General features: G+C 45.5%; 1 protein-coding gene and 1 pseudogene across 1 annotated transcript; one reads left to right on the top strand and one right to left on the bottom strand.

Annotated features, from left to right (window-relative positions):
* Window positions 1-53,675: 53,675 nt before the first annotated feature.
* Window positions 53,676-106,121, bottom strand: LOC137346005 (netrin-G1-like; annotated as a pseudogene).
* A 25,099-nt stretch (window positions 106,122-131,220) lies between these two features.
* On the top strand, window positions 131,221-140,851 carry LOC137345745 (probable G-protein coupled receptor 139). The gene is made up of 2 exons (XM_068009004.1): window positions 131,221-131,287; window positions 139,941-140,851. Exons 1-2 carry the CDS (start codon window positions 131,221-131,223, stop codon window positions 140,849-140,851), a joined length of 978 nt encoding a protein of 325 aa, XP_067865105.1.
* The last annotated feature ends 3,328 nt before the right edge of the window (window positions 140,852-144,179 follow it).

Here is a 144,179-nt window from a genome sequence, read left to right as displayed (position 1 = left end):
ATTGTGAGCAGCGAATACTGTTAATAAATTGAAAGAAGTCCAAGTAAATCGCTGTTTCACCTGGAAGGAGTGTTTGGGGCCTTGGACAGTGGGAAGGGAGGAGGTAAAATGGCAGGTGTTACATCTCCTGTGTTTGCACGGGAAGGTGCCTGGGGAAGAGGAGCTGATGTTGGGAGTGATTGAGGAGTGGATCAGGGTGTCACAATGAGTGGGGGGAAGGGAGGGGAGCAGAATATATGTTTGGTGTTGGACATAGCTGGATGTGGCAGAAATGTTGGAGGATGATGTGTTGAATGTGGAGGCTGGTGGGGTGGAAGGTGAGGACAAGGGGAACCTTATCGTGGTTCTGGCAGGGAGGGAAGGGCTGAAGGCAGTAACAAGGGAAATGGGATGGACACGGTCGAGGGCCCTGATAACCACAGTGGAGGGGAATCCTCGGCTGAGGAATAATGAAGACACCTCAAAGCACTGGTGTGAAAGGTAGCATCATCAGAACAGATGGAACGGAGGTGGAGAAACTGGGAGAATGGAACAGAGTCTTTCCAGGAAGCCGGGTGGGAGGAAGTATAATCAAGGTAGCTGTGGGAGTCGGTGGGATTATAGTAGATATTGGTGGACAGCCAATCCCCTGAAATGGAGGTAGAGAAGTCGAGGTAGGGAAGGGAAGTGTCAGAGACGGACCACGTGAAGACGAGGGAGGGGTGGAAATTAGAAGCAAAGTTGATGAAATTTTCCAGTTCAAAGCAAAAGAAGGAAATCACACCAGCACAGTCATCAAAGTATCAGAAAAATATGCGAAGGAGGGGAGCTGAGTAGGATTGGAACAAAGAATGGTCCACGTATCCTACACAAAGGCAGCATAGCTAGGACCCATACAGCTCCCATTGTGACAATATTAGAGTGTGGAATATCCCAATGTTTACACCTGAGGTCCACACACCTATACGTTACAACAGGGCCCCTGCACAGGGATCAGGATCAGGAACCTGCGAGGGTCTTTATTCCCAGACCAGATTCAATGAGGAAGAGAGGAGTTCCAGTGGGAATGGTGAGTGAATGAAACAAATTGAATCAATTCCAAATGGGGTCCTCGGAATGTCCCAGCAGGAGATGGTGGAGGGAAACTGGCCGGGAAAAGACTTCATGATGTCTGTCAGGCAATTTTCCATCCACTGTGAGTTTAAGGAGAGCTCGGGTTTCCTGGTCTTTGGAGCAGAGATGGGCAGACTGACAAGGACAGAAATGTAAATTGAATTCTGCAGCACAGCTCCGAGCTCAGAAGGAAGGAAGTCTCGTGTGTTGTGGGACAGTCGGGGTCAGAACAACCTAGTGGATGAGGATTCAGAGCCCTGAAGAAGGGAGTGAGATCTCTGAGGGGAGGAACTAAACTTTCAAATAATAGTGAATAAATTCAGTGACAAACTTCAAGACTGCCATGCCCAGTAAAGGTATGTCTTGTTCATAACTTTAAACATGGACTGTATTCAGAATGTCATGGAACTGAATTTTCTTTTTAAATGAGCCACAATGGACATGAAAAGGCTTCATTTGATGGCTGCCGATGGTCAGGTGACTTTTGCAATTTCGGTCCGGACTCAGAATTATCTCACACCTTTGGAATGTTCCTAATTGAATGACCCTGGGTGAAGTGCTTCACTTGAATGGACGTAACCAAAACGAAACCATTTGTGGAATTCACACCTCCTATTGTTTGTGGTCTGACCCAAATCTCACTATCTATGGACTCCTAGACTCACTGGCAGCGGGAGTGATCCCAGAAAATTTCTCTGGGAGAGGCCCGCCACGGTCCCCGATGCTGGGAAGGCCCGGGCCCATATTACTAGTGGTGGTGATGCTTCGGGGCATGTTTGTGTGAGTGTAGGGCAAAGGCACTCCAGGAACCCAGTGTGTGGGGAGGATGCCATAACTGGTAGGTGTGTAAAGGATGTGGCTGCTGGGCCAATCCATGCATCTGCTACTATCTGAATGTGGTCATACTGTGACACTCTTAGTGGAAGCTGAAACAGGCAATGCAATACCACATAGTTGATGCATGGAAGCACCTGGTATATCGGTCAACATCAATCTCTTCCCTGTTCGGTAGCTTCAAAGAAATGAGGGTACGGAGTTGAATTGCAACTTAGAGATGGGGATGGTATACCCTATATTCATTGATCCATTTGTCATGAGGAGCCATATGGATCACAGGCAAAACCAAGAGGCAGGTGCAGCCCACATAGACACCACCGGTCATGAGCAACAGCAGCCCCCAATGTGAACTCAGTACTGTAGATCACTGCTCATCTACAGGTCCCACATGACAAACCTGCAGATGTTAGAGGTGATAATGGATGTTGAGAGAGGCAGTGACACGTCTCTGTGTCCTGCTCAATGATGACCTTCAGCCGATGGGTTTCAGTGGTCATCCTATGCCTGTGGCCCTCAAAGTGACAGCGGCTCTTAACTTTTACCCCTCTACATCATTTCAGGGATCCACAGGTGACCTATGTGGGGTCAGCAGTACACCGCTGTATCACTGATGCCCTGTACCGGAGGGCTGGTGACTCTGTCCACTTCAGGACGGTTCCTGAGAGCCAGGACCAGAAGGCCATTGGATTTGGCTCCATCGCAGGATCATCACAGGTGCACCGAGTCATAGACTGCACCCATGTGGCCATCAAGATCACCGTAAGAGCTTTATGTAAATATGTGCCTGCTTTCCAGGCAGCTGCCAGTCCCAGCTGCCGCTATTGTTCACTGAACTGGCTCAGATGGAGGGGTGATTTCTTGGAGACAAGAGCTATCCTTTACAGACATGGCTCCTGACACCAGTGAGAAACCCCAACACTGATGCAGAGGAGAGATACAACACCAGCCATGGAGCTACAAGAGCCATCATTGAGCAGGAGATCAGCATGCTGAAAATGCACTTCCACTGCCTGGATAGGTCGGGTGGTGCCCTGCAGTACGAACCGGAAAGGGCAGCTCATAGTGTTGCTGTTTTCTGTGCTCTGCACAGCTACACACTCAATAGCGGGGAGGCCTTGCAGGATGAGGAGAGATGTCAGCAGGACTCATCCTCGGATGATGAGGACACTGAGGACTTACAGCAGGAAAGGTGCCTGGGAGGACAGAGAGCATCCAGGTGCTGCATGCAGGACGAGCAGTGAGCATGGGATGTACAGCAACGCCTTATTGATCAAAGGTTCTCCACACCATAAAGACCACCATGTGCTCTGCAAGTCACACAGCACCCTCCTTCACCTGTTGTGCAGTAGTCCGCATCTGCAACATCTTTTTCTCCACCATTACTGGCAGCAGCAGACTGAGCCATTGTCAATGTTACTGCATCTGTGGAGACACACATGAGTAATACTGACATGGCAATGATATTATTCTATACATTGGCAGTTCTGAAAGGCCAGTGAGGGAAAGGGAGGAAACATGATCGGTACATGCTGGCACATTTCATTCACACAGTAAAAATGACACACATTAGTGAAGAACATTAGTGACTGAACTTTTTACAGTGTAGTCTCACCCGTGCAGACCCATTTGTGCCATGGTGTTTTTTTTAAACCTTTGCGGGTTCTCCTCCGTGGTGCTATCTCTGCACTGACAGCCTGACTGGAGGAAGGCTGCTGATCTGATTGCCCTTTGGCTGTGGATGACTTTGGTGTTTGTCTTCTGTGCGCACGAGGCCTGGAGAGCCCCGGCTGGCTGGGGGAATCCTGTGTCCAAGCAGAATACCCCTCAGATGTCATGGCTGCTGGAGCTTGACTCACCGATGGAAGGGCACAGGGGCCGGTGTCCACATTGTAATCACCTTGAGGGGGGACCCCAGGTATGGTGTGCAAACTCGTCTCCTCCATCTCAGGGCTCATTTGAATCTTCTGCTCTCCTGGGAAGGATCAGGGGCAGGGACAGTCACAATATCCCTGATCTCTCTCTCATTTTGTCACTGATTTGAGGATCTGATGGCCTCAGCGAGGGATTACAGGTCAGTGCAGATTAATTGAGTCTGGCTCTCCAGGAGGGCCGCCATCCTCTCCATAGATGACGCCATGCACTCAAAAGCCTGGGACATGGCAGCTGTCATGGCCTGGATGGACTCCCCCATCATCTGTTCAAGACTGCGCACGGTCTGTGACATCTCCACCAGATGTTGCCAGGACTGCTGCTGCAGTTCCCTCATGCCCTGCACTGTCGACCAATAGAGGGTCATCAGTAGCCTAGGGCTCAGCATGGGCATGGTCACCCACAGTCCTCCGACTGTCAGGGGCCTCTGCTATCTCAGTCTCAGTCAGATACATGGGAGCATGTGCAGTACTCTCACCAGATTGTGACCCAGACTCTAAGACTGATCTCATTCCCACCGAGGTGACAGTATCTGCACTGGTGGAAGGTGCAGGAGTGTCATGGGACGCTGCTTCCTCGGAGGATGTCTCTTCCTCTGAGGTGCAGGAGGTGTGCTGGGCCACCAAGACCAACTCAGAGTGTTGACCTGCATAATACAATGAGAATAGTACACTGTCAGTCTTTATGGTGCTTATGTAACTATTTGGACAGCATTGTCTCAAACAGTACTATTTTCACAGTAATCATTGTGTCTATCAAATGGCTGTATGTTCATAAAGGACACCTAGCTCAATGTCACGGTCCACATGTATCGCTGCCAGTTCCAGGGCCTCCACCTCAGCCTATGTCAGAGTCCGGATAAATAATTCAGCATGATCCCACCTCTGCTGGTCATCAGGATAATCAGACAAAGCTCCTTCACAGAATTGTCTAAGTGCAGAATTCTGATACTGGTTCGCCAGACAACCGTGAACAATTTCCCAGTTGCCATGTGTAAGCTCCTTACCTAATCGATAGGCGGCGACCAAAACATTTAACCTAACCATACTTGGAAGGATTTCTTTGATTGAGCCCATTACATGCCCTCCCTGAGTTGCGGTCAGGAGGTAGGAATATATTTGTATCCAGCTGTTGCACTTGTTGATTGGGGGGATGAGATCAGAGTTTAACATCATGGAGAGGAGCTGCCGTAAATGTGCAGCACGTCAGCCTTGACAACAAGTGTCACGTCTATCAAGATTGCTTAAAATCCATCTTGTTTTATCTTGGTTGTTTGGACCGGGCTTGCCACACATGGCATATGTAGAGTTAAAATTCACATTTCCTAAGGGTGTAATTTGAGACTGCACTGGCTGTCTCACAGACAGAGGAAAACCTGCAGCACTATCATTAGTAAAAGCCTGGAAAAGTGCCTGTTTCATTTGAAGGTGATGTACCAGTAGCTGCCTATAATCCTCCTGCAAATTCTGATCATGAACCTCATTGTGAGGAAGCCATCTAATCCGAAACTCATGGTGACCACATACGTAGGGAGACCAAGGACCGACAATTCTACCATGGATACTCCACCCTGTCATGCACCAGTCATTATCATTAAGGAATGTTGTGGGTCTGGGGTATCAGTCTGATTTTCCCACTGAATATGTGCTATCACTTCCTCCTGGAGGTCAGTCACAATAGTACCATGAGCTCTAACTGAACCATCTGCATCAAAATGATCTATCTCAAAGACCTGATCTACCTGAGGCAGCGGAATGGGATTCTGTAATCTACTAAAACAAGTTGCTGCATCACCCAACGGGAAAATTAAGCCAATTCCTTCTTCATTAGGCATTATATATGAACAGAACCTGAACTAGGAATTAAAATACGTCAGGACCTAATCTCAATTAGCATTTAAAGGAAACATTAAAGGAAATTTCCAAACCTCAGAAGTAGAATGAGTGAGTTCTGATTTAAGATTCAAATACCGTGATCAAGCATTTGCCATCTCTTGAATCGGGGTCTTAATACCACGGATAGAAAACATTCCTTCAGTACTTACAAATCTAATATATACATTAAAGACTAACATATAAGTACAGAATTCTGTTCACAACAAGACCACTTTTTTGGGCGCCAACTGAAGTGATTTATGACTTTAACCTCTTATCGGAACTAAACCAAATCAGGAGTACATCCCTATGAATCTCCTTTAATCAAGTTCAAACCAGACAAATTCTCATAGACGCTTATTTGGGTCCAAAGAATTGTACTAGCTTTCCCTCAAAGAAATAAAACCAACACTGTGATAAAGTAATAGAGCTCTACAGCACAGAAACAGGCCCTTCATATCCATGCTGGCCATTCTAATCCTATTTTCCAGCACTTGGCCTATAGTCTTGTATGCTGTGGCGTTTCAAGTGTTCATCTAAATACTTCTTAAATGTTGTGAGGGTTTCTGCCTCTACCACCCCTTCAGGCAGCGCGTTCCAGATTCCACTAAGGGAAAAGGTTTCTTCCTATCTACTCCTCATAATTTTGTATACCTCAATCATGTACCCCCTCAGCCTTTTCTGCTCTAAGGAAAACAACCCTGGGGCCTGGGGATTTATCCACTTCTAAGTCCTCTAAAACCACTAATACCTCCTCCCTTCAAATGCTAATTTGTTCAAGTATATCTCCCTCTCTGGATCTCTACACCTGCATCGTCCTTCTCCATAGTGAACACCGATGAAAAGTAATAGGAACATCGGAAGATAGGAACAGGAGTGGGCCATTCAACCCCTCAAGCCTGTCCCGCCATTCAATGAGATCATGGCTGATCCGCGGCCTAACTCCATATACCTGCCTTTGGCCCATATCCCTTAATATCTTTGCTTAACTAAAATCTATCTCAGATTTAAAATTAACAACTGTTCTAGCTTCAACTGCTGTTTGTGGGAGCGAGTTCCAAACCTCTACTACCCTTTACGTGAAGAAGTGCTTCCTAACATCTTTCCTGAACGGTCTGGTCCTAATTATTAGACTATGCCCCCTAGTTTTAGAATCTCTAACCAGTGGAAATAGTTTATCTTTATCTCGCTTGTCTTTTCCTGTTAATATCTTGAAGACTTCGATCAGATCACCCCTTAACCTTCTAAATTCTGGTAAAAACAGGCCGAATTTGTGTAATCTCTCCTCGTAACTTAACCCCTTTAGTCCAGGTTTCATTCTTGTAAACCTATGCTGCACTCCCTCCAAGGCCAATATATCCTTCCTAAGGTGTGGTGCCCAGAACTGCTCACAGTACTCCAACTGGGGTCTAACCAGGATTTTGTACAGGTGTATCTTTATACTCCAATCCTCTAGATATAAAGGCTAGCATTCCATTAGCCTTTTTGATTATTTTCTGCACTTGCTCGTGGCATTTTAATGATCCATGCACCTGAACCCCCAAGTCTCTTTGGACATCCATTGTACTTAATCTCTTCCCATTTAGAAAGTACCCTGCTCTAATCTTTTTTGGTCCAAAATGGATAATCTCACACTTGCCTGTATTGAAATCCATCTGCCACAGTTTTGCCCACTCACCTAGTCTGTCAATATCTCTTTGCAATTTTATGCTATCATCTAGACTGTCTACAATGCTGTCTAACTTTGTATCATCAGAAAATTTGGATGTTGACTTACTGTGCCATTATCCAAATCGTTAATGAATAATCTGAATAATTGAGGCCCCAATACAGATCCCTGTGGGACACCACTAGTCATATCGTGCCAGTTGGAGTACTTACCCATTAGCTCCATATAAATAACATTCATAGGCACTCCCCTGTTCACTACCTTAGTCACCTCTTCAAAAAATTCAATGAGATTTGTCAGGCATGACCTTTCCGTCATGAATCTATGCTGGCTGTCCCTGATTAACTGAAATTTTTCTAGGTGTTCAGTCACCCTATCCTTGATTATAGACTCCAGCAACTTGCTCACCACAGATGTCAGGATAACTGATCTGTAATTTCCTTGGTTCCCCCTTTCACCCTTCTTAAAAAGTGGAGTAACATGTGCAACTTTCCAATCCAGAGCTACCACTCCTGAATCTAGGGAACTCTGAAAGACTATAGTTAGGGCATCTACAATGTGCTCCCCTACTTCCTTTAACACCCTCGGATGGGAACCATCAGGTCCTGGGGATTTCTCACTCTTTAGTTCCATTAATTTCCTTGTTACTGATGTTTTACTTACGGTAATTGTATTAAGTCCCTGTCCCCTATCGGCTAGTAATTTTTTCGGGACTTCCGGCAAGTTATCCTCCTTTTCAATTGTAAATACTGAGGCAAAGTAATTAGATTAGATTAGAGATACAGCACTGAAACAGGCCCTTCGGCCCACCGAGTCTGTGCCGAACATCAACCACCCATTTATACTAATCCTACACTAATTCCATATTCCTACCAAACATCCCCACCTGTCCCTATATTTCCCTACCACCTACCTATACTAGTGACAATTTATAATGGCCAATTTACCTATCAACCTGCAAGTCTTTTGGCTTGTGGGAGGAAACCGGAGCACCCGGAGAAAACCCACGCAGACACAGGGAGAACTTGCAAACTCCACACAGGCAGTACCCGGAATCGAACCCGGGTCCCTGGAGCTGTGAGGCTGCGGTGCTAACCACTGCGCCACTGTGCCGCCCATTGTTCAACATGTCTGTCATTTCCCCATTGTCAATGACAATATCTCCGTTTTCAGCTTTTAGTCGGCCTATGTTGCTCTTGACCACCTGTTTTCCCTTTATGTAACTATAAAATTTCTTCTTATTGATTTTGATGTTCCTTGCAAGTTTCCTTTCATAATCTCTTTTAGTAGCTCTTATAAACTGCTTTGTGACCCTTTGCTGGTCTTTGTATCGATCCCATTCGGCCAGATCTGTGCTGCATTTGCATTTTTGTAAGCCCTTTCTTTTTGTTTTATGCTATCCCTAATCTCTTTAGTTGTCCATGGCTGTTTTTTTCTGTGAAGTGCAGCTTTACCCCCTCAGGGGTATATACTCGCTCTGTATTTCATTGAATGTTTCTTGAAATATTCTCCACTGTTCTTCATTTGACCCATTAACAGATCATTTAAAACATCATCTATGTCCTCCAGCTCCATATACAGATTGCCACTTTGGTCCCTAATGGGCCTTGCTCTTTCCCTAGTTATCCTCTTATCCCTAATATATTTATAAAGTGCCTTGGGATTTTCCTTTAACTTGCCTGCCAGTGTTTCTTCATGCCCCCTCTTCGCTCTCCTAATTACTTTTTTAAGTACTCCCCTACAATTTCTATACTCCTTTAGGGCCTCTGAATCTGCCATAAGCCTCCTTTTTTTCCTTTTCTAATCCTCTATATGTTTTAGTTTTTAGTTTAGTTTAGAGATACAGCACTGAAAAAGGCCCTTCGGCCCACCGAGTCTGTGCCGACCATCAACCACCCACTTATACTAATCCTACATTAATCCCATATTCCTACCACATCCCCACCTGTCCCTATATTTTCCCTACCACCTACCTATACTAGGGGCAATTTATAATGGCCAATTTACCTATCAACCTGCAAGTCTTTGGCATGTGGGAGGAAACCGGAGCACCCGGAGGAAACCCACGCAGACACAGGGAGAACTTGCAAACTCCACACAGGCAGTACCCGGAATTGAACCCGGGTCGCCGGAGCTGTGAGGCTGCAGTGCTAACCACTGCGCCACTGTGCCGCCCCTGACATCCAGGGTTCCCATGGACTTGATATCCCATGACATCCAGGGTTCCCTGGACTTGTTGGTCCTACCCTTCACCTTTATGGGTACATGTTGACCCAGAACTCTCACTAGTTCAATTTTACTATCTTTCGGATAGCATATTTTAATAATTATGGCTAAATCATAAATATCTCAGATATTATAAGGATCTGGAAACTCTCTTCAATACATATCTCTCCACGTAGAGACACTGAGAGGGGATTCTTTGTAGTTGTATACAGAATGCTACATGAAACAATTTATTAGCTTTTATTGAGTTACTAAAGAATTTATCATGCAATACACTTCTAAGTGAGTAAGTATATCACAATATCAAAAATAAGATGAAATACAGAATCTTATTTCTAACATAGAATCCAAATGTTTAACCTTGCTAATGGTACAACAAAAATATCTTAGAATATCCAGAATATCCATCAAAATTTAAAGTAAACTTTTTACCTTAAGTTCCCCGTAGTTGAGAAACATTGTTGAGGATTCAACACTTCTAATTGGTGCTACAAAACCTCTCATCTTTATACTGTTTCTGAAATGTCATCTGACTTTTAGCATATAGATGTTACCTTCCTGTGTGTGTTTATCCTGCTTTTAAAATTCATATCTTTAACTACCATCTCCACGTAATGTTTTACTGGAATTCTCTTGCTCTTGAAGTTGTGAGCATTTATCTGGTCAAAATGTTTATAATTGTGTTTACTTGACCTCTTTCTCCTGTAAGTCCATCCCATTTATTGTTTTATTATCTTTAATTGCCCTTTCCATGGCACCCCAAAGCAACCGCCAGAGAAAAGCACATTTCATTAAAAGGGTCAAGAAAAAAAATGCAAGATACAAAAAAACCCATGCATTACTCTCATTCATTCCCATCCATTCATAAATCCTAAAACTTAATATAGCTGTCTTCTCTTGGTGCCAGTGCAGCTTTATTTGCCCCCCTTTTGGCATCCCAATAAACATGTGGTCCTTTTTTTTTGTTGGTAAGTTTGTCTTCCATTTGCCCATTTCCATGGCTGCCTGGGGTCTTTGTTCCTGCCGAGGTAATTTTTTTTCAAAAGAGGCAGTAGTGGGTGGGTTTATCCTAAACTCTCTTTCAGTGCTTTGCTGAGTCCTGCAAAGGCTGTTGACTTCAGGGGATGGGTGGTTTGTTTTTATCTGATAATGGGGGAGGATTCTTTGCTAATCTCCCCTTTGTCCCACAGGACACTCCTGTCTGCAGGTGTTTGTGCATATTCTACTGCACTCCCCTGTGGCACTTCGACCAGGTGAGACATTATCCTCATGGTTTCTGTGCCCCCTAGAGGTCTTTTTTTGTCTCTGCAGCTTCCTGTAAATGCTGTTAGCAACTCTAGCGTGGTGCTTCTAGTGTCTGCATTTAAGTAGGAGGGTGTGGGGTCTAACTTTTCACATTTCTCAGGGTTGGCTGACTGGACAGTAGGGGTTTTCATCTGGGATTCCTCCCGGACTTGCTTTAACCTGCCCTCTTGGGCACTTTTTCCCCTTCTCTGGCTAACATTTTGCCAGCCTTGTGCCTGCCTGTCCCTTTTTGTTCTTGGTGGGGGTCCCTTACTGTTCACCAGCCCTCTGCTGGAGAGTCCTCCTAACACTGGTACAGGACTTAAGGGTGCAGGTTTCACCATAGGTTGGGGTTTACCCTCAATCTGGCACATGTGACAATTCCTGCGGTACTCCACCACATCTTTTGTGGAGCTTTGACCAGTCAAACTGCTGTCTAATGTGGACTTTTATCTTTCGTACACCGGCATGTACAGACACTGTGGTCCCGTGAGCTCTTCTTAATATTTCTCTCTGGTACCTCTATGGCACCACCAACTGGTGAACTACTGTCCACTCCTTGCTCTCAGATCTGTGAGGAGACCTCCATTTCCTCATCAGTACAGCATTCTTTAAATAGTAGCTATCAAGGACTCCCTCTGCTTCACTTTCAGACTGGGCAGCCTGTGCTAACTCTCGCAATACTGGGTCAGCTCGCTGAGCCTCAGCTAGGGAAAATCCATTTAATTCATTCCGTGGGTCTCCTAACTTTCCAAGAAAGTCTCAGACAGGCAGACCTCATGGTCATCTGCCTGCAGTGCTAATTCAGTCTCCTCTGGTGGAGCTGGTTTGATCATGGCCTGATCCACTACACATTCAGGGAAGCTGCAGGGGACTGTCTCCTGCCACCGCCCTGTCTCTCTGACCTCCTGCAGTCTTTCTTTCACTACTGGTTGGGGGATACCACCTTCAGCCCCGCCAGATCATTACCTAGGAGCAGGTCAACCCTGTCTTCCGGCAAATTAGGAATAATCCCTATGGTCATTGGTCTCGAAACTAGGTCGCACTCCAGATGCACCCAGTGTACAGGTACAGGCATATACTGCCCTGCAATACCATTCACCACCATTTTGGTGTTCGCTGCGCTCTCTGGGGAAAAGGTCAGGCTTTTTCCCAGTAAAAGGGATTTAGTGGCCCCTGTGTCCCTAGGAATCACTATGGGCGTGCTTGCCCCACTCGAGGGGTATGGGGTTACTTTTCCTTCGGACACAAAACCCTGATAACCTTTAGGAATCCTATTACATTTCCCTGCACTTGCAGCCGTAAGCTTCCTGGGTCTCACTCTTACTGCAGTTAAAGCCACAGCTTGTTCACTGTGCTTTCTATCAGGGTCCTGTCTTCACTGAGCATGTACAAAGATAATTACAGCACAGGAACAGGACCTTCGGCCCTCCAAGCCTGCGCCGATCCAGAGCCTCTCTCTAAACATGTCGCCTATTTTCTAAGCTTCTGTATCTCTTTTCTTCCTGCCCATTCATGTATCTGTCTAGATACATCTTAAAAGACTCCATCGTGCCCGCATCTACCACCTCCGCTGGCAATGCGTTCCAGGTGCCCACCACCCTCTGCGTAAAGAACTCTCCACGCATATCCCCCCTAAACTTTTCCCCTTTCACTTTGAACTCGTGTCCTCTAGTAATTGAAACCCCCACTCTGGGAAAAAGCTTCTTGCTATCCACCCTGTCTATACCTCACATGATTTTGTACACCTCAATCAGGTCCCCCCTCAACCTCCATCTTTCTAATGAAAATAATCCTAATCTACTCAACCTCTCTTCATAGCTAGCGCCCTCCATACCAGGCAACATCCTGGTGAACCTCCTCTGCACCCTCTCCAAAGCATCCACATCCTTTTGATAATGTGGCGACCAGAACTGTACGCAGTATTCCAAATGTGGCCGAACCAAAGTCCTATACAACTGTAACATGACCTGCCAACTCTTGTACTCAATGCCCCGTCCGATGAAGGAAAGCATGCCGTATGCCTTCTTGACCACTCTATTTACCTGCGTTGCCACCTTCAGGGAACAGTGGACCTGAACACCCAAATCTCTCTGGACATCAATTTTCCCCAGGACTTTTCCATTTACTGTATAGTTCACTCTTGAATTGGATCTTCCAAAATGCATCACCTCGCATTTGCCCTGATTGAACTCCATCTGCCATTTCTCTGCCCAACTCTCCAATCTATCTATATTCTGCTGTATTCTCTGACAGTCCCCTTCACTATCTGCTACTCCACCAATCTTAGTGTGATCTGCAAACTTGCTAATCAGACCAACTATACTTTCCTCCAAATCATTTATGTATATCACAAACAACAGTGGTCCCAGCACGGATCACTGTGGAACACCACTGGTCACACGTCCCCATTTTGAGAAACTCCCTTCCACTGCTACTCTCTGTCTCCTGTTGCCCAGCCAGTTCTTTATCCATCTAGCTAGTACACCCTGGACCCCATGCGACTTCACTTTCTCCATCAACCTACCATGGGGAACCTTATCAAACGCCTTACTGAAGTCCATACATATGACATCTACAGCCCTTCCCTCATCAATCATCTTTGTCACTTCCTCAAAGAATTCTATTAAGTTGGTAAGACATGACCTTCCCTGCACAAAACCATGTTGCCTATCACTGATAAGCCCATTTTCTTCCAAATGGGAATAGATCCTATCCCTCAGTATCTTCTCCAGCAGCTTCCCTACCACTGACGTCAGGCTCACCGGTCTATAATTACCTGGATTATCCCTGCTACCCTTCTTAAACAAGGGGACAACATTAGCAATTCTCCAGTCCTCCGGGACCTCACCCGTCTTTAAGGATGCTGCAAAGATATCTGTTAAGGCCCCAGCTATTTCCTCTCTCGCTTCCCTCAGGAACCTGGAAGGGAAGTTAGAAGGTGACAATCTTTTATCCCTCAAAAATTCTAAAGCCAAATTGCTTCATTGAAAAGTGTTTGCAATTGGTGGGTTGATGGTGGAGCTTCGGATGTTGGGAATTTTATTTATTCCCATTGGACGGCTGCGAGGACTTCAAGCAACCTTGGCCTGCTCCATATTGGAAGATTCCACTTCGACAGGAGTGTAAATCTGCATGGACTTTATTGTATTTACTTCTTCTTTTAAATGTTGTTTGTTTCTTGGTATTGTTTAAGAATTTATTTTTTCTAATTAAACAGTTAATTTCTTGATCTAAAGATACCTGGTTTGCTTCACCTCATTCAGGGGTTAATAGATGGTTGAATTTGATTGTGGTTTTCTTTAATTTGCAAAGTTTAAAGTGATATGTGAGGTTATCTGTGGAGGGATGTGACTGAATGAACAGTGTGCTTCTCCCAGCACAATCAGAATCATATATTTTGATTGGGGGCTTTGACTTGAGTGGTCGGTCATAACAGCACCACCACCTGCAAGTTCCCCTCCAAGCTACACACCATCCTGACTTGGAACTATAACGCCATTCGTTCACTGCCGCTGGGTCAAATCCTGGAACTGCACTGTAGGTATACCTACACCCCAAGGACTGCAGCAGTTCAAGAAGGCAACTCGCCACCACCTTCTCATGAGCAATTTGGGATGGGAAATAAAGGCTGGCCTGGTCAGCGCCACCCACATCCTCTGAACGAATAAAAAAAAGAGGGACAGAACCTGTGATGAGGGAACCATTATCAATATCAGTTAATATGGGAGTCAGGAAGGGATTTGGCCCCGTCCATCCAAGCACCGAGAAGCTGAGGCCTTGGGGCTGCCAGCACCTGTGCCGAGCTCGACCCCTCGCTCTTGCTTCAGGTCCCAACTCCCTATCCCAGTCCCTCGTCTGGGTTTGTCCTGATATAAACCGCCCACACACAACACCATCTGACTCGGAGAGAGAGAAGGAGAAACAGAGATGGCAGTGACTAGGCAAGGGGGAATGGAAGGGAGACGGACTCAATAAAATGCCTCCAAAAAAAAAATCAATCCACATGAGAAGATTTCAGCATCTGCAGCATTTTGGCTTTTGTGAGAACATATTTGTTTTCTGAGCAGATGTGAGGAGCAGAGAATCGAACCAGTGGAGGTGGAGGAGAGACAGTGGCTGCTGTTTCCTCTCCTGTCCTGCAGGGGGTGGTGTTAGTCTCTCCCTCCGCCCACTCCCACCACTGGGGGTATTTTCACATCCCCAGAGATTCCTGCTGTCATTCAGTTGATGGAAGTCTGGGAATAAATATTCCATTCATGGACTGGAAACACTGGGACCCGCCTCTGGGCTGCTCTCAGTTGTTTTGTTTATTCATTAGATGAATAATTGATGTAACCGGATATTTCACCACGCTCTTAACCTGCTCTCTGAACTTGGACTGAGTTGCCACATAAATAAATGTGTTTGTGCAGCAACTTAAATTGATCAGCATAAATACAACTCGTTCAAATATATAAGAATCATCAGCAAAGTGATCTGCGATGTTAAAGTAATATAAAACATATCCCAACCACAGAAGTATGAAGTTGCCGGATATGCTGAAGAGTAAAATCACAGATTTCCTTCTGCTCTCCATCTCTGGGTCACTGTGATTCTCTCCTTTGCTCTGACCCCTCAGTCCCTTACGGACTCGACTGGCCACTAAAATGTGTCTGACTATCAGAGCGTTGAGCAACAGGATTAAACCGAATGGGAGCAATGGAGTTAAAACCGGAGAAAACGTGTCAAATCCCACCCATCCAGGATCAGTATAATAGCTTGGCTTTGTAACACAGAAAAATGGTACATTATTGATTATCCGCCAAGGTTCATAGGTAAAGTAGATGGGGACGTTTTTTGAAAAGAGCAGAATGCAGGTTGTTGCTAGAACAACAGCCGCAGTTTTCTTGGTGCAATATTTTGTTTTCAGCTTCTGGCAACAAATGGCTATAAAACGATCGAACGTGAAAGTGATAGTGAACCAGACAGAACAGTCTCTGGATATCTGAATCAGGACATTGTTAACACTACACACAGGGGTGATCAATAGGAAGTCCACCAGGAAATAATATTTCATCCTAAACAATATGACCCAAGTGATAATGACCAGTAGATCCGCCGTTGCCATGGCCACCAGGTAGAGAGTGGTGCAAGTGGAGAGGCCGCACTTTCCCCGGGACAGGATCACAATCGCCAGTAAATTAACTGTAAGAGAAAGAAGGGAAAAGAGTCTGAAAATTACTGATCAAACATTCTCCGTTTCTGACCCAGACAGTAAGGGCAGGATTTTAGCACCAAAAACAGGGGAGTTGGGGAAAGGTCAGATGTTAAAATTTTAAAATCTCAACCCCGACCCCAACCGACCTCTGACCTGTTCACTTCCAGGTTTAACGGAGTTGGGAAAGGGGACGGACAGACACCACTCCCAGGAGGCAACTTGGTAATATAAATATTTGAATGAGGCCCCGAAGTCTCTGATTTAGTCTGTTTCACAGGTTTAACTCTGTCCGGCCAGGTTTCCCCATTATTCCCCACACCACATACAAAGACAGCCGGGATTGGTGATTGAAACAGCCCCCACTCTGGATTCGGACCGCTCCCTTGGGATCATTCCTGCCCCCTACTCTGTGACCGCACCCCATCTTCCCTACGATAGGACTCCACCACGTCCCATGATCAGATCCCACCACGTTCCGGGATATGAACCCACCATGTCCCGGGATCAGACCTCACCACATCCTGGGATCGGACCCCACTGCTGCCTGGAATCTGACCTCACCACTCCCCAGGACAGGTTCCCGCTACTCCCTGGGATCAGAACCCACCACTTCCCAAGACAGGATCCCACCAATCCCCAGGATCAGTCTGCACTGCATCCCAGGATCGGACCCCACCACGTCCCAGCATTGGGCCCCACCACATCCGTGGATCAGACCCCACCACTCCCGGGATAGGACCCCACCGCTCCCCGGGATCAGACCGCACCACATCCCAGGATATGCTTCCGCCACTCTCCAGGATTGGACCCCACGAATCCCTGGGATCGGACTCCACCACTTACGAGGATTAAACTCCACCAATCCCTGGGATCAGACTGCACCATTCCCCAGGATCGGGCCCCACCCATCCCCGGGATCGGTCTGCCAAGCATCAGACCTTGCCACCCTGAATTAGACATCACCCCGCTCCCCCCCCCCACCAGTCCACTATCGGACCCTCATCCCTGGATGGGTCCCCCCCACCCCCCGCAACCACAGGCTCAAACCCCCTCTCCTGGGATCAGAGCACCCTCCCAGGTCCCCAGTTTTGTCTTGGATCAGACATATCCCCTCGCGCTCCCCCAAACCAGACTGGGACCACTTTCCAGGTTAAGAGACCTCTCCCCGTGGTTGATGATTAGGCCCACGCCCTCCCCATCCCCATCTGGGACTACGGTCCAGGACAGGAGACGTTTCCTCTGGGTTGACGATCAGACAGCCCCTCCTCCTCCTCTCCTGCAGTTTTAAAGCAATCATGTAGTCAGTGAAAAGTGGGGTATAGGGGGAGGAAAGAACAAAAGGGAAGGTCTGTGATCGGGTGGAGGGCAGGAGTGATTCAATGACAAAAGGGATGATGGTGTAAGGTGAATGGGACAATTAAAGAAACAGAGGATGGGTCCAGAGGAGGTGTAAATGGTTACAGCAGAATAACAGAGGGAGAGGGGAGCATGGAAAATCTGGCAAAGAGGAGAAGGCTCCAGTGACCCGGAAAAGTGATGGAGAATGGTGGGTAGACCCCAGGGGTGTGGACCAGCCTGCCAGCTGTGTACCAATAGGGGATCCCCACCCCAAGCACCAGCCCACACCCCGTCCACTCCCAGTGACTCTGGTGTAGCCATCCTCCATTACCAGCACAGGCCGTCCCAGAAAGTAGGAGCGATGGTTATAATCTGAAGTTTTTAAACTCAGTGTTGTGTCCGACAGGCAATAAAAGGCCTAATTGAAAATTTCTGTGTTGTTCCTCATTTAACTTCAGTGGAAGAGTGTAGGAGATCGAGGATTGAGAGGTCAGATTGGGAATGGGGTGTAGAATTAAAATGCCAAGTGACCAGAAGCGCAGGGTCATGCTTGCAGACTGAATGGAGGAGCTCAGCAAAGCAGTCACTGATTCATTTTGGTAGGAGAAACATAGACAATATAAAATAAAGGATACAATTCTAAATGGGGTTCAGGAGTAGAGGGACCTTGGTGTATATGTGCATAAGTCATTAAAGGTGGCAGGACAAGTTGAGAGTGTGGTTAATAAAGCATACAGTATCCTGGGTTTTATTAATAGGGGCATAAAGTATAAGAGCAAGGAAGTTACGTTGAACTTGTATAAGACACTCATTCGGCCTCAGCTGGGATATTGCGCCCAGTTCTCAATGCCGCACATTAGGAAAGACGTGAGAGCATTGGAGAGAGTACAGAAGAGATTCATGAGAATGGTTCCAGGGATGAGGAACTTCAGTTATGAAGATAGATTGGAGATATTTGGGCTGTTTTCCTTGCAGAAGAGGAGGCTGTAAGTAGGTTTACATAGCTGGATTTTAGCTTAACTTGACTATTTTGCATTGTATCCTCTGTAATAATTAACAAGGTCAAGTAAGCCATCTTAATGCTAACACGTGACCAAACAAGTCATTTTTGTGTCTTGTATCAGCAACTGTATTAATCAAATTAATTTATTAAGTAGTAACACGACAAGAAAATAATGATTACAAACAATGGGCCTTGATTGAGTTGTAATTAATGAATTAAGAATCATGCCAGAAGGCATGGGCTTCAATTTAAAAGTATTAACTTTAAAAACTAAGTCTTAAGCTTGTAAGAAATTCAGTGTCTTTAGGATTTTGGAAGTCAACGTAACACAAGCTCAGTAGAAAAAATTATTGTGACCCTAATAATATTCATTAACTTTGCTAAAAGAATCAATTTCTGATCAATTTCATACTGTCCAAGGAGATAACAGCCAGAATATATCAAACTCTTCATGGGTTTTTATCTCAATTATTGGCAAAATGTTTTATCGATTAAGCCGCAATTAGAGTCAGGTAGTAACTGACATCACAGGACCTGGACCAACCATTGGGCAACCTACAAGGTGGTCTAATGGTTAAAAAGGGTATAAAAGAACAGCTATTGAACATAAGAAGCAGCACGAAAACCCAGAGGAGAAAGAAGAGAATCTTCAGTCAACGGAACACAGCAGGAGAAAGAGCAACTGCACCACAGTCACTCGGAGGGATACTACCGAGGTTCTGAGGAACAGACTGTGACCATTGGCTTTTTTAAGTATTACTTCTTTGCACTGGATATAAATTACTTAATAAATCTGCTACACTTATGACCAACATATACCTGTACCCATCGTGGTTTGTTGTAGTCACGGACAAGTCACCCTGGTTGGATTAAATTGAATCCTGAAAGTAGCAGCAAAGCTATTATTGCATCCCAGAGATGGGACTCAGACTAACAACTGAATCCAGGTATTGTTGAGTTTAAGGCAGCAGACATGGGGGTTTTGTATTTACTTTTTAAAAAAACAGCTGATCGTGTCTCTCTAAGTAACCAGGATGCCTGAAGAGGATCTTTGGACAAAGCATGAAGCAAGGTTAGGAGAAAGTGTAATAGTGCACAGGTACAGACATTATTACTGGGGTGTCTGGCTAGAGACCCAAAAGCATCTCTTGAGAATTCCTTTCAAAACAGGCTAAGACTAAGAAAGTGAAGTTAGATAAAGTGTTGAGTTGATTGTGTTTACAACCTTTTACCGTGAGATAACAAGGTCATCCGAGCAATGAATGACAAAATAACAGAGCACCAAAAACAGATGTCAGAACAACAACATAAGATCGAGCTTCTGCAGAGTCAAATGGTCTCATCCGTGGCAGTTTTGCAATAACAGAGGGTTAATGCTGTTCAGGCAAGATTAACACTGCAGAATCTTGAGAATGTCAACTGTCAGGGAGACACCCTTCCCAAAGATAAGAATAGACTCACTAGGCAATTGGAAGATTCACAGGGAGCCTTAAGAGAAGCTATCCAGTGCCCTGAAGAGAGGCAGATCACTGACACTGTCACACTTTAACCAGTTAGAAAAACAGCTGGGGAAACAAAATGCAGTCGTAGCAGCAGTAACCATGGAGACCCTTACCCAGATTATGGCCCGGAATTTGATGAATTTAGTGAAAATTTATATCCTCTCCGACCCTCACCTTTAACGTCAGGTCCTCTGCCCTATTTTAATAGTAACAAAGAGGAAGTTCTGAAAATCTCCTGTGAAGACAAAACTCTGCTTGATTTCCCAGATACAGAAAACCCAGTTTGTGTCCTAGTTAGAACTCAGGTGGTTCCTAATGTGCCAGCAGTGGGATTGGGAAAGAATCTCCAAAATCCACAAAATAAACCCCCACTAAAAAACTCAAGTTAGATTTGGAAATTGCAAGGTGAACCCCTAGGGAGTAAATCGACCAGAGGCAACGTTTTGAACTGGTAGGAAAGTTAGCAGGTAGTAGGCTGTGGTTACTGTCATTACCAGGGGAGGTGAGACACCTGATGCACAATAGTGACCCAGAGGCATATGTGTCAGACTGGAATTGGCCAAATCCATCATTGCCAGTAGAAATGATTTATCTCCCACTGGCTAAAATGGGCGAATCCCCCATGGTACCATCAAATGCTGCTCCTGTGGTATGTGCCCCCCACTAACCATCCAAAAGTACCACCCTGGATTAGGAAGAATGGCTAAAGCGAAAAGAAATAAGCTAAAAATCCCACAACAAATTGTTAGAGCTGCTGTGAGAAAGTCTTTTCGTTTTTGTGCATGTCTGTGTTCTGGTTTGCAGAATTAAAGTCTTTAACCCTTTGTAGTCTGTTTTTTTAATTTGAAAGCGTAAGTCTGTCACTGATCCAATCTACGTTTCTATGCCCATGTATATCTTTGTGGGAAACATACGAATTCGATTGTTGAGTCAGTCAGAATATTAAAACAGAATTACATCAGTATTTTTAATTGAAAATGTGAGTGTTGTCTTTTTGAGGAGTTACTTTTACAAACGCACTAGTTTGCCTTGTAAGAGATAAAACTTCAGCCTTGAAGAAAAAACCTGGCAGAAATCCAATTTGAATTTTTCAAAACACTGCCAGGAAAATCAAATTAAAGACACATATTAGTGACAGTTTCTTTCAAACGAGGCTAAATAGCAAACATCAAAATTTGAAATTTAGTTTCAGGGAGAAAAAAGATTAATAAAGGAGATATTGGAAAGACTCTGTTTAAAGTTTGTTTAAGAGGCTCATGTTAAGTCCTTTGTTTTAAGAATGTTAGATAACTTTTTCTTTAGTTTTTGGTTTTCTTACAGTTATTTAAAAAGCTGCCTGAAGAAAGACCAAGAAAAATGATATAATTTTCCTTTTCCTTTAAAAATAAAGCATGTCCTGTGTATAGATAATGAATATTATATGTTAATAAGTCTGAATTACATTTACATTAATGTTAACTAGCCTGCTAAATTGGCAAATTGGAATTTTATTAGCGGCCACAATGAATGTCTAGATTTGGTTTTGTGTAATGAGGTGGGATTAATTAATGATCTCATAGTTAAGTATCATCTAGGGAAGAGTGATCATAGCATGCTAGAATTTCAAATTCAGTTTCAGGGAGAGAGACTGGAGTCCCACACTAGTGTTCTGGAGTTAAACAAAGGTGATTACATAGGCATAAGGACAGATTTGGCCCTAGTGGACTGGGCAGGAAGACTAAAAGGTAGGACAGTTGAGCAGTGACTGATGTTTAAGGATATATTCTATTCCTCTCAACTAAAATATATTCCAGAGAGGAAGAAAGATTGTAAGAGGGGAAGAAAACATCCATGGCTAAGCAAGAAAGTTAAGGATAACATAAAGACAAAAACTAAGGCATACCATATTGCAAAGGCCAGTGGCAGGCTGGAAAAATGGGAAACTTTTAAAGATCAACAAAGGGTTACAAAAACATAATAAAAAAGAGCAAAGGTAAATTATGAAAGAAAACTAGTGCAAAATATAAAAACAGAGCAAAAACTTCTATAAGTATATAAAAGGGAAGAGAGTAGCTAAAGTGAATGTTGGTCCCTTGGAGAATGAGACTGGGGAGTTAATCGAGGGGAAAACAGAAATGGTGGAGACACTAAATCAGTATTTTGCTTCAGTTTTCATGGTGGAGGACACTAGTACCATCCCAATAGTAACAGGTAATGCAGAGGTTATAGAAAGGGAGGAACATAGAACAGTCATCATCACTAGGGAAAAAGTACTGAGCAAACTATTGGGATTGAAGGCAGACAAGTCCCCAGGGGCTGATGGCCTACATCCTAGGGTCTTAAAGCAAGTGACAGCGGAGATAGTGGATCCATTGGTTATAATATTCCAAAATTCCTTGGATATGGGAAAGGTTCCAGTGGATTGGAAAAAAGCTAATATAACACCCTTATTCAAAAAGGGAGGGAGGCAGAAGTTAGAAACTATAGACTAGTTAGTTTAACATCTGTCATTGGAAAATTGTTAGAATCTATTATTAAGGAAGTAATAACAGGACATTTAGAAAGTCAAAACGCAATCCATCAGAGTCAGCATGATTTTATGAAGGGTAAACCATGTTTGACTAATTTGCAAGAGTTCTTCGAAGATGTAACAAGCAAGTGGATAATGGGGATCCTGTAGATGTAGTATATCTGGACTTCCAGAATGCATTTAGTAAGGTGAAACACAAAAGGTTAATACACAACGTAAGATCACATTGAGTTAGGGGCAATTTATTAGCTTGGATAGAGGATTGGCTCATGAACAGAAAACAGAGAGTCTGGATAAATGGGTCCTTTGCTGGTTGGCAAGATGCAACTAGTGGGGCGCCACAGGGTTCGGTCCTCGGGCCGCAACTATTTACAGTCTATATTAATGACTTGGATGCAAGGATAGAAGGTATTAGAGCCAAATTTGCAGATGACACTAAAATAAGGCGGGATAGTAAGTTGCAATAAAGAAATAAGAATTTTACAAATGGTTATGGATAGGTTAGGTGAATGGGCCAAAATTTGGCAGGTGGAGTTTAACATAGATACGTGTGAGGTTATTCACTTTGGTCAGAAGAATAGAAAGGCAAATTATTATTTAAATGGAGAAAAACTTCAGAGTGCTTCAGTGCAGAGGGATCTGGGTGTCCTCGTGCATGAATCGCAGAAAACTAGTATGCAGGTTCAGCAGGAAGACAAATTGAATTTTGGCATTTATTGCTAAAGGAATAGAGTATAAAAGTAGGGAAGTGTTGCTGCAACTGTACAAAGCATTAGTAAGACCGCACCTGGAGTATTGTGTACAGTTTTGGTCCCCTTACTTGAGGAGGGATGTCGTTACATTGGAGGTAGTTCAGAGAAGGTTCACTAGATTGATGCCAGAGCTGAGCAGTTTGCCTTTTGAAGAGAAATTGAGCAGTTTAAGCCTTTACTCTCTGGAGTTTAGAAGAATGAGAGGAGATCTAATTGAGGTATATAAGATGATTAAGCGGATTGACAAAGTAGACGTAGAGAGGATATTTCTTCTTGTAGGGAAATCTAGAATGAGAGGTCATAGATTTAGGATAAGGGTAGCATATTTAAAACAGAGATGAGGAGAAATTACTTCTCTCAAAGGGTCGTGAATCTGTGGAATCCACACTGAGTGCAGTGGATGCTGGGACATTGAGTAAATTTAAGGATGAGATAGACAGATTTTTAATTAGTAATGAGTTGAAGGGTTATGGCGAATGGGCAGAAAAGTGGAGTTGAGGCTAAAATGAGATCAGCCGTGATCATATTGAATGGCGAAGCAGGCTCAAGGGGCTGAGTTGCCTAGTCCTCCTCCTAGTTATTATGTTCTTATGGCATGGTATGAGTGAGTCTTTAATTCTGGATATAAGGCTCACTCATTTAACATTGGCATTTTGAATGTTATATATTTATTGCTCTGAATTGAAATTTGGAATCATCCCGTTTGTATCAAAAGAAATCCTTGGTTTAGAAACTTCTTACAAAAAGATGTTAAAAGATTGGAAACAATTTGAGGTTAAATAAAATGCCGTCTTCCTGATGGAGATGTTTCCTTTGAAGTTCCTTTGATAATGTTACTAATTATTTTTGTTGCTTTCAATCCATATGGATATCAAAAAGAATTAGAAAGAACAGTTTAAAATGGAGTTTGGTTCTTGTTCGATCAGGAAAGTTTTTTTTTTCAGTAAGTTACTTAAAGTGAGGCATCTGAGAATGTTTTTCCCCACCCCCTTGGAGACAAGCAAAGAAATTAACCCTGCTGCCTCTGTTGTTTTTTTTTCCATTTAATTCACCACACAATTTTTGCATTGCTGAGAGTAAAATTTATATTAGACATTATTAGATTTTAAATTTCTAAATTGACCAATAAAATTGACAAATTAACCGTTTGGGGTCTGTGGCAGAGCCACAATGGATTCTTTGTGTGTTTTTTGTTTGGAACAGGCAACATGAGAACTGATGCCACAGCAAGAGATGGTTTTTTTTAAGAATTTAAGGACTTAGTAGCAGATATCAAATTTGGACTAAAGCCTTTACCTTTTCAAAGATTTTTGTTATTTATTTTCCAAGACAGAGTGCATGGGAATAAGACTCTTTTGGGGAAAAATAAATTGAACATTAAAAAAAACACCTTTCACCCCAGCAACACTGAATTTGAATGTGGGATAATTTTGAGATGCAAACAATCCAGCGTAATTTAACAAGTTACTTTTGAGAAACTGAAATGTCATCTAAAATATAGAACAAACAAGCAAATGTGTTCATAACTGGGACCACCGTGAGAATGTATGAATTTTATTCTAAAGATATTATGATAATATTGTATTGAACTGTAAAGTTCTTCCAGGGCTCAATAAAATGAAATATGATTAATTATAATATTGGAATTAAATTTAGAAGATGCTAAAGCGATTGAAGGAATTTTAGGAAAAATGATTGGAAAATTAGAATTAAAACCATTAAATTAATATAGTGTAGAATTTCCAAGAAGCCCAGAACTTTCCAGTGAAAGTCAGGAAAATATAGATTAGAATTGTAATTGATAGATTTCTCTTGGCGATATTTGTATCCTTGCCTACAAACTTCATTTTTTAAGAAAACCATGTTTGATAGTAGGGCCACTACCCCAGGTACTGGGACCATGCAGGGGGAGATAAGCAAAGGTTTCCAGACAGACACCCCTACCCCTTTTATGATATTTTGATAAGATCACCGGAGAATGTGTGGCATGATATTGGGATACCAGTGTAAGAGTGCAGGTGTGACTTGTTACTTGTGAAGCAACTAACATGCAGAAATACTTGACAAAATTAACTGACGAACAGGTCTCAGACATGTGCAACTACTCGACAAACAGAATGGCATGAAATGGTTAACGTGGCCAGTAGACTGAGACAACATTTTGAATCATTGAGGCATTGACACAAACTCCATAGAGAAACTGACTTTAAATTAATCAGGATAGAATGGTACCTGTCAGAGGGAATAAAATTGACATAAAGAGGCATATAGAGCCAGTTCTAGCATTTAGCATTATCCACAAGTTGGATACAAATAAAAGAAGAGCTGGAGAATCTTTTAAGTCCGTGCATGATGGAAAGATTGTAATTTATATTGTAATGAATGTAATATGATGCTTTTGTGACCAGTGTGATTGGACCATTGGTCTGTGGATGTTGCCATTACGACTAGGAGGGTTAGAATCAAGGAAGGGGAATGGTTGGGTATCGGTATGGCAGTCAGCACTGCAACCTAGAATAGAAAGGACCATCACCTCACAGAAACACTTAGCAAGACTGGTACAGAACAATCACCAAAGAATGCAGGAAATACAATGGTTAGGTGACCACCAATAGTGGTTCTGAAGAAGGGTCACTAAACTAAAACGTTAACTCTGCTTCTGCCAGATGCTGCCAACCTGCTGAGTATTTCCAGCATCTCTTGTTTTTATTTCAGATTTCCAGCATCTGCAGTATTTTGTTTTTATTACACCAATGGTGGGAACCAGTTATGAATGCAAGTCAACATAGAATCATAAAAATTTTAAGGCACAAAAAGAGGCCACTTGGCCCATCGTGTCTGTGCCAGTCAAAAAACGATCCACTTATTCTAATCCCACCTTCCAGCATTTGGTCCATAGCCCTGCAGATTCTGAGACTTGAGGTACATACCCAGACTCCTTTTGAATGAATAAAGCATTTCTGCCTCAGCTACCCTATCAGGCTGTGAGTCCCACACCCCCACCGCCCTCTGGGTGAAAACGTTTGTCCTCATCTTCCCTCTAATTTTTCTACCAATCACTTTAAATCCTCATCACTGACCTCTCTGCAAAGGTGCATAGACCCTTCACCTCCACTCTATCCAGGCCCCTCAAAATCTTATACATTTCAATCAGATCTCCCCTCAGCCTTCTCTGTTCCAAGGAGAACAACCCCAGCCTATCCAATCTTTCCTCATAGCTGCATTTTTACAGTCCTGGCAACACCCTTGTAAATCTCCTCTGTACCCTCTCTAGTGAAATTACATCCTTTCTGTAATGAAGTGACCAGAACTGCATACAGTACTCAAGTTGTGACCTAACCAATGAGTTATACGGTTCCAGCATAACCTCCCTGCTCTTATATTCTATATCTCGGCTAATAAAGGAAAGGATTCCATTTGCCTTCTTAGCCACTTTATCGACCTCTCCTGCTACCTCCAGGGATCTGTGGACATTCACTCCAAGGTCTCTCAATTCCTCAACACTTCTCAGTATTTTCCCATTAATTGTGTATTCCTTTGCCTTGTTTGACCTCCTCAAATGCATCACCTCACACTTCTCCAGGTTGAATTCCATTTGCCACTTTTCTGCCCATCTGACCAGACCATCAATATCTTCCTGCAGCCTACAGCTATCCTCCTCGCTATCTACCACATGGCCAATTTTTGTGTTGTCTGCAAACCGCTTGATCATGCCCCCTACATTTATGTCCAAATCATTAATATGCACCACAAAATACAGGGGACCCAGATGCAGTACATCCCTGGCTAAGAACTATTTCTGCTCTGTTTAGTTTGGTACAAACAATGGTCACAATTGTAATAATAGCTGTCCTCTGTTACTTGAAAAATCTTACCTCAAGACTGCTGAAGCACACTGAATTGAGCTGGAACCCACCTCTTATGTCTAAAAGAAAGTAATAGTCAATGAAAAGCAGTGAGGGATCACTATATTGTCATAAATATGACCCTCAAACCATGGAGTTGTAAGTAGGTTTAGGTAGCTGGATTTTAGCTTAATTTGGCCATTTTCACACTATCCACTGTAATAATTAACAAGAGATAAGGAGGCCCAAAAGAAAGAAGAAAGCCATCTTAATACTTACACGTGACCAAACAAGTCATTTTTGTGTCTTGTATTAGCAACTGTATTAATCAAATTAATGTGTTAATATTAACCTGTTTAGAAAGCAATGATCACAAAGCAATGGATCGTGATTGAGTTGTAAATAATGAATTAAGAATCATGTTTGAAGGAATGGGCTTCAATCTAAAAGTATTCAGTTTAAAAAAAATAGTATGAAACTCGTAAGAAATTAAATATCAGTCGGACTTTGGAAGTCACTGTGACACAAACTCAGCAGAAAAAGTATTGTGACACTCATAGCATTCATTAACTTTGCTAAAAAAGAATCAATTAATGTTCAAGTTCATACTGTCCACAGAGATAACAACCATAATGTACCGAACTCTTCATAGGTTTTTACCTCAATTATTGGCAAAATGTTTTATCGATTAAGCCCCAATTAGAGTAGGATAGTAAATTTTCCTCCACACAAGATCAGGGGGCAGGTTGTTCAACCTTGCCCGTCTAAGAGCGAAGACCAAAGTACGGAAAGTCCTCATCAGGGAACTCCTCTTTGCTGACGATGCTGCTTTAACATCTCACACTGAAGAGTGCCTGCAGAGTCTCATCGACAGGTTTGCGGCTGCCTGCAATGAATTTGGCCTAATCATCAGCCTCAAGAAAACGAACATCATGGGGCAGGATGTCAGAAATGCTCCATCCATCAATATTGGCGACCACGCTTTGGAAGTGGTTCAAGAGATCACCTACCTAGGCTCAACTATCACCAGTAACCTGTTTATAGATGCAGAAATCAACAAGCGCATGGGAAAGGCTTCCACTGCTATGTCCAGACTGGTCAAGAGAGTGTGGGAAAATGGTGCACTGACACGGAACACAAAAGTCCGAGTGTATCAGGCCTGTGTCCTCAGTACCTTGCTCTATGGCAGCGAGGCCTGGACAACGTATGTCAGCCAAGAGCGACGTCTCAATTCATTCCATCTTCGCTGCCTCCGGAGAATATTTGGCATCAGGTGGCAGGACCGTATCTCCAACACAGAAGTCCTCGAGGCGGCCAACATCCCCAGCTTGTACACACTACTGAGTCAGCGGCGCTTGAGATGGCTTGGCCATGTGAGCCGCATGGAAGATGGCAGGATCCCCAAAGACACTTTGTACAGCGAGCTCGCCACTGGTATCAGACCCACCGGCCATCCATGTCTCCGCTTTAAAGATGTCTGCAAACGCGACATGAAATCCTGTGACATTGATCACAAGTCGTGGGAGTCAGTTGCCAGTGTTCGCCAGAGCTGGCGGGCAGCCATAAAGACGGGGCTAAAATGTGGCGAGTCGAAGAGACTTAGTAGTTGGCAGGAAAAAAGACAGAGGCGCAAGGGGAGAGCCAACTGTGCAACAGCCCCGACAAACAAATTTCTCTGCAGCACCTGTGGAAGAGCCTGTCACTCTAGAATTGGCCTTTATAGCCACTCCAGGCGCTGCTTCACAAACCACTGTCCACCTCCAGGTGCGTATCCATTGTCTCTCGAGATAAAGAGGCCCAAAAGAAAAGATGAAAGAAGTAACTGACATCACAGGACCTGGACCAACCACTGGACAAACTACAAGGTGGTCTGTTGGTCAAAAAAGGTATAAAAGAACAGCTATTGAACATGAGAAGCAGCACGAAAACCCAGAGAAGAAAGAAGAGAATCTTCAGTCAACAGAACACAGCAAGAGAAAGGGAAACCTCACCACAGTCACTCGGAGGGCTACTGACGAGGTTCTGAGGATCAGACTGTGACTATTGTCTTTGTTATGTATTACTTCTTTGCATTGACTATAAATGGCTTAATAAATCTGCTACACTTCTAACCAACATATACCTGTACCCATAGTGGTTTGTTGTCGTCACGGACATGTCGCCCTGGTTGGATTAAATTGAATCCTGAAAATAGCAGGAAAGCTTGCTGGGGATCTGGGGGAAGAGACTCCCTGGGGATTGGGGAGAGAGATTCGCTGGGGATCGGGAGAGAGACTCTCGGGGGATCGGGGCAGAGACTCACTGGGGACCGTGGGAGAGACTCATTGGGGATCGAGGGGAGAGACACGCTGGGGATTGGGGGGAGAGACTGACTGGGGATCGGGGGGAGACTCACTGGGGATCGGGGGGAGACTCACTGGGGATCGGGGAGAGACTCACTGGGATCGGGAGAGAGACTCGCTTGGGATCGGGGGGAGAGACTCACTGGGGATCGGGGGAGAGACTCGCTGGGGATCGATGGTCGGCACAGACTCGGTGGGCCGAAGGGCCTGTTTCAGTGCTGGATCTCTAAACTAAACTAAACTACAAGGCTGAGAGTTAATTTGATAGAGGTATTCAAAATCATGAGGGGTCAGTACAGGGTAGATAGAGAGAAACTGTTCCCACTTGAAAAAGGATTGAGAATGAAAGGGCACAGATTTGAAGTATTTGGGAAGAGAGGCAAAAGTGACACGAGGAAAACATTTTTCACACAGAGAATGGTTAAGGTCTGGAATGCACTGCCTGAGAGTGTGGTGGAGGCAGGTTCAACTGAAGAATTCAAAAGGGAATTAGACAGTTCTATGAAAAGGAAGAATATGCAGGGTTATGGGGAGAAGGCAGGGGGATGGAGAGTGAATTGCTCTTTCAGAGAGCCGGTGTGGACACAATGGGCTGAATGGCCTCTGTCTGCACTGTAACAATTCTGTGATTCTGTGATCACCCAATCTGCATTTGCTCCTCTCCCAATGTCCAGGAGATTCCATCGTAAGCAGCGAATACTGTTAATAAATTGAAAGAAGTCCAAGTATATCACTGTTTCACCTGGGAGGAGTGTTTGGGGACTTGGACAGTGGGAAGGGAGGAGGTAAAAGGGCAGGTGTTACATCTCCTGGGCTTGCACAGGAAGGTGCCTGGGGAAGAGGAGCTGATGTTGGGGGTGATTGAGGAGTAGATCAGGGTGTCACAATTAGTGGGGGGAAGGGAGGGGAGCAGAATATATGTTTGGTGTTGGACTTAGCTGGATGTGGCAGAAATGTTGGAGGATGATGTGTTTAATGTGGATGGTGATGCAGTGGAAGGTGAGGACAAGGGGAACCTTATCATGGTTCTGGCAGGGAGGGAAGGGGTGAAGGCAGTAATGTGGAAATGGGATGGAAACAGTTGAGGGCCCTGCTAACTATAATAGAGGGGAACTCTGAAGACATTTCAAAAGCAAACATTTGAATTAGGAGCAGGAGTAGGCCATTTGACCCCTCGAGCCTGCTCCACCATTCAATAAGTTAATGGCTGAACTGATTATTCCACATTCCCACCTACCCCAGATAACTTTCAACCCCTTGCTTATCAAGAATCTGTCTATCTATACCTTAAAAATATTTAAAGACTCTACTTCCACCACATTTTGAGGAAGAGAGTTCCAAAGACTCACGACCCTCTGAGAGAAAATAAATTCTCTTCATCTCTGTCTTATTTGGGTGGCCCCTTATTTTTAAACAGTGACCCCGCCTTGAAGCTTCTCCCACAAGGGGAAACATCCTTTCCACATCCACCCTGTCAAGACCTCTCAGTATTTGAAATGCTTCAATCAAGTCGCCTCTTACTCTTCTAAATTCCAGTGGATGCAAGCCTAGCCTGTCCAATCTTTCCTCATAAGACAGCCTGACCATTCCATGTATTAGTCTAGTTAACCTTGTCTGTGCTGCCTCCAACACATTTACATCCTTCCTTAAATAAGGAGACCAGTACTGTACTCAGTACTCCAGATGTGATCTCACCAATGCCATGTACAGTTGAAGCATAACCTCCCTACTTTTGGATTCAATTCCCCTTGCGATAAACAATAACATTTTATTAGCTTTCCTAATTACTTGTTGTACCTGCATACTAACATTTTTGCAATTCATGCTCTAGGACACTCAGATCCTTCACATCTCAGAGCTCTACCATCTTTCACCATTTAGATAAAATGCTTCTTTTTTATTTTTCCTTCCAAAATGGACAATTTCACATTTTTGCACATTATACTCCATTTTCTGGGTCTTTGCCCACTCATTTAACCTATTTATGTCCCTTTGTAGCCTCCTTATGTCCGCTTCACAACTTACTTTCCTACCTATCTTTGTGTCATCAGCAAATGTAGCATCCATAGTTTTGGTCACTTCATCCAAGTCATTGATATAAATTGTAAAAGGTTGAGGTCCCAGCACAGATCCCAGTGGCACACCACTTGTTACATCTTGCTAACCAGAAAATGACCCATTTATGCCGACTCTCTGTTTCCTAGCTAGCCAATTTTCTATCCATGCCAATATGTTACCCCCTACACTAGACAATAACCTTTGGTGTGGCAGCTTATCAAATGCCTTCTGGAAATCTAAGTACAACACATCCACCAGTTCCCCTTCATCCACAGCACATGTAACTCCTTCAAAGAGCTCCAATAAATTGGTTAAACATGATTTCCCTCTCACAAAACCATGTTTACGCTGCTTGATTACCTTGAACTTTTCTAAGTGCCCTGCTATAACGTCTTTAATAATAGCTTCTAACATTTTCCCTAAGACAGATGTTAAGCTAACTGGTCTGTAGTTTCCTGCTTTCTTCCTCCCTCAAAGTTTCAGAAAAATTTGTGAAGGAGGGGAGCTAAATAGGATTGGAACAAAGAATGGTCCATAGCTAGGACCCATGCAGCTCTCATAGTGACAACATTTGAGTTTGGAATATCTCAGTGTTTACACCTGAGATCCACACAACTATTCTTTACATGAGTTCCTGCTCAGGGATCAGGATCAGGAACCGGCGAGGATTTACATTCCCAGACCAGAGCTGGTGAAGAAGAGAGGATTTCCAACGGGAATGGTGAGTGAATGAAACAAAATTAATCAATTCCAAATGGGGCCCTCAGAATGTACCAGCAAGAGATGGTGAAGGGAAACTGTGCAAGATCCCATCCACTGTGAGTTTAAGGAGAGCTCGGGTTTACTAGACTTTGAAGCAGAGAGGGACAGACTGACATGGACAGAAATGTAAATGGAATTCTGTCGCACAGTTCCAAGCTCAGAAGGAAGGAAGTCCCGTGTGTGATGGGATAGTCGGGGCTAGAATGAGGATGAGTATTCAGAGCCTGAAGAAGGGACTGAAATCTCTGAGGGGAGGAACAAAACTTTCAAATAATAGCGAAAAAATTTATTGCATAACTTCAGGACATTTAATGTAATAAGTGGAGAGATATTTGATAAAATAATCAGAGAGAGAGAGCAATCTCTCGGGTTCAGATGCATTGCATCCACACATCCTAAAAAAGAAAGGTAGTGATAGCAGAGGTACGATCATCTACCGATTACAAATCATCAGATTAGCGAATAGTGGCAGGGGACTGACGGACAGCTAATGTGATTCTTTTATTTAAAAGGGGATGCAACAAAATGCTTCACAAGATATGTTCCTGTTATGAGAGGATTGTTGTATGAAGAGAGGTTGAGTAGAATGGGCTTATATTCTCTGAGAAGATTGAGAGTTGATTCTGAGGGGGATTGACAGGGTAGATGAGAGACTGTTTCCCCTGGCTGAAGAGTCTAGAACTAGGGGCATAGTCTCAGGATAAGGAGTCGCCATTTCCACTGAGATGAGGAGAAATGTTTTCACTTAGAGGGCTGTGAATCTTTGAAATTGTCCACTCCATAGTGCTGTGGATATTCAGTCAGTGAGTATATTAAAGAATGAGCTCAATAGATTTTTGGAGCCTAAGGGAATCTCGGGATAATTGTTTTGTGTGGGAATGTGGAATTGAGGTTGTGGATCAGCCGTGATCTTAATAAATTGTGGAGCAGGTTCGAGGGGCCGAATGGTCTACTCCTGTTCCTACTTCTTATATTTCATTCTTATGTGATTCATTATAAACAATAAATCTTGGATTCTATTCTGTAAGTATATTTATTCAGTCAGCAAATAAGAAAAAGTAGCATTTGGCAAAACAGACTGAGGAGCGGACAGTGATAAACACACTTGGCCAGTACAATTAAACTCTCACAATCTGACAGCATCCTAATAACACCTTCAAATTACATTTACTCATCAGAATTCTACTGGAAGTTTCATCAGTTCATTCTGAGGAATTATTCACACACTGCCACACCCTCTGTCTCGTTTGTGTTCTTTCTCCATTTCCTTCTAGTTTTTCTCCTCTGTCTCTTCTTCTTTCATCCTCTCTGTTTCTCTCTTCATTGTCTCTTACTTTCTGAATTATCCTTTTCTCATCCCATTCATCCTAATATTCTGAGCCTGTATTCTGTTCATCTGCCCCGTGTTCAATGATCCTATTTCCAGAGTCAGTTTGTTCAATAATGAAGCGTTTGAGAATAGTTTAACATTCCTATAGATCACACAAATCTCCACCAGTTCATCTACACTGTTCACTTCAGCTATAATGTATGGAATAAACAGAATCCAAAGCCTCTTCCAGACATAACTCACAATAATTGAAATTCCTTCTCCTGGAATTATAAAGTACAGTGATTGAAGGCCGAATTGTTAAATTCATGGAACACCAACATCCCTGGTGCAGCTTATAATCTACAGACAAACAGAAGCACTCATGATTCCAATAGTTCCAGCGTAAATTGATACGCATCATATCAAATACTTTCCATTTTACAATGTTGTCCAGTGACAGTGAATTCAGCTGCAGTGAAAAAGGGAAAGAGATGTGAAAGTGTCAGCAGCAAACTCAGTTCAGTATCCAGGCATCTGAAGCAGTGTCAGACACACATACAGAATGAAATAATATTTCATATCAGTGATAACCAATAAATATATTGAAAATACCAGTTAAACTGAAGCATGTTATTGGGAGGGAGAACATTGAACAGCCTCCTTGTAGCATTGTACTGTGAGCTGTCCCCATGATTAATCACTGAAAACCACATTCATAAAGATATTCCAGGACAGGTTACTCCCACAACATGAACCTGTTAACAAATCCTGATAGTCTGAATCCTGCTCTTAGTCCAGGCATCTGATTCCAATGCAATCAGTGCAGAGAATAATCCAGTAATATTACCAGGGTTGAATAAACAAACATCGCAACAGAAATAATGCAGCTTCTCCAAGACAGAAAGAGCAGATACTGAGCACATTCCATCATTCAACTGCTGAAACAGAACAGGCAGTTTTATAAAACAGAAATTGAGAAATAATACCGAGTACAGTAGCACAGTTAACACCGTTTTATGCCATTAACAGATGAAATACCAACTTACCAGGAAGTCCAACAGCTGCAAGAACAGGAAAGTAAATGTCTTCTATCTGATGGATTACTGGATGTATCATCTCTGTGAGAAGCAGCAACTTCTGCTGATCTGGAACCTACAATTCCTGCAGGCACTCTGAGCTGATCCATTCCAATGGGTCCTGATTTATACAGGGATCAGTATACACTGACAGTTATACCCCTGATCATTGCTATTAGTTACACTCACTTGAACAAACACATTATATCAGCAGCTTTGACTCTGATGCAAATAATGTGGTGGATAAAACACAAACATCTCAAATTCCAGGATATTATCTTAGTTGGACCTCTCTCTGGAATAAAATTGAAAGGATTGACCCCACAATAATGAGCGGCTTCATTTACAGTTTTCATATGATTGTGTTGACCATGTTCACTCCTGCTGAATCAATTATAAATGTTACTGCTTTCTCCACAGTCTACACTGAATCCAGGGACACAAGCAGACCTGTTTCACTCTGTTCCTGCAGATTCCCAGTTATAATATGAACTTTGAGTTTGTGACATGGGATTAGTTAACGGCCACATTCAGGATTGCAGCCTAGAAATTACTGTGTGTGATATTAGGGGACGGACACTGAACGTGTCCCATTAACATTCCTCTGTCTGCTATTTTACTGCAGAAGTTTACCTGGTTATTCTACATTGGTTAATGGCTCCAGTAAAATTAGAACTGTGTCACATCCTGACTCCATTCCTCCAGTTCACTCCAGAGCATCTCCAGTAATAGCTTCTCTTCCCTGACTAATACCGTTACCTCTGGAGTCCCTGAACTTTCCATTCTTACTCCCTCCTCTTCCCCATCTACCTGCTGCCCACTGGTGACGTCATCTGCAGACATGGAGTCAGCTTCCACATGTGTTCTGATAACACCCAGCTCCAGTTCTTCACCATCTCTCTCAATCTTCCACTACCTCACTGTTATCAGACATTTTTACATTTTTTTCTGGGATGTGAGTATCACTTGCAACACCAGAATTAATTGCCCTTCCCTAATTACCCTTGAGAAAGTGATAGTGAGCCACCTTCTTGAACCACTGCAGTCTGGGTGGTGTAGATACACGCTCAGTACAGATAGGGAGGGAGTTCCAGGACTTTGACCCAGCAACAATGATGGAATGTTGATATAGTTCCAAGTCAGAATGATTTGTGACTTTGAGGAGTACTTGCAGTTATTGGTGTTCCCATCTGCCTGCTGCTCTTGTCCTTCTAGATTAGATGGTAGAGGTTCTGTATTTGGAAGGTGCTATTTAAGCAGCCCTGGATGAGTTGCTGCACTGCATCCTGTACATGGTACACACTATTGCCACTGTGCGTTGGTGGTGGATGGAGTAAATGTTGAAGGTCGTGGATGGGGTGCCAATCAAGCAAGTCACTTTATTCTTCGTGGTGCTGAGCTTCGTGAGTGTTGCTGGAGCAGCACTCATCCAGGCAAGTGGAGAGTATTCCATCACACCCCTGACTTGTGCATTCTAGATGGTGGACAGGCTCAGGAGATTTGTGCTCAGCCTCCAACCTGCTCTTGTAGTCACGGTTTTTCTATGGCTGCTCCAGTTAAGTTTTTGCTCAATGTTTAAACCCTCAGAATTTTGATGGTGTGGGATTCAGTAATGTTTTAGATTAGATTAGATTAGAGATACAGCACTGAAACAGGCCCTTCCGCCCACCGAGTCTGTGCCGAACATCAACCACCCATTTATACTAACCCTACATTCCTACCAAACATCCCCACCTGTCCCTATATTTTCCCTTACACCTACCTGCACTAGTGACAATTTATAATGGCCAATTTACCTATCAACCTGCAAGTCTTTTGGCTTGTGGGAGGAAACCGGAGCACCCGGAGAAAACCCACGCAGACACAGGGAGAACTTGCAAACTCCACACAGGCAGTACCTGGAATCGAACCCGGGTCCCTGGAGCTGTGAGGCTGCGGTGCTAAGCACTGCGCCACTGTGCCGCCCTATGTTAATGTTAATGCCATTGAATGCAAAGAGGAGATGGTTAAATTCTGTCTTGTTGAAGATGGGCATTGCCTGCATCCATGTGGCATGAATATTGTTGCCATTGATCAGCCTAAGCCTGAATGTTGTCCAGGTCTCGCTGCATGCGAGGAATGAGCGCGAATGGTGCTGAACACTGTGCAATCATTGGTGAACATCCCCATTTCTGGCCTTATATTGGAGGGAAGGTCATTGATGAAGCAGCTAAGGATGCTTAGGCCCAGGAAACTACCCTGAGGAACTCCTGCATTGATGTCCTTGGCTGAGATGTTTGGCCTCAAACATACATAACCATATTCATTTATGCTAGGTATAATTCCAGCCAGTGGAGAGATTTCCCTGATTCCCATTGACTTCAGTTTTGCTCGGGCTTTTCGATGCTACACTCGGTCAAATGTTGCCTCGATGTCAAGGGGGGGTCACTCTCACCTCACCTTTGGAATTCAACTCTTTTGTCTATGTTTGTCCCCAAGGTTGTAGTGAGGTCTGGAGCTGAGTGGCTCTGGCGAATCCCAAACTGGGCATCAGTGAGCAGGTTGGTGCTGAGTAAATGTCACTTGATCGAACTGTTGATCACACTTTCCATCACTTTGCTAATGATTGAGAGTAGACTGATGGGGTGGTAATTGGCTGGATTGGATTTGTCCTGCTTCTTTCGACAGGACATAGCCGGGACGTTTTCCACAGGGAGATGCCTTTGTTGTAACTGTATGGGAACAGTTTGGCTGAGGGCACAGCTAGTTCTGGAGCTTGTGGCTTCAGCACTATAGCCAGGATGTTGCTATATCCAGGGCCTTCAGCCATCTCTTGATATCACATGGAGTGAATCGAATTCTCTGTCAACTGGTATCTGTGATGCTGGGGTCCTCAGGAGGAGGCCGAAATGAATTCTGCACTTTTTTATTCATTTCATCAGATGTGGGCTTCGCTGGCTGGGCCAGAATTTATTGGCCATCATTAATTGCACATGAGAAGGTGGTGGTGAGCTGCCTTCTTGAAGTTCTGCAGTCCATGTGGGGTAGCTACACCAACAGTGCTATTAGGAAGGGAGTTCCAGGATTTTGACCTAGCGACAGTGAAGGAACGGCAATAAAGTTCCAAGTCAGGATGGTGTGTGACTTGGAGGGGAACTTGCAGGTGGTGGTGTTCCCATGCATTTGCTGCCCTTGAACTTCTAGGTCGTAGAGGTCGCAGGTTTGGAAGGTGCTGCCTGAGTAGCCTTGGTGCGTTGCTGCAGTGCATCTTGTAGATGGTACACACTGCTGCCACTGTGCATTGGTGATGGAGGGAGTGAATGTTTGTCAGTGGCGTGCCAATCAAGCGGGCTGCTTTGTCTTGGATGGTGTCGAGCTTCTTGAGTGTTGTTGGAGCTGCACCCATCCGGGCAAGTGGAGAGTATTCCATCACACACCTCAATTGTGCCTTGTAAATGGTGGACAGGCTTTGGGGAATCAGGAGGTGAGTTACTCGACGCAGGATTCCTAGCCTCTGACCTGCTCTTGGGGCCATGGTATTTATATGGCTACTCCAGTTCAATTTCTGGTCAATTGTAAACCCCAGGACATTGATAGTGGGGGATCCAGCGATCGTAATGCCATTGAATGTTAAGGGAAGATAGTTAGATTCTCTCTCTTGTTGGAGGTGGTCATTGCCTGGCACTTGTGTAGTGTGAATGTTACCTGTCACTTATCAGCCCAAGCCTGGATATTGTCCAGGTCTTGCTACATTTCTACACGGACTGCTTCAATATCTGAGGAGTCAAGAATGGTGCTGAACATTGTGCAATCATCAGCGAACATCCCCACTTCTGACCTTATGATTGAAGGAAGGTCATTGATGAAGCAGCTGAAGATGTTTGAGCCTAGGACACTATCCTGAGGAACTCCTGCAGTGATGTCCTGGGGCTGAGATGATTGACCTCCAACAACCACAACCTTCTTCCTTTGTGCTGGATATGACTCCAACCAGCAGAGAGTTTCCCCTGATTCCCATTGACTTCAGTTTTGCTAGGGCTCTTTGATGCCATACTCGATCAAATGCTGCCTTGAGGTCAAGAGCAGTCACTCTCACCTCAACTCTTGAGTTCAGCTCTTTTGTCCATGTTTGAAGCAAGGTTGTAATGAGGTCAGGAGCTGAGTAGCCCTGGCAGAACCCAAACTGAGCGTCACTGAGCTGGTTATTGTTAAGCAAGTGCTGCTTGATAGCGCTGTCAATGACACCTTCCATCACTGCACTGATGATCAAGAATAGATTGATGGGACAGTAATTGGCCAGGGTGGATTTGTCCTGCTTTTTGTATACAGGACATACCTTGGCTATTTTTCACATTTCCAGCTAGATGCCAGTGTTGTAGCCGTACTGGAAAAGGTTGGGTAGAGGCGCAGCAAGTTCTGGAGGTCTTCAGTACTGTTGCTGGAATATTGTCAGGGCCTGTCGCCTTTGCAGCATCTATAATGCTGGGGACTTCAGGAGGAGGCAGAGATGGATTATCAGCTCTGCACTTCTGGCTGAAGATCGTTGCAAATGCTTCAGCCTTATCTTTTGCTGAGATGTGCTGGGCTCCCCCATCATTGAGGGTGGAGATATTTGTGGAGCCACCTCCTCCTGTTAGTTGTTTAATTGTCCACCACCATTCATGGCTGGTTGTGGCAGGACTGCAGAACTTAGATTTGATCTTTTGGTCATGGGATCGCTTAGCTCTGTCTATTGCATGTTGCTTACACTGTTTGACATGCAAGTAGTCCTGAGTTGTTGCTTCACCAAGTTGACAACTCATTTTGAGGCATACCTGGTGCTGCACCTGGCATGCCCTCCTGCACGCTTAATTGAACCAGGGTTGAACCCCTGGCTTGATGTTAATGGTAGAGTGGGGTATATGCCGGGCCATGAAGTTACAAATTGTGGTTGAGTACAATTCTGCTGCTACTTTGGTTTTAGTGGGGTGCCTCATGGATGCCCAGTTTTGCATTGCTAGATCTGTTCAAAATCTATCCCATTAAGGATGGTGGTAGTGCCACACAACATAATGGAGGGTATCCTCAATGTGAAGGCGGGACTTCGTTTCCACAAGGACTGTGCGGTGGTCGCTCCTAGCAATACTGTCATGGAGAGATGTATCTGTGACAGGCAGATTGGTGAGGACGAGGTCAAGTATGTTTTTCCCTCTTGTTGGTTCCCTCACCACATGCCGCAGACCCAGTCTAGCAGCTATGTCCTTTAGGACTCAGCCAGCTCGGTCAGGAGTGGTGCTGCCAAGCCACTCTTGGCAATGGACATTGAAGTCCTCCAGCCAGAGTACATTCTGTGCCCTTGCCATCCTCAAGTGGTGTTCAGCAGGGAGGAGTACTGAGTCATCAGCTGAGGGGGGCGGTAGGTGGTAATCACCAGGAGGTTTCCTTGTCCCTGTTTGACCTGATGCCATGAGACTTCATGGGGTCCGGAGTCGATGTTGAGGAATCTCAGGGCAACCTGCTTCTGATTGTATACCACTGTGCCGCCACCTTTGCTGGGTCTGTCCTGCCAGTTTGGCAGGACATTACCAGGCATGGTGATGGTCATGTCTGGAAGGTATAATGAGGTGAGTATGACTATGTCAGGCTGTTGCTTGACTAGTCTGTGGGACAGTTCTCCCAACTTTGGCAGAAGCCTCCAGATGTTAGTAAGGAGGACTTTTCAGGGTCGTCAAGGCTGAGTTTGCCGTTGCTGTTTCCGGTGCCTAAGTCGATGCCGGGTGGTCAGTCCAGTTTCATTCCTTATCAACTTTTTAACAGTTAGGCATAATTGAGTGGCTTGCTAGACCATTTCAGAGGGCATTTAAGAATCAACCACATTGCTGTGCATCTGAAGTCACATGTAGGCTAGACCAGGTAAGGACAGCAATTTCCTTCTCTGAAGGACATCAGTGAACCAGATTGATTTTTGTGACAAACAACAATGGCCATCATTAGACTAGCTTTTTAATTCCAGATTTTTAAAAAAATGAATTGCATTCAAATTCCACCTCCTGCCATGGTGGGATTCGAACCTATGTACCCAGGAGAATACCCTAGGTCTCTGGGTTACTAGTCCAGTGACAATACCACTTGGAACTTGTGGATAAAGATGGTTGCAAATGCTTCAGCCTTGTCTTTAACACTGACGTGCTGGACTCCCCATCATTGGAGATGGGGATGTTTTTGGAGGTTCTTCCTCCAGTTGCCTCCCACCATTCACAATTGGATATGGCAGGACTGCAGAACTTTGATCTGATCTGTTGGTTATGGTATTGCTTAGCTCTGTCTATAGCAGAATCTGTTTTGCATCAGGTGCAATTTCCTCCAATTAAACATGGGGAAGAGCGAAGCCTTTGGTCCCACCACAAACTCCATATCTTTGTCATCGATTCCTTCCCCCATCCTGCCTGTTGTCTCAGGCTAAATACAATGTTTTCTAACCTCTGACCCTATTCACCCCTGACCTCTGCTTCTTCTGTCCTTTACTCACAATTAATAGGCAATGTGGTAGGAGAATTAGTAAAGGAATTGTTCACAAAAATAGAATACAGGAACTAACAGATGAAAACAAACAAAAACAAGAAATGCTGGATTCACTCAGCAGGTCTGGCAGCATCTGTGGAAAGAGAAGCAGAGTTAACGTTTCGGGTCAGTGACCCTTCTTCGGAACTGACAAATATTAGAAAAGTCACAGATTATAAACAAGTGAGGTGGGGGTTGGGCAAGAGATAACAAAGGAGAAGGTGCAGATTGGACCAGGCCACATAGCTGACCAAAAGGTCACGGAGCAAAGGCAAACAATATGTTAATGGTGTTTTGAAAGACAAAGCATTAGTACAGATTGGGTGTGAATATACTGAATATAGAACATCAGCAAGTGCAAACCTGAAGAAAAACAACCTGAAAAAAACAGTGGGTAAGCAAACTGAACAAACTAAGATGAAAAGAAATAAATGCAAAAAATGTAAAAAGGAATGCAAAAAAAAGGAAGAAAAAAATAACTAAAAATGATTAAAAATGAAAGTAAAGTGGGGGGCTGTCATGCTCTGAAATTATTGAACTCAATGTTCAGTCCGGCAGGCTGTAGTGTGCCTAATCGGTAGATGAGATGCTGTTCCTCGAGCTTGCGTTGATGTTCACTGGAACACTGCAGCAATCCCAGGACAGAGATGTGAGCATGAGAGCAGGGGGGAGTGTTGAAATGGCAAGCAACCGGAAGCTCAGGGTCCTGCTTGCGGACTGAGCGGAGATGTTCCGCAAAGTGGTCACCCAGTCTGCGCTTGGTCTCCCCAATGTAGAGGAGACCACACTGTGAGCAGCGAATACAGTATACTACATTGAAAGAAGTACAAGTAAATCGCTGCTTCACCTGAAAGGAGTGTTTGGGGCCTGGGATAGTGAGGAGAGAGGAGGTAAATGGGCAGGTATTACACCTCCTGCGATTGCAAGGGAAGGTGCCCTGGGACGGGGACGAGGTGCTGGGGGTAATGGAGGAGTGGACCAGGGTGTCGCGGAGGGAACGATCCCTTCGGAATGCTGACAGGGGAAGGGAGGGGAAGATGCGACTGGTAGTGGCATCACGCTGGAGGTGGCGAAAATGGCGGAGGATGATCCTTTGGATATGGAGGCTGGTGGGATGAAAAGTGAGGACAAGGGGAACCCTGTCACGGTTCTGGGAGGGAGGGGAAGGGGTGAGGGTAGAGGTGCGGGGAATGGGTCGGACACGGTTGAGGGCCCTGTCAACCACAGTGGGGGGAAATCCTCGGTTGAGGAAAAAGGAGGTCAAATCAGAAGCACCGTCATGGAAGGTAGCATCATCAGAGCAGATGCGTCGGAGACGGAGAAACTGGGAGAATGGAATGGAGTCAAAGTTGAAAACAAAGTTGGGGAACATGAGAATTATTTTAAATCATGAAGAAAGGTAGCGTTGACTGAATACCTGGAAATAGGATCATGACAAGGTTAGCAAGAGTAAACAGGATAGATGTAAACAGAATGTGGAGGCGCCATGAGGTAACGAAGAGGCAAATAAAAGGATCATTGGTGAACATTAATCAACGAGGGCGCATCAGAATACATTATCATCGACAGAAGAATTGGTGCAGGAACTGGGGAAGATCCAGGGTAAAATAAATGAGGTGATGCAGGCAAACAATGAGACTGACCAGAATCCAGACTTTACTGGATGTATCATGTGTAGCCTGTATGTAGCATTGGTGAAGAATGTGATAGAGAAGGAATGGAGTACATCGAGGCTAATTAAATACCTTCATTAATTCATGATGAACAACTGAGAAAATGGGCCAAAGGAACCAGGAAACAGACCATAATATGATGCACCAGATGGGAATGCCACCCCGCGCCCCCCCCCACCCCCAGATGAGGTGTTATTGGCACTACCCATGTTAGCAAAGAATGGGAGTCAGTCTCAGAAAGTGTACCAGGCAGAGTCTATCAGAGAGATTGAAGACTCTGGTATAGTCCTGATGAATAAACAATATGAAGAAAATCCACATCATCTGATAAGGAATGGGGGGAAACTTGACCAGCACCAGATACGGAATGCTTCCCCTTAACATGAACTATTTGGGTCTGTAGGTGTGTGTTACAGCAACAGATCACTTCAGCCTGTGGGTGCACAATTGATGAGGAATCACCCAATTGCAAGATGAGTCTAAGACTCTGGGAAGAGGGTCTGTCTAATAGAACCGACAAAGGCAAGGGAAGGTAATGTGTGACCATCACAGCTGCATTTATGGTTGGCGGATTGATCAGATGTCTCACCAATTCTTCATATTCCCAACTGAAAAAATAAATCAGTATTTATCAGTAAATCATATTCCAGTCGTGCAGTGTGTGTGTCTCGGTGCATCATCATAAAGTGACCCACTCCCAATAAAACTGCCTGTGGAGAATGGGACCATTCAGACAATCCCAGATATCAGACATTATGTAACCCCTCTATCCCTCAGTCTGAAATCCATAATCTACAGAGCGAGAACATCACAGAAACATACGGTGCAGACGCTGCACGATAATCAGCAAATAGAACAGGCAATAAAATATCAAGGAAATGATGCATTGTGGGAGGTGGTCATCAGTGTGGAATTAACCCATGGGTTAGATTATTTCAGAAGGGATGTGTTATAGTGCAAGTGATGGTGATGGTAATTCTGATCATTACATGATGCTGTGTGATGGGGTCGATAATGGATATAAAAAACAAAGGAAAAATAAAGAGTTAACAAGGTCCCTGAAGGAAGCCAGACTTATTAATATAAAGAAAGGTATAAAACTCTTTGCTAAGAGGAAACCCACTGAGAAGAAACAATAACAAACATAGTAAGGCATGTTGATTCATGACAGAGAGTTAAAGATTAGCCAATAACATTCAGTGTGTTCAAGGTTGATCAACAGAATATCCCAATTGTAAAAGCAACAATAATCACTGAACACGGACAACCAAAATAATACTAAGAATTAGGCTCGAGATTACCAAATAAGATGATGTGCAGTAAAAGGAACCAATTAGGGAGAAAATGGAAACATTAAGAAAAACAGTATGTGATGAGAATCTTTTTTAAGGTAGGTAGGGTTTAATGATAAAAATACATTCCGACTGTGAATTGTTCTTTATCTGTTAATACTCCACTTTTAAATTGCTTTGGATGATGAAGGAAGAAATCATGATGTTGTAACCTGAATCATTGTGATTTTGTTACTATTCAAGGGAACATCACAAATTTCTTGTTAATAACAGTTATCAGGCCCAATATAACTATTATCTGGAAGCTTATTTCCCTTTCTATTAGTTAGAATTTACTAATGTAGATGTGCTCTGTATGCACTCATTATCAAGGCTAATAAAAAATAAATTAAATTTAGTAGTCAGTATATTTGTTATATTCAATTTAACAATTAATTTTAACATTATTCACCTGTGTATTAGTTATCAAGCCCAATTTAACATTTAACTGTAAAGTTAGGCCCATTCTATTGGATATCATTTCCAATCTAGGTACAGCTGGGATGTGATCACCAGAACTGCTTCATGTGAATCTGTGCCCACTTTCCAGGCAGCTGCATGATGCCTTCATCCGGAGCTATTGCTGTTCACTGAATTGGCTCACGTGGAAGAGTGGCATCTTGGGGACAAGGATTACACCTTGCAGACATGGCTCCTGACACCAGTGAGACACCCACCACTGCTGCAAAGGAGAGATGCAATACCAACCACAGAGCTTCAAGCGCCACCACTGAGCAGGTAATTGACATGCTGAAAATGCAATTCTGCGTCTGGATAGATTTTGTGGTGCCCTGTACAACAAGCCAGAAAGGGTAACTCCCTTCTTTGTTGCTTGCTGTGCTCTGCACAATTATGCAGTCAATGCCACTGTGGGCCATCAGCAGCAGCAGAATTGCACTCAACCACAATCTGTAACCTCATGGCCCAGCATATTCCACACTCTACTGTTACCATCAATCCAAGAGACTAACCTTGGTTCAATGAAGAGTGCAGGAGGGCATGCCGGGAGCAGCACCGAGCATATGTCAAAAGGAGGTGTCAACCTGATGAAGTTACAACCCAGGCCTACTTGCATGCTACACTGCATAAGCAGCATGCAACAGACAGAGCTAAGCAATCCTATAACCAGTGGATCATACCTAAGCTCTCCAGTCCTGCCACATCCAGTCGTGAATGGTACTGGACAATTAAACAATGAACTAGAGGAGGTGGCTCCACAAATATCCCCATCCTCAATGATGGGAGAGCCCAGCACATCAGTGCAAAAGATAAGGCTGAAGCATTTGCAACAATCTTCAGCCAGAAGTGCTGAGTTGATGATCCATCTCGGCCACCTCCTGAAGTCCCCTGCATCACAGATGCCAGACATCAGCCAATTCGATTCGCTCTGCATAATATCAAAAAACAACTGAAGAGACTGGATACTGCAAAGGCCACGGGACCAGTCAATATTCCTGCAATAGTACTGAAGACCTGTGCTTCAGAACTTGCTGCACCCCTAGCCAAGCTGTTCCATTTCAGCCACAACACTGGCATCTACCTGGCAATGTGGAAAATTGCCCAGGTATGTCCTGTAACAAAAAGCAGGACAAATCCAACACTGCCAATTACCGCCCCATCAGTCTACTCTGAATCATCAGTAAAGTGATGGAAGGTGTCATCGAAGGGATTTTGCTTAGCAATAACCAGTTTGAGTTCTGCCAGGACCAATCAGTTCCAGACCTGATTACAGCCTTGGTTCAAACATGGACAGAAGAGCTGAACTCCAGAGGTGAGGTGATATTGACTGTCCTTCACATCAAGACAACATTTGACTGAGCATGGCATCAAGGAGCCCGAGCAAAACTGAAGTCAATGGGAATCAGGGGGAAAACTGTCTGCTGGTTGGAGTCATACCTATCGCAAAGGAACATGTTTGTGGTTGTTGGAGGTCAATCATCTGAGCTCCAGGACATCACTGCAGGAGTTCCTCAGGGTGGTGTCCTAGGCCCAACCATCTTCAGCTGCTTCATCAATGACCTTCCTTCAATCATAAGGTTAGAAGTGGGGATGTTCGCTGATGATTGCACAATGTTCAGCACCATTCACGACTCCTCAGATACTGAAGCAGTCCGTGTAGAAATGCAGCAAGACCTGGACAATATCCAGGCTTGGGCTGATAAGTGGCAAGTAACATTCGCGCCACACAAGTACTAGGCAATGACCATCTCCAACAAGAGAGAGTCTAACAATCTCCCCTTGACATTCAATGGCATTACAATCACTGAATACCCAAGTATCAACATCCTAGGGGTTACCATTGACCAGAAACTGAACTGGAGTAGCCATATAAATACCGTGCCGACAAGATCAGGTCAGAGGCTAGGAATCCTGCGGTGAGTAAATCACCTCCTGACTTCCCAAAGCTTGTCCACCATCTACAAAGCACAAGTCAGGAATGTGATGGAATACTTTCCACTTGCCTGGATGTGTGCAGCTCCAAAAACACTCAAGAAGCTCGAGACAATCCAGGACAAAGAAGCCCACTTGATTGGCACCCCATTAACAAACCTTCGCTCCTTCCCCAACTGACATAGAGTGGCAGCAGTGTGTACCATTTACAAGATGCACTGCAGCAATGCACCAAAGCTCCTTTGGCAGCACCTTCCAAATCCGCGACATCTACCATCTGGAAGGACAAGGGCAGCAAATGCATGGGAACACCACCACCTGCAATTTCTCCTCCAAGTCACACACCATCCTGACTTGGAACTATATCGCCGTTCCTTCACTGTCGCTGGGTGAAAATCCTGGAACTCCCTTCCTAACAGCACTGTGGGTATACCTACCCCAAATGGACTGCAGTGGGTCAAGAAGGCAGCTCACCACCACCTTCTCAAGGGTAATTATGGATGGGCAATAAATGCTGGCCTGGCCAGCGACGTCCACATCCCATGAATTAATTTTTTTTAAAAAGCACCTCCACTGGTTTGGGTGGCCTTCTTTACATTGTTGTCCCTCTTCACCTGGAGGACCAAGGAGGCAGATATTACGGATGGCATTTCATCAGCATGTCAGAAGAGGGTTGCTGGGCACAAAGGTGTGGATGCTCGGTGTTCACTACTGAGTGAGCCACTCATGTAGATGCCATTCTCTGAGCAGCAGACAAGGGTAAGTTTGAACATATATTTCTCCATTCATGTCACATTTTTCCTCCATGCCGAACCTCCCTTGTTTTGACATGGCAGTGGCACACATGTTCCACTCTGTGTGGGCACACCCAGTTTCAGTGGAGCCCTGATGTAAAGAGTCACTTACTTTCACAGTTTGCAACAGGTTATTTATGCTATTTCGACACTGGACCTAGTCTCGGCAGGTGGCCCCACAGCTAATGACCTCCTCTGCCACCTCCAGCCAGGTTGCCTTGGTCTGGTGGGAGGGCCTTGTCTTGCCATTGCTGGGAAAGAGGACCTCCCGCCTTGCCCGAACAGACTGAAGGAGAGTGAGTAGGGAGGCATAACTGAACCGTGGGGCCACCCTAGAACGCCCCTCTGTCATCATGCAGGTAAGGTTTTCATCCCTGTAAGGATTCATATTCTGCAGACCAACAGCTGAGCACTTTAAAATGTTGTATAAGTGGAGGCATTGCTGTTGTGCTGGCTGCCTTTTAAATAGGGAACCAGCACATGACTGTCAGCAGTATCAATGTCCATCATGGCACTGGATGTCCCACCTCCCACCTTGTGGTCTTTGGGGTGGCAGCATGGCACCGAGATGCTAATGAGCTGCCACAATAAATATAGCCAGGGCTCAGCGACGGATGATCTGTGTGGGTAGACCACCACCTTCAAAGCACGTCGCCACAATCGTAAAATTCAGGCCTGAGTGAATTGTTCTTTTGGATAGCTGGTGCAGACACAATGGACCAAATAACCTCCTTCTGTAATGTTACAATTCTATGATTCTGTGATTCTGTGAATTCTGTGATTCTGTGTATTAGTTATCAGGTCCAATTTAAAAAGTCAGTGTAATTTGTTACACAGAGTGTGACGACAAAAGCACAATTTAAAAGGAACTGTAGCTTTATTCTAACTGTGAATTGGTTTCAAGCCCAAATTAATAATTAACTCTAGCCTCATTAACCTATTTATTATTATCCGGTCAAATACAACAATTAGATGTAAATTTATATACCTTGTAGTCATTACCATGTTCAACTAAACAACTAACTGTAACATAATTACCCTGTGTATTAGTTATCATAGCAAATTAAACAATTAGCTGTAATCATATTCCCCTGTGTATTGGTATTCCCGCCCAATCAAACAATTAATTGTAACTTTATTCCTGTGTGTACTGGATATCAAGCCAAATTAAACAATTGACTGTAATACTATTCCCCTGTTTATTTGTTAATAAGGTTAATTTAACAACGAACAGTAGCTTTGTACCTGTTTACACTTGCTATCAGGACAAATTTAGCAATTAACAAATTTCATTTCCAAATATATTCATTAATTGAAAATGCACAATTAATTGACTGTAATTTTATTCCCTACATATCTTTATCAGAGTCCATTATAATTATTAAGTGTAATTTTATGCATCAGTGTATTATTTATCATATCAAATTTAAACATTCTCCCTGTGTTTTGCTTATTCTATCCAATTTTATAATTTACTGTAACAATCTTAACCTGTGTATTAGTTATCACATCCAATTCAACAATAAACTAACTTCATTCCACTGTGTAGTGGTCACCAAGCCCAATTTAACAATCAGCCGTAACCTTATTTCCCTGTGAACAAGTTAACAAGCAATTTACCAATTAACCGTAACCTTATTCCATGGTATATCAGTTATCAAGCCCAATGTAAAAATTAGCTGTAACATTAGCCCCTTGTACAAGAGTTGAAACGCCTAATTTTACAATTAATTATAACTTTATTCCACTGAATAAGAATAACCTTATTTTTCCTGTGCATTGTTAACAAGCCCAACATAACAATTCACTGTAACTTAATACATTGGTGCTTTGTCCAATTTAGCATTTAGCTACTACATTATTCCCCAGTGTATTGCTTGTCAAGCCCAGTTTAACAAATAAATGTGGCCTTTTACAGATGTGCCTTTGATATCACAGCCAATTTGGCAATTAAGTTATTTAATTAGTCAGTGTATATACAATTGGAAAATTATCTGTAACTTTATTTCCTGAAGCAGTCTTTTATCATAATTCAAGATAAGAATAATTTATTTTCATGCACCTGCGTATAATTTATCATATCAAATTTAAATAACCAACTTTTTGCCATGTGCATTGCTTAAGATGCTTTATTTTAGAATTAACCAAAAGCTCTTGATCTATCTATTAGTTTTCTTGTCCAATTTAACAATTTTGTGTATCAATTTACCCATGCACAGGTTTTCATGATGAATTAAACCATTAACTATCTGATGAGGAAGTATATTTTGTCATATTAAATCGAACAAGTAACTGTAAGTTTAGTCTTCTGCATGCTGCTTATCTGGTCAAAATTATATATTAGCAGTAATTTTATTGTATTTTGTATTGTTTACTGTGTTTAATTAACCTATACCTGTAACTTTATTCCACTCTGTATTGGTTGTCAAGCCCAATTTAATAATGAAATGTAACCTTATTCCTGTGTGTACGGTTATGAAACCCAAAATAAAAATTCACTGTTATTTAATTCACTGTTCATTAGTGATCAAGCACAATTAACAATTAAATGTAATTTGATATTTTGCATAATAGTTATTGGGTCCAATTTAATAATCAACTGAAACTTCATTCAGTTGCACTTTCGTTATCATGGCCAATTAAGCAATTAACTGTAACCATTGTATTGTTGATCAGGATACACTTAAGAATTAATTGTAAACTTTTCACCACATATATTGAAGAAGCTCGATATAACAATTAGCTGCAACATTATATCCTGTGCACTAGTTATCATGTCCAATTTTACTACTGACTCCATCTCTATTCCCTTGTGCATTGGTTATCATATCCAATTAATCAATGTATTGTAACCTTATTCCCCAATATAACAATTAATTGTAACTTTATGCACCACTATATTATTTATCATATCAAAGTTAACGAATAGCAACTTATTTCCCTCTGTGTTGCTTCATATGCCCTTTATTATAATTTACTGTAGTGTTTTTACCTGAGTACTAATAATCGTATCCAGTTTCACCATTAGGCACAACATGAACTCATTATGACCAATTAAAACATTAACTAATTTTATTATCTAGTGTTCTTGTTATATGCAATTTAACAATTTGCTAAATTTATTATGTGGCATATACCTTATCAAGTCAAATTTTAAAAATCTGTCACTTTATACTCCTGCGCATGAGTTATCAAGGCCAATTTAACAATTAACTGTTAATTTTATTCTGCTGCTTGTTGTTATCAAACCCAATATAATATTTAACTATAACCATATCCCTTGTGGATTTGTTATCAAGCACAATAAACAACATATTTTAAATGTATCCCTTGTGCATTAGTTTTCAGCTCAATTTAACAACGAAAGATAAGCTTATTCTCATGTGCATTATCACCAGTCCCAATATAGCAATTAGCTGTACTTTATTCCCATGTGTATTGGTTAATATGTCCAATTAACCAATTATCTGTAATTTTATTCCCTGTGCATCAGTTAATAACCCCAATTAAACAATTAACTGTAACCTTATCCCCCTATTTATTGGTTAATAACGCAATTGAACAAATAACTGTAATTTTATTTCTCAACGATCGGACTGCAATTTAAATCTAACAATTAACTGTAACTTTATTCCATTGTGTTTTGATCACCAAGCCTTATTTAGCAATTAGCTGTAACCTTATTCCATGTGAATGAGATAGCAAACACAATTTAGCAATAACTGCAACTTCATTCCATGGTGTATCGGTTATCAAGCTCAAAATAAGAATTAGCTGCAACATTAGTTCCCTGTGCATGAGTTAAAAAGCTTAATTTAACAACTAGCTGTAACTCTATTCCACTAAGCATCAGCTATCAATGCCAATTAAGTAATTTGATTAGGCAGTGTATTTGCCATATCCAATTAACAATTAGCTGTAACTTTATTCCCCATCCCACTGTTTATCTGGTCAAAATTAACAATTAACAGTAACTTTATTATGCTTTGTATTCACTATTGCATCCAATTAAACCCTCCCTATAACTTTATTTCAAATTGTGTTGGCTGTCAAGCCCAATGTAACAATTAACTGTAACTATATTCCCTGTGCATTTGTTATCAAGCACGATAAATGATTAACTGTAACTTGATATTCTGCATATTAAATATAAGTTCCAGGTTAACAATTAACTGCACCTTTATTTAGTTGTGCATTGGTTATCATGGCCAATTAAACAATAACTGTAACTGTATTCTCCAGTGTATTGTTGATTAGGATACAATTAAGAATTAATTTTCACCATGTGTATTGGAACAAGCTCAATATAACAATTAGCTGTAACTTTCTATCTTGTGTACTAGTTATCATGTCCAATTTTATTACTGACTGCATCTCTATTCTCTTGTGTATTGGTTATCATATCCAATTAAACAATTTACTACATTAGAATATGACTATTAACTGTAAAGTTATGCAATTAATTCTAACCTTATTCCCCTATATATTGTTATAATGTTCAATATAACAATTAATTGTAACTTTATGTACCTGTATATGGTTATCAAGTCCAATTTAACAATTAACAATATCCATATTCCTCGGTCTATGGTTAGCAAGCTCAATTAAATAATTAACTGCAACTATATCCCTTGTGCTTTTGTTTTCAGGCACAATGAACAATTAATTGTAAATTTATCTCCTGTGTATTAGTTATCAATCTCCATTTAACAATGAAATGTAAATGTATTCCCCTAGATATTGTCATCAAACCTAATATAAAAATCAACTGTAACTATATACATGTGTATTGATTATCAAGCCTAACATAATGACATCTGGAACTTTATTACCCTGCATATTGGTTATCAAGCTCAATTTAAGGAATAACTGTAGCAAAGTACCCATGTACACTCATTAGCACAATCAATTTAACCATTAATGTATTTCGTAAGACACTTTGGGCTGAATTTTATTTGCCCACTGCTGAGTTTGGTGGCGGGCAAAAAAAATGTAAGATGGGCCACATGCCAAAAAGCCGCTGTGATTCCAAGCTCATTTAAATAGCCAGGGTGGTCAGCCCCACCTCGATCACATGGTGGGGCTGGGCTGTCCATCCCCAGCAATGCTGTCAGCTGCCCTGTACACAGACACTTACACCATTTTAGAGGGCTGTCAGCTCTACTGGGAAATTTAAATATTTAAGGGAAAATGGAATTGGAATAAATAAATACATCTATTTTCCCCTCTCCCATTCCCCATTAATAATTAATTATTTGTCCCTTGCCCCCCCACCACCCCGCAAAACACTTACCTTTCCCTAGACGCTAACTTTTCCCTGTTGCATTCTCCCGCACTGAGAAACTTACTTCCCACCTTCTCCACAGTGTTCTGCTGTGTTTCCCCAGACGCTGGAGCGCTGGCTGCTGGGCTGAAGATCGAGGCGGGACATTAGTAGGCGTCATGAGAGTAATTAATCCACTTATTTTAATTTATTTAAACATTTAAATTGCAGTCCGATCGCTGAGACATGGGGGCTGCCACGAGGCCTGGTTGATGTCGGTTATATCGAACTGATCATCTTCAGCCCACCCCATCTGCGCTCTCCACCCATCACACCATGGATCCCAACGTCAAGGGCTCTTTAAGATCCAGCCCATTGTGTACAATTGAAGAATTAATTATTACTTTACACCCCAACACCATGTTTATCATAATGCAATGCATCAATTAATTGTAATTTTTTGCACCAGCGTACAATTTATCATAGAGAACCATAGAACCATACAACAATTACAGCACAGAAGGAGGGCATTCAGCCCATTGTGTCTACACTGGCCAAAAAAACTAACCACCCAATCTAATTACACCTTCCAGAACCTGGTCCATAGCCTTGCAGGTTACAGCACTTCAGGTGCATGTCCAGATACCTTTTAAATATCAAATTTAAATAAATGTAAATTTTTCCCCTGTTCATTTTATAATTAACTGAAACACTCGTAACCAGTGGGCTGGATTTTACCGCAGGCAGACAAGACTTCACCACCAACGCAATTGTCGGTGGCGAACCCGCTTCTGTGTAGCCCAGGGGTCCGACCCACATTTTACAGGTCCCCGGGCTTTAACTGCCCCGAGGAGGGACTTCCACCCACTTGAGGGAGGAGGTCCCGCCTTAGTGGGGCTCCAGCCAATCAGCGGGCTGGCAGCTCTTAGTCCCAGCAGTACCACTGTGAGCAGTGCTCTCACAAGCTTGTGACCCAGACTCTAAGGGTGACCAGACTCCCACTGAGGTGACAGTATCTGTGCTGGTGGAAGATGCAGGAGAGTCATAGGGTGCTGCTTTCTCAGAGGAAGTCTCTTCCTATGAAGTGGATGAGGTATCGTGGGCTGCCAGGGTCGATTCAGAGCATTGACCTGGAATATACAATGAGAAGAACACACTGTCAGTCTTGATGTTGCACATGTCACGATTATGACAGCATTGTCTCAAACAATAACATCTCCACAGTGATCATTGTGAATATCAAATGTCTGTTTGATAGGACCCCAGGACCCCGAGCTGTACATCACCGAGTGAGCAGTCCACATGGATCGAGGTTTTCTCCAGGGCCTCCTCCTCAGCGTTGGTGAGCCTTCTGATATCTGGCACTCCTCCACTGGTGCGGCTCGCCTCCCTTACATTGTGGGCCCTCTTAGCCTGGAGGAGCAAGGAGGCAGAGATTAAGCAACAACACGACACATGTTACAAGAGGGCTGTCGGGCACAAAGGTGGGGGATGCTCGGTCTGAACTACTGAGTGCGACATTCATGTCGCTGCCATGCTCGGAGCAGACAAAGGTGAGTACTTTCATACATTCATCGATTCATGTCATGTCATTCCTCCCTGATCAATGTCCATGCCTTTGGCATGGCAGTGCCACACATGTACCACTCTGTGTGGGCATGCCCAGTTCAGTGGTGCCCTGATATAAAGTGAATTGTTCAATTGCGTACAATAAGAACACTAGTTAATCAAGTTAGTTCATTTTTTAATTGATGTCCAATGTTTAAATTGGTTATGATAATAAGTAAACAGGTAAAATCATTGCAGTAAATTATAAAAATGGGCATAAAAACCAACAAAAAAGGAAGGAAATTACTATTGCGGAGTGGAGAAGATCGTTCATCCTCTTTTGACATTGAACCTAGCAATGCCGGATGGCCGCACAGCTACTGATCTCCTCTGCCACCTCCAGCCCTGCTGCCTTGTTCAGGTGGGAGGGCATCTTCTTACCATCGCTGGGGAAAAGGACCTCCTGACTTGCTCACATAGCCTGGTGGAGACAGAGCAGGGAGCAATCACTGAACCGTGGGGCCACCCTGGAGTGCCCCTGTGACATCTTCTGCATTTCGGGTTGTCAAAGAAATTAGCAGAATCTTCTGGAGCACAAAACTTCAGTGCCTTCCCTCTGAAACTTCCATGTAATGGCTTTGAAACATTAATACTGTGCTGGCTGCCCTTTACATAGGGCCCCAGCACCTGATGCACACCTGACCGGAGCTGATACCGACACCGGAAATCTTTCCCCTCAGAGTCATTTGTGGGGGTGGGGGGAGAGGGGGCGGAGCGTTGCATACATTATAATGAGTCGCTGCGCTAAATATTGCAGTGGCTCTGTGACGGGTGGTTCCTGTGGGTGGACTGTCATTTCTAAAGCATGCCGCCTTCAACTTATTATTATCATGCCCAGGATAGCAATTAAGTGTAACTTTATGCACTGTGTATTGTTTATCATATCAAATTGTACTAATACTAATTTCCTTCCTTTTTTGTTGATTTTTATGCCCATTTTTATCATTTACTGCAATGATTTTACCTGTTTACTGATTATCATATCCAATTTAAACATTGGACATCAAATGCACTCGTTATGTTCAATTAAAAAATTAACTAATTTTATTATCTAGTGTTCTTATATGCAATTAAACAATTCACTGTAAATTTAATCTGCAGCATACAGTTTATCAGGTCAAATTTTAAAATATCTACAAATTTATCGTCCTGTGCCTTAGTTATCAAGTTCAATTTTAGAATTAACTGGATCCCTATTCCCCTGCATTTGTTATCAAGCCCAATATAACAATTTACAATAACCATATTCCTTGTGTATTAGTTATCGAGTACAATGAACAACTAATTGTAAATGTATCCCTTGTGCATTAATTATCAAGCTCAGTTTAACAACTAAAGGTAACCTTATTCTCGTGTGCAATTGTCATCAAACCTAATAAAACAATTAACTGTAATTTTAATTCCTGTGTATTAGTTATCAGGAGCAATGGATAATTTGTTGTAAATTTACATGTGTTTTTGTTAACAATTGCTATCTAACAATTAAGTAACTTTGTTGCGTATTGGCTCTTATGTTTAAACAAACAATTAACTGTAATTCTATTCCCTGTGTACAGGTTAGCAAGCTTAATTGAACTGTAACCTTAATCCCCTGTGCATTGGTTCTTATGTCCAATTAAACAATTGCATATAACTTTATTCCCCTTTACATTGGTTATCAAGCCCAGTTAAACAATTAACTGTAAGTGTATTGCCCTGTGTATTGGTTCTTATGGCCAATTAAAGAATTAACTGTTATTTTATTCCCCTCATATAGTCATATAGTACTACAGCATAGAAACAGGCCCTTCGGCCCACCGCGTCCATGCCGACCATAATGCCTACCTATACTAATCCCACCTGCCTGCATTAATTCCAGATCCCTCTCTGCCTTGCTCATTCAAGTACCTGTCCAGATGCCTCCACCACCTCCTCTGGCAACTCATTCCAGATACCCACTATTCTTTGTGTGAAAAATTTACCCCTTTGATCCCCTTTAAACCCCCTCCCTCTCACCTTAAATCTATGCCCTCTAGTTTTAGTCACCCCGACCATGGGAAACAGACCCTGGCTATCTACCCTATCTATGCCTCTCATAATTTTGCAATCTATTATGATAACTAACTGTAATGTCAGCCAACCCAGGTAAAGAACCCAGTCCTGATTGGAAGACTGGACTCTGGACTCTGCAGTCAGATGTTCCAATCACTATTTAGATCAACATTCTTGCAGCCTTTCACTCCATTCCACCACTCAGCCATCTATCCTCTCTTCCTTTACCTTTCCACCCCTATCCTTCTCTGCTGCCACCCCATCATATAGTTCAAAGTTTAAACAAAACTGTCATTTCCTTTGTTTGTGAGGGGTGGGCATTGCTCTTCGAACCCATGGCCAGCCCTTCATCACCGATGGCGGGGCCTTCTCACATGTATGTTCCTGTGGCTGCTGTGGCTGCTTCAGCTACTGCAGCCGCACCTGTTGCGCCGTCACTATTTGAACTAATAACATCAAAGCATGGGGTCAAGAGACACATCCACCTGAATAAGTCAAGAGAGACATGTGTAAAAACAATGGTCGAGGTTGTCAGCCCCTCAGCCATATTTGCTGCCTCTAAAATGTATGGGAAGACTGTATTTTTCCTGAAGACCGAGCGGGTGGTGTCCTTGGCCCTGAGCAAGGGGCTCACCGTGGGCAGGGCCTTTCTGCCATTGGACCCCCCGGAGGCCACTGCGCAGCAGGTCACTCTGTTGAATGTCCTGACCTTCATTCCTGGTGAGCTCCTCCTCTCCACATCTGCACCATCCTGGTGAGGTAAAGAGAGGGTTCACCCCAGACCTGCTCGGTCTTCAGGAGAATGGTCTCTGGAATGTATACTCCTTCCGCTGCCAGCTCTTTATGCATTGGGAGGAGGTATTGGAGGGCCACTTTGATGTGAAGTTCTGGGAGTGGCCTTTCGCATCTTCTGGTCCTTGGATGGCGTGTGTGCCATGCCCGTATGGGGGTCAGAGATGTTTGAAAGAGCTGCCCAACTTACGGGTTGCCGACGTCACCTCGGGTGGTTCTGGAGGCCATGATAACCCATTTCAATGCGTTCCTCAATAGGTTGCTGGGGGAGTGGAAGGCGAGATGCACAGTGAGGTGATGGTTACGGGATCAAAGTACTTTTGACATGGGCGGCACAGTGGCGCAGTGGTTAGCACTGCAGCCTCACAGCTCCAGGGACCCGGGTTCGATTCCGGGTACTGCCTGTGTGGAGTTTGCAAGTTCTCCCTGTGTCTGCGTGGGTTTTCTCCGGGTGCTCCGGTTTCCTCCCACAAGCCAAAAGACTTGCAGGTTGATAGGTAAATTGGCCATTATAAATTGTCACTAGTATAGGTAGGTGGTAGAGAAATATAGGGACAGGTGGGGATGTTTGGTAGGAATAGGGGATTAGTGCAGGATTAGTATAAATGGGTGGTTGATGGTCGGCACAGACTCGGTGGGCCGAAGGGCCTGTTTCAGTGCTGTATCTCTAATCTAATCTAATCATAACCATAGCCAGCTCAACATCAACAGCAGCAGGGGGTCTCTCCGCAGATTTCACAATCTCTCATTCCTCAGGAAAGGGAGGTATGCAGTGAGCTTTCTGCAGGAAACACACACTGTTCCGGGAGACAAAGTCACTTGTCTCCTGGAGTGGCAGGGTGGGGTCTACATGAGTCATTTCACCCCTATTTCTAGTGGGGTGGCTATCTTGGTGGCCCCAACATTTCAGCCGGAAATCTTGGGGGTCAAGGAGCTTGTGCCGGACCTCTTGCTCCACCTTGATGGTCGCCTGGGTGAAGTGTTGCTCCACTTTGTGAATATTTACGCGCCCAGGCCCGGCACGTTGCAAGCGCACTTCTTTAAAGAAGTTTCTGCTCTCTTGAGCTCTATTGATAGCAGCGAGTGCATCATCCTCAGGGGGAGATTTGAACTGTACCATCAAGGTGAGGGGTCACTCTGGTGCCCAGCATGGCCAAGCATCGGTGGAGAAGTTGGGGGAACTGATCAGCTCCCCTGACTTGGTAGACGTCTGGTGGAATCTCCATCCCGACTCGAGCGCTTTCACCTGGAGGTCTGGAGGAGGAGGGTCCCGAATTGACCGCCTCTACTTTTCACTGGCGAACACCCCCTGTGTCTTGCCAGCCTCCATGTGGCTGGTGCCGTGCTCAGACCACCACCTGGTTTCACGCAGCTTTGACTCCGCTCTGTACCAGGGCAGGATCCGCGTACAGGCACTTTAACAACTGGCTGTTGGAGGGTGAACTATTCCAGGACTCGTTCCATTGATTCTGGGTTGACTGGAGAAGGAAGCAGGGGGGCTTTCCCTCCTTGAGACGATGATGGGATGTGGGCAAGACTCACATCCGTGTCTTCTCTCAGGAGTATGTGAAAGGGTCGGCCAAGAGGCGGGAGGCTGAGATCAAGCGCCTGGAAAGGGAGGTGCTCGACCTGGAGTCCCATCTCGGTCAGGCCGTCATGGACCCGGCCCTGTGGCAGGCGTACAAAGATGAGAAGGGCGCGTTGAGGGACCTGCAGCTCGTGGGGTCCCGCGTCGCATAAATGAGGTCACGGATTCAGATCCTGGAAGATCCTGCCTCATCCTTCTTCTCCTCGCTGGTGAAATGGCGGGCGGTCCGTAAGCAGCTCGTTGAGCTGCTGGCCAATGACGGATCCTCCATCATAGATCCGGAGGGAATGGGCTCTTTGGTCTGTCCCTATTACGTTGTTCTCTCCGGATTCGTCCAACAAGGACGCACGCAGTGTTTTGTGTGAAGACCTCCCAAAGGACAGCCCAGAAGGCACTGACTGACTGGAAGCTCTGCTTACATTGGCGGATCTGACCAGCGCCCTCCACAAGCTGTCAAGGGGCAAAACTCTGGGGCTGGACGGACTGACCCTGGAGATCATCAGGGCGTTCTGCGACGTCTGGGCAGGGCGATTACATACGGGTCCTGCGGGAAAGCTTGGCGACTGAGGAGATGCCTCTCTCGTGGGGCAGCATGATCATCGTCCTGCTGCCGAAGAAGGGAGATCTCCGCTTGCTTAAAAACTGGTGTCCGGTCTCCCTTCTCAGCACGGATTATGAGATCTTTGCCTGGGCTATGTTTACCTGCCTGGGCTCCATGTTGGCCCACTCCGATCCACCCTGACAGTCCTACAGGGGTCCGGGTGGCTCCATCCAGGACAAGGTCAACCTGGTCTGGGACCTGATCCATCTTTCCTAGAGGACTGGTCTCAATCGCCTTTCTCTTCCTCGATCAGGAGAAACGTTCAACAGGGTGGATCACGAACACCTTTTTGGGACTATGTACACGTTTGGACTCAGGCTGCATTTTGTGGCCCAGGTCTGACTTTTATCCACAGCTGCAGAGTGTCTGGTTAAAGTTAATGGGTTCTTTATGGTGCCCCTTCGCTTTGGGAGAGGAGTACGTCAGGGATGCCCCATGTCCGGTCAATTATATACCATCTGTGCGGAGCCATTCCTGTGCCTCCTTTGCAGGAGGTTGCTTGGTTTGTCTCTGTGAGACCTGGGCATGTGGATCATCCTCTTGGCTTACGCCAATGAAGTGCTCCTCACAGTCAGAGATCCCATTGACTTGCGGAGGATGCGCGAGAGCCAGCAGAATTTTTCTGCCGCGTCCTCCGCGAGGATCAATAGAGAGAAATGTTCCGGACTCCTGGTGGGTCAGTGACGGGTGGGCTCCCTGCTGGAGGAGTTAACACCTTTTGTGTGGAGCACCACACACCTCCTCTATCTGGGAGTCCACCCTAGCTCCGCTGAGGAAGCCTGGCCGGCAAACTGGCAGTGTTGGAGGTGAAAGTTACCACTCAGCTGGGGTGCTGGATAGAACTGCTCCAAGTGCTTTCCTACAGGGGCTGAGCACTGGTCATAAACCAACTGGCGGCCTCGATGCTGTGGTACCAGTTGGTCATTTTGATCCCGCCTCCTACATTTGCCAGCAAGATCCAGAAAAAGCTCATCGATTTCTTCTCGGGCAAGAGGAAACACTGGATCTCTGCCATGGTCCTGAGTCTCCCGATTGAGGAGGGGGGCCAGTCGCTGGTGTGCATCCGCACCCGGTCGGAGACCCTCCGCCCTCAGATCCTGCAGAGATACTTGTAAATTGAGCATCCTCCCAGATAGTGTGTGCCGGCAACCTACTTTTTCACGACAGGGGCACTGCCCTCAATTTGACATTCGGCTCCCAGCAGCAAATGTGAGCCGTGTCTCTGTGAGGGAGTTGCCTGTCTTTTACCGGGATATATTCAGAGTCTGGAACATGGTAGTCTCCAGTCATGGCGCTCTCCTGCCAGCGGAGGAGAGCACCCTGGCTATCTGCACGGCCGGCTCTGGGGACGGACCTACAGGTGGAGGAGTAGCCGAAGCTTCCGGGATGTCCCTCACTGCGGATGTCGAGGGGGTTCGAGAATGCTCCTGGCCGAGTTGACCCCCATTCGGCTAGAGCTGCTCATCGAACCCAACCCCAGACCCACCTCTCGGAAATGCCCTCCATGCCAGTCCACACGAAGTGGAGGGGTTTCCTGTACGGGCTGCTCGTACACACGCTCCACTTCCTCGCCCTCATCTGCCGCCCTGACACGCCGTGGTGGTCCCTGTTGCCTTCTGACAGCAAGGGTAACCCCAGAGGTGGTCTCTCTATGTGGGGGTCCTCCCCCTTTACATCAGGGAACTGGGGTGGAGGGTGCTGCACAGGGCAGGTAGGTTCACTGACTCCCAGGCCGCCTGTAATTTCTGCAGCCTGGACAAGTCCGTGCTCCAGGTATTTATGGAGTCTGTGAGGTTGCAGATCCTTTTCAAGTATTTAAGCGGGCTGCTTCTCAAGTTTTGGTTGCACTTCAGCCCCACACTCCTGATCTTTGAGCAGCTGGTTCAGAGGGACTGAGCTGGGAGGAGGATCTCCTTGTCGGTCTGCTCCTGGGCCTGGCCAAGGTGACAGTTCACAAGTCCAGGCTGCGGACCGTCAGGGGGTCCATCCACCCTGATTTCCTGCCCCTCTTCTGAGTTTACATTCATGTCCAGGTGTCCTTGGAGAAGGAGCATGCTGTGTCCGGAGATTCGCTTGAGGCCTTCCGTTACCAGTGGACACTGTGGGAGCTGCAGTGCATCATAGATGCTGAAAATTGCATTTTACTTGGAGTTTTGTTTTACTAATTTGTAAATTTTAATAAAAAATAACATCGATACAGAGTAAAGCCCACACTAACTCACCCCATCAAACACTGCCAGGAGAGGCACAGCAATCGGTTATTGTGACTCTCTCTCTGTCTCTCTCTCTCTCTCTATGTTCTGCCCCGGGTGATATTGAAAGGTTACAAGGTTTACTGTGGATAATAATCTGTACGGTGGGACTGTGACCATCAACACAAGGAAGTTATTCCTCATGGCGGGTGCTGTGGGACTGTGAGACCGTGCACGGAGTGAGGGGTTTCACAGTTTGTCCAGTGGGCGTGTGGGTTCGGTGATTCTGAAGGTATTCACATTGGGAAACCCTCACTTTAATCCCCCACCTCTGCCGATCTCAACGGATCCTTCAAGTGTGTCACTGGGAAGTGAGTCCTCCCCCAGTCACTGCCCTGGGTTTGTCACTCTGCACCCCGAGCTCTCTCTCACTCTGAATAATTCACCCAAACACACAATCATACAGCACAGGAGGCCTTTCAGCCCTGCGAGCCTGTGCTGTCTCTTTGAAAGAGCTATCCAGTTAGTCTCACACTCCTGCTTCTCTTTCCCCGCACCAACTCCCCCCACCCCCCCTCGCCCTGTAAATTCATCCCTTTCAAGTATTTATCCAATTCCCCTTTTAAAAGTTTTGATTGAATCTGCTTCCATCGTCCTTTCAGGCAGCGCGTACCAGATCACAACAACCCACTGTGTAAAAACATTTCTCCTCATCTCCTCCTCTGGTTCTTTTACCGAATATCTTCAATCTGTGTCTCTCTGGTTACCGAGCCTTCTGAAGTAACAGTTTCTTCTTATTCACTCCATCAAAACCCCTCATGATTTTGAACATTTCAATCAAAACTTCCACCCTCTCTTAACCTTCTCTGCTCTGAGGAGAACAATCCCAGCTTCTCCAGTCTCTCCACATTAACTGAACTCCCTCATCCCTGGTCCCATTCTAGTAAATCTCCTCTGCACCCTCTCCAAGGCCCTGACATCCTTCCTAAAGTGTGGAGCCCACAATTGGACACAATGCTCCAGCTGGGGTCCAACCAGTGTTTTATTAAGGTTTCGTGTAATTTCCATGCTTTTTGTAGGATTCACCTCAATTCTTAAATCCCAGAATCCAGTACACATTTCTAATCAGCCCTCTCGATCTGTCCTGCCACCTCCAGAGCATTGTGTCCAAACTCCTTGGTTTCAAATTTACTGACAGAGGAACAGTACTCAGGGAGTGCTGCACTGTCAGAGGGTCAGTACTGAGGGAGTGCTGCACTGTCAGAGGGTCAGTACTGAGGGAGTGCTGCACTGTCGGAGTGTCAGTACTGAGGGAGTGCTGCGCTGTCAGTGGGGCAGTAATGAGGGATTGCTGTGTTGTTGGAGGGGCAGTGCTGAGGGAGTGCTGTACTGTCGGAGGTGCCGTTATTTGTATGAGACACTTACTCTCTCAGATGGAGGGAAAAGATTCCATGGCCCAAACTCCCAGCTGACAGACCCTCTGTCAGTTTAAAACTCTCATCTATTCCCCAATTACCTATAGGCACACCCACAACTTCCAACAAAACTTAGAACATGCTTGAGGGGCTGAAAAGCCTCCTCCTGTTCCTGTTTAACAGACTCGAGGGGCTGAATAGCCTCCTCCTGTTCCTGTATAACAGGCTCAAAAGGGCTGAATGGCCTCCTACTGTTCCTCTATTTACTCTGATTAATCAGACATGGTGTGGGTCAGTGAATCTCTCTCTCTGGTTAACCCTGGACTTGTCCTGTGTCTCCTCCCCACTCTCCCCTCCCCAGGAACAGCTGAAGGCTCTTGCCAGTGAGATGGTGAAGGACTGAAGACTGCAGTCCCAGTTCTCTGTGCTTTACAATGAGAGCCTGCAGCTCAAGGCCCAGATGGACGATGGCCACAATCTGCTCTTCACCACCCGAACCACAGTCGAGTGAAGGACATCACTGAAACAACATGAGATCTAGAGATGGGACTGATGGTGTTCGAAAGAACAACCTCATTGCTGGGAGAATACAGCTTCCAATTTTCATTATTTAATCAATTCAACCTCAGAAATAAATATATTTGATCACAAACGGACTGAACTCAATGTTGTAATCTGTTTGTTCAATTTTTTTTTAAATGTGGCAACCTCAATATCCCCGGGGAGATCACACAGGGTATAAATTACAGGCTCTGGAAATGTGTCACCTCAGAGTTTAATATAGAGAGATTGTCTGCAGCACAAAGGGACACATCACTTCACACAGAAAATGCATCTTCCAATCAACAGTGTCTTGAAAATATATTACCCTATCCTTGCTGTCATTGGTGTTCCTGGTAAGTGACTATAACCTTTGAAGTTGTGTAAATCTGTGTGTGAGCTGGTCTCTCGTTTTACTCTGTGACTGATAATGTTAAATGCTGATCTAGTGGTCATCGTTATACAGACACCCAATCAGTGATATCATTTCCATACATCAAATATCCTGAATTATCTCTGCAGTTTTATTCCATTGTCTCAGCTGATAATAAACCTCTGTTTGTAACTGACAGGCTCTCTGAATTATCAAGTTATTTCATTTAGTGGAATATTGTGTAATGCTGAATTAGACCTCAGTGAAGGCAACTCTCTGAGTGAAAGTATTAGTGGGAGCATCAGTCAGTGTAAAATCAAATTGACTGTGTGTCACTAACCGGAGTGAAACACCTGATCCGAGTGACCATGTATAACTGGGAGTATCTGTCACTGTAGAATTGTACTGAGTGTGGGTCACTAACTGCAGTGGAACACCTGATCCCAGCGACCATTGTTACGACCAGGCGAGAATGGTGTTTGGGGGTCTGTTACTAACTTCACCTGCTCATATGGAGACAGAAAAGAGCAAAAGAAACAATAAAGTAAAAAGTTTGAAACAATCTCTGAAGAGGGGTTTTTACTGGGCTTCGAGCTCACTGGAATGCTTGATTGTCGGTCGTCTTGCTTTTGGTTGGGGCCCAGTATTCTTCTTAAACCTTGGTCACTGAGGAGACTTTTCTCTCTTACTGTTCATATGTCTTCAATGGCTTCCGATGCTCCTGTGAGCGCGATGAGAGCCGACAGGAGGGAGGTCTTATCAGTCCAGGAGAAAAGTGCTTTCTGATTTCAAGTACTGTTTTCTCAAATTTAAAACTCTCAATTCAAACCTCTACAAGAACCAGTTAGTCATGTGACTAAAACTGGTCTGACAACGTCTCCTGTGTAGTGGGGAAGTAACAACTGGGTCCCCATTGTTCCAACACTGTCTGTTCCTATGCAAATATATTTCCAGTCAGGGGCTTGCAATTTTTAAGTTTTAATGTTCATGTGGCGAAATAATATGTGCCTCAGTCTTGGCAGGTGGAGGGTTTGCCTGACACCTCCAGACCCAGGGAAATGAAATGCAATTTGAGGAAAATGGGTGCATTTCATTACAGCGTTTGTGAGAAATATAAGATACAGAAAGAAAAAACATGCATTTCTCTCATTCATTTCCATTCATTCACCAATCATAAAGCCTTTTAAAAATGGTCTATTCTGGGTGCCAGGGCTGTTTAATTTCCCCCTATTTTTCCTCAGGAGAGATGGTCGTGGGTGGGTCAGTCCTGAACCCTCTGAGACGTGCAAAGACTTCTGAATTGAGGAGATGGGTGGTTCCCTTTTCCTCTGACTCTGGGGGAGGAGTCTTTGTTACTCTCCCCATTGTTCTCTAGCAAACTTCGACCTTTAGGTATTTGTGCAAACTTGGCTGCACTATCCTGTGGCACTTTGACGAGGTGAGGCATCCCCCTCATGGTTTCTCTGCTCCCTCGAGGTCTCTCTTTGTCTCTACAAGTTCCTGAAAATGCTGTCAGCAACTCTGGTGGGGTGCTTCTAGAGTCTGCATTTACATAGGAGGATGTGGTGTCTAACTTTTCACATTTTTCAGGGTTGGTTGACCAGACAGTACGGGTTTTCATCCGGGATGCTTCCCGGACTTCCTCTAATGTGCCCTCGTGATAACTTTTTCCCCTTCTCTTTCTAAACCTTCGCCAGCCATGTGCCTACCTGTCCCCTTTGTTCTCTGCGGGAGTCCCTTACCGTTCAGCAACCCTCTGCTGGAAGGTCCTCCTAACACCGGTACAGGACTTCGCGGTGCAGGTTTCACTGCAGGTTGGCATTTCCCCTCAACGTGGCACATGTAGCAACTCCTGCAGTATTCCACCACACTTTTGTGGAGTTTTGGCCAGTCAAACTGCTGTCTTATGTGGGCTTTGGTCTTTCATCTACCGGCATGTACAGCTATTGTATTCTCAGGGACCATTCTGAATATTTCTTCCCAGTATCTCTGTGGCACCACTAACTGGTGAACTACTGTCCACTCCTTGCCCTCAGGTCTGTGAGGTGAACTCCATTACCTCATCAGTACCACATTCTTTAAATAGTAGTAACCAGGGACTCCCTCTGCTTCACTTTCAGACTGGGCAGCCTGTGCTAACTCTCGCAATATCGTGTTGACTCGCTGAGCCTCACCTAGGGAAAATCCATTTAATTAATTCCCTGGTTCTCTTAACTTTCCAAAGAAAGTCTTGGACAGGCAGACTTCATGGTTATCTGCCTGCAGTGCCAATGCATTCTCCTCTGGGGGAGCTGTTTTGATCATGGCCAGATCCACTACACATTCAGGGAGACTGCAGGGCACCGAGACTGCCATTGCCCTATCTCTCTGACCTGCTGCCGTCTTTCTTTCACTACTGGGGGTCTACCACCTTCACCCCCACCAGATCATGACCTAGGAGCAGGTCAACCCCATCCACAGACAAACTAGGGACAATCTCTATGGTCACTGGTCCCGAAACTAGGTCGCACTCCAGGTGCACCTGGTATACAGGTACAGGCATACACTGCCCTCCAATACCTTTCACCACCATTTTGGTTTCACTGCACTCTCTGGGGGAAAGTTCAGGCCTTTTCCAGTAAAAGGGATCTGGTGGTCCCTGTGTCCCTGAGAATTACTATGGGATTGCTTGCCCCACTCGAGGGATATGGGGTTACTTTCCCTTCAAATACAAAATGCTGATAACCTTCAGGAATCCTATTAACTTTTCCTGCACTGGCCGTAGTAAGCTTCCTGGGTTGAACTCTTATTGTAGTTAAAGCTACAGCTTGTTCTGTGTGTTCCATCAGGGTCCCATCTGCACTGAGCGGGTGTGCCTTGATTAACCCTACTGGTGTTCCCTTTAGTTTCCAGCAGTCAGCTTTTAAACGTCCTGCCTTATTACAATGGAAGCACACAGGTCTCTGGCTCTCACTATTGCTCACAGTACCTTCCTTTTCAGATGGAGGAGAGCTCCCTGTGTCTCCTGCTTTCCTTTCTCTTCCAGGTCTGCCTGGGCAGATATCACCTTCCTGCCCTTTGTCTTTTTCGGATTGGTGGGGATGATTAGGAAAGGTTCTCCCCTGGGAAACCGATTTATAAATTAAAGCAAACTCATCGGCCAGAATGGCCGCTTGCCGGGCTCCCTGAATCCACTGCTCCTCTCACATGGGTCTTTATTGAAAAAGGGAGAGAGTTTTTAAATTCCTCTAACAGGATTACTTCTCAGAGAGTTTCATAGCTGAGCTGTATTTTTAAAGCCCTCACTCACTGGTCAAAAGCCAGCTGCTTGCTTCTTTCTAACTCCAGATAAGTTTGATGGGCTTGATTTTTGAGGGTTCTAAACATTTGGCGATAGACTTCGGGTACTAATTCATATGCCCCGAGGATAGAATTTTTGGTCAGTTCACAATTTGATGAACTCTCATCTGGCAACAAGAAATAAACCTCATGGGCTTTTCCGGTTCGTTTGCTTTGCAATGAGAGACACCAGGTCTCAGCTGGCCATTTTAGCTGCCTTGCCAGTTTCTCAAACGACACAAAAACGCTTCCACATCTTCCTCATTGAATTTTGGAATTAATTGAGTGACTTTTAGCAAACTCGTTTCCAGCCCTGAATTGCGCTCCTCAATATTGGCCATGCTTTCACTGGGGTTACTCTGTCACCTCCCAGTTAACTCAAGCTACCTCAGCTCTCTCTCTTTGGATTCTTTCAGGAATATTCTTTCTCTCTCTCTCTCCTGTCTTTCTTTCTCTTCAAGTTCCTTTTGGAAGGCTCTCTCCTTCTCCCTCTCCTGCCTCTCTCTCTCTTTATCCCCTGTCTCTCTTTCTCTTTTTCCTCCAATTCAAGTTTTCTTTGTTCCAATTGTAACTTTGGTAGCAGTACCCTGTCAGGGTCTGCTTCTAACACTGCTTCTGCTTCTTCAGATTCAAGGGAAAAATGGTTGGCCACTAGCTTTAGAAGTTCAGACTTCCTCGCTCACCTACAGTGATCCCACATTTTCCTCAACTCCTCCATAGACAGTGCATTTAACTTATCCCAAGTTACTTCACCCTGGCTTGGAGAGCCGCTAGTTTCAGTTGCAGATATGTTAGTATTAAATCACACACAACAACAAGAAAGCCTGTATTAAAACCTTGCTCTTTTTGATTGGGAACAATTTGGCTTCGCACTTCCAATTTCACTCGCTTGTCTGTGGGTAAATTCCAGGCACAAGCACCCAAATTTCTGTGAAAAACAGGTAAGAAAGGTGTCTAGGGGTCTTTTACTATCTTCACCTGGTCTTATTGTAACACGGTTTAATTTTAAACACATTGGGTTTTGAGCTCCCGTTTTGTAAATCCTGGTTCACAGCTTTCCAATTATAAGATAAAGAAATGAGCATATCCAGGCTTTCTTCCATTTGGAGAAGAAAAATGAAATTTATTAAACCTTAAACTTAAACTCTAATACGGTTAACACCTGTGGATATACGACGTGCCCACGCCAGCATGCACGCACAATACATGCAAGTAAACATGGAGACAGAAAAGAGCAGAAGAAAAAATAAAGTAACAAGTTTGAGGCAATCTCTGAAGAGGGGCTTTTACTGGGCTTCGAGCTCGCTGTAATACTTGATTGTAGGTCGTCTTGCTTTTGGTTGGGGCCCTGTATTCTTCTTAAACCTTGTTCACTGAGGAGACTTTTCTCTCTTAGTGTTCATATGTCTTCAATGGCTTCCGATGCTGCTGTGAACGAGATGAGAGCAGACAGGAGGGAGGTCTTATCAGTCCAGGAGAAAAGTGCTTTCTGATTTCTAGTTCTGTTTTCTCAAATTTAAAACTCTCAATTAAGACCTCTGCAAGAACCAGTTGGTCATGTGACTAAAACTGGTCTGACCACTTCTCCTGTGTACTGGGGAAGCAACAACTGGGTCCCCATTGTTCCAACACTGTCTGTTACTATGCAAATGTCTCTCCGGTCAGGGGCTTGCAATTTTTAAGTTTTAATGTTCATGTGGCAAAATCATGTGTGCCTCAGTCTTGCCAGGTGGAGGGTTTGCCTGACACCATGTATTACTGGGAGGATCTGTCACTGTGGAATTGTATTGCATGAAATTGTACAACCCAGTTCTAGTTTGAAATCATTGTTTCAGGTATTTGATCTCTCCATTGCCCCAGCCAAAAGCAAGACTACCTACAATCAAGTATTACAGTGAGCTCGAAGCCCAGTAAAAACCCCTCTTCAGAGATTGCCTCAAACTTTTTACTCTGTTTTAAAAATGTAATTGATTGCAAAGTGGTTTTTGCTGATGTTTGGTAATAACTGTATAAAGTGAAATGTATTGATATTGCTCTGTCTCCGATTGATGTGCTCTAACAGAAACAGATGTTAACTAGTTACCGACAGTTAGGGACAACACTGTTACAGCATCTTAATCCTCTGTGTAATGACATTTCTTCCACTTAACTAGTCTCAGAACATAATGTCTATCTCTTCCCTTCATTTTATAGTTTGTCTGGATGCAATGCATCCAAACCAGAGCATTTACCATCTCATTTATTATCAAATATCTCCCCACTTTCGAACTTAAATGTCTGTTACTGACAGGATTGAGAGAGAACTGAAACCCCAGTTTACTTCCCTTTACTTTCGTAATCAGTGTGTTTTTGACAAGAAAGTGGCTGTGTTTCTTAACCGCTCAGTGAATGGCCAACTTGAATAATTAGTGGCATGCTTTTTGTAGGTTCAGATAAAGAAGATTAATTTTATTCACATGTGCACCCAGAAACTCTAACGCAATGTCACTCACTCACCACACACACACCCGAGAAAGAAAGTCATTAAAGAGGATAAAGCACTTTTACTAATTGCCAACAAAGAAATAGTTTGTAAGTCACGTGATTTGTCTCATCTTGGGGAAAAGGGATGTGTTATGGTACTGGTGATAAAGGAGTTCTTAATCCTGAAATGCAGTTATGTGGATTTGATAGCCGGAGTAGTAAATCAAAGTTATTGCCGGATTTTCTGAATGAGGTGGATTTTCAGCAGGTGATGAAGTTAGTTGCTTGTAGTCTCATCACTCAGAGGTCAGTTTTCTGGACTGGTGAACTTGAAATGGAACAGGCTTGGAGACCTTAGAATATTACAGCCTCCAGTTTTAAGGTATAGGTGCTCTGCCCCTGTTGTTGTCTCTCCAGCTGTTGTTTGCAGAATGACCAGTTTCTCCCTGGTGCTTGGAATATTAAGATTCATTATTTGTGATGAGTTTCAGTCAGGTGACCACCTGATCAATGTTTCTATTGTCCACCCAGAATGATTTGAAGGTTGAAGCCATTTCCACACAATGGGGATGGATGGTGACCATTCACACCTACTTATGATTTAACTGTTTTCTTCTAGCTCTCTTTGTTAAATTTCGAGCTCAGAGACAGTGAGTTCATAGATATTGAGTTTTGGGTCAGACCACAAACAATCGGAGGTGTGAATTCCACAAATGGTTTTGTCTTTGTTATGTCCATTAAAGGGAGGCACTCCACCCATGGTCATTCAATTAGGAATTTTCCAGAGGATGGAGATAACTCCGAGTCTGGGCTGAAATTGCAAAAGTCACCTGACCCTTGGCAGCCATCTTGTGTAGCCTTTTTATGTCCATTGTGGTTCATTAAAAAGAAAATTCAGTTCCAGAAGGTTCCATGTGGAATCCAGTTCATGTTTAAAGGTATGAATAGGCCATACCTTTACTGGGCATGACACACCTCCGCCACAATGAGAAACAATGGAATATCTTATTCTTTTACATTGCTTTCCCGGTAAAGCAAGAGAAATACGAACACACTTTCTGAAAACACATTCCAACATCCACACCACGAACTGTCAGCGAGCAACATCCCGGTTGGTCACCAGAAACTTCTTAAAACTCCCTGTGCAGGCTGGTTATGTCTCCCTTCTGGTTGTTAGTTAAATAGGTCATCATGATGTTTAAATCCTCCACAATCTCTGTGTTTGCCGGTCGTACAGTCGGGGGTTCAGCCTGTGACTTTTCTAGTCCCTCTTCCTCGTCTATCCCATTCTTGCTGACACTGCTGTTCTCTTCTAGTCCTACTGTCTGACAAACACTGACTGATTGGCTGGGTTCTCAGCTATAATATTTTTTAACATTTTAAGGTGGTATAACTGGGTTTTCTATCTCCAGTCTGGGGTGTGAATCAGATAATTTACCTCATTGATACTTATAGTCACACTGTACGGGACACTAAATTTTGCACCAGTCTGCCTGTTTACCTGCTTCTTCATGATTTGCTGTGAGTCTTTTAAATGCTCTTTGGCCACAGCACAGGTGTTAAAGAGCCATTCACGAAATGTGGACACGTGTCTAATAGTGAGGCTTCCTCTCGTAGCTCCAGAAATTTATCTTTTAATGGTTTCAGGGGGCCTCGCACCTCATGTCTATAAATTAATTTGAATGGGCTGAAGCCTGTGGATTCATTAGGTGAATCTCTCGTGGTGAACAGCAAGAATCCTAATCCCTTATCCCAGTCATGAGGGTATTCAAGGCTGTATGTTCAGATCATGGTTCTGAGGGTCTGATGATACCGTTCTAACACTCCTTGGGGCTGTGGTTGGGAGGCTGAGGATTTTAACTGTATTATACCTCGGCAGTGGACAACCTCATGGAACGTACGGGACATGAAATTAATTCCCTGATCTAATTGGATCTCTCTTGACAGGTCATACAAGGTAAAGAACTGGATCAGAACCTCAATCATGTCTTTAGTTGTGATTTTGTTGAGGGGGGGGGGGGGGTGGCCTCAGGGTATCAGGTGACCAGGTCCATTATAATGAGGAGGTACTGATAACCCGACCTGGTTCTGGGTGAGGGTCCTACACAGTCTATCAGGATTCTGTTACAGGCTTCAGTAAACACCAGTATGGGTTTGATTGGGGCAGGTTTCATTGTGGACTGTGGCTTTCCCGCAGACTAACAAGTGTGACAGGTCTTGCAGAATTTGGTCAGATCAGACCGGAGCGGAGGCCAGTAAAAATGGCTGCTTATTTGGGCTAGGTCTTGTGCCCCCCTCGCCCACCCCCCCTTGTCCAGCCATTCGAAGGACACGGTCAATTTGTCAGATTTCCTTACAGTACTCTGGAGGCACTACAATCTGGTGAAGCACTGTCCACTCCTCTTCTACCAGTCTCCCAGGGAATCTCCACATTGGCATTACTATCCCATCTCTCAGGTACTAGCATTCTGGGAACTGGATAGATTCTGCCTCAGAGCAGGCAGTCTGCGCTATGTTCTTTACAGTAGGGTCTGCCTGCTGAGTCTTAGCTAAGGAGGCCTGGCTGAGCACCTCCTCTCCTCCATTCAGGTTCCCAAAGAAGCTCTCAGACAGCCAGATCTCTGGCTCATCTAACCGAGTTCCTGGCTTCTCATTATTTAAACTTGCCTGCCTGGTTTGGGATTGGCTCAGTACACAGTCTGGGAAGATCCCCGGGACTTCCTCCTGTAACTGCTCTGTTTCTCTCTTCTCACTTGGCTGGTCTAGGATTATGGGGGATGTTACCACCTTACTGCCAGCCAAATTATTACACAGCAGGAAATCCATCCCAGCCACCGACAGCTCAGGGACAATCCCTACAGTAACTGGTCCAGAGACTAGGTCACATTGTAAGTGAACCCAATAGAGGGTAATAAACATGTATCCACCTCCAATCCCATTGATTAGGGCCTTGGCATTCATGGAGCTTTCTGGGAGAAGTGTCAAGTCTTTTTCCAACAGCAGGGAATGAGTGACCCTGCTATCCCTGAACAGTAAGATGGACTTGCTCATTTCCATAGGGGGATATGGGGATACTGTTCCCTGGTGGACAAAACTTCAGTAACTTTCAGGGATTTTGTCCAGTTCTACCATGCACAGGATGGTACTGATAGAGGGGTCAATGTTGGGAGCTCGGGCCACAGTCTGCTCTGCTACACCACCCACAGGGGTATCCTTCTCAGGACTGCTTTTGTAGATCCCTATTAAGCTGACGGGCTTCCCTTTGAGTTTCCAGCAGTCTAACCTTGTGTATTCTGTTTTACTGCAATGGGAACACACAGGTCTTCAGGTGTCAGTCCTGCTCCCTGTACCTTCTCTTCTAGCTTGTGGGGGAAGACCTCACACCCTCATTCCTAGTTTCTTTCTCCTGGCAATCCCATCTCCTATCGGATTCCCCTTTTCTGTCTTTTCTGAATTTCTGGGGGTTATTAGGTAAAGGTTTGCCTGTGCTCTTGGATCTATGCGTGAGCTCGTAATCAGCAGTGAGGGTTGCAGTATTCCTGGCTGTTCAAACCCTCTGCTCTTCCACATGAGTCTTCAGGCTGTTTTTGGAATCCCCTAACAGGATTTTTTTTTATTCATTCATGGATGTGGGCATCACTGGCTAGGCCATTGCCCATCCCTAATTACCCTTGAACTGAGTGGCTTGCAACACCACCTCAGAGGGCATTTAAGAGTCAACCAAATTGCTGTGGATCTGCAGTGATGTGTAGGCCAGACCAGGTTACCTCTCTTAATACCTTGTGGTTAATTTTGAACTCTCGCACCCACTGCTAACTTTTGGTGATATGCTTCCGGTGTTAATTCATAAACTCTCAGGATAGCATTTTTCATTTGCAGCTGATTAAAGCTTCTATTGTCCACCCAGAATGATTTGAAGGTTGAAGTCATTGCTACACAATGGGGATGGACGGTGGCCATTCACACCTACTTATGATTTGACTGTTTTCTTACAGCTCTCTTTGTTACGTTTCGAGCTCGGAGACGGTGGGAGACAGTGGGCTGCATTTTACCAGCTCACCGCCGATCTTGAGTGCAGCGGCTCATTAACATATGCGTGATGTGCCGCCCCCCCCCTCCCAAAAGATGTGGAGGGGGTGGGATTTCCGGTGCTGTAGTTGGTGTTGGGTTATGTGATAAACAGGTGCTGGGGCCTGTTTAAAAGGCAGCCAGTCCTGCATTAGTTTTAAAACCTGAAAAAAGAACCTCGCAGCCAGAAGTTCAAGCAGTTACATTGAGGAATAACCTGTACATTTAAATACCAGACAAAAATACAAAGATGTCAAAGGGGCGCTCCAGGGTGGTCCCATGGTTCAGCGAAGCCTCCCTGCACACTCTCCTCCAGGCTGTGCGGGCAAGGCGGGAGGTCCCTTTCCCCAGCAATGCTAAGAAGAGGCCCTCCCGCCCAACCAAGGCAGCCTGGCTGGAGGTGGCAGAGGAAGTCAGTAGCCATGGGGTCATCCGGCGTGACTGGGAAAGGTGTCGAAAGAGGATGAACGATCATCTCCACTCCACAAAAGTAAGTGGCACTTTGTATCAAGACTCCACTGAACCTGGGTGCCTTACACAAAGTGACACATGTGTACCACTGCCATGCCGAAGACAGTGAGCTTGGGCAGGGAGGAATGACGTGATATAAATGGATGAATGTATTGCCATTCCTGCCCCCACCTGCCAAGAAAGGGGCACATTGATTTTGTCAGGAACATTGATTTTAAACTTGTTACTGGAGTTTAAAGAGGACTTGTTGAACAGATCAGTCGTGGCTGGAAAATACATTTGCATATTAACAGACAGTGATTGCAAGGACAAAGCAGCCATTTTCTGACATTCAACCCACAATGGACTTTTGATCACCAGACATTGAATGTGGGGGAGCTCGCATTCCAGGTTGACTGCTAAGATAACCGAATACACAAACGAACATGCTCAAACCAGCTAGTCATATGACTAATCATCTGGGCACCCTGAGTTTTTTAAATTTTTATGAACGGTTTGGACAGAAAGCTGTTTGCTCCTGGATTGAGAGATCTCTCTCCTGTCTGCTTCCATCGCTTTCTCACAAGCCTCTGAATCCACTGAAGACACATGAACCCCAAAAGAGAAAAGTCTCCTATGGAGAACAAGGTTTAAGAAGAATACTGGACCCCAACGAAAAGCCAGATCTACCGACAATCAAGGACTTTACAATGAACTTGAAGAACCGTAACAACTCTTCAGATATCGAGTCAAACTTTTCCAGTTTAATTTTCTTCTGCTCTTTTCTGTCTCTATTTGCATGTGTGTATTGCGTATGCATGCTAGTGTGGTGCGCGGCGTGTATCCATAGGTGTTAACCGAATTAGAGTTTAAGTTTAATAAATTTCAACTTTTCTTTTTTATACCAAAGAAAGCCTGTTTGCGCCGGTTTCTTTGCCTTATAATTGGAAAGCAGTGAACAAGGATTCACCAAGGGGGAGCTAAAAACATGGTGTGTTTTAAATTAAACCCTGTTACATTAAGACCAGGTGAAGGCTGAAAGGGAACCCTAGACCTCTTTCTCACCTGATCGTAACAGAAAGTTGAGTGCCATTGTCCGGAATTGACCCACAGGCAAGCAAGTGAAATTGGAAGTGGGAAATCAAATTGTTCCCAATCAAAAAAGAGCATGATTTTAGTACTGGTTTTCTTGTGGTTGTGTGTGCTTGAATACTAACATGTCTGTGATTGAAGCTAGTAACTCTCCAAGCCAGGGTGAAGTAACTTGGGATAAGTTCAAAGCACTGTCTATGGTTGAGTTAAGGAAAATGGCTGAGCAGTGTGGGATCACTGCACGTGGCAAGGCGAGGAAGTCTGAAATCCTAAGGCTAGTGGTAAACCATTTTTCCCTTGAATCTGAAGAATCAGAAACAGTGTTCGAAGCAGACCCAGACAGGGTACTGCCAGGAAAGATAAAACTGGAACAAAATAAATTTGAATTAGAAGACAGGGAAAGAGAAAGAGAAAGAGAGAGACAGGAGAGGGAGAAAGAGAGACCTTTCCAGAAGGAACATGAAGAAAAAGAGAGGAAAGAAAGAAAGACAGGAGAAGGAACGAGAGAGGAGGGAGAGAGAGAGACAAAGAATATTCCAGAAAGAATGTGAAGAAAGAGAGCTGAAGTGGCTTGAGTTAGTGGCGGCACAATGGCGCAGTGGTTAGCACCACAGACTCACAGCTCCAGCGACCTGGGTTCAATTCTGGGTACTGCCTGTGTGGAGTTTGCAAGTTCTCCCTGTGTCTGCGTGGGTTTCCTCCGGGTGCTCCAGTTTCCTCCCACATGCCAAAGACTTGCAGGTTGATAGGTAAATTGGCCATTATAAATTGTCACTAGTATAGGTAGGTGGTAGGGAAATATAGGGACAGGTGGGGATGTGGTAGGAATATGGAATTAGTGTAGGATTAGTATAAATGGGTGGCTGATGGTTGGCACATACTTGGATGGCCAAAGGGCCTGTTTCAGTGCTGTATCTCTAAACTAAACTTAACTTGGGGGTGTCAGAGTAACCCCAGTGAAAGCATGGCCAATATGGAGGAGCGTAATTCAGGGCAGGAGACAGAATTGTTAAAACTAACTCAATTAATTCCAAAATTCAATGAGGAAGATGTAGAAGATTTTTGGGTCCTTTGAGAAACTGGCAAGGCAGTTAAAATGGCCAGCTGAGACCTGGCCTCTTTTACTGCACAGCAAGCTAACTGAAAATGCCCATGAGGTTTATTCCCTGTTGCTAGATGAGAGTTGATCAAATTATGAACTGACAAAAAAAGTACCCAAAGCCTATCGCCAAAAGCAAACTGAACAAACTTATCTGGAGTTTCAAGGAAGTAAGCAGCTGGCTACTGACCGGTGGCTGATCGTTCTTAAAATACAGCTCAGCTACGAGAATCTCAGAGAATTAATTCTGTTAGAGGAATTTAAACACTCTCGCACTCTCGATAAAGACCTATGTAGAGGAGCGGCGGGTTCAGCGAGCCTGGCAAGTGGCCATTCTGGCTGTTGCATTTGCTTTAATTTATAAGTTCTTTTCACCCCCACAAATCCGAAAGGACAAAGGGTGGGAAGCTGATATCTGTCCAAGCAGTCTTGGGAGAGAAAGGAAAGCAGGAGACACAGGGGCCACTCCTCTAGCCAAAAAGGAAGTGCCGTAAGCAAGAGTGAGACCCGGAGACCTGTGTGCTTCCATTGTAATAAAGCAGGGCATTTAAAAGCTGACTGCTGGAAACTAAAGGGAAAACCTGTAGGATTAATCAGGGCACACCCACTCAGTGAAGAAGGAACCCTAATGGAAAGCACAGCAGAACAAGCTGTGACTTTAACTACAGTAAGAGTGAGTCACAGGAATATTAGGGCTGCAAGTGCAGGAAAATTTAATAGGATTCCTGAAGGTCATCATGGTTTTGTGTCTGAAGGGAAAGTAACCCCATATCCCTCGAGTAGGGCAAGCAAGCCCATAGCGATGCTCAGGGACACAGGGGTCACGAGATCCCTTTTACTGGGAAAAGGCCTGACCTTTCTCCCAGAGAGTGCAGTGGACACTAAAATGGTGGTGAATGGTATTGGAGGACAGTATATGCCTGTACCGGTGCACTGTGTGCACCTAGCGACCTAGGTTTGGGACCAGTGACCATAGGGATTGCCCTGAGTTTGCCTGTGGATGGGGTTGACTTGCTCCTAGGTAATGATCTGGCGGGTGTGAAGGTGGTAGCCCACCAGTAGTGAAAAAAAGAACACAGCATGTCAGAGAGACAGGGCAGTGGCAGGAGACGGACCCCTGCAGTTTCCCTGAATGTGTCGTGGATCTGGCCATGAACAAACCAGCTCCCCCAGAGGAGACTGAATTAGCACTGCAGACAGATGACCATGAGGTCTGTCTGTCTGAGACTTTCTTTGGAAAGTTAGGAGTCCCAGGGAATGAATTAAATGAATTTTCCCCAGCTGAGGCTCAGCGAGCTGACCCGTATAGCCAGAGTTAGCACAGGCTGCCCAGTCTGAAAGTGAAACAGAGGGAGTCCCTGATTGCTACTATTCAAAGAATAAGGTACTGATGAGGAAATGGAGTTCTCCTCACAGATCTGAGCGCAAGCAGTGGGCAGTACTTCACCAGTAAATGGTCGCAGAGAGAAATATTAAGAAGGGCCCATGAGACTACAGAGGCTGCACATGCCGGTATATTAAAGACCAAAGCCTGCATAAGGCAACAGATTGACTGGCCAAAACTCCACAAAGATGTGGTGAAGTACTGCAGAAGTTGCCACATGTGCCAAGTTGAGGGAAAACGCCAACCTACAGTGAAATCTGCACCCCTAAGTTCTGATGAAGAGTCACTGACCTGAAACGTTAAATCTGCTTCTCTCTCCACAGATGCTGCCAGACCTGCTGAGTATTTCCAGCATTTCTTGTTTTTATTACCCCTAAATCCTGTACTGGTGTTACGAGGACCCTCCAGCTGGCGAACTGTAAGGGACCCCCGCAGAGAACAAAAATGAACAGGCAGGAACAAGGCTGACAAGAGGTTAGACAGAGAAGGGGAAAAAGTGACCAAGAGGAAATCCGGGAGGAATCCCAGATGAAACCCCTACTGTCCGGTCAGCCAAATCCGGAAAATGTGGAAAGTTAGACCTCACATCCTCCTACGTAAATGTAGACACTAGAAGCACCCCACCAGAGTTGCTAACAGCATTTACAGGATGCTGCAGAAACAAAGAAAGACCTCTGGGGGGGCAGAGAAACCATGAGGATGATGCCTCGCCTAGTCCAAGTGCCACAAATACCTGCAGGCAGGAGTGTCCTCTGGGACACAAGGGAGATTAGCAAAGAATCCTCCCCCACAATCAGAAAAAAAGCCAACGATCCATCTCCTGGAGTCAAAAGCCTTTGCATGACTCAGAAAAGCACTGAAAGAGAGTTCAGGATAGACCCACCCACTACTGACTCTTTCAAAATAAAATTACCTCAGCAGGAACAAAGACTACGCAGCCATGGAAATGGGCAAACGGAAGAGAAACTTCCCAAAAAATAAAAGAACCACATGTTTATTGGGATGCCAAAAAGGGGGCAATAGCACTGGCACCAAGAGAAGACAGGTTTAATAAGTTTTAGGATTTATGAATGAATGGGAATGAATGAGAGAAATGTATGGGTTTTTCTGTATCTTACATTTCTCAACCCTTTTAATGAAATGTGCTTTTCTCAAATCGCATTTCATTCCACTGGATGTGGAGGTGTCATGCTCGACCCCCACCTGCCAAGAACAGGGCGCATTGATTTTGTTATGAACATTGATTTTAAACTGTTACTGTTAAGCAGTACTTGTTGAACAGATCAGCCATGGCTGGAAAAGACATTTGCATATTAACAAATGGTGTTTGAAAGGACAAAGCAGCCATTCCCTGACATTCAACCCACAATGGACTTTTGATCACCAGACGTTGAAGGTGGAGGAGCTCGCATTCCAAGTTGACTGCTAAGAAGGCAGAATATACAAATGGACATGGTCAAACCAGCTAGTCACATGACTAACCTGCTGGGCAACCTGAGTTTTTTGAATTTGTAAAATGGTTTGGGAAGAAAGCTGATTGTTCTCGGACTGAGAGATCTCTATCCTGTCTGCTCCCATCTCTTTCTCACAAGCCTCTGACTCCACTGAAGACACATGAACCCCAAGAGAGAAACGTCTCCAACAGCGAACAAGGTTCAAGAAGAATACTGGGCCACAACGAAAAGCCAGATCTACCTACAATCAAGGACTCTAAAGTGAACTCGAAGAACCGTAACAACAACTCTTCAGATATTGGCTCAAACCTTTCCACTATTTTACTTCTGGTCTCTTCTGTCTCTATTTGCATGTCTGATCACGTATGCATGCTAGTGTGGAGTGCGGTGTGTATCCATACATGTTAACCGAATTATAGTTTAAGTTTATGTTTAATAAATTTCAACTTTTCTTCTTTAAACCTAAGAAAGCCTGTTTGTGTTGGTTTCTTTGCCTTATATTTGGAAAGCAGTGAACAGGGATTCACCAATGGGGAGCTAAAAACATGGTGTGTTTAAAATTAAACCCTGTTACAGTTAGACCAGGTGAAAGCTGAAAGGGAACCCTAGACCTTTTTCTCACCTAGTCGTAACAGAATGAAAGAACTCACCCCTGTCTGCTGCTCAGAGCATGGCATCTACATGGGTGGCTCACTCAGTAGTGCACACCGAGCATCACCCATGTGACATGTGTCATCTTGTTGAGCTATCATTCTTAATATCTACCTCCTTGCTCCACCAGACAAAGAGATCCCACAATGCTCAGGAGGTGAGTCGGACTGGTGGAGGAGTGCTGGATCTGCGGACGCTGACACAGGCTGAGGAGGAAGCCCTGGAACTGGCAGCAATACATGTGGACTGGGCAGTCGGTGATATTGAGCTTGGGGTCCTGTGTGAACATACAGCCATTTGATAGACACAATGATCACTGTGAAAATTGTACTGTTCGAGACAATGTAGGCATAATAGTTACATAAGCATCATAAAGACTGACAGTGTACTATTCTCATTGTATCATGCAGGTCAATACTTGGTGGCCCAGGACACCTCCTGGCACAGGGCATCCTGGAGCTGCAGCAGCAGTCGTGGCAACTTCTGGTGGAGATGTCACAGGTCGTGCGCAGTCTTGAGCGGACGATGTGGGAGTCCATCCAGGTCATGACAGCTGCCATGTCCCAGGCATTTGAGCACATGGCATCATCCATGGAGAGGACGGTGGCCCTCCTGGAGAACCAGATTCCATTGATTCACACTGACCTGCAATTCCTCGCCGAGGACATCAGATCCTCAAATCAGTGGCAAGATGAGAGGTGGACCAGGGTCATGGAGACTGTCCCTGTCCCTGGTCCTTCCCAGAAGGGCAGAGGGTTGAAACAAGCCCTGAGATGGGGGAGGCAAACCTGCACACCATACCTGGGGTCGCCCCTCAAGGTGATTCCAATGTGGACACCGGCCCCTTCGCCCCTCCACCGGTGAGTCCAGCTCCAGCAGCCACAATGTCTGAGGGGTGTTCTGCACGGACACAGGATTCCCCCAGCCAGCTGGGGCCCTCCAGGCATCGTGCACAGAGAGGACGACCACCAAAGTCATCCACAGCCAAAGGGCAATCAGATCAGTTGCCTTCCTCCAGTCAGGCTGCTAGTGCAGAGATGGCAACGCGAAGAAGCACCCTCAAATGTTTAAAAAAAACATAATGGAGCAAATGGGTGACACTACACTGTCAAAAGTTCAGTCACTAAATGTTCTACACTAATATGTGTGTCATTTTTACTGTGTGAATGAAGTGTGCCAGCATGTACCGATCATGTCTCCGCCCTTTACATCACTGACCTTTCAGAACTGCCAATGTATAGAATAACATCATTTCCATGTCAGTATTAGTTTAGTTTAGAGATACAGCACTGAAACAGGCCCTTCAGCCCACTGAGTCTGTGCCGACCATCAACCACCCATTTATACTAATCCTACCCTAATTCCATATTCCTACCACATCCTCACCTGTCCCTATATTTCCCTACCACCTACCTATACTAGGGGCAATTTATAATGGCCAATTAACCTATCAACCTGCAAGTCTTTGGCATGTGGGAGGAAACCGGAGCAACCGGAGAAAACCCACGCAGACACAGGGAGAACTTGCAAACTCCACACAGGCAGTACCCGGAATTGAACACGGGTCGCTGGAGCTGTGAGGCTGCGGTGCTAACCACTGTGCCACTGTACCACATTACTCATGTGTGTCTCCACAGATGCAGTAACATTGACAATAGCTCAGTCTGCTGCTGGCAGCAATAGTGGAGACCAAGATGTTGCAGATGCAGACTGCTGCACAACAGGTGAAGGAGGGTGCTGTGTGACTTGCAAAGCACATGGTGGTCTTTATGGTGTGGAAAAACTTTGATCAATAAGGCATTGCCGTACATCCCTTGCTCGCTGTTCGCCCTGCATGCAGCACCTGGATGCTCTCTGTCCTCTCAGGCATCTTTCCTGCTGTAAGTCCTCAGTGTCCTCATTGTCCGAGGATGAGTCCTGCTAACATCTCTCCTCATCCTGCAAGGCCTCCCCGCTACTGAATGTGTAGCTGTGCAGAGTACAGAAAACAGCAACAATATGAGCTTCCCTTTCCGGTTCGTACTGCACGGCACCACCCGATCTATCCAGGCAGCGGAAGTGCACTTTCAGCATGCTGAAAGCCTGCTCAATGGTGGCTCTTGTAGCTCCGTGACGGGAGTTGTATCTTTTCTCTGCAGCTGTGGTGGGGTTTCTCACTGGTGTCAGGAGCCATGTCTATAAGAGTAGCTCTTGTCTCCAAGAAGCCACCCCTCCATCTGAGCCAGTTCAGTGAACAGCAATGGCAGCTGGGTTAACAGGGCCCTCGACTGTGTCCATCCTATTTCCCATGTTACTATCTTCACCCCTTCCCTCCCTGCCAGAACCATGATAAGGTTCCCCTTGTTGTCACCTTCTATCCCACCAGCCTCCACATTCAACACATCATCCTCCAACATTTCTGCAACATCGAGCTCAGTCCAACACCAAACATATATTCTGCTCCCTCTCTTCCCCCCACTCATTGTGACACCCTGATCCACTCTTCAACCACCCCCAACATCAGCTCCTCTTCCCCAGGCACCTTCCCGTGCAAGCTCAGGAGATGTAACACCTGGCCTTTTACCTCCTCCCTTCTCACTGTCCAAGACCCCAAACACTCCTGTCAGGTGAAACAGTGATTTACTTGGTCTTCTTTCAATTTATTAACAGTATTCACTGCTCACGATGGATCTCCCGGACATTGGGAGAGGAGCAAACACAGATTGAGTGATTGAACACCTCCATTCAGTCTGCAAGTGTGACCCTGAGCTTCTGGTCACTTGTCATTTTAATTCTACATCCCATTCTGACCTCTCTATCTCTGACCTCCTATACTCTTCCACTGAAGTTTAATGAGAAACAGCACAGAATTGTTCAATTCAGCATTTAGTGCCTCTCAGACTCAACACTGAGATTTAAAACTTCAATTATAACCATTGCTCCCACTTTCTGGTATGGCCTGTGCTGGCAATGGAGGATGGCTACACCAGAGTCACTGGGAGTGGAGGGGGTGTGGGCTGGTGCTTGATGTGGGGATCCCCTATTGGCACACAGCTGGCAGGCTGGTCCACACCCCTGGGATCGATCTACCCATCATTCTCATATGTTTATCAGATTTACAGCAGTTTCAGTATTTTTTTTTACTCCAATGTTTATTCCTGGATATTAACAGGGGTGAGTGGCATAGGTGGGGAGCAGAGTTTCAGAGTTTTAACTCCACAGACTGCCTCTTTTATCCTTGACAGGTTCCCCGCCCTGAAGTCAGCCTGATTGACAGGCTTGGTTTCCAGTCAGGCAGGGCGGACTCTGGAGCAGGCCTCAGGACCAGGGCGGTCTAAATGCTGTCCCCGGTGTTTTGGGGGAGATGCCTGATATCGGGGGTGTCCAATCACCATCTCCAGAGGGGGAAAGAGTGGTGACATCTCCGATCACTGGTCTGTCGATCACCAACCCCGGGGATGGCTCTACTATCCTGTAGTGTGGTCCGAGTCTGGGGAGGAGGAGCAGGAGGGGAGGAGGAGGGGGAGTGTCTGATCCTGAACCTTGGGGAGGGGTTTGCTATCCTGGAGATTGGTCCCCGTCAGGTTTGGGGGAACGGGTTGGGGGAGTGTCTGATCCTGGGGACGGTGAGATCTGATCCGTGGGGTTGTGATCTGATCCCTGGGGGTACTGGGGTCCGATCCATGGTGAGGTGCTATCAGTGGGGGTTCAGTCCGATCCTTTGGAGTGGTGAGAGACAATTATGGGGAAGATGGGGTGCAGTCCCAGGGTGGGAAGAAGGATCCTGAGGGAGCGGCCCAATCCCAGAGGGGGAATCTGTTCCAAAGCCAATCCCAGGTGTCTTTATATGCAAAGTGGGGTATAACGGGGAATCCTGGCTGGACAGAGTGAAACCTGTAAAACAGATTAAATCAGAGACTTGCAGACTCATTCAAATATTTAAATTACCAACCCGCCTCCTGGGAGCGACTGTCTGTCCGTCCCCTTTCCCAACTTCATTGAACCTGGAAGAGAGCAGGTCAGAGGTCAGTTGGGGTCAGGGTTAAGATTTTTTAATTTTATCCTCTGACCCGCCCCCAACCCCCTGTTTTCGTTGCTAAAATTCTGCCCTTACTGTCTGGGTCAGACACGGAGAATGTTTGATCAGTAATTTTCAGTCTCTTTTCCCTTCTCTCTCTCACAGTTAATTTACTGGCGATTGTGATCCTGTCCCGGGCAAAGTGCGGCCTCTCCACCTGCACCACTCGCTACCTGGTGGCCATGGCAACGGCGGATCTACTGGTTATTATCACTGAGGTCATACTGCTGAACATCAATTCCCATTATTTCCCAGTGTCCTTCCTGAAGATCACCCCTGTGTGTAGTGTTATCGCTGTCCTGATCCATGCAGCCATAGACTGTTCTGTCTGGTTCACCGTCACTTTCACCTTTGATCGATTTGTGGCCATTTGTTGCCAGAAGCTGAAAACAAAATATTGCACTGAGAAAACTGCGGCTGTGATTCTCACAACAACCTGCATTCTGCTCTGTTCAAAAAACATTCCTCACTACTTTAAGTATGAACCTGGAGAGATAATCGACAATGTGCCGGTTTTCTGTTCCAGAAGGAAAAGCTATTATACTGATCCCGGATGGGGGGCATTTCGCAAGTTTGGTCAGATTTTAACCCCATTGCTCCCATTCACTTTAATCCTGTTGCTCAACGCTCTGACAGTCAGACACATTTTAGTGGCCAGTCGAGTCCGTAAGGGACTGAGGGGTCAGAGCAAAAGAAAGGATCACAGTGACCCAGAGATGGAGAGCAGAAGGAAGTCTGTGATTTTACTCTTCACCATATCTGGCAACTTCATACTTCTGTGGTTGGTGTATGTTTTATATTATTTTGGAATCTCATATCACTTTGATTCTGATTCTAATTATACATTTAAAGAAGTCGGATGGATGCTGTCGAATTTAAGTTGTTGCACAAACACATTTATTTATGTGGTGACTCAGTCCAAGTTCAGAGAGCAGGTCAAGAACGCGGTGAAATATCCGGTTACATCAATTATTCAATTAATGAATAAACAAAACAACTGAGAGCAGCCCAGAGGCAGGTCCCAGTGTTACCAGTCAATGAACGGAATATTTATCCCCAGAATTCCATCAACTGAATGACAGCAGGAATCACTGGGGATATGAAAATACCCCCAGTGGAGGGAGTGGGGGCTGGAAGAGACTATCACCACCCCCTGCAGGACAGGAAGGGAAACAGCAGACACAGTCTCTCCTCCACCTCCATTGGTTCAATTCTCAGTTCCTCACATCTGCTCAGAAAACAAAAATGTTCTTCCAAAAGCCAAAATGCTGAAGATGCAGAAAATCTTCTCATGTAAATTAATTTTTTTCTGGAGACACTTTATTGAGTCCGTCTCCCTTCCATTCCCCCCGCCTGGTCACTGCCTTCTCTCTTTCTCCCTCTCTCGCCGAGTCAGCCGACGTTGTGTGTGGGGCAATTTCCATCAGGACAAGCCCAGCCGAGGGATTAGACTGGGAATTCAGGACCCGGGGTGAGCGAATGGTATCAGGCTGGGCACAGGAGCCGGCAGCTCCAGGGCGTCAGCTTCACGGTGCTTGGATGGATGGAGCCGAGTCCCTTCCTGGCTCCGATGTTAGCTGATATTGTTAACGGTTCCCTCTCGTCAGGTTCTGTCCATCTTTCTTTCAAATTTTCAGTTATCATTCTTCTCTTAAAATAAACCCCTTGACCCGCTCTGTCCTTATAAACTAACACTCCATCTCCAAACTCCCTTTCCTCTCCAAAGTCCTTGACCGTGTTGTCACCTCCCAAATCCATGGCCATCTTTCCTGGAACACCATGTTTGAATCCTGCAATCAGGTTTCTGCCCCTGTCACCGTACTGAAACAACTCTTATCAAAGTCACAAATGACATCCTATGTGACTGTGACAAAGGTAAACTTTCCCTCCTCGTCCTTCTCAACCTGTCTGCAGCCTTTGACACGGTTGACCACACCATCCTCCTCCAACACCTCTGCACTGTCGTCCAGCTGGGTGGGACTGCTCTCACCTGGTTCCTTGCTTATCTATCTAAGCGTCGTCAGAGAATCACTTGTAATGGTTTATCTTCCTGCTCTCACACCGTTACCTTTGGTGTTCCCCAATGATCTATCCTTGGCCCCTCCTATTTCTCATCTACACGCTGCCCCTCAGTCACATCATCTGAAAACACTCTGTTAATTTTCACATGTACACTGACAACATCCAGCTCTACCTCACCACCACCTCTCTCAACTCCTCCACTGTTGATAAATTATTAAACTGCTTATCTGACATCCAGCACTGGGAGGGCAGAAATTTCCTCCATTTAAGTATCAGGAAGGCAGAAGCCATTCTCTTTAGTACTGCCAGAAACTCTGTTCTTGAGCCACCAACTCCATCCATCTCCCTGGCAACTGTCTGAGGCTCAACCAGACTGTTCACAACCTGAGATGAGCTTCCGAGCTCATATTCACTCCATCACTAAGACCGCCTATTTCAACCTCTGTAACATCTCCCGATTCCACCCCTGCCTCAGCTCATCTGCCGCTGAAACTCTCATCCATTCCTTTGTTACCTCTAGACTCGACTATTCTGATGCATTCCTGGCTGGTCTCTCACATTCTACCCTTCTTAAACTTGATGTCATCCAAAACTCTGCTGCCCCTGTCTTCACGCAAACCAAACTCTTTTTACCCATCACCCACTTTGCTCGTTGCCTTACATTGGCTCACAGTCCAGCAATGCCTCGATTTTAAAATTCTCATCCTTGTTTTTAAATTCCCCCATTGCCTCACCCTCCCTATCTCTAAAACCTCCTCAAACGCCCACATCCCTTTTAAATGAGGTTTTAATTGATTAACTTGCATCTGCATTCACTATGGAGAAGGACGATGTAGGTGTAGAGATCAGGGAGGAGGATTATGATATACTTGGATATAGTAGTATTGAAAGGGAGGAACTATTAGCTGTTTTAGAGGGCTTAAAAGTGGATAAATCCCCAGGCCCAGATGAGATTTATCCCAGACTGTTATGTGAGGCAAGGGAGGAGATAGCAGGGGCTCTGATACAAATTTTCATATCATCTCTGGCCACAGGAGAGATACCAGAGGACTGGAGGACAGCAAATGTGGTACCATCATTCAAGAAGGGTAGCAGGGATAAACCAGATAATTACAGGCCAGTGAGTCTAACATCAGTGGTTGGGAAACTATTGGAAAAAATTCTGAGGAACAGGATTAATCTCCACTTGGAGAGGCAGGGATTAATCAGGGATAGTCAGCATGGCTTTGTCAGGGGGAAATCGTGTCTAACATACTTGATTGAAATTTTCGAGGAGGTAATTAGATGTGTAGATGAGGGTAAGGCAGCTGATGTAGTCTACATGGACTTCAGTAAGGCTTTTGATAAGGTCCTGCATGGGAGATTGATTGAAAAGGTAAGAGCCCATGGGATCCAGGGCAATTTGGCAAATTGGATCCAAAATTAACTAAGTGGCAGGAGGCAGAGGGTGATGGTCGAGGGTTGTTTCTGCGAGTGGAAACCTGTGACCAGTGTTGTTCCACAGGGATTGGTGCTGGGACCCTTGCTTTTTGTAGTGTACATCAATGATTTAAATGTGAATATAGGAGGTATGATCAGTAAGTTTGCAGACGACAGGAAAATCGGAGGTGTCGTAAATAGTGAGGAGGAAAGCCTTAGATTACAGGATGATATAGATGGGCTGATAATATGAGTGGAGCAGTGGCAAAGGGTATTTAATACTGAGAAGTGTGAGGTTATGCAGTTTGGGAAGATTAACAAGGCAAGGAAATATACAATGGATGTTAGGACCCTAGGAAGTACTGAAGGTTAGAGGGACCTTGGTGTACTTATCCATAGCTCATTGAAGGCAGCAACACAGATAGATTAGGTGGTTAGGAAGGTATATGGGATACTTGCCTTTCTTAGCCGAGGCATAGAATATAAGAGCAGAGAGGTTATGATGGAGCTGTATAAAATGCTAGTTCGGCCACAGCTGGAGTACGGTGTACAGTTCTGGTCACCACACTGGAGGAAGGATGCGATTGCGCTGGCGAAGGTGCAGAGGAGATTCACCAGGATGATGCCTGGGCTGGAACATTTCACTATGAAGAGATACTGAAAAGGCTAGGGTTGTTTTCCTTAGAGCAGAGAAGGCTGAGTGGGGACCTGATGAGGTATACAAAATTATGAGGGGCATTGATGGATTAGATAGGAAGAAACATTTTCCCTTAGCGGAGGGGTCAATAACCGAGGGGCATAGATTTAAGGTAAGGGGCAGGAAGTTTGGAGGGGATTTGAGGAAAAATGTTTTCACCCAGAGGGTGGCTGGAATCTGGAAGGCGCTACCTGTAGAGGTGATAGAGGCAGGAACCATCACAATATTTAAGAGGTATTTAGATGAGCACTTGAAATGCCATAGCATACAAGGCTATGGGCAAAGTGCTGGGAAAGGGTATTAGAACAGTTAGACACTTGATAGCCGGCATAGACACTATGGGCCGAAGGGCCTGTTTCTGTGCTGTATGACTCGATAACTATGACACTGTTGGAGGGTCAGCTCTGAGGGAGTGCTGCAATGTTGGAAGATCAGTACTGAGAGTGCGTTGCACTGTTGAAGGTTCAGTACTGAGGGATTGTTGCACTGTCACAGGGTCAGTACTGAGGGAGTGCTGCACTGTCAGAGGAACAATACTGAGGGAGTGTTTCACTGTCAGAGGGTCAGTTCTGAGGGAGTGCTGCACTGTCAGAGGGTCAGTACTGAGGGAGAGTTTCACTGTCAGACGGTCAGTCTGAGGGAGTGTTGCACTGTCAGAGGGTCAGTACTGAGGGAGTGTTTCACTGTCAGAGGGTCAGTACTGAGGGAACGCTGCACTGTCAGAGGGTCAGTTCTGAGGGAGTGTTGCACTGCCAGAGGGTCAGTACTGAGGGAGCGGTGCACTGTGGAATGGTCAGTTCTGAGGGAATGTTGCACTGTTGGATGGTCAGTTCTGACGGAATGTTGCACTGTCAGAGGCTCAGTACCGAGGGAGTGCTGCACTGTCGGAGGGTCAGGACTGAGGGAGTGCTGTGCTGTCAGAGGGTCCTGACAGAGGGAATTCCAGAGCTTATGACCCAGTCAGCTGAAGGCCCAGTTCCCACATGTTCCTGCTCAAGTCTCGCACTCCCGGTCAGTTTGGGGTGTTATAGTCACTCCCTGTTCACACCTACACCTGTTCCTCATTCACTCCCTGTTCACACTTACACCTGTTCCTCATTCACTCCCTGTTCACACCTACACCTGTTCCTCACTCACTCCCAATTCACACCTACACCTGTTCCTCACTCACTCCCTGTTCACACCTACACCTGTTCCACACTCATTCCCTGTTCACACCTACACCTATTCCTCACTCACTCCCTGTTCACACCTACACCTCTTCCACACTCAATCCCTGGTCACTCCTACACCTGTTCCTCAGTCAGTGTGGGATGAGGGAGGTTTGAGGAGAATGGTTCGATCCCGATACAGAAATGGGCTCTGGGTCAGCGGGTCACAGGTCAGAGAGCGTAGGTCATACTTACGGCCACTGGCGACAGTGTCAGGGAAGCCTGGAGAGGAAAACAGAAACACTAAGAGTTAGAGAGACGTCTGATTAACAATCTTTATTAATGAAGACACTAATACAACCCATCACATGGAGTGTTCATGGGATCAACCTCACTCAAACTCACAAACAAAGATCTCATGGGGGATTCACATGCTGCATCCTCTGGGTGTTCAAACCAGCTCCAGGTGAGACCAGGTCGAGTTACTAAAGTGCTCACGTAAGGTGAGTGTGAGGTTAGTGTGTAAGTACGTTCCCACTACGTGTGATTAATGTGTAAGTGAGCAGGGTTAATATGTAAGGGGGTCAGTAATCACATAGACCCCTCCCCCACTGCCCATTTGTGTCACTCTCTGTTTCCTGATCTCGGGACATTCCACACACAGCAATGACCACAGATATCCCTCACAACCTTCACTTCCTGATCTGCTTCAGATATTTATTACACAGAGGCTTATTCTCCTTTCACCCTCCCCAGCTGTTCCCCAGATGTTCATCCAGCTGTTAACATTCCATTCACACATCAGTCTCCACCTCACTGCTGCCTCTGGATCTGTGTGTGTGTCCGAGTGAGATTTCATCACATTTAACCCATACGACTATTCTAACCTCACCCTCTACATCATGTCAGCAATTCCACCTTGTTCACTGACTCTGACATTACACTGAGAGAGGCTTCAAAATCCTGAAGGGTTTTGATGGAGTAAATAAGGAGAAAGTGTTTCCAGTGGCAGGAGGGTCAGTGACCAGAGGACACAGATTGAAGAGAACTAGTAAAGAACCAAAGGGGGAGAGGAGGAGAATTTTATTTATACACAGCGAGTTGTTGTGATCTGGAATGTTCTGCCTGAAAGGGAAATGGATGCAGATTCAATAATGACTTTTTCAATTGAATAAATACTTGAAAAGGATGAATTTACAGGGTTATGGGGAAAGAGCAGGAGAGTGGGATTAATTGGATAGATCTTTCAAAGAGCCGGCACAGGCACGATGGGCCGAATGTCCTCCTTCTGTGCTGTCTGATTCTCTGATTCTGTGTCTGTACAATCTCCCAGTGTGAGTCTCTGTTTACACATTAACACAATAACAAACATCCATTGGGTTGTATTTTGGAATCGATGCGTTGCCGGGAGTTACGATGAGAATGAAATATGAAGTGAATCTTCCGCCGGCACTGGGCTGGGCCGGAGAAGCGCTCGTTACTCACAGACATTGGCCGTCCCTTTGGGGATTGGGAGGTACGAGCCCGCTCTCCACCGTCGGCCTTGAAAACCTTTCTTACATCTCCCGCAGTCTGACCCCGTCGTGTTGTGTTCACAGCTTCCCTTTCTCCAAGATACAGTTGCTGGTGTGAAGATTGCACTTTCACCTGGTAACAAACAACAGCAAGCTGGTTTAAAATAACCTGATCAGCTCTGTTAGACAGGGGACTCTCCGCTCCGGGACTCTGCTCCCCCTTTACCAGCTTAGCTCTGGAATCTCCAACACTTTTCCCCCCACTTATTGCATTTCAAAGCAGACGGCAGGACAATTTCTGGTTGTGTTTCTGTTGATTGACGATCAGATTCTGAGCAGCAACAAGTACAAGTTAGGAGAGAGTTTGTAATCAGCTCAACTGTTCCAGAGTCCTCAAAGAATGAACTGGTATTTAAACAGCATCATTAATGCAGTAAAAGCCCCAAGGTGCTTCACAGGAGCAAAAATCAGACCAAAACTGACACCGAGTGAGATAAGGAGATATTAGGACAGGTGACCAAAAGCTTGGAGAAAAGTAGGTTGAAGGAGGATCTTAAAGGAGGAGAGAGAGGGAGAGACACGGAGAGGTTTGAGTTGGGAATTCCAGAGCTTAGGGTCCAGGCAGCTGAAGGTACAGCTGCCAGTGGTGGAGTGAAGTACATGGGAGATAGAAGAGGACAGAATTCGAGGAGTGCAGAGATCTCGGAGGGTTTTATTCGGCTGTTGGAAAATATTATTAGAAATCAGTTTTTCTCTGTAACCTCCTCCAGTTCCACAACCCTCCAAGGGAGGGAGGATTGAGACTGCAGAGGGATTTGAAGACAAGGATGAGAATTTTAAAACTGAGGCATTGTCAGACCAGGAGCCAATGTCGATCAGCAGCAACAACAACAGAAAACAACTGGTATAGGACCGCTAACACAGTAAAACATCCCAAAGTGCTTCACAGGAGAGTCAATCAGATAGAAACTGACACCGAGCCACATGAGGAGGAGACACTCAGAGCAGTGACTGAAGATGGAGACTGAAAAACTGATAATCTCCACCTTCCCTCTTCTCCTGGGACACTCCTGACTTTCCCCATTTTCACCCAAATCCCAAACCAGCCAGATTATCCCCAGGGTTTGCTCAGAAAGGGTTAAACCTGGGAATCTCTTCAAAGGGTTTAAACCGAAATCATTCAATTCCCACTGGGCGGGAAACAGCAGGAATTCCAGGAATTGTAAATGACGAGTAATTGATGATTAATGAATAATTAAATATTAAATCTGCTGCAGCAAAACACTAAACTAATCCCAGCCCATCTTTTACTGGATGTTTGTAAAATATCATGAATTCATTCATTTGATGATTGAATTTGCTGGACTGATTCCAGTTTTAGTTCACTGGGAACTCCAGCTTCAGATCAGGTGAATGAGCAACATTCAGTGATAGAATGACTGTCGTTTACAGAACAAACAACTCTGCTTTTCAACAGAAATCTCCAGGAAATGTGACAGGAAAACTGACAGGAGTGGATATCAGTGATTCAGGATAGAGAGAGGAAGCAGAGTGTGGGATTTGGGATCAGTTGGATAGATTGGGACACAGACACAGACTGGGAAAAGGCAGGTTCGGGACTGAAGTCAGGGACAACCTGCTGGTGAAAGTTTTTAAAAATATTCTAACGGACACAATCGTATCACTAACATCGACTGTGAATCCATCACTCCACTGACGGCGGTCATGCCTTCAGCTGCCTGGGCCCAAAGCTCTGGAATTCTGTCCCTAAAGCTCTCCATCTCTCTCCCTCTCTCTCTCTCTCTCCTTTAAAACACTCCTTAAAACTGACATGTATGACCAAGCTTTTGGTTACCTGCCCTAATATCTCCTTATTTATCTCGGTGTTATATTTGGTCTGATTTACTCTCCTTTGAAGCAGTTTGAGATGTTTTACTAAGTTAAATGTACCACATAAATACAAGTTGTTGTTGTTTAGTCTGTGTGATTTGGAAAGGCCCAAAGTGTTGGACCCGTCTCTCTGCCGTGAAGCATGAGAACACTGCTCTCGCTGACTCTGTATTAACAGCATCGAGCCGCTGTTTAACTCACTGCGAAGGAGAAGCTTCAAAATCTGCAGATTGGACGTTGCACAGTTTGCAAATTCACAGTTATGGGAAATATTTACCAAACTAAGCAAAACATGGACAGTTCCTTGGAGTCAAATGAACGGCAGCGTAAACATTTTCCTGCTCCTGTTCTCTAATTAGTGTCTGAAGATTCTCCTGGACTAAAAGCTCGAGTGAGTCTCCCAGAAGCTGAGTGTAGAATAATGAGGTAATGGCTCCGAGTCCCGGAGATTGTGTGATGGGTGAATGGGAACTCACTGATCGAGACTGAATATAGATTGAACAGGAAGGAAGTGTTCAGTCAGAATCATTCATTAAATCATCAGCGACTTTGATCGAGTAAATAAGGAGAAACTGTTTCCAATGGCAGGAGGGTCGGTGACCAGAGAGACACAGATTGAAGGGATTTGGTAAAAGAACCAGAGGGGGAGATGAGGAGAATTTTATTTACACAGCGAGTTGTTGTGATCTGGAATGTCCTGCCTGAAAGGGCACTGGAAGCAGATTCAATAATAACTTTCATTACCAGAAGGGGAAAATTCACAGGGCTATAGGGAAAGAGCAGGGGAGTGGGACTAATTAAATAGATCTTTCAAAGAGCCAGCACAGACACGATTGACTGAATGGCCTCCTCTGTGCTGTCTGATTCTCTGACTCACTGAATCCTGATGAATCATAGAATCATACAAAGTTTAAGGCACGGAAAGAGGCCACTTGGTCCATCGTGTCTGTGCAGGCCGGAAAACGATCCACCTATTCTAGTCTCACCTTCTAGCATTTGGTCTGTAGCCCTGAAGATTAGTGCACTTGAGGTGCATATCCAGACTCCCTTTTGAATGAGTTGATGGTCTCTGCCTCAACTACCCTTTCACACAATGAGTTCCAGACCCCCGCCACCATCTGGGTGAAAACATTTTTCCTCATTCCCCCCTACCAATCACTTTAAATCTATGCCCACTAGTCACTGACCTCTCTGCTAAGGTGAATAGGCCCTTCACCTCCACTCTATCCGGGCCCTTCAAAATTTTGTACATTTCAATCAGATCTCCCCTCAGCCTTCTCTGTTCCAAGGCAATCAATCCCAGCCTATCCTATCTTTCCTCACAGCTGCATTTTTCCAGTCCTGGCAACATCCTCGTAAATCTTCTTTGTACCTTCTGCGGTGCAATTACATCCGTTCTTTAATGAGGTGACCAGAACTGCACACAGTACTCAAGTTGTAGCCTAACCAATGAGTTATACAGTTCCAGCATAACCTCCCTGATCTTATATTCTATACCTTGGCTACTAAAGGAAAGGATTCCATCTGCCTTCTTAACCATCTTATCGACCTGTCCTGCTCCTTTCAGGGATCTGTGGACATTCACTCCAAGGTCCTTCACTTCCTCTACACTTCTCAGTACTTTCCCATTTATCATGTATTCCTTTGCCTTGTTTGACCTCCCCAAATGCATCACCTCACACTTCCCCAGGTTGAATCCATTTGCCGCTTTTCTGCCCACCTGACCAGACCATCAATATCTTCCTGCAGCCTACAGCTATCCTCCTCGCTATCTACCACACGGCCAATCTTTGTATCGTCTGCAAACCTCTTGATCATGTCCCTTACATTTACGTCCAAATTGTTAATATATACCACAAAAAGGAGGGGACCCAATACTGAGCTGTGCGGAACATCACTGGAAACAACTGTCCAGTCACTAAAACACCCGTCAACAATTACCCTTTGTTTCCTGCCACTGAGCCAATTTTGTATCCAACTTTCAGCATTTCGCTGGATCCCATGGGTTTTTTTTTTAACTAGTCTGTCATGTGGGACCTTGTCAAAAGCCTTGCTAAAATCCATGTAGACCACATCAACTGCACTACTGTCATCTATCTTCCTTGTTACTTCTTCAAAAAATTCGATCAAGTTGGTCAAACAAGATCATCCCTTAACAAATCCATGCTGACTATCCTTGATTAACCTCTGCCTTTCTAAGTGATAGTTTATCCTGTCTCTCAGAATAGATTCCAATAACTTGTCCATTACTGAGGTTAGACTGACTGGTCTGTAATTATTCGGTCTATCCTTTGCTCCCTTTTTAAACAGAGGTACAACGTTAGCAGTTCTCCAATCCTCCGGCACCACACCTGTATCCAGTGAAGACTGGAAAATGATGGTCAGACCTTCTGCTGTTTCCTCTCTTGCTTCTTTTAACAGCCAAGGGTACATTTCATCTGGCCCTGGTGATTTATCAACCTTTAAGGATGCTAATCCCATCAATACTTCCTCTCTCCCTATGTTTATCACCTCCAGTACTTCACACTCCTCCTCCTTAACTACAATATCTGCATCGTCCCCCTCTTTTGTGAATACGGACGCAAAGTATTCATTAAGTACCATACCAACATCTTCTGCCCCTACACAAAATTACCATTTTGGGCTTTTATGGGCCCTACTTTCTCCTTAGTTATCCTCTTACTCTTAATATATTGAGAAAACATCTTTGGGTTCATCTTGATTTTGCTTGCCAATATTCTTTCATGCCCTCTCTTTGTTTTCCTGATTTTCTTTTTTGATTTCACCCCTCCACTTTCTATACTCCTCACGGCTTTCTGTAGTATGGAGTTCTCAGTGTCGGACATAAGCTTTCTTTTTCTGCCTTATCTTACCCTGTAGGCTCCTTGACATCTATAGGGCTCTAGATTTGGTCATCCCACCCTTTTTCTTTGTGAGAACATGTTTACTCTGAACCCCTTGAATCTCCCCTTTGAATGCCTCCCACTGCTCTGACACTGATTTACCTTCAAGTAGCTGTTTCCAGTCCACTTTTGCTAAGTCACTCCTCAGTTTAGTAAAATTGGCCTTGTCCCAATTGAGAACTCTAACTCCTGTTCTGTCTCTGTCCTTTTCCATAATTCTGTTAAAACTGACTGAATTATGATCACTACCACCAGAATGCTCTCCCACTGCCCCCCCTTCCACCTGTCCATCTTCATTTCCTAAAACTACGTTTAAAACTGCACCTTCTCTTGTTGGACTTGCTACATACTGGGCAAAAAAGTTCTCCTGAATGCACCTCAAGAATTCTGCTCCCTTCATTCCTTTCACACTAAAACTATCCCAGTTAGTATTGGGGTAGTTAAAATCCCCTACTATTACTGCTCTATTGTTCTTGCACTTCTCAGAGATTTGCTGACACATTTGCTCTTCTATCCCCCTCTGACTGTTTGGGGTCTATAGTACACTCCCAGCCATGTGACTGCCCTTTTTTTGTTCCTTAGTTCAATCCATATGGCCTCATTTGATGAACCTCCTGACATATCATCCCTCTTCACAGCTGTAATAATTTCCTTGACCAAAATTGCCACTCCCCTTCCTTTCTTATCCCCTTCCCTATCACGTCTGAAAACCCTGTAAACCAGGAACACTGAGCTGCCATTCCTGTCCCTCCTTAAGCCATGTTTCTGTAATAGCTATGATATCATACTGCCGCGTGTCTATCTGTGCCCTCAGCTCATCTGCTTTATTTGTAATACTCCTTGCATTGAAGTAGATACCCTTGAGCACTGCCAAAATCATTTTTTAATTTCCTAACCTTTGTTTCCTCTGTCTTCCAGACTCATCCATTAACTTTCTGCCTTCCATTTTTATTTCTGATTTTCTCCCAAATGAGTCTACCCTCAGGTCCCCATCCCCCTGCCAAATTAGTTTAAACCATCCCCAACAGCACGAGCAAAACGTCCCACAAGGAACTCAGTCCCAGCTCTGTTCAGGTGCAACCCATCCAGCCTGTACAGGTCCCATTTCCCCCAGAGCCAGTCCTAATGTCCCAGGAATCTAAAGCCCTCCCTCCTGCACCATCTTTCCAGCCATGCATTCATCTGTCGTATCCTTCTATTTCTGTACTCACTTTGCATGGCACTGGGAGTAATCTGGAGATTACTACTTTTGAGGTCTTGCTTGATAATTTCTTACCTAGCTGCCTAAATTCTGACTGCAGGACCACATCCCTCTTTCTACCTATGGCGTTGGTCCCGCTGTAGACCGCAACTGCTGGCTGTTCACCCTCCCCCTTCACGATGCTCTGCAGCCACTCAATGACATCCTTGAGCCTGGCACCAGGGAGGCAACACACCATCCTGGATTCATGTCTGTGGCCACAGAAACACCTGTCTGTTCCCCTGACTATTGAATCACCAATCACTATGGCTCTTCCAGTCTTCCCTGTAGCCCCCCCTGTATGCAGCTGAACCACCCGTAGTGCCATGGACTTGGGTCTGGCTGAAATCCCCAGGTGAAGTATCACTTTCCTCAGTATTCAGAACTAAATACCTGTTGGAGAGTAAGATGCACTCAGGGATCTCCTGCACTACCTGCCATTTTCTTTTTGACTACCTGGTGGACTCCCATTCCCTCTCTCCCTGCATACTCTTAAGCTGTGGGGTGGCCACATCTATAAATGTGCTATCCACATAGCTCTCATCCTCATGAATGCACTGCAGTGTCTGCAGCTCAAACTGCAGCAATTGACAACCCTTCCTGCACAAATGGTTCTCCAGGATACAGGAAGCATCCTGGAGCTCCCATATAGCACAGGAGGTGCATTCTCGAGGTTGAAACACACCTGCCATTTTTTTATTTATTAGTTAATCCTTTGTTACTGCTACAAAAAAACCTTATCAATACTGCAACACCTTAGAGTTTTTAATAAAACCTTACCGGTACTGATAAATCCTACTTAAAATCAATACAGTTCACTAGTTAAAATAAACCTTACTCAAAAAAAAAACTTACCAGCTACTCACTTGTTCAAAATACTCAGCAGCTTATCACTTGTTCTAAAGTTATACTTTTCTTGATTACACAGGTATGTAGACCTTCCTACTGGTAATAGATCTTGCCAATGCTAATAAAGCTTGCCAATTCTAATAAACCTTACTATTATTAATAAACCTTACAAATACTGATATACCCTTATAATACTTGATGCAATTTATGTATTAAGTTGTCCAAATTTGAGCAAATACATTCCCTGCTGGTCTCTCTCTTTCACTCCGTATTATAAATTCCACTTTAGTTTTTAGTTTATATAACATGGAATTGATCAAGTCTTATTTTATATTTGATTGACTGAGATTAAGATAAATTAAATTAAATAAATTTAATGAGACTGGACTTCGGCAGTGTTGAGAGTAAAGGTTGTGCTGCTCGATTGGCTGAACACTGAGCAGGAAATGGCTCCCTCATGGTGAGCCAGCCAGCAGGACTCTGAAAGCTCACTAACAAGCTCATCACCAGGGACAGGGGGAGCTGTCACAGTGCTGCTCTGTACAGACTATCACAGAGACATTCAGGGAAGCTTTCACAGTCCACACAGGGGCAGCTGACAGTGCTGAGAGGGCCGAGGGAGGGATCCCGATCTATCACTGTAAAACCTCACCAGTTACCGAGTGCTCCCATCAGTGAATCTGAGCAGAAACAGTGAGGAGATCTCACTCTCCGGGAATCTCCAACAGATTGAGAGTGACCCCCAGATATTGGCTCTGATAGAGTGACTCCAGACGTTGGCCCTGACAGAGTGACTCCAGATGTTGACCCTGATTATGCCCACCCCCCAGATGTTGACCCTGACCCGGTGCTCCCTGGATGTGAAGTGTGGGGTCAGTGACTCTGTCCAGAAGAGTTGAGGAGCTCTCACCGCACGCGGATGTCCAGGTTGGAGATGGCGTAGAAGTATTTGGAGAGGTTGAGTGGGTCAACACTGGTGGGCCCAGTGGCCGGCCGGAGCAGCCTGACCCGCAGGTCGGTCAGGGTGAAGAAGTCCCTCAAGTCCTTCGTGGTGTCCAGCTGGCCGTACAGTGAGGCCATGTCACGGAGACGGGCCCCCCGAACAGGACGAAACGCTCCTGGATCTCGAAGCGGACCATCTTGTCCACCTTCCACACATAGCCCCTGGAGTACTCCTCCATACAGATGATGTCCAGCACCGAGGCCGGCCTCAGATCCCGGGCCCTTCTCGGCTCCATCCCGAAGGAGTTGAGGCAGTCGGCAGTATAGAACTGGTAGTGCTACCACGTCTGGCCATGGTCCAGAGACTTCTCCAGGACCATCTCAGTGTAAGTTAAAAGTTAATTCCCTTTTGTTTTCGGAGGACCAGGGGAGTGCTGGGTAAGTAAAAACTATATATTTGGGTGGTGGCTGTACCCGAGACACTACACGTGTAGTGTCTCCCATCCACCCTCCTCCTCTAACCAAAAAAAAAGGACTCTGGTGTGTTGATAAGGTAAACTTTTTATTTAAGAAGTTCTGTCCGTTGGATTGCTAACCGAACAAGTTTTGACATTTTTTTTTGGTTTTTCAGTAGATTTGTTGGGAATTTAGAATAGTGGGAATGGAGGTTAAGGCAGTTGTATGTTCCTCCTGCAGAATGTGGGAGGTAAGGGTCGCCAAGAGTGTCCCTGCTGACTGCATCTGCGGGAAGTGCACCCAACTCCAGCTCCTCGAGAACCGCGTTAGGGAACTGGAGCTGGAGCTGGATGAACTTCGGATCATTCGGGAGGCGGAGGGGGTTATTGAAAGGAGTTATGGGGAGGTAGTCACACCTCAGGCAAAAGAAGTAGGTAGTTGGGTTACCGTCAGGGGAAGGAGAGGGAACCAGCAGGCAGTGCAGGGATCCCCTGTGGCCGTTTCCCTCAACAACAGGTATACCGTTTTGGATACTGTTGCGGGAGACGACTTACCAGGGGTAAGCAATGGGGTACAGGTATCTGGCACAGAGTCTGTCACTGTTGCTCAGAAGGGAAGGGGGAAGAGGAGCAAAGCATTAGTCATCGGGGACTCCATAGTTAGGGGAACAGATAGGAGGTTCTGTGGGAACGAGAGAGACTCATGGTTGGTGTGTTGCCTCCCAGGTGCCAGGGTTCGTGATGTCTCGGATCGTGTTTTTGGGATCCTTAAGGGGGAGGGGGAGCAGCCCCAAGTCGTGGTCCACAAAGGCACCAACGACATAGGTAGGAAGAGAGATGGGGATTTAAGACAGAAATTCAGGGAGCTGGGGTGGAAGCTTAGAGCGAGAACAAACAGAGTTGTTATCTCTGGGTTGTTGCCCGTGCCACGTGATAGCGAAGCGAGGAATAGGGAGAGAGAGGAGTTGAACACATGGCTGCAGGGATGGTGCAGGAGGGAGGGTTTTGGTTTCCTGGATAATTGGGGCTCTTTCTGGGGTAGGTGGGACCTCTACAAACAGGATGGTCTTCACCTGAACCAGAGGGATACCAATATCCTGGGGGGGAGATTTGCTAGTGCTCTTCGGGGGGGTTTAAACTAATTCAGCAGGGGAATGGGAACCTAAATTGTAGTGCCAGTGTACAGGATGTTGAGAGTAGTGAGGTCAGGGATATGGTTACAAGGACGCAAGAGGGCACTGGCAAGCAAGAACCTGGTTTAAAGTGTGTCTACTTCAACGCCAGGAGCATCCGGAATAAGGTGGGTGAGCTTGCAGCATGGGTTGTTACCTAGTGGCCATTTCGGAGACATAGGTAGAGCAGGGGCAGGAATGGATGTTGCAGGTTCCGGGATTTAGATGTTTCAGTAAGAACAGAGAAGATGGTAAAAGGGGGGGGGGGGTGTGGCATTGTTAATCAAGGAGAGTATTACAGCGACAGAAAGGACATTTGAGGACTTGTCTACTGAGGTAGTATGGGCCGAGGTTAGAAACAGGAGAGGTGAGGTCACCCTGTTGGGAGTCTTTTATAGACCTCCGAATAGTTCCAGAGATGTAGAGGAAAGGATAGCGAAGATGATTCTCGACAGGGGCGAGAGTAACAGGGTAGTTGTTATGGGGGACCTTAACTTTCCAAATATTGACTGGAAATTCTATAGTTCGAGTACTTTAGATGGGTCAGTTTCTGTCCAGTGTGTGCAGGAGGGTTTTCTGACACAGTATGTAGACAGGCCAACCAGGGGCGATGCCACATTGGATTTGATACTGGGTAATGAACCCGGCCAGGTGTTAGATTTAGATGTAGGTGAGCACTTTGGTGATAGTGATCACAATTCGGTTAGGTTTACCTTAGCGATGGGCAGGGGCAGGTATATACCACAGGGCAAGAATTATAGCTGGGGGAAAGGAAATTATGATGCGATTAGGCAAGATTTAGGATGCGTAGGATGGGGAAGGAAACTGCAGGGGATGGGAACAATCGAAATGTGGAGCTTATTCAAGGAGCAGCTACTGCGTGTCCTTGATAAGTATGTACCTGTCAGGCAGGGAGGAAGTTGTCGACCGAGGGAGGCGTGGTTTACTAAAGAAGTTGAAGCGCTTGTCAAGAGGAAGAAGAAGGCTTATGTTAGGATGAGACGTGAAGGATCAGTTAGGGCGCTTGAGAGTTACAAGCTAGCCAGGAAGGATCTAAAGGGAGAGCTAAGAAGAGCAAGGAGAGGACACGAGAAGTCATTGGCGGATAGGATCAGGGAAAACCCTAAGGCTTTCTATAGGTATATCAGGAATAAAAGAATGACTGGAGTTAGATTAGGGCCAATCAAGGATAGTAGTGGGAAGTTGTGTGTGGAATCAGAGGAGATAGGGGAAGCGTTAAATGAATATTTTGCGTCAGTATTTACAGTAGAGAAAGAAAATGTTGTCGAGGAGAATACTGAGATTCAGGCTACTAGGCTAGATGGGATTGAGGTTCACAAGGAGGAGGTGTTAGCAATTTTGGAAAGTGTGAAAATAGATAAGTCCCCTGGGACAGATGGGATTTATCCTAGGATTCTCTGGGAAGCTAGGGAGGAGATTGCAGAGCCTTTGTCCTTGATCTTTATGTCGTCATTGTCGACAGGAATAGTGCCGGAAGACTGGAGGATAGCAAATGTTGTCCCCTTGTTCAAGAAGGGGAGTAGAGACAGCCCTGGTAATTATAGACCTGTGAACCTTACTTCGGTTGTGGGTAAAATGTTGGAAAAGGTTATAAGAGACAGGATTTATAATCATCTGGAAAAGAATAAGCTCATTAGCGATGGTCAGCACGGTTTTGTGAAGGGTAGGTCGTGCCTCACAAACCTTATTGAGTTTTTCGAGAAGGTGACCTAACAGGTGGATGAGGGTAAAGCAGTGGATGTGGTGTATATGGATTTCAGTAAGGCGTTTGATAAGGTTCCCCACGGTAGGCTATAGCAGAAAATACGGAAGTATGGGGTTGAAGGTGATTTCGAGCTTTGGATCAGAAATTGGCTAGCTGAACGAAGACAGAGGGTGGTGGTTGATGGCAAATGTTCATCCTGGAGTTTAGTTACTAGTGGTGTACCGCAAGGATCTGTTTTGGGGCCACTGCTGTTTGTCATTTTTATAAATGACCTGGAAGAGGGTGTAGAAGGGTGGGTTAGTAAATTTGCGGATGACACTAAGGTCGGTGGAGTTGTGGATAGTGCCGAAGGATGTTGTAGGGTACAGAGGGACATAGATAGGCTGCAGAGCTGGGCTGAGAGATGGCAAATGGAGTTTAATGCGGAAAAGTGTGAGGTGATTCACTTTGGAAGGAGTAACAGGAATGCAGAGTACTGGGCTAATGGGAAGATTTTTGGTAGTGTAGATGAACAGAGAGATCTTGGTGTCCAGGTACATAAATCCCTGAAGGTTGCTACCCAGGTTAATAGGGCAGTTAAGAAGGCATATGGTGTGTTAGCTTTTATTAGTAGGGGGATCGAGTTTCGGAGCCACGAGGTCATGCTGCAGCTGTACAAAACTCTGGTGAGACCGCACCTGGAGTATTGCGTGCAGTTCTGGTCACCGCATTATAGGAAGGATGTGGAAGGTTTGGAAAGGGTGCAGAGGAGATTTACTAGGATGTTGCCTGGTCTGGAGGGAAGGTCTTACGAGGAAAGGCTGAGGAAGTGCTCGTTAGGAGGGAAGATGTGTTGGGGTTTTTGAATAACTTGAAGATAGACAAGTCTCCCGGGCCTGACGGGGTATATCCAAGGATGTTATGGGAAGCAAGGGATGAAATTGCAGAGCCGCTGGCAATGATCTTTTCATCTTCTCTGCTGACGGGGGTGGTACCAGGTGATTGGAGGGTGGCAAATGTTGTGCCCCTGTTCAAGAAAGGGAATAGGAACAACCCTGGGAATTACAGGCCAGTTAGTCTTACTTCGGTGGTAGGCAAGTTGATGGAAAAGGTGCTGAGGGATAGGATTTCTGAGCATCTGGAAAGACACTGCTTGATTCGGGACAGTCAGCACGGTTTTGTGAGGGGTAGGTCTTGCCTCACAAGCCTGATTGAATTCTTTGAGCAGGTGACCAAGCAAGTGGATGAGGGTAAACCAGTGGATGTGGTGTACATGGATTTTAGTAAGGCATTTGATAAGGTCCCCCATGGTAGACTTATGGAGAAAGTCAGGAGGCATGGGATAGTGGGGAATGTGGCCAGTTGGATTAAGAATTGGCTAACTGATAGAAGGCAGAGAGTGGTCTTAGATGGTAAATACTCAGCCTGGAGCCCAGTTACCAGTGGCGTGCCGCAGGGATCAGTTCTGGGTCCTCTCCTGTTTGTGATTTTTATTAACGACTTGGATGAGGAAGTCGAAGGGTGGGTCAGTAAATTTGCAGATGATACAAAGGTTGGTGGAGTTGTGGATACCGAGGAGGGCTATTGTCGTCTGCAAAGGGACTTGGATAGGTTGCAGTGCTGGGCTGAAAAGTGGCAGATGGAGTTTAACCCTGAAAAGTGTGAGGTCGTCCATTTTGGAAGGACAAACATGAATGCAAAATACTGGGTTAACGGTAGGGTTCTTGGGCATGTGGAGGAGCAGAGAGACCTTGGGGTCTATGTGCATAGATCATTGAAAGTTGCAACTCAAGTGGATAGGGCTGTGAAGAAGGCATATGGGGTGTTAGCGTTCATTAGCAGAGGGATTGAATTTAAGAGCCGTGAGGTGATGATGCAGCTGTACAGGACCTTGGTAAGGCCTCATTTGGAGTACTGTGTGCAGTTCTGGTCGCCTCATTTTAGGAAGGATGTGGAAGCCTTGGAGAGGGTGCAGAGGAGATTTACCAGGATGTTGCCTGGAATGGAGAATAAGTCTTACGAGGAAAGGCTGAACATTCTAGGCCTCTTCTCATTAGAAAGGAGAAGGATGAGGGGTGACATGATAGAGGTTTATAAGATGATCAGGGGAATAGATAGGGTAGACAGTCAGAAACTTTTTCCACGGGTGGAGCAAAGCGTTACAAGGGGTCATAAATTTAAGGTGAAGGGTGGGAGATATAAGGGGGATGTCAGGGGAAGGTTCTTTACCCAGAGAGTGGTCGAGGCATGGAATGCCTTGCCCGGGGAAGTTGTTGAGTCAGAAACTTTAGGGACTTTCAAAAGGCTTTTGGATAGGTATATGGATAAAGGAGAATGATGGGGTATAGATTAAATTGTCCTTGACAGACGACAAAGGATCGGCACAACATCGTGGGCCGAAGGGTCTGTTCTGTGCTGTATGTTCTATGACTTGAGGTTGTTTTCGTTGGAGAGAAGGAGGAGGAGAGGTGACTTAATAGAGACATATAAGATAATCAGAGGGTTAGATAGGGTGGATAGTGAGAGTCTTTTTCCTCGGATGGTGATGGCAAACACGAGGGGTCATAGCTTTAAGTTGAGGGGTGATAGATATAGGACAGATGTCAGAGGTAGTTTCTTTCGCAGAGAGTATTAGGGGCGTGGAACGCCCTGCCTGCAGCAGTAGTAGACTCGCCAACTTTAAGGGCATTTAAGTGGTCATTGGATAGACATTTGGATGAAAATGGAATAGTGTAGGTCAGATGGTTTCACAGGTCGGCGCAACATCGAGGGCCGAAGGGCCTGTACTGTGCTGTAATGTTCTAATGTTCTAATCTGCTCCGGCCGGCCTGACTCGAAGGTGATGACAATGTTCTCGGTCAGCTTGATGCTCTTGCCCCAGGACAGAGTGATGTTGACCAGGAGGGGCTCGGGGAAACTCCTCCAGGAGACGCTTTGCCAAAAGGTTGGGAATCCGCCCCTCGTCATCCAGCATCAGCTCAGGCGGGTGTGCGAGCTCGGGCATGCGAGCGTCACACTCGTCGTTGCACATGTACGGGTTCTCCTGGAAAAGGAGACAAGAACAACATGGGTTAGATACAGAGTAAAGCTCCCTCTACACTGTCCCATCAAACACTCCCAGGATAGGTACAGCACGGGTTAGATACAGAGTAAAGCTCCCTCTACACTGTCCCCATTAAACACTCCCAGGATAGGTACAGCACGGGTTAGATACAGAGTAAAGCTCCCTCTACACTGTCCCATCAAACAGTACCAGGACAGGTACAGCATGGGTTAGCGACAGAGTAAAGCTCCCTCGACACTGTCCCCATCAAACAGTGCCAGGACAGGTACAGCAAGGGATTGGCTGGAGAGTTTGTGGAGCACTTACTGTGTGTAATCAGCCGAAGCAGCTGCACTTGTGCAGCCTGGTGGAAGCAGCAAAGGAAGAGGAGAGTGGAGAGAGGAGACAGGAGAGAGCTGAGAACTGAGAATTGAGAACTGAGATTTACAACACAAGTGTTTTACTGACTTTATCTATTGGTGTAAAGGACCTATGAGTTATTTTGTAGAGGTGGGTGTTGGAGTACTGGAGAACTGTTTTTGCGCGGACTGCTGGGGAAGGAAATGCTGGAAGATCCAGGAGTGGGGCTCAAATATTCTATAGGCAGCCCCTGTATTTGCTGTTGTGCATTCCTCCAATTTGCACAAAGGGCGCTTCCTCCCCACCCCAACTGCGTGGCTCAGGATGGCTGGAGCTGCCCAGTAAAGAAAGTCTTTGTAACAGCATAGAAAGTGGAAAGAACCGGGCGGCTCCAGCTGATCCAGGCGAAGAACTCTCCCTCACCAACGGGATGATTCGACTTTGTGCTTTTTCCAGGAAGGTGTTCTAACCACTGATTCAGGAGTAACATCCTCACAGCCTTTCTCTCCCTTCCACCACTCAGCCACATATCTCCTCCTTTTCCTTTTCCTTTCCACTCCTATCTCCTCTACTCCCACTGACCACCCACTCCCATCATATTGCTTAAAGTTTTAAAACAACTGTTGTTTGCTTTATTTCTTAGGGGTGGGCGTGACTCGTCAACCCCATGATAAGCCCCTCTTCACCGGTGGCGGGGCCTTCTCGCATGCATGCTGCTTCAACTACTGCAGTTGCACCTGTTGCCTCGTCACCATTTATGCTGTTAACATCAAAGTACGGGATCAAGATCTACATGCACCCCAACATGTCAACAAAGGCATGTAAAAAAGCAATGTCCGAGGTTATTGGCCCATCCGTTATTGTCGGCGCCTTGAAAATATATGGGAAGGCAGGTTTTTTCCTGAAGACCGAGTGGACGATGTCCCTGGCCCTGAGCAGGGGGCTCACAGTGGGCGGACCTTTCTGCCAGTAGACAGTGGACCCCCTGGAGGCCAATGCGCAATGGGTCACCTTGTCAAGTGGCCCACTCTTCATTCCTGGTGAGCTTCACTTCCCCCACCTGCACCATCTGGGGGAAATAAAGACGGGGCTTACCCCAATCTTACTCAGTCATCGGGAAAACATGTATACTCCTTCCGCTGACAGCTCTTTATGCAGCTGGTGTGGGAGGAGGTTACAGAAGGCCAATTTAATGTAGAGTTCCAGGGGGCGGCCTACCACGTCTTTTGGACGGGGCGCGGTGTCATGAGTGTAAGAGGGTGGGGCATGTTTGTAAGAGCTGCCCCAGGCTTCGAGCTGCCAACTCCACCTTGGCGACCCAGGGTGGCGCCACTGCAACTCCTCCTACTCCCCACACACCTGCAACAACTGTCGCTCAGGTGGTTCCAGAGGCCATGGTTGTAACAGCCTCTGGTGGGGAGGGAGAGACCCTTGCAGTTGGAAGCAAGGTGGAAAGCAAAACACATGAAGGCGCGCCCCTGGATACAGAAACAAGTCCTGAACCTGTGCTCAGCATTATGGCTGAACCAGGGGAGCCCACCTGCCCCGTGGCTGAGCTCGGGTCCAGGAAACCTGGGCAGGGGGACATGGAGGGAGAAGCAGAGGCATCTACTGAGATGGAGGACTCTGAGACTCCACACCCCTCCTGGAATAAGAGGAGGAGGCGCCCTTCCTTTGAAGAGGGCCAGGAGTTGTGGGGTCCATCTCCAAGTGCGGGTCTTTGGGCTCCCCCTGCCACCACAGTCAGGACCTCGAACCCTGGGCAGGAACCCTCTACCCCCTCGGAACAGAGTGGGGAGAGATGACCCTGCAAATCTGGCAGCTCCCGAGGAATGGGGACCCACCCATGGTGGGGGAGCATGTGGACTCCAAGGGAGAAATCACTCCTTTGGCCGATGAGTTGGGTGTCCTGGGTGGGGACGAGACATGTGAGGGTCAACCTTCCCAGCAGCATAATGCTGCCGCCCAGGATGTACTCGACCCAGAGTCCAATTTGCATAGTTCCCCATCTGCTGGACCTGTCCTGAACTGCTGGCAGCCATATGCTCCAGTCCGACAGATGAACCCAGAGAGGACTCCTCCGCCATTGATCCTAGGGGTGGGATCATGATGGAGGTGGGACCAGCTGGTGTGGCCGAGACGTCTGCTCCACAGTGTGTGGTGGGTGTGTCGGCCGCTGGAAGTGTTGACCCGGAGGAGGATGTGGACTCGGTGTTGGGCACAGAGGACGATCTTGAATCATCGCCAGTGAGGCAATAGGCTTCCTTGTGCCTCCTACTGAGTTCACATATCAACCCTACCGCGGAACCCCAGGACGTCCTTACGGCCTGCATGGGTTGCTGCAATAAAGTTCAGCTGGCCCTCAGCCGGTGATCAAATCTGGCGCTGATGATCTGGTCCATACATGCCGCCCTCAAGAAGTGGGTTAAAGCATTCCTCAATGGGTTACTGGGTGAGTGGAGGGATGGTGCACTTCCACTCCCTCCTCACAGTAAGGTGTCGGTGATTCTAAGTAACTTTGACATGGAGATAACCATAGCCAGCCTCAACATCAATGGCAGCAGGAGGCCTCTCAGTAGATTTCACAATCTCTCAGTCCTCAGGAAAGAGAGGTATGCGGTAAGCTTCCTGCAGGAAACCCATACCATTCTGGGAGATGAAGCCACCTGGCTCTTGGAGTGGCAGGGTGGGGTCTACATGAGTCATCTCACCCATATTTCTAGTGGGGTGGCCATCATGTTTTCCACAACTTTTCAGCCATAAATCTTGGGGGTCAACGAGCTTGTGCCGGGCCGCTGATCCACCTCACTATTCGCCTGGGTAGTGTGCCATTCCACTTTGTAAACATGTACGCCCCCAGGCCCGGTGCTTTGCAAGCACGCTTCTTTAAAGAAGTGTCCACTCTCTTGAGTTCCATCAATAGCGGTGAGTGCATCATCCTCAGGGGGGATTTTAACTGTACCCTCAAGGTGAGGGATTGTTCCGGTCCCCATGATGGCCAAGCATCAGTGGAGACGTTGAGGAAGCCCCCAGCTCCCTCAACTTGGTGGATGTCTGGTGGAATCTGCATCCCGACTCCCAGTGCATTCACCTGGAGGTCTGGAGGAGTAGGGTCCTGAGTAGGGTCCTGAGTAGGGTGCCGTGTTCGGACCACCATCTGGTGTGGGCAGAACTCACTCCGGTCTGCACGCGGGCAGGGTCCGCCTACTGTCACTTTAACAACCAGCTGCTGGAGGACGAGCAATTCCAGGACACGTTCCATCAATTCTGGGCTGACTGGAGAAAGAAGCTGGGGGGTTTCCCGTCCTTGAGGCTATGGTGGGATGTGGGCAAGACCGACATCCGTGTCTTTTGTAAGGAGTACGCGAAGGGATCGACAAAGAGGTGGGAAGCCAAGATAGGGCACCTAGAGAGGGAGCTGCTCAACTTGGAGTCCTGCTTCGGTCATGACGTTGCGGACTTGGCCCTGTGGCAGGCATACAAAGAGAAGGGAGAGCTGGGGGACCTGCAGAACATTGCGTCACGAGGTGTGTACGTGAGATCGTGGATCCAGATCCTGGAAGATTTGAACTGTGCCTCACCCTTCTTCTACTCACTGGAAAAATGGCGAGGGGTCTGTAAGCAGCTCATCGAGCTGCTGGCTGACGATGGATCCTCCATCACGGATCCGGATGGAATGGGCCTCCTGGTTCGTACCTATTACAGTGCGTTGTTCTCTCCGATCCGTCCAGCGGGGATGCGTGCAGAGTTTTGTGGTGAGCCCGGAGGACACTGAAGGATTGAGGCTTCGCTCACATCAGCGGAGCTGACCAGTGCCCATCGCCAGTTCTCGAGGGGCAAATCCCTGGGGCTGGACGAGCTGACCATGGACTTTCTCAAGAGATGTCCTGCATGTGACTACGCGCTTGTCCTGGGGGAAAGCCAGGCGACTGGGGAGGTTCCCCTCTTGTGGCGCAGGGCAATCATCATCCTGCCGCCTAAGGGGGTGATCTCCATTTGCTTAAGAACTGGCATCCGGTCTCCCTCCTCAGCATGGATTATAAGATCTTTTCCTGGGCTCTATCTACCCATCTGGTCTCCATGCTGGCCCATACGATCCACCCTGACCAGTCCGACACGGTCCCGGGCTGGTCAATCCAGGACAACATCCACCTGGTCCGGGACCTGATCCAACTTTCCCAGAGGACTGATCTGTCAGTCGCCTTTCTCTCCCTTGATGAAGAGAAGGTGTTAGACAGGGTGGATCACAAATATCCTTTCGGGACTCTGCGCATGTTCGGACTCTGGCCACATTTTGTGGCCCTGGTCGACTTCTATACTCCACTGCAGAGTGTCTGGTTAATATTAATGGGTCCTTGACAGCACCCCTTCGTTTTGGGAGAGGAGTGCATCAAGGATGCCCCATGTCCAGCCAATTGCATACAATCTGCGTGGAGACATTCCTGTTCCTGCTTTGCAGCAGGTTGACGGGATTGGCTCTGCGCAGGCCGAACATGTGGGTATTCCTCTTGGCTTACACTGAAGACACGTTCCTCACGGTCACAGATCTTGTTGACTTGCGGAGGACACATGAGTGCCAGCAGAACTTTTCTGCCGCGTCCTCCGCGAGGATGAACTGGGAACAGTGTTCCGGTCTCCTGGTGGGTCAGTGGCGGGTGGACTCCCTGCTGGAGGAGATAACACCTTTTGTGTGGAGTACCACGCACCTCCTCTATCTGGGAGTCCACCTTCCCCCCGCTGAGGAAGCCTGGCCGGCAAACTGGCAGGAGTTGGTGGCAAAAGTCACCACTCGGCTGGGGCGCTGGACAGGACTGCTCCAAATGCTTTCCTACAAGGACTGAGTGCTGGTCATAAACCAACTGATAGTCTCAATGCTGTGGTACCTTGTTGGTCACTTTGGCCCCGCCCCCTGCATTTGCCACTGAGATCCAGAAGAAGCTCGTTGATTTCTTTTCGGGCAAGAGAAAACACTGGGTCTCTGCTGTGATCCTGAGTCTCCCGATTGAGGAGGGCGGCCAATCGCTGGTGTGCCTCTGCACCCAAGCTGCGGCTCTGCGCCTTCAAACCGTACAGAGGTACCTGTACGTTGAGCCTCCTCCCAGATAGTGCACACTGGAGACGTATTTATTCTTCCAGGGAACTGCCTTCAAGATGACATGTGGCACCCGGCAGAGAATGTTAGCCGGGCCTCTGAGGGAGTTGCCTGTCTTTTACCGGGATCTATTCAGAGTCTGGAATATGGTCGCCTCCAGTCAGAGCACTCCCCCGCCAGTGGAGGAGAGCACCTGGGCTGTCTGGGCAGCTGACTCCCGGGACAGACTAACCGGTGGAGGAGTAGCCAGAGCCACTGGGACGCCCATCACTGCGGGTGACGAGGGTGCTCAGGAGTGCGGAGCACTCCCAGCCCAGCGGACTCGCGCTCGGCCCGAACTGCTCATCAGATCCAGGCCCGAAACCCTCCCTGTGAGTTGATCCCACACAACCCTTGCCGCCTCTTGGAAATGCCCTCCGTGCCATTCCACACGGTGCGGAGGGGTTTTCTGTATTGGCTGCTCCTGCACACTCTCCACTTCCTCGCCCTCGTCTGCCATTTGGACATGCCGTGGTGGTCGTGTTGCCATCTGGCGGCGAGGGGAATCCCCAGTGGAGGTCACTCTATGCAGGAGTCCTCCTCCTTTACATCGGGGACCTGGGGTGGAGAGTGCTGCACAGAATAGTCCCTTGTATTAGACTTTTAAATAGATTCACAGACTCCAAGGCCGCCTGAAATTTCTGCAGCCTGGGTGAGTCCATGTTCCATGTTTATATGGAGTGTGTGAAGTTGTAGCCTCTCTTTGATTATTTAAGAGGGCTGCTCCTCAAGTTTTGATTGCACTTTAGCCTCATGCTCCTGATCTTTGGGCACCCAGTGTGGAGGGGGAGTGGGCCGGGAGGAGGATCTCCTTTTTCCTCTACTCCTGAAACTGGCCAAGGTGTCAATTCGTAGGTCCAGGCTGCGGGCTGTCAGGTGGTTCATCCACTCTGCTTGCCTGCCCATCTTCCGATGGTTAAGTTCCCATCTGGATGTCCCTGGAGTGGGAGCATGCGGTGTCCGCCGGTTCGCTTGAGGACTTCCACGATTGGAGGGCAACGCAGGGACTGGACTGCATAATGGATGCAGACAATAGCATTTTCATTTTAGTTATGTTTTATTTACTTGATTTTCATAATTATTCATTTCAAATGCAGAAAAGGGGGCCCGAGGAATGAAGGCACTTCTTGACAAAAATTTAAGGGACATGGGGTATAATGGCCACCTAAAAAAGAAAAATAATGGATTAGATATAAAAAAGTGAGAAAAAAGAAAGATAGTGAAAAAAAACTGGCTTATTGTGACTCTCTCTCTCTCTCTCTGTTCTGCCCCAGGTGATATTGAAAGGTTAAAAGGTTTACTGTGGAAAATAATCTTTACGGTGAGACTGTGACCATCAACACAAGGAACTTATTCCTCATGGCGGGTGCTGCGGGATTGTGAGACTGTGCACGGAGTGAGGGGTTTCCACGGTTTGTCCAGTGGACGTGTGGGTTCGGTGATTCCGAAGGTGTTCCCGTTGGAAAACCCCCACTTTAATCCCCATCTCTGCCAATCTCACCTGATCCTTCTAGTGTGTCACTGGGAAGTGAGTCCTCCCCCAGTCACTGCCCTAGGTTTGTCACTCTGAACCCAGAGTTCTCTCTCACTCTGAATAATACACCCAAACACACAATCATACAGCACAGGAGGCCATTCAGCCCTGAGAACCTGTGCTGGCTCTTTGAAAGAGCTATCCAGTTCGTCTCACACTCCCACTGCTCTTTCCCCCATTGCCCTGAAAATTCATCCCTTTCACGGATTTATCCAATTCCCCTTTTGTAAGTTATTATTGAATTTGCTTCCACTGCCCTTTCAGGCAGAACATTCCAGATCACAACAACTCGCTGTGTAAAAACATTTCTCCTCATCTCCCACTCCAGTTCTTGTACCAATTATCTTCAATCTGTGTCTCTCTGGTTACTGACCCTCTTGTCACTGGAAACAGTTTCTCCTTATTTACTCCATCAAAACCCTTCAGGATTTTGAAAACCTCAATAAAATCTCTTCTGAATCTTCTCTGCTCTGAGGAGAACAATCCCAGCTTCTCCAGTCTCTCCACATTAACTGAACTCCCTCATCCCTGGGCCCATTCTAGTAAATCTCCTCTGCACCCTCTCCAAGGCCCTGACATCCTTCCTAAAGTGTGGAGACCAGAATTGGACACAATACTCCAGCAGGGGTCTAACCAATGTTTTAGCACAACTGAACATAAATCCATGTTTTTTACATTGTGCCTCTATTTAAAAGCCCAGGATCCAGTCTACGTTTTTATCAGGCTTCTCAACCTGTCCTGCCAACGCCAAAGTCCTGAGCACAAATGTCCACAGTTTCAGATTTACTGGCAGTATCAGTATTGAGGGAGTGCTGCACTGTCAGAGGGTCATTACTGAGGGAGTGCTACACTGACAGAGGGTCAGTACTGAGGGAGTGCTGCACTGTCAGAGGATCAGTACTGAGGGAGTGCTGCACTGACAGAGGATCAGTACTGAGGGAGTGCTGCACTGACAGAGGATCATTACTGAGGGAGTGCTGCACTGTCAGAGGATCAGTACTGAGGGAGTGCTGCACGAACAGAGGGTCAGTACTGAGGGAGTGCTGCACTGACAGAGGATCAGTACTGAGGGAGTGCTGCACTGACAGAGGATCATTACTGAGGGAGTGCTACACTGACAGAGGGGCAGTACTGAGGGAATGTTGCACTGTCAGAGGATCAGTACTGAGGGAGTGCTGCGCTGTCAGAGGGGCAGTACTGAGGGAGTGTTGCACTGTCGGAGGGGCAGTACTGAGGGAGTGCTGCACTGTCAGAGGGGCAGTACTGAGAGTGCTGCACTGTCGGAGGGTCAGTATTGAGGGAGAGCTGCACTGTTGCTGGTGCTGCTTTTTGGGTATGACATTATAAGAAGGTCAAATTTAGCATCTCAGGTGGAGGTAAAAGATTCCATGGTCCCTCCTCCCAGCCGAGAGATCCTCTGTCACTTTAAAATAATGATCTGTTTACCAATTCCTTCTCTCCCTACAAGTTCCATCAAAAGACTGATGGAACTCGAGGGGTTGAATGGCCTCCTCCTGTGCCAATTGGTTAGACATGGTGTGGGGCAGTGAATCTCTCTCCATGGTTAACTCTGTGTCTCTTCCCCACTCTCCCCTCCCCAGGAATAACTGAAGACTCTTGCCAGTGAGATGGCGAAGGACTCCCCAGAGTTTCACTGCCTGCAGTCCCAGTTCTCCGTGCTTTACAATGAGAGCCTGCAGCTCAAGGCCCAGATGGACGATGGTTGCAATCTGTTCTTCACCACCCGAACCACAGTCGAGTTGAGGACATCAATGAAACAACATGAGATCGAGAGATGGGACTGATGGTGTTTGAAAGAACAACCTCATTGCTGGGAGAATACAGCTTCAAATTTTCATTAGTTAATTAATGTGATCAGAATTGTCCAGTCTTTAAAGTTTTCCAATTCAAACTCAGAAATAAATATATTCTATCACAACACAGACTGAGCTGGATGTCATAATCTGTTTGTTCAATTTACAAAACAGTTTGAACAATGTGGCAACCTCAATATCCCCGGGGAGATCCCACAGGGTATAAATTACAGGCTCTGGCAATGTGTCACCTCAGAGTTTAATACAGAGAGATTGTCTGCAGCACGAAGGGACACATCACTTCACACAGAAAATGCATCTACCTGTTGACAGCATCTTGAAAATATGTTACTCAATTCTTGCTGTCATTGGTGTTCCTGGTGAGTGACTATAACCATTGAAATTGTGTAAATCTGTGTGTGAGCTGGTCTCTGGTTTTACTCTGTGACTGATAATGTTAAATGCTGATCTAGTGGTCACTGTTATACAGACACCCGATCAGTGATATAATTTCCTTATGTCAAATATCCTGAATTAACTCTGCAGTTTTATTCCATTCTCTCAGCTGGTAATAAACCTCTGTTTGTAACTGACAGGCTCTCTGAATTATCAAGTTATTGCATTGAGTGGAATATTGTCTAATGCTGAATTAGACCTCAGTGAAGGCAACTCTCTGAGTGAAGGTATTCGTGGGAGCATCAGTCACTCTACCATTGAGTGTGTGTCACTAACCGGAGTGCAACACATGATCCCAGTGACCATGTATTATTGGGAGTTTCTGTCACTGTGGAATTGTACTGAGTGTGGGTCATGAACTGCAGTGGAACACCTGATACCAGTGACCATGTATTACTGAGAGTATCTGTATCATGCAGGGCCCCACCTGCCAAGAATGAGGCATATTAATTTTGCCACACATGAGCATTGATTTCAAACTGTTACTGGAGTGAAGAAAGAACTTACTTTAAAAAAAAAGACAAAATCCTTGACTTGAAAGACATTTGCATGTTTACAGACAGTGCTTAAAAGGGACAACAGACCATTCTCTGACACATTCAATCCACAATGGACTTTTGATTACCAGACGTTGAAGATGGAGGAGCTAGCATTCTAGTTTGATTGCTAAGAAGGCCAAATGCACAAACGGACGCGGTCACACCAACTAGTCACATGACTAACCTGCTGGGCCACTTGAGTTTTTTGAAATAGAACTTGCCACAGAGTTTTGAACTGACAGAAAGCTCCTGGCTCCTAGATTGAGAACATCTCTCTCCTGTCCACTCCATCTCTTTCTCACCAGCCTTGGAATCCATTGAAGACACATGAACCCCAAGAGTGAAAAGTCTCCTACAGTTAACAAGGTTTAAGAAGAATACTGGGCCCATATGAAAAGCAAGAATTACCTACAAACAAGAACTACCTCCAAAAGGACTCTACGGTGAGCTCGAAGCACAGTAACAAGAAACTCTTCAGATTTATTTTTCTTCTGCTCTTTTCTGTCCCTATCTGCGTGTGTGTATCGCATATGCATGCTAGCGTGGGTGCGTCGTGTATCCGAAGGCATTAACTGAATTGGAGTTTAAGTTTAGGTTTTAATAAATTTCACTTCTTTAAACACAGGAAAGCCTGTTTGTGCTCATTTCTTGACCTTACAATTGAAAAGCAGTGAACCAGGATTCACCAACGGGGAGCTCAAAACATGATCTGTTTAAAATCAACCCAGTTACAGTAAGAGCAGGTGAAGGCAGAGAGGGACCCCCGAGACACCTTTCTCACTTGGTCGCAACACCAGTCACTGCAAAATTGTACTGAGTGTGGGTCACTAACTGGAGTTGAACACCTGATCCCAGTGACCATGTATTACAGGGAGTATCTGTCACTGTGGAATTGTACTGAGTGTGGGTCACTAACTGGAGTTGAACACCTGATCCCAGTGACCATGTATTACTGGGAGTATCTGTCATTGTCGAATTGTACTGAGTACAATTGTACAACCTGGTTCTATCATGAAATCATTTTTTCAGGTATCATATCTCTCCATTACATGAAGCTGCCTCTGTATTTTAACAATATAATTGCTGATGTTTGGTAATAAGTGTATAAAGTGAAATGTATTGATATTGCTCTGTCTCCTATTGAACTGCTCCAACAGAAACAGATGTTAACAACTCACTGACCGTTAAACAGCAGGACAGCACTGTTACAGCATTCTAATCCTCTGTATAATGATGTTTCTTACTCTGAGTATAGTTACTGTAAACAGTTTAGTTATTTTAGTGAAGATTAATCCCCTTCCCCCAACATGGTCTGAAGAATCTGTGGGTCACGAATGGTGAATTTTATTATCTGTCTACCACACAGGATGAATATTGGGCTGTGTTTATTAAATCATCCACTTCTGTAACTGATTATGGTTTAACGGATCAGTTCTTATCTATGATTCAGAGTCTTAACACATGTAATCTATACCAATCTCTGCCCTTAGCTCAATGAGATGTGTCCCTGTGAGGAGAGACACCTACAACTGAGGAACAGACATAACAGGTTTTCAGAATAGAGAGATCAGACTGAGGGCAGTAAATAATATGAGTAAACTGTTAATGATGAGATAAATAGTACACTTCTCTCAGTTCTGGTATCATTTGGTTAAAATAATTGCACCTTCTCCAGTGCATTAATATTCTTTTTGCAATATGGAGACCAGAACTGTACACGGTACGCTAAGTGTTGTATAACCAAGCTTCTATGTTAGTTTAATATCAGCTCTTTGCTTTTTCAATTCCATTCCTCTAGAAATGAACTCCATTGCTTTGTTTGTATTTTTATGGCCCTGTTAACCTATGTCGCTACTTTTCATGATTTGTGAATCTGTCCCCCGAACCCCTTTTCCCCTCGACCCCATTCAGATGCTTATTTTCCAAGGTATATTAGGGAACCTTATTCTTCCAACCAAAATTCAGCACCTCACACTTAGCTCAACTGAAATTTAATTTCCATTCAGACACTTATTTAGATTTTATTGTATTAAAGGTATATTTGGAAACCTTCATCTTCCAAACAATATTCAACAGCTCACACTCAGCTATATTGAAATTCATTTGTCATTTAAATGTCCATTGTGCAAGTCTATTTATTATTAATAATATGTTCAGGTATTAACTCGACTCTCAATAGGATCTGGCTTCACCACTTCCCTCCCTGCCAGAACCACGATCAGGTTCCCCTTGTCCTCACCTTCCACCCCACCAGCCTCCACATTCAACACATCATCCTCCAACATTTCTGCCACATCGAGCTAAGTCCAACACCAAACATATATTCTGCTCCCCTCCCTTCCCCCCACTCATTGTGACACCCTGATCCACTCCTCAATCACCCCCAACATCAGCTCCTCTTCCCCAGGCACCTTCCCGTGCAAGCACAGGAGATGTAACACCTGTCCTTTTACCTCCTCCCTTCCCACTGTCCAAGGCCCCAAAAACTCCTTCCAGGTGAAACAGTGATTTACTTGGACTTCTTTCAATTTATTAACAGTATTCACTGCTCACGGTGGAATCTCCTGGACATTGGGAGAGGAGCAAACACAGATTGAGTGATTACTTTGCTGAACTCCTCCATTCAGTCTGTAAGTGTGACCCTGAGCTTCTGGTCACTTGTCATTTTAATTCTACATCCCACTCCCACTCTGACCTCTCTATATCTGACCTCCTACAATCTTCCACTGAAGTTAAACAAGGAACTGGATTTTTCAATTAGTCATTTTATTGCCTCTCACATGCAACATTGAGATTAAAAACTTCAGATTATAAACGTTGTTCTTACTTTCTGGTACGGCCTGTGCTGGTAATGGAGGATGGCTACACCAGAGTCATTGGATGTGGAGGGGGTGTGGGCTGGTGCTTGGGGTGAGGATCCCCTATTGGTACACAGCTGGCAGGCTGGTCACACCCCTGGGGTCTCCCCACCAGTCTCCATCATTTTCCAGGCCACTGGAGCCTTCTGCTCTTTGCCAGATTTTCCATGCTCCCCTCCCCCTCTGTTATTCTGCTGTAACCATTTACACCTCCTCTGGACCCATCCTCTGTTTCTTTAATTGTCCCATTCACCTTGCCCCATCGTCCCTTTTATCATTGAATCACTCCTGCCCTCCACTCGATCACAGACCTTCCCTTTTGTTCTTTCCTCCCCCTATATCCCACTTTTCACTGACTATATGATTGCTTTAAAACTGTTAATCTCTAATATCTTCCAGTTCTGATGAAAGCCCATCAGCCTGAAACATTAACTCTGTTTCTCTCTCCACAGATACTGCCTGACCTGCTGAGTGTATTCAACATTCTCCTATTTTTATCAGATTTACAGCAGTTTCAGTATTTTGCTTTTACTCCAATGTTTATTCCTGGATATTAACAGGGGTGAGTGACATAGGTGGGGAGCAGAGTTTCAGAGTTTTAACTCCACAGACTGCCTCTTTGATCCTTGACAGGTTCCCCGTCCTGAAGTCAGCCTGATTGACAGGCTTGGCTTCCAGTCGGGCAGGGTGGACTCTGGAGCAGGCCTCAGGACCAGGGTGGTCCAAATGCTGACCCTGGTGTTTTGGAGAGATGTCTGATATCGGGAGGTCAGAGGGGGAGAGGGTGGTGACATCTCTGATCACTGGTCTGTCGATCCTTAAACCCCAGGGAGGGGTCTCCAATCCTGCAGCGTGGTCTGAGTCTGGGGAGGAGGAGTGGGAGGGGATTGGAGGGGGAGGGTGAGTGTCTGATCTTCAACCCCGGGAAGGGGTCCCCAATCCTGCTGAAAGTACCCAATCTGGTTACGGGGATTGGCAGAGGGCAGTTTCTGTTCCATGACACAATGGGGGGACCTGATTTTTTGGGGCTTTCGACCCCGGTAGGGTGGTCTAAACCTGGAAGAGGGGGTCCAAGCCCGTAGGGGAGTCTGATCCAGGGAGGAGATTCCAATCCTCCCAGGAGGTTCCGAAGAAGGGTCACTGACCCGAAACGTTAACTCTGCTTCTCTTTCCACAGATGCTGCCAGACCTGCTGAGTGATTCCAGCATTTCTTGTTTTTGTGTGAGGAGATTCCAATGCTGGGGAGTGGTGCAGTCTGATCTGGGGGGAGTAGTAGGGTCCAATCACAGGTTGGAGGGGGTCCGATCCTGGCGCAGAGTGGGGTGGGGGGGGGGGGTGCCAAGCCTGGAGGGGTGTCCAATCCCTTGGTGGGACTCCGATCCTTGGAGAGGTCTGATTCTGGGGTGCCTTATTCTGGGTGGGCAATCCGATCAATGCGGCAACAGTCCGATCCCGGACAGTGGTGGGGGTCCTGTCGTGGGGTAGCTGGGGTGTGGTCCCAGGATGGGGGGATGATCTCAAGGGAGTGGACCAATCCCGGACGGGGGTCTGTTCCATTCGCCGATCCCAGGTTTCTTTGTATGTGGTGTGGGGTATAATGGGGAAACCCGGCCGTACAGAGTTAAACCTGTAAAACAGATTAAATCAGAGACTTCCAGCCTCATTCAAATATTTAAATTACCAACCCGCCTCCTGGGAGCGGTTGTCTGTCCGTCCCCTTTCTCGACTTAGGTCAGCTCGGAGGTGAGCAGGTCGGAGGTATTTTGGGTTCGGGTTTGGGATTATTAAATTTTAACCTCTGACCCACCCCCAACCCCCCTGTTTCTGGTGCTATTTGTTTTTATTTCATTCATGGGATGTGGACGTCGCTGGCTCGGCCAAAATTTATTGCCCATCGCTAATTGACATTGAGAAGGTGGTGGTGAGCTGCCTTCTTGAACCACTGCAGTCCATGTGGGGTAGGTACACCCACAGTGCTGTTTGGAAGAGAGTTCCAGGATTTTGACTCAGTGACAGTGCAGGAACAGCGATATAGTTCCAAGTCAGGATGGTGGGTGGCTTGGAGGGGAACTTACAGGTTGTGGTGTTCCCATGCTTTTGCTGCCCTTGTCCTTCTAGTTGGTAGAGGTCGCGGGTTTGGAAGGTGCTGTCGAAGGAGTCCTGAAGCTTTGCTGCAGTGCATCTTGTAGATGGTACACACTGCTGTCACTGTGCGCCAGTGGTGGAGGGAGTGAATGTTGATGGATGGGGTGCCAATCAAGCGGGCTGCTTTGCCCTGGATGGTATCGAGCTTCTTGAGTGTTGTTGGAGCTGCACCCATCCAGGCAAGTGGAGAGTATTCCATCACACTCCTGACTTGTGCCTTGTAGATGGTGGACAGGCTTTGGGGAGTCAGGAGGTGAGTTACTTGCCGCAGAATTCCTAGCCTCTGCCCTGCTCTTGTAGCCATGGTATTTATATGGCTACTCCTGTTCAGTTTCTGTTCAATGGTAACCCCTGGGTTGGTGAGAGTGGGGGATTCAGTGATGGTAATGCCATTGAATGTCAAGGGGAGATGGTTAGATTTTCTCTTGTTGGAGATGTTCATTACCTGGCACTTGTGTGGTGCAAATGTTACTTGCCACTTATCAGACTGATTCAGTATTTGATGAGTTGCAAATGGTGCTGAACATTGTGCAATCATCAGCAAACATCCCCACTTCTGAACTTCAGATTGAAGGAAGGTCATTGATGAAGCAACTGAAGTTGGTTGGGAGCATGACGGGCCCCCTGTTTTACTTTTATTTTTAGTTGTTTCTTTCTTTTTTCTTTTTTATATTTTTTTTGTAATTATTTTGTTTTATTTTATCTTAGTTTGTTCAGTTTTCCTACCCACTGTTTTTTTTCATGTTAGTACTTGTGGCTGTTCAGTTTTCAGTCCGTTAACACCCTATCTGTGCTAATGCTTTGTCTTTCAACACACCATTAACATATTGTTTGCCTTTACTCCATGACCTCCTGGCCGGTTATTCTCTGTGACCTTGTCCTATCTACACCTTCTCCTTTGTTATCGCTTGCCCAAACCCCCGCTTTACTTGCTTAAAACCTTTCACATTTCTAATATTTGCCATTTCTGAAGAAGGGTCATTGACCTGAAACGTTAACTCTGCTTCTTTCTCCACAGATGCTGCCAGACCTGCTGAGTATTTCCAGCATTCCTTGTTTTTAATTGAAGATGGTTAGGCCTAGGACACTACCCTGAGGAACTCCTGCAGTGATGTCCTGGACCTGAGATGCTGGACCTCCAACAACCACAATCATCTTCCTTTGCGCTAGGTATGACTCCAACCAGTGGAGAATTTTCCCCCTAATTCTTATTGACTTCAGTTATATTTAGGGCTCCTTGATGTCATACTCAGTCAATTGCTGCCTTGATGTCAAGGGCAGTCACTCTTGAGTTCAGCTCTTTGTCCATGTTTGAACCAAGGCTGTAATGAGGTCAGGAGCCGAGTGGCCTTGGCGGGACCCAAACTGAGGGTCACTGAGCAGGTTATTTCTATGCAAGTGCCGCTTGATAGAACTGTTGATGACACCTTCCATCACTTTATTGATGATTGAGAGTACACGTGACTCTAGGATGGTATGTTGCCTCCCTGGTGCAAGGGTCAAGGATGTCACAGAGCAGCTGCAGGACATTCTGAAGGGGGAGGGTGAGAAGTCAGAGGTCGTGGTACATATTAGTACCAACAACGTAGGTAGAAAGAGGGATGAGGTCCTGCAACAAGAATTTAGGGAGCTAAGTAGCAGATTAAAAAGCAGAACCTCAAAGGTTGTAATCTCTGGATTACTCCCGGTGCCACATGCTAGTGAGTATAGGAATAGGAGGATAGAGCAGATGAATGTGTGGCTGAGGGGATGGTGCAGGAGGGAGGGCTTTAGTTTCCTGGACCACTGCGTCTATTTCTGGCAAAGGTGGGACCTGTACAAGTTGGACGGGTTGCACCTGAACCGGAATGGGACCAACATCCTTGCTGGGAGGTTTGCTAGTGCTGTTTGTGGGGGGTGAGGGGTGGTAGGGGGGGGTTTAAAACTAATTTGGCAGGGAGATGGAATACAGAGTGGAGGTACAGTAGGGGGTGTTGCACAGTCAAATACAGAAGAGAAACTGAGTCATTCTGGAAGGCAGAGCAAGTATTGACCTGTTAAGGCACAAGTGAAAAATGCAAGGCTGGATTGCATCTATTTTAATGCAAGAAGTCATACTAGAATTGAGGGTGTTGATTTGCACATGGGATTATGATATTATTGCTATCACAGAGACATGGTTGAGGGAGGGGCAGGACTGCCAACTCAGTATTCCAGGGTATAGAATCTCAGATGTGACAGGGGAGGGAGTAAAAGAGGAGGTTGTATTGCACTGTTGATCAAGGAGTCAATTGCTGCAGTAAGGAGGGAAGATACCTTGGAAGATTCCTCAAATGAAGCCATATGGGTATAACTTAAAAACAAAAAGGGGGCATTACTTGGCTGGGCTGTACTAAAGGCCTCCAAACAGTTAGAGAGAGATAGAGGAGCAGATATGGAAGCAAATCTCAGAGAGGTGTAAAAATAATTGGGCAATAATAGTAGGGGATTTCAACTTACCTAATATCAACTGCGATAGTCTTATTACAAGAGGCTTAAAGGGGGCAGAATTCTTAAAATGCATACAGGAGAGCTTTTTGAGCCAGTACGTAGAAAGTCCTACAAGAGAAGGGGCAGTACTGGACCTAATCCTAGCGAATGAACCTGGACAAGTGGCAGAAGTGTCAGTGGGGGTGCATTTTGGGGATAGTGACCATAACTCTGTAAGATTTAATGCAGTTATGGAAAAGGACAAAGACGGGCCGGAAATAAAGATACTGCATTGGGGGAAGGCTGACTTCAATCTGATGAAACAGGATCTGGCCAAAGTGGAGTGGGAGCAGCTACTTGTCAGAAAGTCTACATCAGACCAGTGGGAGTCATTCAAAGAGGAAATAGTGGGGGTTCAAAGCCAACATGTACCCGTTAAGGTGAAGGGTAGGACCAACAAGTCCAGCGAACCCTGGATGTTAAGGGATATAGATTATTGGATCAGGGAAAACAAAGGAGGCTTCTGGCAGATTCGGAGCGCTGAAAACAAGGGAGGCACTACAGGAGTATAGGAAGTGTATGGGGGTACCAAAAAAAGTAATTAGGAGAACGAAGAGGAGACATGAAAAAGCATTGGCGGGCAAGATAATGGAGCATCCTAAGGTGTTTTATGAGTATTTTAAGGGCAAGAGGATAACCAGGGAAAGAGTAGGGCCCATTAGGGACCAAAGTGGCAATCTGTGTGGGGAGGCAATGACATAGGTTTTAAATGATTACTTTTCATCTGTGTTCACTATGGAAAAGTACGATGTAGATGTAGAGATCAGGGAGGGGGATTGCAATATACTTGAACATATGAGCATTGAAAGGGAGAAAGTATTAGATGTTTTAGCGGGCTTGAAAGTGGATAAATCCCCAGGCCCAGATGAGGTGCATCCCAGGCTGTTATGTGAGACAAGGGAGGTGATAGCAGGGGCTCTGACACAAATTTTCAAATCCTCTCTGGCCTCAGGAGAGGTACCAGAGGACTGGAGGACAATGAATGTGGTACCATTATTCAAGAAGGGTAGCAGGGATAAACCAGGTAATTACAGGCCGGTGAGTCGAACATCAGTGGTTGGAAAACTAAAAATTCTGAAGGACAGAATTAATCTCCATTTGGAGAGGCAGGGATTAATTCGGAATAGTCAGCACAGCGTTGTCAGGGGGAGATCGTGTCTAAGTAACTTGATTGAATTTTTCGAGGTGACTAGATGTGTAAATGAGGGTAAAGCAGTTGATGTAGTCTACATGGACTTCAGTAAGGCTTTTGATAAAGTCCCACATGGGTGATTGGTTAAGATGGTAAGAACCCCTGGGATCCAGGGCAATTTGGCAAATTGGATCTAAAATTGGCATAGTGGCAGGAAACAGAAGGTAATGGTCGAGAGTTGTTTTTGCGAGTGGAAGCCTGTGACCAGTGTTGTTCCACAGGGATCGGTGCTGGGGCCCTTGCTGTTTATAGTGTACATTAATGATTTAGACGTGAATATAGGAGATATGATAAGTAAGTTCACAGATGACAGGAAAATTGGTGGTGTCGTAAATAGTGAGGAGGAAGGCCTTAGATTACAGGATGATATAGATGGGCTGGTACGGTGGGCAGAGCAGTGCCAAATGGAATTTCATGCTGAGAAGTGTGAGGTGATGCATTTTAAGAGGACTAACACGGGAATGGAATATACAATGGATGGTAGGACCCTAGGAAGTACAGAAGGTCAGAGGGACCTTGGTGTATTTGTCCATAGATCACTGAAGGTAGCAGCACAGGTAGATAAGGTGGTTAGGAAGGCATATGGGATATTTGCCTTTATTAGCCGAGGCATAGAATATAAGAACAGGAAGATTGTGATGGAACTGTATAAAACGCTAGTTAGGCCACAGCTGGAGTACTGTGTACAGTTCTGGTCATCACACTATAGGAAGGATGTGATTGCACTGGAGAGGGTGCAGAGGAGATTCACCAGGATGTTGCCTGGGCTGGAGAATTTCAGCTATGAAGAGAGACTGGAAATTCTAGGGTTGTTTTCCTTAGAGCAGACAAGGCTGAGGGGGGGTCATGATTGAGGTATACAGAATTATAAGGGGCATTGATAGGTTAGATAGGAAGAAACTTTTTCCCTTATCAGAGGAGTCGATAACCAGGGGCATAGATTTAGGGCAAGAGGAAGGAAGTTTAGAGGGGATTTGAGGACAAAAAATTTCACCCAGATCATGATTGGAATCTGGAACGCACTGCCTGAAGGTATGGTAGAAGCAGGAACCCAGGAACATTTAAGAAGTATTTAGATGAGCACTTGAAACGTCATAGCATACAAGGCTATGGGCCAAGTGCTGGAAAATGGGATTAGAGTAGTTAGGTGCTTGATGGCTGGCACAGACACGATGGACCGAAGGGCCTGTTTCTGTGCTGTATACCTCTATGACTCTACATGTCCATAGATCATGGAAGGTTGGGAAAGCATATGGGATACTTGCCTTTATTGGCGGAGGCACAGAATATAAGAGCAGGAAGGTAATGATGGAGCTGTATAAAATGCTAGTTAGGCCAGAGCTGGAGTACTGTGTACAGTTCTGGTCACCACACTATAGGAAGGATTTGATTGCACTGGAGAGGGTGCAGAGGAGATTCACCAGGGTGTTGCCCGGGATGGAGTATTTCAGCTATGAAGAGAGTCTGGATAGGCTAGGGTTGTTTTCCTTCGAGCACAGAAGGCTGAGGGCGGACCTGATTGAGGTATACAAAATTATGAGGGGCATAGATAGGGTAGATAGGAAGAAACATTTTTCCCTTAGTGGGGGGGGCAATAATGAGGGGGCATAGATTTAAGGTAAGGGGCAGGAGGTTTAGAGGAGATTTGAGGAGAAATTCTTTTACCCAGATGGTGGTTGGAATCTGGAACACGCTGCCTGTAGGGGTGGTAGAGGCAGGAACCCTCACAACATTTAAGAAGTATTTAGAAGAGTACTTGAAATACCATAGCATACAAGGCAATGGGCAAGTGCTGGAAAATGGGATTAGAATAAATAGGTGCTTGATGGCCAGCACGGACACGATGGGCCGAAGGGCCTGTCTCTGTGCTGTATAACCCTTTGACTCTATGACATCTGTGTGTTTCCATTGTAATAAAGCAGGGCATTTAAAATCTGACTACTACAAACTAAAGAGAAAACATGTAGGGTTGATTAGGTACACCCGCTCAGTGAAGAATGGAACCTGATGGAAAGCACAGCAGAACAAGCTGTGGCTTTAACTGCAGTAAGAGCGAGATCCAGGAAGCTGACTGCTGCAACTGCAGGAAAATTTAAAAGGGTTTCTGAGGGTTATCAGGGTCTTGTGTCTGTAGAGATAGTAACCCCATACCTCTCAAATGGGGTAAACAAGCCCATAGTGGTTCTCAGGGACACAAGGGCCACTAAATCCCTTTCACTCTCCCCCAGAGAGTGCAGTGAACACCAGAACGGTGGTGAATGGTCTTGGACGGAAGTGTACCTGTACGCCAGGTGTACCTGGAGTGTGAGCTATTTCTAGGACTGGTGACCATAGGGATTGTCCCTAGTTTGCCAGTGGACGGGATTGATCTGCTCCTAGGTAATGATCTGGTGGGGGTGAAGGTGGTAGCCTCCCTCACCCCCGGTAATGAAAGAAAGACTGCAGGAGGTCAGAGAGATAGGGCAGTGGCGGGAGACAGACCCCTGCATTTTCCCTGAATGTGTAGTGGATCAGGCCATGATCAAGCCAGCTCCCCCAGAGGCGACTGCATTGGCACTGCAGGCAGATGATCATAAGGTCTGCCTGTACGAGACTTTCTTTGAAAAGTTAGAAGACCCACAAAATGGATTTTCAGGGGCTGCAAGAAGTACAGAATCTGTTACAAACTGCTGAATTGCTTGTTGAACTATAGTAACCTGGAGCTCAGACACTGGCCTGTGCTGGTAAAAACCAGTTTGAACTAATTAATTTATGTGACAAGACAAAGGAGAGATCACAGGAATGAGCCTTATTTGGACACGGTGTGATACCGGGGTCTTTGGGCCTGGGCCAATTAGGAGAAGATACGAACGAGGTGAGCAGGCTGAAACCAACTGGAAAGAGACAGCTCAGTTTTGAAGAGATAAGAGAGAGAATAAGTATATAGATTTTCAGGCATAGAGCCAGCGAGAAACTCCGGAGACCAAAAATATGGGAAATGGAAGACCTTGCGTGAGCAAAGTGGCGACGACGTAAAAGAGAGAGAGAATGGAACACCTGGCCAGCGTCAGCTCTCCCCTTTCTCGGGTATTATTCTTTGTCTTCTGTGACTAGGTCAGGGGAAGGTCAGAGGAACCTAGTGGGTGTGCTTATTGATTCGAGCTAGCTTTGTTATTAACTGTATAACCCAGTTTGAGTTGCATGCTTTTGTCTAACTAAGTGTATAAGTCTTATTCTTACATTGTACAACAACGTGAATAAAGTAAATTGATAGTTAAAGAAAGGAATGAGTTTCCTCCTCTTTGTACTAAACCATTAACTGTAGCCGGTGGATTAAGTGGAGGGTGGCTCTCCTGTAACCTCGATATCCCAAACACCCAGCCTGAGCCTGAATTAATAGGACTTAGTCCCACATGACGGCCAGGATCAAGTGGGTGCAGGGAATAAAGGGGCCAAGGGGGAGTTGACTCCGCGCCACGGTTTACACTACCCAGTCTGAAAGTGAAGCAGAGGGAGTCCCTGATTGCTACTATTTAAAGAATGAGGTACTAATGAGGAAATTGAGTTCTCCTCACAAACGTGAGAGCGAGGAGTGGCCAGTTGTTTACCAGTTAGTGGTGCCACAGAGGTACAGGCGAGAAATATTAAGAATGGCCCACGAGACTACAGTGGCTGTACATGCCGTATACAAAAGACCAAAGCCCGCATAAGACACAAGTTTGACTGGCCAAAACTCCACAAAGTAGTGGTGGAGTACTGCAAGAGTTGCCACATATGCCAGGTTGAGAGGAAACCCCAACCTACAGTGAAACCTGCACCCCTAAGTCCTGTACCGGTGTTAGGAGGACCCTCCAGCAGAGGGTTGGTGAACTGGAAGGGATCCCCGCCAAGAACAAAAGGGGACAGGTAGGCACAAGGCTGGCAAAAGTTTAGAAAGGAAAGGGGAAAATGTGACCAAGAGGGCAGGTTAAAGGAGATCCGGGAGGAATCCCCGATAAAAACCTCTACTATCTGGTCAGCCAACCCCAAACAATGTGAAAGTTAGAAACTACATCCTCCTATGTAAATACAGACACTAGATGCACCCCACCAGTGTTGCTAACCGCAATTACAGGTACCTGCAGAATCAAAGAAAGACCTCTAGGGGGCAGAGAAACAGTGAGGGTGATGCCTCACCTAGTCAGAGTGCCACAGGAGAGTGCACGTATGTACACGTACCTGTCGGCAGGAGTATCCCAGAGAACAAAGGGGAGATTAACAAAGAATTCTCCCCACAGTCAGAGAAATGGGGTACCACACATCCCCTCAAGTCAAAAGCCTTTGCATGACTCAGCAACTCTCGGAAAGAGAGTTCAGGCTAGAGCCGACCACTACTGATTCTCTTTGGAAAAAAAAACTCCCCCCACTCCCCGCCTTGGCAGACCTCAGCAGGACCAATGACCCTAGGCAGTCATGGAAATGGACGAACTGAAGAAAAACTTCCCCAAAGAGCCACATGTTTACTGGGATGCCAAAAAGGGGGCAATTAAAGCAGCACTGGCACCAAGAAAAGACAGGCAATTTTAATAAGTTTTAGGATTTATGAATGAATGGGAATGAATGAGTGAAATGTATGTTTTTTTTCTCGATCCTTGTAATGAAATGTGTCTTTTCTCAAATCATACTTCATTCCCTTGGGTGTGGAAGTGTCATGCAGGTCCCCACCTGCCAAAATGAGGCATATTAATTTAGCCACATGGCCATTATATTTCAAATTGCTGCTGGGGAGAAGAGAAGGGCTGTGACAAGGGGTTGCCAGACCCCTGGCTGAAAAGTCATTTATGCATATTAACAGACAGTGCGTGGAAAAAAGGACCTATCCCCTCCTCCAATACAATCCACAAACAGACATGGTCAAACCAGTTAGTCACATGAGTTCTGATGAAAGGTCACTGACCCGAAATGTTAACTCTGCTTCTCTCTCCACAGATGCTGCCAGGCCTGCTGAGTATTTCCAGCATTTCTTATTTTTAAATTACATGACTAACCTGTTTGGCAGTCTGTTTTTTTCTGTATTTTACAGTTTGAACTCAGAATCTGCAGAAAGCTGTTTGCACCTGGACTGAGAAGATCTCGCTCCTGTCTGCAACCTTCTCTTTCTCACAAGCTTCTGTATCTACTGAAGACACATGAACCCCAAGATAGAAAAGTCTCTTTCTGTGAACAAGGTTTAAGAAGAATACTGGGCCCCAACGAAAAGCCAGATCTACCGACAATCCAGGACTCTACAGTGAACTTGACGAACCGTAACAACAACTCTTCAGATATTGCCTCATACCTTTCCACTTTATTTTTTCTGCTCTTTTCTGTCTCTTGCATGTGTGTATCATATATGCATGCTAGTGTGGGCACGTCATATATCTGTCAGTGTTAACCAATTTAGAGTTTAAGTTTAATAAATATCAACTTTTCGTCTTTAAACCGAAGGATGCCTGTTTGTGCTGGTTTCTTTGCCTTATAATTGGAAATCAGTGAACAAGGATTCACCAAGGGGGAGCTAAAAACACAGTGTGTTTAGAATTAAACCCTGTTACATTAAGACCAGGTGAATGCTAAAAGGGAACCTGAGACCTCTTTCTCACCTAGTTGTAACAATGTTGATAGTGGGGGATTCAGTGATAGTAAAGCTGTTGAATGTCAAATGAAGATGGTAAAATTCTCTCTTGTTGAAGATGGCCATTTCCTGGCAGTTATGTTGTGCAAAGTTATTTGCCACTTATCAGACCAAGTCTGAATGTTGTCCAGGTCTTGCTGAGTTGTATGCCCAGACTGCTTCAGTATCTGAGGAATTGCAAATGATGCTGAACATTGTGCAATCATCAGCAAACATCCTCACTTCTGACCTTATGATGGAGGGAGGGTCATTGATGAAGCAGGTGAAGGTGGTTCTGCTTAGGACACTAACCCGAGGAACTCCTGCAGTGATGTTGCTGGGGCTGAGATGATTGGCCTTCAACAACCACAACAATCTTCCTTTGCGCTAAGTACAACTCCAACCAAAAGAGAGTTTTCCCCCTGATTCCCATTGACTCCAGTTTTGCTAAGGCTCCCTGATGCCATATTCGGTCAAATGCTGCCTTGATGTCAAGGGCAGTCACTCTCATCTCACCTCTGGAGTTCAGCAATTTTTTCCATGTTTGGACCAAGACTGTAATGAGATAAGGAGATGAGTGGTCCTGGCAGAACCCAAACTGAGTACCTGTGAGCAGGTTATTGCTGAGTAAGTGCCACCTGATAGCACTGTAAACGACACCCTCATGACTATTGCTGATGATCGAGAGGAGGCTGATTATTGGCTGGATTGGATTTGTCTTGCTTTTTGTGGACAGGACATACCTGGGCCATTTTCCACATTTCCGGGTAGATACCAGTGTTGTAGCTGAACTGAAACAGGGGCGCAGCTAGTTCTGGAGCACAGGTCTTCACTACTAAAGCCGGGATTTTGTCAGGGGCCATAGCCTTTACAGTTTCAGATATTTCTTGATATCATGTGGAATTAATCAGATTGGCTGAAGACTGAGATCTGTGATGCTGGGGACCTCAGGAGGCTGAGATGGATCATCCACTCGGCACTTCTGGCTGAAGATGGTTGCAGTAATTGCAGGAACTGTCGGGAGGTCAGTGTGTTGAGGGGAGGATGTTTTCTGTAAGGATGGGATTGAAAGGTTGCAGCAATGAGGAAGGTGTTTTTATGAATGGTTATTCCTGGTGATCCTGTTCTCACGGACACAGTCAGACCAGAATCTGCCCTTACCCCCACACTAGAAGAAGGGTCACTGACCTGAAACATTAACTCTGCTTCTCTCTCCACAGATGCTGCCAAACCTGCTGAGTATTTCCAGCATTTCTTGTTTTTCTTACACATATTATAGTTACTTGAACAACATTTTAAAGCATTATTATCTATCATAATTGCTTCTAATTAAACTTATACACTTTTAAGACATTACACTATGCATTATTTACTTTTAATATTCTGCCATGCAGGTGAGTTCCATCTTGCAGGGCTAAATGACCTCTTCCGCTTCCTGAGTAACAGGCTCGAGGAGCTGAATGGCCTCCTCCTCTTCCTGTGTAACAGGCTCGAGGAGCTGACTGGCCTCCTCCTCTTCCTGTGTAACAGGCTCGAGGAGCTGACTGGCCTCCTCCTCTTCTTGTGTAACAGGCTCGAGGAGCTGAATGGCCTCCTGCTCTTCTTGTGTAACAGGCTCGAGGAGCTGAATGGCCTCCTCCTTTTCCTGTGTAACAGGCTTGACGGGCTGAATGGGCTCCTCCTGTATTTTCTCTGATTGGTCAGACATGGTGTGGGCCAGTGAATCTCTCTCTCTGGTTAACCCTGTCCTTGTCCTGTGTCTCCTCCCCACTCTCCCCTCCCCAGGAACAGCTGAAGATTCTTGCCAGTGAGATGGTGAAGGACTCCCCAGAGTTTCACTGTCTGCAATCCCTGTTCTCCGTGCTTTACACTGAGAGCCTGAAGCTCAAGGCCCAGATGGACGATGGCCACAATCTGCTCTTCACCACCCGAACCACAGTCGAGTGAAGGACATCACTGAAACAACATGAGATCTAGAGATGGGACTGATGGTGTTTGAAAGAACAACCTCATTGCTGGGAGAATACAGCTTCCAATTTTCATTTGTTAATTAATCTGATCAGAATTATCCAGTCTTTGGAGATTTCCAATTCAATCTCAGAAATAAATATATTCGGATCACAACACAGGTTGAATTCAATGTCGTAATCTGTTGCTTGAAGCTTTTTTTTAAATTCAACAATGTGGCAACCTCAATATCCCCGGGGAGATCCCACAGGGTATAAATTACAGGCTCTGGCAATGTGTCACCTCAGAGTTTAATACAGAGAGATTGTCTGCAGCACGAAGGGACACATCACTTCACATAGAAAATGCGGCAAACAATTGACAGAATCTCGAAAATATATCACATAATTCTTGCTATCATTGGTGTTGCTGGTAGGTGACTACAACCACTGAAGTTGTGTAAATCTGTGTGTGAGCTGGTCTCTTAGTTTTACTCGGTGACTGATAATGTTAAATGCTGATCTCGTGGTCAGCGTTATACAGACACCCGATCAGTGATATCATTCCCTTACGTCAAATATCCTGAATTATCACTGGGGTTTCATTCCATTGTCTTGGCTGATAATAAACCTCTGTTTGTAGCTGACTGGTTCTCTGAACTATAAAGTTATTGCATTTAGTGGAACATCGTGTAATGCTGAATTAGACCTCAGTGAAGGCAACTCTCTGAGTGAAGGTATTAGTGGGAGCATCAGTCAGTGTAAAATCAAAATGAGTGTGGGTCACTAACCGGAGTGGAACACCTGATCCCAGTGATCATGTATTAATGGGAGTATCTGTCACTGTAGAATTGTACTGAGTACAATTGTACAACCCAGTTCTATTTTGAAATCATTGTTTCAGGTATCTGATCTCTCCGTTCCATGAAGCTGCCTTTGTGTTTTAACAATGTAATTGATTGCAAGTGTTTTTTGCTGATGTTTGGTAATAAGTGTAGAAAGTGAAATGTATTGATATTGCTCTGTCTCCTATTGAACTGCTCCAACAGAAACAAATGTTAACTTACTGACAGTTAAACAGCAGGACAGCACTATTACAGCATTCTAATCCTTTGTATAATGATGTTTCTTACTCTGAGTATAGTTACTGTAAACACTTTAGTTATTTTAGTGATGATTAATCCCCTTCCTCCAACATGGTCCTTAGAAACTGTGGGTCATGAGTGTTGAATTGTATTACTATTGCACAGGATGAATATTGGGCTGTGTTTATTGAATCATCCACTTGTGTAACTGATTATGGTTTGACAGATCAGTTCTTATCTATGATCCAAAGTCTCGACACATGTAACCTGTACCAATCTCTGCCCTTAGCTCAGTGAGGTTTGTCCCTGTGAGGAGAGACACCTATAACTGAGAAACAGACATATCGGGTTTCATAATATAGAGATCAGACCGAGGACAGTAAATAATAACATTAGTGAACTGTTAATGATGAAATAAATAATACACTTCTCTCAGTTCTGGTATCATCCTGGTCAAAATAATTGCACCTTCTCCAGTGCATCAATGTCCTTTTTGTAATATGGAGACCAGAACTGTATGCAGTACGCTAAGTGTTGTATAACCAAGCTTCTATATTATTTTGATATCAGCTCTTTGCTTTTTCAATTCCATTCCTCCAGAAATGACCTCGTGCTTTGTTTCTATTTTTATGACCCAGTTAACCTGTGTTGCTACTTTAAATGATTTGTGAATCTGTACCCCTGAACCCCTTTCCCCCTCAACCCCATTTAGATGCTTATTTTCCAAGGTACATTAGAGAACCTTATTCTTCCGACCAAACTTCAGCACCTCACACTTTGTTCAACTGAAATTAATTTTCTATTTAAATATCCATTGTGCAAGTTTATTATTATTAATATCTTCAGGTATTTTGTTGCATTCTTCCTCTGTGTTAATTCTTCTCTTGACTCCCATTTCTCTGTAAATCTTGAAATTGTGCTTCTGCTTCCCGAGTCCATATTGTTTCTGTAAATGACAATGTTCCCAGCACTGATCCTTGTGGAACACCACTTCCCACCTTCCGCCAATCTGAGGAAATACCTTTAACCCCTACTCCCTGTTTTCTGTTTCTGTAGCCAGCTCACTGTCCATTCTGCTGCTTGTCTCCTAACTCCACTTGCTCTGAGATTAGTCATGAGTCTGCTGTGTGGTCCATTATCGAAGACCTTTAGAAAATCAATGTATATTACATCATCTGTATTAGTCTTAACTCCTCTTATTTTCAAAGAATGAAATTATATTGGTCAAGAATGACCTTCCTTTTGGATTATGTGCTGACTATTTTTTATCAGAGTATATGTTTCTGGACATTTCTCTGTTAAATCTTTGAATAAGGATTTCATTGTTGAGGAACAGATACTCATGCCTCTGCTATCTCTACCTTTCTTTTTCAGTCTGTGTGGACGTAATCCATCTGAACCAGAGAGTTTGCTCTCTCTTTCTGATTACTTTATCAAATATCTCACCACTTTCTACCTTCAATGTATTGAAGTTTTTCATTGAATTTATTCACTATTATTCGACAGTTTAGTTCCTCCCTTCAGGGATCTCACTCCCTTCTTTAGGCTCAGAATCCTCATCCATTGGGTCATTCTGGCCCCGACTGTCCCACAACACACGAGACTTCCTTCCTTCTGAGCTCGGAGCTGTGCTGCAGAATTCCATTTACATTTCTGTCCATGTCAGTCTGCCCCTCTCTGCTCCAAAGTCCAGTAAATCTGAGCTCTCCTTAAACTCACAGTGGATGGGATCTTGTCTGACAGACACCATGAGGCCATTTCCCGGCTAGTTTCCCTCCACCATCTCCGGCTGGGACATTCCGAGGGCCCCATTTGCAATTGATTCATTTTGTTTAATTCACTCGCCATTCCCACTGGAACTCTTCTCTTCCTCACCAGCTCTGGTCTGGGAATGAAAACCCTCGCAGGTTCCTGATCCTGATCCCTGTGCAGGGATCCTGTTGTAAAGTATAGGTGTGTGGACCTCGGGTGTGAATACTGGGATATTCCACACACAAATGTTGTCACTATGGAAACTGTATGGGTCCGAGCTATGCTGCCTTTGTGTAGGTTACGTGGACCATTGTTTGTTCCAATCCTACTCAGCTCCCCTCCGTCACATATATTTTCCAATACTTTGATGACTGTTCTTGTTCTGGGAGGACGAACAAAGCAAGGGAATATACGATGGATGGTAGGACCCTAGGAACTACAGAGGGTCAGAGGGATCTTGGTGTACTTGTCCATTGATTACTGAAGGCAGCAGCACAGGTAGATAAGGTGGTTAAGACGGCATATGGGATACTTGCCTTTATTAACCGAGGCATAGAATATAAGAACAGGGATGTTATGTTGAAGCTGTACAAAACGCTAGTTAGGCCACAGCTGGAGTACTGTGTGCAGTTCTGGTGGCCACACTATAGGAAGGATGTGATTGCACTGGAGAAGGTGCAGAGGAGATTCACCAGGATGTTGCCTGGGCTGCAACATTTCACTGTGAAGAAAGACTGGATAGGCTGGGGTTGTTTTCCTTAGAGCATAGAATGCTGAGGGGGGACATTATGGAGGTATACAAAAGTAGGAGGGGCATAAATAGGGTAGATAGGAAGAAACTTTTTCCTTCAGCAGAGGTGTTAATCACCAGGGGCATAGATTTAAGGTAATGGGCAGGGCGTTTAGAGGGGACTTGAGAAAAACATTTTTCATCCAGAGGGTGCTTGGAATCTGGAACGCACTGCCTGAAGGGGTGGTCGAGGCAGGAACCCTCAAAACATTTAAGAGGTATTTAGATGAGAGTTTGAAACACCATAACATACAAGGTTATGGGCCAAGTGCTGGAAAATGGAATTAGAATAGATCGGCTTGATGGCCAGCACAGACACGATGGGTCAAAGGGCCTAATTCTGTGCTGTATAACTCTATAACTCTATGACTCTGAGGTGTCATTTCCTGCTTTTGCCTTGAACAGGAAAATTACATCAACATAGAATCATAACATAGAAAATGGGAGCAGGAATAGGCCATTCGGCCCTTTGTGCCTGCTCCACCATTCAAAAAAGATTGTCTAATTCAGTACCCTGTTCCTGCTCTCTCCCCATATCACTTGATCCCTTCGGCATTAAAAATATATATCTATCTCCTTCTTGAATATATTTAATGACTTGGTCTCTACTTCCTTCTGCGGTAGAGAATTCCACAGGTTCACCATCCTCTGAGTGAAGACATTTCTCCTCATCTCGGTTCTAAATGGTGTACCCCATATTCCGAGACTGTGACCCCTGGTTCTGGACTCCTAAATCATCGGAAATATCCTCCCTGCATCTAGCCTGTCTAGTGCTGTTCGAATTTTATAGGTTTCTATGAGATCCCCTTTCATTCTTCTAAACTCTAGTGAATAGAGGCCTAGTCGACCCAATCTCTCCTCATATATCAATCCTGCCATCCCAGGAATCAGCCTGGTAAATCTTATTTGCACTCTCTCCAAGGCAAGAACATCCTTCCTCAGATAAGGAGACCAAAACTGCACACAATACTCCAGATGTGGTCTCATCAAGGCCCTGTATAACTGCAGTAAGACATCCTTGCTCCTGTACTCAAATCGTCTTGAAATGAAGCCCAACATACCATTTGCCTTTCTAACTGCTTGCTGCACCTGAATGCTTGCTTTCAGTGACTGGTGCACAAGGACACCCAGGTCTCATTGCACCTCCCCCTTTCCCAATCTATCACCATTCAGATAATAATCTGCCTTTCTGTTTTTACAACCAAAGTGGATAACCTCACATTTATCCACGTTATACAACATACATTTGCCCACTCAGCCGCCTTGTCCAAATCACATTGGAGCTGCTTTGCATCTTCCTCACAGTTCACATTGCCCCCCAGCATTGTGTCATCTGCGAACTTGGAAATGTTACATTTAGTTCCCTCACTCAAGTCATCAGTATATATTGTGAATAGCTGGGGCCCAAGCACTGATCCCTGCGATACCCCACTAGTCACTGCTTGCTACCAGGAAAAAGACCCGTTTATTCCTACTCTCTGTTTCCTGTCTGTCAACCAATTCTCAATCCATGCCAGTATAATACCCCATATCCCATGTGCTTTAATTTTGCACACAAACCTCTTATGTGGGACCTTATCAAAAGCCTTCTGAAAATCCAATTGCACCACATCAACTGGTTCTCCCTTATCTATTCTACTAGTTACATCCTCAAAAAACTCCAGTACATTTGTTAAGCATGATTGCCCTTTCATAAACCCAAGCTGACTTTGTCCAATCCGTTTCTGCTTTCCAGGTGTTCTGCTATCACATCCTTTATAATCGGATCTCGTATTTTCCCCATTACTGATGTAAGGCTAACTGGTCTGTAATTCCTTGTTTTCCTCTCCCTACTTTTTTAAATAGTGGGGTTACATTTTCCATCCTCTAATTTGTAGGAACTGCTCCAGAGTCTATAGAATTTTGGAAGAATTTGGAAGAATTTTGGGCGGCACAGTGGCGCAGTGGTTAGCACCGCAGCCTCATAGCTCCAGGGACCCGGGTTCGATTCCGGGTACTGCCTGTGTGGAGTTTGCAAGTTCTCCCTGTGTCTGCGTGGGTTTCCTCCGGGTGCTCCGGTTTCCTCCCACAAGCCAAAAGACTTGCAGGTTGATAGGTAAATTGGCCATTATAAATTGTCACTAGTATAGGTAGGTGGTAGGGAAATATAGGGACAGGTGGGGATGTTTGGTAGGAATATGGGATTAGTGTAGGATTAGTATAAATGGGTGGTTGATGTTCAGCACAGACTCGGTGGGCTGAAGGGCCTGTTTCAGTGCTGTATCTCTAATCTAATCTAATCTATGACCACCAATGCATCCATTATTTCCAGGGCTCCTTCTTTTCGTACTCTGGGATGTAGATTATCAGGCCTTTGTCAGCCTTTAACCGCATTAATTTCCTTAGAATTCTTTTTTTTACCAATACTGATTTCCTTCAGTTCCTCCCTCTCATTAGACCCTTGGTTCCCTAACTTTTCTGGGAGGTTGTTTGTGTCCTCCTTAGTGAAGACAGAACCAAAGTATGTGTTTAATTGTTCTGCCAATTCTTTGTTCCCCATTATAATTTCCCCCATTTCTGACAGTAAGACAACAACATTTGTCTTCACTAATCTTTTTCTTATCACATATTTATAGAAGCTTTTACAGTCAGTTTGTATGTTCCCCGCAAGTTTACTGTGATACTCTATTTTCCCATGCTGAATCAACCTCTTTGTCCTCCTTTGCTGAATTTTAAACTGCTCCCAATCCTCAGACTTGCTGCTTTTTCTGGCAATTTTCTATGCCTCCTCTTTGGATCTAATACTATCCTAATTTCTTTTGTAAGCCACAGTTGAGCCACCTTTCCGGTTTATTTTTGTGCCTAATTTCCACTCCTCCCTTGTCTTCACATTATCCATCGCTTACACTTTCCTTCTCTTCCTCGACTTCTCTACTTCAGTTTCAGGGGATTGTCTGTTCACCAATATCTACTGTAATCCCACCGACTCCCACAGCTACCTCGATTATACTTCCTCCCACCCGGCTTCGTGGAAAGACTCTGTTCCATTCTCCCAGTTTCTCCACCTCCGTTCTATCTGTTCTGACGATGCTACCTTCCACACCAGTGCTTCTGAAATGTCTTCATTATTCCTCAGACGAGGATTCCCCTCCACTGTGGTTAACAGGGTCCTCGACCGTGTCCATCCTCTTTCCCACGTTACTGCCTTCACCCCTTCCCTCCCTGACAGAACCACGATAAAGTTCCCCTTCCCAACCAACACCAAACATATATTCTGCTCCCCTCCCTTCCCCCCACTCATTGTGACACCCTGATCCACTCGCAATCACCCCCCAACATCAGCTCCTCTTCCCCAGGCACCTTCCCGTGCAAGCTCAGGAGATGTAACACCTGACCTTTTACTTCCTCCCTTCCCACTGTCCAAGGTCCCAAAAACTCCTTCCAGGTGAGACAGTGATTTACTTGGACTTCTTTCAATTTATTAACAGTATTCGCTGCTCATGATGGAATCTCCTGGACATTGGGAGAGGAGCAAACACAGATTGAGTGATTGCTTTGCTGAACTCATCCATTCAGTCTGCAAGTGTGACCCTGAGCTTCTGGTCACTTGTCATTTTAATTCTACATCCCACTCCCACTCTGACCTCTCTATCTCTAACCTCCTACACTCTTCCACTGAAGTTCAATGAGGAACAACACCAGATTTTTCAATTAAGCATTTTATTGCCTCTCAGACTCTACACTGAGATTAAAAACTACAGATTATAACCATTGCTCCCACTTTCTGGGATGGCCTGTGCTGGTAGCGGAGGATGGCTACAACAGAGTCACTGGGAGTGGACGGGGTGTTGGCTGGTGCTTGGGGTGGGGATCCCCTATTGGTACACAGCTGGCAGGCTGGTCCACACCCCTGGGGCCTACCCACCATTCTGCATCACTTCTCCGGACCACTGGAGCCTTCTCCTCTTTGCCAGATTTTCCATGCTCCCCTCTCCCTCTGTTATTCTGCTGTAACCATTTACACCTCCTCTGGACCCATCCTCTGTTTCTTTAATTGTCCCATTCACCTTGTACCATGATCCCTTTTAACATTGAATCACTCCTGCCCTCCACCTGATCACAGACCTTTACTTTTGTCCTTTCCTCCCACTTTTCACTGACTACATGATTGTTTTAAAACTGTTAATCTCTCATATCTTCCAGTTCTGATGAAAGCCTATCAGCCTGAAACATTAACTCTGTTTCTCTCTCCACAGATGCTGCCTGACCTGCTGAGTGTTTTCAACATTCTCCTATTTTTATCAGATTTACAGCAGTTTCAGTATTTTGTTTTTACTCCAATGTTTATTCCTGGGTATTAACAGGGGTGAGTGAAAGAGGTTGGGAGTGGAGTTTCGGAGTTTTAACTCCACAGACTGCCTCTTTTATCCTTGACAGGTTCCCTGCCCTGAAGTCAGCCTGATTGACAGGCTTGACTTCCAGTCGGGCAGGGCAGACTCTGGAGCAGGCCTCAGGACAAGGGCGGTCCAAATGCTGACCCCGGTGTTTTGGGGGAGATGCCTGATATCGGGGGAGTGTCCAATCACCATCTCCTGACGGGGAGAGAGTGGTGATATCTCCAATCGCTGGTCTGTCGATTCCCAAACCCCAGGGAAGAGTCTCCTGGTTCCAGTCCAGTTAGGGGGAGAGGGCCGGGGGGGGAAACCTGATGTTTTGAGGCTTCCGATCCTGGGAGGATGGTCTGAACCCGGGAGATGTGTTCCGAACCCATAGGAGGGTCCCATCCAGGGATGAGAGTCCGATCCCAGGGAGTGGTGCGTTCTGATCTGGCGGAGTAGTGGGGTCCAATCACAGAGTGGAGGGGGTCCAATCCTGGGGGGAGGGTCCCGAAACAAGGGGTGCCGTACGATCCTGGTGGGGAGGTTCTCAATCCTAGGGGGAGAGGTGCATTCCTCGAGGGTCTTATTGTCTTATTGTGGGGGTGTAATCCAACCAGTATGGGTGCCGTCCGACCCCGGGCAGTGATGGTTGTCCTATCATGGGATAGGTGGGGTGTGGTCCCAGGGTGGTGGGAATGATCACAAGGGAGTGCTCGAATCCCAAATTTGTGGACTGTTCCAATTCCCAATCCTGGGTGCCTTTGTATGTGGTGTGGGTTATAACAAGGAAACCCTGGCAGACAGAGTTAAACCTGTAAAACAGATGAAATCAGAGACTTCCAACCTCATTAAAATATTTAAATGACCAACCCGCCTCCTGGAGCCGGTTGTCTGTCCGTCCCCTTTCCCTATTCCCTTAAACCGGTAGAAGGCGGATAAGATATTGGTTGGGTTCGGGGTTGAGATTTTTAAATTTTATGCTTTGACTTTCCCCCAACCCCCCTGTTTTTGGTGCTAAAATCCTGCCCTTACTGTCTGGGTCAGACACGGAGAATGTTTGATCAGTAATTTCCAGTCTCTTTTCCCTTCTCTCTCTTACAGTTAATTTACTGGCGATTGTGATCCTGTCCCGGGGAAAGTGCGGCCTCTCCACCTGCACCACTCGCTACCTGGTGGCCATGGCAACGGCGGATCTGCTGGTCATTATCACTGAGGTCATACTGTGGCCAATCAGTTATTATCATTTCCCAGGATCTTTCCTGAATATCACCCCTGTGTGCAGTGTTAACATTGTCCTGCTCCGTGCAGCCACAGACTGTTCTGTCTGGTTCACCGTCACTTTCACCTTTGATCGATTTGTGGCCATTTGTTGCCAGAAGCTGAAAACAAAATATTGCACGAAGAAAACTGCGGCTGTGGTTCTAGCAACAACCTGCATTCTGCTCTGTTCAAAAAACATCCCCGTCTACTTTGCACGTGAACCTGGAGAGATAATCAACAATGTACCGTGGGGCTGTGTTGCAAAACCAAGCTATTATACTGATGCTGGATGGGTGGGATTTGACTGGTTTGCTACAGTTTTAACCCCATTGCTCCCATTCGCTTTAATCCTGTCACTCAACGCTTTGACTGTCAGACACATTTTAATGACCAGTCAAGTCCGTAAGGGACTGAGGGGTCAGAGCAAGGGAGAGAATCACAGTGACCCAGAGATGGAGAGCAGAAGGAAGTCTGTGATTTTACTCTTCACCATATCCAGCAACTTCATACTTCTGTGGTTGGTCTATGTTATGGAATTCTTATATTATAACATTACAGGGACAGATCAGACCTATTACACTGATTCAGAATATGTATTTCAACAGGTCGGATGGATGCTGCTGAATTTAAGTTGCTGCACAAACACATTTATTTATGTGGTGACTCAGTCCAAGTTCAGAGAGCAGGTCAAGAGCGCGGTGAAATATCCGGTTACATCAATTATTCAATTAATGAATAAACAAAACAACTGAGAGCAGCCCAGAGGCGGGTCCCAGTGTTTCCAGTCCATGAATGGAATATGTATCCCCAGTGGCTAAAATGTGACCGACAGCTGAATGATCTGAACTGCACTGATGGGGTTGGGGTGTCACAAATGCTAAAGAATGGGAAGGTGGTCGGCAAGAGGCCACCTTTGGAGAAGTGGACACAAAGGGGTCGGAGGAGAGTTAGCGCATCCCCTGCAGGAAAGGAGGGGAAACAGCAGCCACATATCTAAATCTTCTTGTGTCAGCTGATTGTTATCACTTGTTTTATATTTGGAGATATATTGTTGAATCCATCTGCCTTCCCTTCCCCCACTACCGTCTCTCTCTCTCTCTCTCTCTCTCTCTCTCTCCCTATGCCCCCAAGTCAGTCGGTGGTGGTGGTTGGAGGGGCGGTTTGAGGATTCTGAAGATGCCAGAATTAGTGGATTGCAGAAATCTCAGAGGACTGTAGCAGCTGGAGAATTTTACAGAGATAGAGAGGATTATAGGGGCTGGAGCAGATTACAGTGATAGGGAGGGTTGTAGGCAGTGGAGGTGGCTCCAGGTATAGGGAGAGGTGTAGGGCCTGGAGGAGGTTATGGAGACAGTGGGGTTGTAGGGGCTGGAGGAGGTTACAGAGATAGGGAGCGGTGCAGGGGCTGGAGGAGATTACAGAGATATAGAGGGATGAAGGGATGGAGGAAGTTATGGAGGTAGGGAGGGGTGTAGAGGCTGGAGGAGGTTATGGGGATAGGGAGGGGTGTAGGGCTGGAGGAGGTTACAGAGATAGAGAGAATTTCAGGGCTGGAGCAGATTACAGATATAGGGAGGGGTGTAGGTAGTGAAGGATGTTTAGGACATTTTTTGTTTTATTTATTCATGGGATGTCAGCATTGCTGGCTCAGTTTGCATTTATTGCCCATCCCTAATTGCCTTTGACAAGGTGGTGGTGAGCTGCCTTATTGAGCCGCTGCAGTCCATGTGGGGTAAATACATCCACAGTGCTGTTAGGAAGGGAGTTCCAGGAATTTGACCCAGCGACAGTGAAGCAACAGTGATATAGTTGCAAGTCAGGATGGTGTGTGGCGTGGAGGGGAACTTGCAGCTGGTGGTGTTCACATGCACCAACTGCCCTTGTCCTTTTAGGTGGTAGAGGTTGCGACTTTGGAAGGTGCTGTCAAAGGAGTTGTAGTGAGTTGCTGCAGTGCATCTTGTAGATGGTACACACTCTGTCACTATGTGTCAGTAGTGGAGGGAGTGAAAGTTTGCAGATGGGGTGCCAATCAAGTGGGCTGCTTTGTCCTAAATGGTGTCAAGTTTCTTGAGTGTTACTGGAGCTGCACTTATCCAGGCAAGTGTATTCCATCGCACTCCTGACTTGTGTCTTGTAGATAGTTTACAGGCTTTGGTGAGTCAAGAGGTCAGAGTTATACAGCACAGAAACAGGCTCTTCGGCCCATCGTGTTGGTGCCAGCCGTCAAGCACCTATCCATTCGAATCACATTTTCCACCACTTGGCCCATAGCCTTGTATGTAATGGTGTTTCAAGTGTTCATATAAATACTTCTTAAAGGTTGTGAGGGTTCCTGCCTCTACCACCTCTTCAGCCAGTGCATTCCAGATTCCAACCACCCTCTGGTGAAAAATAGTTTCCTCAAATCCCCTCGAAACCTCCTACCCCTCACCTTTAAATCTATGCCCCCTGGCTATTGACCCCTCTGCCAAGGGAGAAAATCTCTTCCTATCTACCCTATCTATGCCCCGCATAACTTTGTATATCTCAATCAGGTCCCCCCTCAGCCTTCTCTGCTCTAAGGAAAACAACCCCAGCCTCTCTAGTCTCTCTTCATAGCTGAAATGCTCCAGCCGAGGCAACATACTGGTGAATCTCCTCTCCTCCTCTCCAGTGCAATCACATCCTTCCTATAGTATGGCGACCAGAACTGGACACAATACTCAAGGTGTGGCCTAACTAGAGTTTAATACAGCTCCATCATAACCTCCCTGTTCTTATATTCTATGCCTAGCTAATAAAGGCAAGTATCCCATATGCCTTCCTAACCTTCCTAGCCTTCTGTGATCTATGGACAAGTACACCAAGGTCCCTCTGACTCTCTCTACTTCTTAGGGTCCTACCATTCATTGTATATTCCCTTGCCTTGTTAGTCCTCCCAAAATGCATCATCTCACACTTCTCAGGATTAAATTCTATTTGCCACTACTCTGCACATCTTACCAGCACATCTATATCATCCTGTAATCTAAGGTTTTCCTCCTCACTATTTACGATACCACCAATTTTCATGTCATCTGCGAACTTACTGATCATATTTCTTACATTCACGTCTAAATCATTAACGTACACGACAAACAGTAAGGGTTACAGCACTGATTTCTGTGGTACACCACTGGTCACAGGCTTCCAATTGCAAAAACAACCCTCGACCATCACCCTCTGCCTCCTCCCACTAAGCCAAATTTAGATCCAATTTGCCAAATTGCCCTGGATCCCATGGGCTCTTACCTTCTTGACCAATCTCCCATGCGGAACCTTATCAAAATCCTTACTGAAGTCCATGTAGACTACATCAACTGCTTTACCCTCATCTATACATCTAGTCACCTCCTCGAAAAGTTCAATCAAATTCGTTAGCCATGATCTCCCCCTGACAAAGCCATGCTGAATATCCTTGATTAATCCCTGTCTCGCCAAGTTGAGATTAATGCTGTCCCTCAGAATCTTTTCCAATAATTTCCCTACCACTGATGTTAAATTCACTAGCCTGGTTTATCCCCACTACCCTTCTTGAATAATGGTACCACATTCGCTGACCTCCAGTTCTCTGGCACCTCTCCTGTGGCCAGAGAGGTTTTGAAAATTTGTGTCAGAGCCCCTACAATCTCCTCCCTTGCCTCACATAGCAGTCTGGGATACATCTCATCTGGGCCTGGGGATTTATCCACTTTTAAGCCAGCTAAAACCTCTGTTACCTCCTCATTTTTAATGCTAATTTGTTCAAGTCTGGCTCTCACTCTTGCTCACAGCACCTTCCTTTTTGGCTGGAGGAGGACCCCCTTTGTCTCTTGCTTTCCTTTGTCTCCCAGGACTGCCTGGGTTTCTATCACCCTCCCACCCTTTGTCCGTTTCAGATTTGTGTTGGTGATTAGGAAAGGTTCTCTCCTGGGAAACTGACTTATAAATTAAAGCAAACTCATTGGCAAGAAGGGCCGCTTGTCAGGCTCTCTGGACCTGCTGTTCCGCTACATGGGTCTTCATGGAGAGTGGGACACAGCGCTTAAATTCTTCTAACAGAATTACTTTTCTGAGATTCTC

This window comes from Heterodontus francisci, chromosome 29, assembly GCF_036365525.1.
Source record: "Heterodontus francisci isolate sHetFra1 chromosome 29, sHetFra1.hap1, whole genome shotgun sequence".
Classification (NCBI taxonomy): domain Eukaryota; kingdom Metazoa; phylum Chordata; class Chondrichthyes; order Heterodontiformes; family Heterodontidae; genus Heterodontus; species Heterodontus francisci.
This window is presented reverse-complemented; position numbering and strand designations above follow the sequence as displayed.

Excerpts from the sequence above, each read along its gene's own strand:
- LOC137345745 (XM_068009004.1), top strand. The coding sequence starts at position 131,221 with ATGCGGCAAACAATTGACAGAATCTCGAAAATATATCACATAATTCTT. Across the intron at positions 131,288-139,940 it reads TGCTATCATTGGTGTTGCTG|TTAATTTACTGGCGATTGTG; the intron begins GTAGGTGACTAC and ends TCTCTCTTACAG.